Source organism: Onychostoma macrolepis, chromosome 14, assembly GCF_012432095.1.
Source record: "Onychostoma macrolepis isolate SWU-2019 chromosome 14, ASM1243209v1, whole genome shotgun sequence".
Classification (NCBI taxonomy): Eukaryota; Metazoa; Chordata; class Actinopteri; order Cypriniformes; family Cyprinidae; genus Onychostoma; species Onychostoma macrolepis.
In genome coordinates this window covers 4,582,302-4,726,480 of record NC_081168.1, presented here as the reverse complement: position 1 = coordinate 4,726,480, position 144,179 = coordinate 4,582,302, and the positions used below count along the sequence as shown (strand labels likewise).

At 35.5% G+C, this 144,179-nt stretch overlaps 5 protein-coding genes across 10 annotated transcripts; 3 read left to right on the top strand and 2 right to left on the bottom strand.

The window, feature by feature from the left end:
• The first annotated feature begins 34,130 nt into the window (after positions 1 to 34,130).
• slc25a48 (solute carrier family 25 member 48) lies at positions 34,131 to 46,930 on the top strand. The gene is made up of 7 exons (XM_058798374.1): positions 34,131 to 34,310; positions 35,120 to 35,163; positions 35,391 to 35,462; positions 41,121 to 41,373; positions 41,538 to 41,813; positions 45,138 to 45,271; positions 46,408 to 46,930. The coding sequence occupies exons 1-7, from the start codon at positions 34,265 to 34,267 to the stop codon at positions 46,510 to 46,512; spliced, it is 930 nt and encodes a 309-aa protein (XP_058654357.1). The 5' UTR covers positions 34,131 to 34,264; the 3' UTR covers positions 46,513 to 46,930.
• Positions 46,931 to 54,001: 7,071 nt separating this feature from the next.
• cplx2b (complexin 2b) lies at positions 54,002 to 81,096 on the top strand. Of its 4 annotated transcripts, none has more exons than XM_058798375.1 (4): positions 54,002 to 54,124; positions 68,180 to 68,332; positions 75,658 to 75,833; positions 78,012 to 81,096. In XM_058798375.1, the coding sequence occupies exons 2-4, from the start codon at positions 68,302 to 68,304 to the stop codon at positions 78,207 to 78,209; spliced, it is 405 nt and encodes a 134-aa protein (XP_058654358.1). In that variant the 5' UTR covers positions 54,002 to 54,124; positions 68,180 to 68,301; the 3' UTR covers positions 78,210 to 81,096. The 4 variants fall into 4 exon arrangements, with proteins under 4 accessions (XP_058654358.1, XP_058654359.1, XP_058654361.1 ...); XM_058798376.1 differs by having other exon boundaries at positions 54,045 to 54,124; positions 68,177 to 68,332; XM_058798378.1 differs by lacking the exon at positions 54,002 to 54,124 and adding an exon at positions 67,322 to 67,499.
• A 9,019-nt stretch (positions 81,097 to 90,115) lies between these two features.
• On the bottom strand, positions 90,116 to 93,795 carry thoc3 (THO complex 3). The gene is made up of 7 exons (XM_058798044.1): positions 93,585 to 93,795; positions 92,599 to 92,755; positions 92,313 to 92,517; positions 92,075 to 92,236; positions 90,993 to 91,093; positions 90,700 to 90,908; positions 90,116 to 90,287 (listed from the first exon to the last, which is right to left on the bottom strand). The coding sequence occupies exons 1-6, from the start codon at positions 93,762 to 93,764 to the stop codon at positions 90,745 to 90,747; spliced, it is 969 nt and encodes a 322-aa protein (XP_058654027.1). The 5' UTR covers positions 93,765 to 93,795; the 3' UTR covers positions 90,116 to 90,287; positions 90,700 to 90,744.
• Positions 93,796 to 95,707: 1,912 nt separating this feature from the next.
• shtn3 (shootin 3) lies at positions 95,708 to 117,304 on the bottom strand. 3 transcript variants are annotated; one of them, XM_058798062.1, is made up of 18 exons: positions 117,224 to 117,304; positions 117,028 to 117,086; positions 115,669 to 115,729; positions 109,882 to 109,976; positions 109,131 to 109,293; positions 108,904 to 109,001; positions 108,590 to 108,671; positions 106,947 to 107,041; positions 106,565 to 106,711; positions 104,223 to 104,376; positions 103,037 to 103,208; positions 102,868 to 102,938; positions 102,685 to 102,788; positions 101,779 to 101,793; positions 100,184 to 100,276; positions 99,821 to 99,941; positions 99,267 to 99,543; positions 95,708 to 98,494 (listed from the first exon to the last, which is right to left on the bottom strand). In XM_058798062.1, exons 1-18 carry the CDS (start codon positions 117,252 to 117,254, stop codon positions 98,350 to 98,352), a joined length of 1,983 nt encoding a protein of 660 aa, XP_058654045.1. In that variant the 5' UTR covers positions 117,255 to 117,304; the 3' UTR covers positions 95,708 to 98,349. The 3 variants fall into 3 exon arrangements, with proteins under 3 accessions (XP_058654045.1, XP_058654046.1, XP_058654047.1); XM_058798063.1 differs by having other exon boundaries at positions 100,184 to 100,273; XM_058798064.1 differs by lacking the exons at positions 117,028 to 117,086; positions 117,224 to 117,304 and adding an exon at positions 109,554 to 109,590 and having other exon boundaries at positions 115,669 to 115,731.
• An 8,442-nt stretch (positions 117,305 to 125,746) lies between these two features.
• On the top strand, positions 125,747 to 136,048 carry slc26a2 (solute carrier family 26 member 2). Its single transcript, XM_058798824.1, has 4 exons — positions 125,747 to 126,049; positions 130,553 to 131,158; positions 131,234 to 131,973; positions 132,975 to 136,048. Exons 2-4 carry the CDS (start codon positions 130,571 to 130,573, stop codon positions 133,747 to 133,749), a joined length of 2,103 nt encoding a protein of 700 aa, XP_058654807.1. The 5' UTR covers positions 125,747 to 126,049; positions 130,553 to 130,570; the 3' UTR covers positions 133,750 to 136,048.
• Positions 136,049 to 144,179: the final 8,131 nt, after the last annotated feature.

Genomic DNA, 144,179 nt, shown 5'->3' with positions numbered 1-144,179 from the left:
GTCACTAGAAAAAACACGCCCCTATCTTGATAGCTCCACCCCCAAATTCACAAACATGCTATGCAACAGGTGTGTTTTGGTGCTCGGTCTGATTGACTTTCAACAGTTATCGTTAATTAATGCATTAACTAACATTAACTTACATAAGTGATACATTTGTTGCAGTATTTTTAAAATTAGTAAAAGTACAAGTGTTCATTGTTAATGTTAGCTCAAGTTCATTAAGATTAACAGGTACAGAACAGGTAATGCATTAGTAATGCATATACTAAGATTAATAAATACTTAAGAAGCCCTTTGTGTAAGACTTTAGTTTAGGGACCCGTACTCACTATTAACTAAGTTGTTGATCAGCATGAGTATTACTAGCAAATTGGCTGTTTATTAGTACTTACGTATAAAGCACATATTAATGCCTTATTCTGCATGTCCATATTTTAGATTCTTTAATCCTAAACTACTTAATAAGCAGCAAATTAGGAGTTTATTGAGGCAAAAGTCATGGTTAATAGTAAGAATCGGTCCCCAAACTAAAGTGTGACAGTACTTTTCATCGTAGTTCATGTTAACTAATGAAGTTAACTAATGGTGTCAAATGGAACCTTATTGTAAAGTGTTACCGGCTTTATTTACATATAAACATTGTTTAACGCACATACATGGTGCATGGTAAATGGAAGCTGAAACGTGTGAATACTTAAATTGTCATTTCTCTGCATAATCATGCCTTTTCTATGCTTATTTTAGAATGCACTGTTTTCACAAAACCCTGTGATATTTGCCTTGTACAATATTTGCCTTGAGATTTATTCAATACAATTTCAATTTAATTGTAATCTTATTTAAAAGAGATGTTTATGTGTATTTTTCTAATGATCATGGCAGCAGTGATTTATCAAATCATGATCATGGAGAAGATCGGGCATATATCCAGATGTGCAGTGCAGTCGAACACTTTCGGCATTTCAAACAGCTGATTAAGGAGTCTGTGTTGCTGTGGTGAAGCAATGCACATCAGAACCAGCCTGCAGGACGGTGAACTGCATTGAGCACATTTTTGGGAATTTTTGCTGAATTTTTCTACTCCTAAAACAACACATTATGTGTAAATAAATGATGCACTCAGCTGGCAGAATTTACCCCCACAGTCAATAAACTGCCCCATAACCCTTTCCAGCTTTTCCATCAGAATTGGCCCCTAAGTTTTGTCGCTGATAAGAATGAATCCAAAGAAAGGAACAAATCAATCAAAAACACAATTCACAGATTTTACAGAAATCAGTTATTTATAAGTTGAACGATCTTCCTCTAACTCGTTTTTAAACAATAAAATCTCTAAAAAGGTATTATTAAAAGAATAGCTCACCCAAAAATATTTAACATTCTTTGTTAATAATTAACATCTTGAAAAGCTGCCTGTCAGTAAGATACAAATCCATCCAAGACATTTTAACTTTAAGCTATCGTTTATGGCTAAAATATGAGCCCATAATCCATAAAAATGCTTCCTCCAGTGAAATTGTTGTTCGCTCACATCAAACCACCAACTTATTTATATAGTTTTGGACTGTTTTCACTTGTAAACAGTGCTTTATCTGTGCATATTTTTCTACTGATTCAGATGAGTATATTTCTCTCCTCATTCAGATGCAATATGATGGATATATTTATTGCAAACACAAAGCTTTTCGCATGACAATACATTAATTGATGGACTGGAGTGGTGTGAATTATTGTGATGTTTATCAGCTGTTTGGACTCTCATTCTGACGGCACCCATTCACTGCAGAGCATCCATTGGTGAGCAAGTGATGCAATGCTACATTTCTCCAAATCTGTTCTGATGAAGGAACAAACTCATCTACATCTTAAGGATGAGTAAATGTTCAGCAAATTTTCATTTTTGGGTGAACTATTCCTTTAATATTGCATTTAAGTCTATGCAGTTATAATACATACACTTATAAGAGCGTATAGTCTTTATTGACTGTCAGTAAATCAAACAATCTCATTTGAGACATGACTGGCACGCTCGAGATGAAATCAGTGAAGTCATAAAGTATCCTTGCACTCAATTCTTTGTGAGAACCTTCTCAGTGACCTCTGAACATGAACCTATCAAACTGTTATTTATGAACAGCCCTGCCTTCACTGGAGAAACAGCAGAGCCACAACGACCGCGGGTATTTTACGGTTAGGGTGATCATCCTAAACTGGCATTTGGGATTATTGTCCTTGTCATTTAGCATCCCTCTGGAATTTCCTTTAATCCTTTTAATGTCATTGTGTATCTGTATAAGAGTCTGGCACACAGAGCTCTGAACGTCATCCAGATGGGGCGGGTGATCTTGTCGTCTACAGCTCTTCACTGATTGGGTGTTTCTTTGCCTGTACAGTCAGTCCAGACTTGCACACTGATGAACGAGTATTTGGCCACAGGAAGAGCATGCTATATTTTTCTAAAATTCTATGCTGATAATATTATTGTGAATTGCATATACCTATAATATGGGATTAGTGCATCATTACAAATAACAGACTTGCTGCATAGTGGTGATGGAGTTAAAGATGCTGCTTGTTTTATTTCTCATCTCATATGATTAGAGACCGACTGTTCGGTGGACTGATGCTGATCTGTGTGGGTGTTGTAATTTATCTGTGATGGGGCTCCCAGGACTGAGTCTGCAGTTTATGCTATAATATGCCTCTTTAGGGCTTCATCTATGGGCAGAAAGGAGGAATATGCTTAACGATGGTCCACTGGGAACTTTTAGAAGGAGAAACTGTTTTGATTAAGTTTTGTATGTAATGCAATTTCATTTCATAAGCTTCTATGGCAAAAGACAACGCTTGTTGAGAAGTGGCCAGTTAGAAAGTAGTTTAGACAGATTAAAAAAGTAAAACTTTCGCAACCCGTTTTGCTTCTGTAATGGAATTAAACATCTTCTGAAAATTTGCTTGCACTCAGGCCACTCAAGATGTTGATGAGTTTGTTTCTTCATCATAACAGATTTGTAGGATTTCGCATTACATCATTTGCTCACCAATGTATCTTCTACAGTGAATGGGTGCCATCAGAATGTGAGTCCAAACAGCTGATAAAAACATCACAATAATCCAAAAGTAATCCACACCACTCCAGTCCATCAGTTAACATCTCGTGAAGTAAAAAGCTGTGTTTGGAATAAACATAAAAAAAAATCCATCATGAAGGCTTTTTATTAAATTTAAACTGTCACTTCTGGCCAAAATATAAGTCCATAATAACATTTCCTCCAGTGAAAAAGTCCATTACATGTTGTCCTCTCATATCAAAATACAGTGACATATTTGTTCGGAAATGTTTTTAATCTGTTTTCGCTTGTAAACGGTGTTTGATCTGTGCATGTTTCTTTCCTGATTCAGACAAGGCAACTTTTTCACTGGAGTTAACAGTATTATAATTAGAGGACTTTTAGCTGAAAGCGATGTTTTAAATTGAAAAAAAAAAAAAATTCTTAATGATGGATTTGTTTCTTACAAACACACACAGTCTACAATTGATAGACTGGAGTTGTGTGGATTACTTGTGGATTAATGTAATATTTTTAGCAGCTTTTTGGACTCTCATTCTGACGGCACCCATTCACATTTACCATTGGTAAGCAAGTGATGTAATGCTAAATTTCTCCAAATCTATTCCTAAAACAAACCTCAATTAATTTTCTCATTTTCATTTTTGGATAAACTATTATTTTAAATAGTAAATTCAATAAGATAAGCAAAAAAAAAAAAAAATGCACACAGTCATTTACAATATAATGAGAAACATGCAGTTGTAAAGTATATAGGGGTCAGTTAAGCAATCTGAACTGCAGTTAATAATGAGTGCAACGACTCGATGTTGTTGTTGATATTACTGTCAGTCTGTTAACACAGAAAAGAAAAGAACTACACGGAGTGCGCATGTAAACGTCTTCTTGACATTATCATCTCTTGTAATAACGTCATATCTTCAGCTATTAAATCCCATGTCAGATTGTTCCTGTTTTTTTCTTTGTGTCTTGTTTAGGCTATTGCAATTACTTGGTGTATTTTGGTAGTCTTTGTTAGTGCAATTTGCCCTGTAGGAGCAGTCAACCCAGTGAGCTCTATCAAAATGACAACATGACTTTTCTGCTCCTAAATATTTTTTTTTTGCCATATTCACCCCCTAGCTAATTACTAGCTCATGTTCCTAGGTAAGTTGCTACCATTGCAGATAGCAACTGCTGACTTTTCTCACATAAGGAGTTGAGTATTTGCATGCATTGCAGTTAGAACTCCCAATACAGCTGAGACAGCATTCAAAATATAGCAATGCAATTACAATATATCTATTCGATTTTTTAGCTGAATAACATATGCATTATTAATCCAATAATCCAAAGGGAATGAGTCAGGACTGACATCTACAAGGTGCAACGTTTTTAGCCTTTTTCTTTTTAATTTTCTTTTTTTTTTTTATTAGAGGGGTTGCATCTTCCTGCAACGCTTTTAAATCAAGCCCTGTCTGAAACCATGCACTATAGCAAACAGTGCCAAATGAAGTTTTCTTATTTACCAAACGAAAAAGAAAGAAAGACAGAAATGCAATGCCTGCACGCTACCCTGCTTGACTAATAAGATGAGAGACATGATTTTGGATCTCATTTTGTAAAAACTGACAAAGCTTTGAATATCAATTTCAATTTATTTATGCATATTAATCATGTTTACCTGACACTTTCTCATTTCCTTAGTGTACACAGCAATTTATCTGCAAAATAGCTCAACGATGGACCTGACTGTTTGCCTGTGGTGCAAGTCAAATAAGCAAAAAAATGTTATTCCTAATCCTGATCTAGATAGAATGTGATAGAACTGTGTTGTTGTTCTCTTCAGGAAACACCAAGACGATTATCTCTCTGCATGAAGGAATCACCCCTCGCTGGTGTGAGAGATGATGTTCCACTCAGGATGAATAATGCAGCAACACTCACTTTATGAATTCGTAGTACAGCACGTATGAGATTAATATCTTAATTGGATTCATTATTCATTCTAATAATGGCAAGTTGTTGACTTTGTTGTTACTCAGGGAGGTCGATTCATCCTTTGCGACCTTTTGCCACTGTGATTCGATAAGAATATTTAGAGAAACCCTGCTTACTTGTTGTATTTCTGTAAATATCAGCCACCTCCACATGCATTAGGGAATATGCATGACCAGCTGGAGATTTTAACTTAAAATCCAATGCATAATTGACACAAATGTTTCACCCTACCTATTGGTTAATTACCCTTGACTGTTGACTGCAGTGTAATTAAGAGCGTCTTGTTTTCAGTCGCAGCCTTAGAATCTTAATGTGGAATGCCACTGTGTAGAACATTTGACTTTCAAAGGGAGGGCAAGTTGTTTCATGCAACACCTGGTGCAAATAAGGGTCCTGATAGTCATACCCCAATGAGTTAAGCATTTTGTGCTTTTGAGTTTTTAGTGCAGATACCGAAAAATGCATATTTGTGTAATTGGATATTTGACTCTTACATTTATTGAGATATCAAACTTTTGACACCCCCAGGTGACAACTAGCCATAATCTCCCTTATGCGCACTTTAAAAGCATTGGGATGCTGAGATCATCAGTAATTAACAGTGATTATGAATGCATTGTGAAATGCTTGCATTTCAAAGCAGTTTAACCTCATATTACTCTTTTTTCCTCCCCTTTTCCAAGAATTCAGAAAAAGACAGAGTGGAGATGACAACACAGGTCTGATACTCTAATGTGAGATGTCATAGACACAAATGGATGAACCGCTGTAATGTGTTTGGGCACTGCACAAAGGATATGATTTCAGACAAACCTCGGCTGATATCAGAATATCACACATTTCTTTCACACTGGTTCACCATGTAGTGCTCATTAATAAAGATTAAATTGACTTATCTTCTAATTAACACTCAACACAGTGAGCTATGGATTTTTGTGATTGTGAGCTAAGTGGTTGAGCATATTTTTTTGGTTCTCTGGCTGTCAATGGAGGGAATTTTTTCAGTGAATCTTTCTACAGGTTACATAGTTACACCAGTAGGTGGTGACAAGTGACTGAGAGGATATGAGTGAGTCATTTGAAGCATTCACTCAGCTGATTCATTCAAACACATTAATTCGGGAATAAAAAATGCGAGTGAGTCACTGAATCTTTCACTCAACTGTTTCCCTCAAAAGTACTACTTTATTCAGGAAAAAAAAAAAAAAAACAGGTGACTGTCATTATTAGTGAGTGATTGAATCTGTCACTCAACTGAATCATTAAAAAGTGCTAATTCATTTAGGAACAAAACAAGCGACTGTCTTTATGAGTGAGTCACTAAATCTTTTGTTCAGCTGATTCATTCAAAAGTTTTATGTATTGCTCTAAATTTTGTGGAAGTAAAAAGTACAAATTGTGTAAGTTAAATTAAGTTAATAGAATTGTGCCATTGGTATAACTTAGTCAACAAAAATATCTATTTTCTAAATGCATGTTATTATGTGAATTATGTATTATTGTGAATACGGGAAAAAAAGATGCATTGCTACTTAGTACTTCCATTACATCACAATATGGGATTTTGCTTTAAACATTGAATGGAAATAAATTCAGTATTCTTGAGAAAAATCTTATTAATTAGATTGAAAATATAATATGAATTCAGATAATATCTTTTAACATTTAGGTCTAATCACTAACCTAATATTAATTGCTGAAGGTTTACACAGTCTGCACCGATTACTCACAAGCCATTGAGAAAACTTGACGTTATATATATTATTTTTAGCTAAGCCCAAGCCGTCGATGAGTGACTCACCACCATTTTCTCACAGTCTAAAATTCTTGGCGGAAGGAGTGGGCTCAAATTGTTGGTCTCAGACTTATGAGAAGTCATCCAAATGTACTGCCCTCTCCAGATTTCAACATACGCATATCTCTTCACCGAGCTTCCCCAAAGAGACTTAAACTCATGTAATGCCTCCCTTACGGCGCAAGCTTCAGCGTGGGCAATAACAGATAAGCTGATGATTTTTCTGGAGTTACCCCCGCCGCTGTAAACAGAAGGAGAGGCAACTGTTTTCTAAAGAGGCAGAAAGAAACAAGCACTTCTCTTAACGTGGCGTGCTGTGCTCTACAGACAGAGCTGTCTAAACTGAGCCCGGCACATGATTAATAGCACAGGAATGACTCATTCGATGTAACTGCTGGATTCATACATTTTGGAAAAAGTGGAATGAAACCAGATGCCAAACTTTATGGTGTTTTCTCAAACTACTGTCAAAAGTTTATTTTTGTCAAGATAAAAATTTCTTTACTAAACTTAAAATTGTAAATGTTTGTCATCAAATCTGCCATCATTTTATTTCCTAGTTGAGGTCGTACGAGTTTGGAACAACATGAGGGTGACTAATTAATGACATAATTTTCATTTTTGGGTGAACTATCCCTTTAAACAACAGCATTGAAATCACATGAACACCCATAAAATACCTAAAGAGAATAGTTCACCCCAAAAAAGAAAATATGCTCAAAATGTACTCATTCTCAGGCCATCCAAGATGTAGATGAGTTTGTTTCTTCATCAAAACAGATTTGGAGAAATGTAACATTACATCACTTGCTCACCAGTGAATCATCAGTGAATGGGTGCCGTCAGAATGAGAGTCCAAACAGCTGATAAAATCATCACAATAATCCACAAGTAATCCACACCACTCCAGTCCATCAATTAACATCTTGTGAAGTGAAACTGTGTTTGTAATACATTTTAAACCATTGCTTCTAGCTAAAATATCAGGGCCCGTATTCTTAGAGATTCTAAGAATCCTCTCAGAGAGCTCCTAATTTAGCTTAAAAATTTATAACTAGGAGTCTTAGCTTAAAAGTGATTCAGGACCAATCTGAGAGCAACTCTGAGCAAGGAAAAGACAAAAACATTTAATCTTAGTGAGGAGGCGGGGCTGACCCCGTTGCTAGCTGTGACACAGTTTTTGAAGACTGTGATTGGTTGGTTGTTCAAGAAGGAAATAAAAGAGCGCTTTTAAGAGTAGAGTCTATTATAAGCCTTCACTTTGAAATTACAGGCATAATTTTTCCTGTTTTACCATACTCACGCACACACACACATTATATATGTATATATATTCTTTATTTTTTATTTACCATGCTGTCATACTTAACATATTTTATAGGAAATGAACAGCAACACAATAAGGTTCTGAAAGTGCTGTAATTGTTTGTGTGATCACTTTGCTTATAGAAGGTTGTGACAGACCCAAATCATCACTGCTGCATGGTTGCATTTTCCCAGTTGCCAAATATGTTAATGTAGTGATTTACATCCATTTCTGGCGTTATGGCATTTCTGCACAGTGTTGGAGATGTTAGCGTGTCTCTAATAAGATCGGTCACAAACATGATCCTGTCACGCCCCTGGACTGTTTTGTTGCGTTTTTGCTCCCCATGTGTTCCCTGTGACCCAGTTTCTTCCCAGTCTGATTGTGTTAATTTGATTCCAGGTGTGTCTCCTTAGTTCCTTGATTGTCCTGTCTTTAAAATCCCCAGTCCTTTCAGTTAGTGTTTGTCGGTCTTTAAGTGTCTACCCTACCTGTGATCTGTGTTCCTGTCTGCATATTAAACTCCTGTGTTGTTAATTCCTCATCTCCTCGTTCCTGGTTCCTGTGCTCCCCGTGAGCTGTGACAGATCCCTGCACCGTCTAATGTGCAGCATCTTATTAATACACTGTCATGCATTGTGTGCAACACATTTTTTCTCCCTCTTCATGTTTCGTCCATTTTCTCCACTGCTAAAGAAACTCTTAGGCCTCTTAAAAGTCCTCGTCTGTACCTTAAGAACTCTTTTAAGGGTTAAGATGCTTTCTGAATTACTTTTTTCTTTACTAGGATCTTTTCTTTAAATTTAAGAGGAAACACCTACATTTTTAAGAATTTTCTTAGAATTTTGTTACTAGGAGCAACTCTTAGTGCTAAGATTTTTCATGAATACGGGCCCAGTCTTCTATCCATAATATTGCTTCCTCCAGGGAAAAAAACCCTAAATATGCTAGGGCTGGGTAAAACAAAAAAACGATTTCTCGATTTTAATAGATTCTCATTTTTATGAACCAATATCGATTCTTAAATCCCAATCGATTCTGTTTTCAGTTGATGAATGAACAATACATATAGTGCGCCTCCTATCCAATAAATCGCAATAGGCTAAACTTTGTGCGTTGTTACTTTTGATATGAAACAAAGTCTCAGATTTCAAATTCTGTCCATTTTATTAGGAAATTCAAGCAATAAATACCATTTAGGCATTCTTTGATGTGGCGTGATAGATTGCTGTAGACACCTCAGATCAAGCGAAGCGGCAGCGCACTGAACTGATCATCTCTTTCGCTTTACTAGTGGGTACTTGCCTGTGTGTAATAAAACGCATAGCAAAATACTCGTGACAGTTCTATATTTGTTCTGGAGCTGATGATCCCACGCTCTGCTGCCACACTGGAGCACACCAACTGGACAGGGTGGGAATTACAATTGTAAATTACAATATCACCCTCAGTGTAAACTGCCAAAGTGGGCCTTCAGATTTTTCCAACACTGCTTAAAATTTTTTCGTAAATGACGGAAGACCTCTGGTCCCGGTGCATGTTGGAAGGATGTTTTTTAAGCATTGTTTACTTGATTTTACAGGGTCTTCTAAAATACAGTTTTAACTAGAGGTGCACAGTGTACTCAGCAGTGTTCCTTGAGAGAAAATCTAGCTGTGAAAAACTATTCTGGCAAAGGTGAAAAATGAGGCCATTGTAAAATACTCAAGCAAAATTCACATTCAAAAACTGCAGTGGATTAAAATGTAGTATTTTGTAGGTTGCTTTTAACCTTATTTGAGATTGAATACAAAAACATAAATACTGCTCTGCGAAAATTGGTTCTAAGAGATCCAGCAGCAGACTATAACGAAGAACTTGAAAACACAGATTACAGCCTGTCATGTCAGACGGATACCGCCATCATTTAGAATTAATCAGAAGTCACAGTATAAACAGACAACAACCAAGTGCCATTTCACCAGCAGTCTAAAGCAGGTTGTTTTGCACAGTTAAAGCTGTTTTACAATGAACTTTAGTGACATTCTGTCAGCCTGCACTGGAATAAACGTGTTACCATGTAAATATTGTTTATCACTTAAAGTCATGTTTGTTTGTGTCAAAAGAACCATATAAGGTTGTTTTTATTTTATTTGAGGTAAGCATAAGTTAAAAATAATGTGGTGTCATAAGAATTTATATCATGGGTGGTGATGGTTAAAATATTGGTTATTACCAGTTTAACTTTTCATATGCATTTATTGCAAACTACATTAAAAAATGTTTCGGTTCATCATTCAGTACATCGATAAACCATATCTGTATAGCAATAAGCATAGCCGAATTATTACATATCTGTTATAGTAACAATATCATTGTGATTTATTGAGACTGTGTTACCGTTGCATAATTATTTTTGATTAACCGATGATATAAAACAAAAACTAAAATAAAAATTCATGTAGGATCATAACCAAGCTATAATGATGATATTAATAATATGAATGATTAATCAAACCCTGCCCTGTTTCTTCTGTAATCAATGCATTTTATGGTTGTCACTTGACATCAAACACAAACGTAACCTCAACGTTAAAATGGCCATTTTGTTTGAAATATTTATTTTCCATATTAAGGGTAATTAATGCAACATCATTTCAAATAATGACAGCGTGCTCATTTTTGCATTTTAAGAGCAGTAAAGCATCAAGTAACAGAAACATGCAGATTGTCGGCTCGCCTACCTCCCTGCTTTAGCTCAAAAGTCTGATTTGAGTGCTGACGTGAGTGGTCTTTGCAACGTATCACTGTTGTCTCAATAGCTACAAATCAATCTGTGTTCAGACAGCCTCTGCAATGCAGGCACAAAGCTTGCACTACAAAAGCACTTCCCTGTAGTCTGATGCAAGAGCAGGTCCTCACCAACTGGTCAACAACACAAGGAAAGGAGAATCTATTACAATAACCGTGACAGCTCTGAAACAAATGCAAAAAATATGCTTTTACAAATACCCGGAGATGTAATTTATGTGATTTACTTTTGTGCATGTGTCACCCCTTATTATCAAACTCCTTTGTTTCAGCTTTATGGCAATCATAAGCTTGCACTTTCTGTCTCTTGCTAATCGTGAGATGACAGCATCTTTAGTGTTGGCAATAAATCCTTTTATTTGGTATTTTATAGCGCATTGACCTTCTCTGATGTTTGCAGCACTTTTAGATCATTGTGTTCTCACTCTCAGAAGGACAAACTCAAGAGTGAGTCTGCATATATATTTAAACATATAATTTATTACACATTACTGTTCAAAAGATATTTTAGGTTGCAAGGATTTAATTGATCAAAAATACAGTAAACATAGTAATATTGTGAAATATTATTGCAATTTAAAATGTTTAAAAATAATGACGTTAATAAATAATAATAACAATCTCTCTTTAATAAATATTTAAATTATTATTAAAAATAATCATATTAATTTCTTATTATCAATGTTGCAAACAGTTGTGCTGTTTAATATTTTTATGGAAACCATGATACATTTTTTTCCAGCATACTTTGATTATTTTACTGTCACTTTTAATTAACTGAATGTGCTGAATTAAAGTATTTTAATTCATGCATGCACACACACACACACACACACACACACGTCTGGTTTGCTATCCTTGTGGGGACTCTCCATAGGCGTAATGCTTTTTCTACTGTACAGACCGTATTCTATCGCCCTACACCAACCCTACACCTAAACCTACCCCTTACAGGAAACTTTCTGCATTTATAGATTTTCAAAAAACTTCATTCTGTGTGATTTATTAGCTTGTTTACCCGTGACACGAGTCGCCATGAGTCTGTGTGTATTCAGGTTTAAGTCCCCACCTGAATAGAAAAACAGGTACACACACACACACACACACACACACACACACACACACAGACACAGTGTATATATTGAAAAATAAGCCTGTCACTACTTCCACTAATGATAATTTTTCATCATACAGGTTTGGATAGAGTTTTCACTCTTGGGTAAACTATACCTTAAATTAAGCCATTAATTAATTTAACTTTTAATTTTAATTTACCTTTAATGAAGAATTAAGATACTGTTTTGACCACCTTTTACATAAAAAGTTTTGATCTAGGCTCTAAATCACAGCTTAATAAATGTTGACTACACTTGGATCAGCACCATATGGAGAGTTATTAAGATGCAGATGGCATGCTTACCTATAATCACCCACCAAACATCATTCTTACCTTCAGGAGAATAAGATATAATAGAGACAGAGGAGGTTAAAAGTTCATTCAGAAAATCCCTCATCCTGATACCTCTCGAAGAATCTTGTTTCTCTAAGGCAGTGATTTTTATCTGTGAGGTTTTAATGCATCCATCTTGATTCCAAGTGTGGACCAAAGCGGGTCTGCGGTTCAATAAATGTATCATGTGAAAAATCTTTAACATTTATGTTGCCAAACACAGCAGACTTGACCAATATAAAGCCTCTTTTGTTAAATCAACTGTCTCTAAATGACAAGTTATTATAGAATATATCATATCCAATGTCACAACTAAACTCAGCACACCGATTTTTTTCTGTTTTTATTATTATTTTTATGAAGACCATGAGACAGATTTATAAAACCTTTACAGTTTTCCAAGGGAAATAATAATCCCATCAAACAGTATTTCTTGTTTGTTCTCATTCAATTAGACAATTATGTTTCCTATAAATGCTTCATTAAATCAAACATTTTATTGTTTGCAATGAAGATCAAAGAAGAAAAAAATGCTTTATTGCTTCTCACAGAAATTCACAGAATCCTAATTATGCAGATAATATTAAAAGTACTAACAATTACATCAGTTTTGCTCCTTTTAATAGCATTTTTGAATGAAGATCTAATGAGAATCCCTAAATCCTCCTGAAATCTTGGGGTTTTAAAGCATCTTGAATGTATTTGTTGTAGCAGTGTTTTGTGTAGGTCAAGCCTGTGTGTGTGTGTTCTGGTTAATAAGACTCTAAATAGAGCGAAGCTCTAGTGTCCTACTCACTCTTAGTAATCAATATAAGTCCTTTCTAACGCACAGCCTTGCAATTTATAGCAGATGCTGGACTGAATGTTGATAGGTCAGACTGAATGCTGCCCTTGGAAAAAAGCTTAGTCCAGCATTTCATGCCAAGGGGTAGTAAAATATATTTTTCTCATTAGGTATGCCATATAGCATCAAAGTTAAGATCCCATTGATTCAGATGACCCTTCTCCATCCAACATTTTATCTTTATGACTCGGAGTGAGATTTGATGGCGAAGAGGAAATCGTTTTTTCGCCCATTGAAAGGCAATATAACAGAGTCATTCTATGAAACTGGTGCCTTTTCCAAAAAGAAGTACATTTTATGCAATATTTTTAACATTCTATCAGACAAATAAGGTATTTCAGTGTTAATAGATGGAATAGTGCCGTCTCAAGCTAAATGAGTTGTGTTGGAATATAATTCAGGAAGACAACAGTGTTGATGGAGCAACAGGATGAAGAATTATTTTGTACTCATAGTTGAAACTATAAGATGTGTCTTAGAAAGACAAATAGTGATTAGTAGTGATTAAGTACTGATATTTCTAGAAATGTCCACTTTTTAACTTATCGATTCACTAAACAAAATCATTTCAACAGGGTTGACATAATAAGATTGCCCTCTACTGACAAACATAAGATACAATAATAACCAAAGCTGAGACTGTTATTATATTTTATTTCATATTTGAGTGCATGTCATTAAATTCGACTAGAGCTGTTTTTGCTTAAGTTTGCTGGTTTAATATTTGTTTGAAGAATACTTGACTTTTTTGCATTCTAAAAACACACAGCACACTGCACTGTTATTGAAAATCAAGATTAATCTGAACTTTAATGCCATACTTGAAAAGATATAATCATCAGCTTCTGATCACATCGCACCAGGCAATAAGAAGGAGAAAAGATAAATGATTCAGATAACAGCCGGAATCATAAAGTATTGTTTTGCTGCAACATAAGCCTGGAGCTGCCGATAAGTATCAAGACACAAATCCCTGCAGCTAAGAAAAACTGTTTGAAAAAACAGCATCAATATGTTTTGGAAAAGTGCCTTTAGTATTACCTCAAGTGAATTAAAAAAAAAAAAAAGCATCTTAAATTAATTGTATTTTATTTGATTATCTCCCTGAGATCATCCTACAATGTTAGTTTTATTTTTATGTAGAAACCATTACTTTGTATTTATTTACTTATTTATTTGCTGCTGCCTCTTTAGAAAGAAGCGCTTTACATGCAAAATGAGCAACAGCGAACAGAACACTGTGTCACTGACTTGGGGTTGTTCTTGTGTCAAAAAACAGCACTGTATAGCCTAACTACAGTGGGGCAAAAAAGTATTTAGTCAGCCACCAATTGTGCAAGTTCTCCCACTTAAAAAGATGAGAGAGGCCTGTAATTTTCATCATAGGTATACCTCAACTATGAGAGACAAAATGAGAAAAAAAAAATCCAGAAAATCACATTGTAGGATTTTTAAAGAATTTATTTGCAAATTATGGTGGAAAATAAGTATTTGGTCAATAACAAAATTTCATCTCAATACTTTGTTATATACCCTTTGTTGGCAATGACAGAGGTCAAACGTTTTCTGTAAGTCTTCACAAGGTTTTCACACACTGTTGCTGGTATTTTGGCCCATTCCTCCACGCAGATCTCCTCTAGAGCAGTAATGTTTTGGGGCTGTCGCTGGGCAACACAGACTCCAAAGATTTTCGATGGGGTTGAGATCTGAGACTGGCTAGGCCACTCCAGGACCTTGAAATGCTTCTTACGAAGCCACTCCTTCGTTGCCAGGCGGTGTGTTTGGGATCATTGTCATGCTGAAAGACCCAGCCACGTTTCATCTTCAATGCCCTTGCTGATGGAAGGAGGTTTTCACTCAAAATCTCACGGTACATGGCCCCATTCATTCTTTCGTTTACACGGATCAGTCGTCCTGGTCCCTTTGCAGAAAAACAGCTCCAAAGCATGATGTTTCCACCCCCATGCTTCACAGTAGGTATGGTGTTCTTTGGATGCAACTCAGCATTCTTTCTCCTCCAAACACGACAAGTTGAGTTTTTACCTAAAAGTTCTATTTTGGTTTCATCTGATTCTCCCAATCCTCTTCTGGATCATCCAAATGCTCTCTAGCAAACTTCAGACGGGCCGGACATGTACTGGCTTAAGCAGGGGGACACGTCTGGCACTGCAGGATTTGAGTCCCTGGCGGCGCAGTGTGTTACTGATGGTAGCCTTTGTTACTTTGGTCCCAGCTCTCTGCAGGTCATTCACTAGGTCCCCCCGTGTGGTTCTGGGATTTTTGCTCACAGTTCTTGTGATCATTTTGACCCCACGGGGTGAGATCTTGCGTGGAGCCCCAGATTGAGGGAGATTATCAGTGGTCTTGTATGTCTTCCATTTTCTAATAATTGCTCCCACAGTTGATTTCTTCACACCAAGCTGCTTACCTATTGCAGATTCAGTCTTCCCAGCCTGGTGCAGGTCTACAATTTTGTTTCTGGTGTCCTTTGACAGCTCTTTGGTCTTGGCCATGGTGGAGTTTGGAGTTGGACTGTTTGAGGTTGTGGACAGGTGTCTTTTATACTGATAACGAGTTCAAACAGATGCCATTAATACAGGTAACGAGTGGAGGACAGAGGAGCCTCTTAAAGAAGAAGTTACAGGTCTGTGAGAGCCAGAAATCTTGCTTGTTTGTAGGTGACCAAATACTTATTTTACCGAGGAATTTACCAATTAATTCTTTAAAAATCCTACAATGTGATTTTCTGGATTTTTTTCCCTCATTTTGTCTCTCATAGTTGAGGTATACCTATGATGAAAATTACAGGCCTCTCTCATCTTTTTAACTGGGAGAACTTGCACAATTGGTGGCTGACTAAATACTTTTTTTGCCCCACTGTATAAATTAATGAAATTATACCTTAGTTGTATGATATTCCTTAAAATTATTATTATTATTACTTGAGGTGTACATTTTAGTATACCATAATAATGTAAAGTCATAATTTGTTCAAGTTAAACTGGACTTTTATTTTGAAAGTCTTTAAGTTTTGCTTTCAGTTTCAGAATGAAATGCTGAAAAGATGGTTAAGTGACTCTCAGAGCAGTTCTGGAGATGAAGTTCGTATGTTTGTGTCCTCATGTATTGAGAAGAAGAGACTGAAAACACCGCCAGCATCACATGAAAAAATCACATGAATCATTAACACAGATACACGCAGAACATGCAGAGTTAGCTTATTAGCGTCAAGCACTGACTGGCTGTTGTCGCATTTATTTCTGCTGTTAGATTAATCCTTGTCAAGTAAAAATGTCCAGAGCTTAATGTCGTTATCGTCATAATTTATATCACGACTCAATGTGATATCATTTTATCGTCCAGCCCTACATAAAATGATCCCATTAAATGAAAATTAATATGAGGTGAATATGAATTTCCCAAATGATGTTCAAAGACTGAATCAAAGCCAACTGTAAAGTGAAATGCTTTAAGAGCGTTAGAGGATAAGAAATATTTCTTGTCATTTACCCGAAGCTACCAGTCTGTATAAAAACTTTTTTAGAGTCGGTGTAATCCGCTGTATAGTCAGCGCGAGTGATAAATCATTTTCTTTAAAGCTTCATTTAAAACACGCCCGAGCTCCCCAGCATGTGGTATGATGTAAGTACACTAGTGAGATTACTGCTGTGTGAAGGTGAGAGACACCTCAGGCTCTTTCCAGCGCTATGCACCAAACTTGTATATAAATATTGTAATCTTGGCACCTACTTCTATGTTTTGCATGTGTCACAAAAAGCACTGGACATTTATGCATTGAAGTGTCATGTTAAAGCCAAGTGATTTCAGAGTTAGAGCTTGTGAAGTGAAAACAAACTCGCTGCTATTCTCTGTAAGTTTTAATGGCTATCATTCTGTCAGTATTCGGTTGACGATAGAGACGGCAACTGGTTATCTACTTCAGAACCGGGCAGAAAATTTAGATGCTGATGTTTGGTACAGTTTGCCTCATTCCTGTTTCTTCTTTCTCTTCCTTCCCTCCATTTCTCCAGCTCCGTTCCCCCCATTTCATGCCACTTTTGGCAGCTCCCGCGAACAATCCACTAGTACCGTAATGAAGCTGCTCCCTCATTTTCCAACCCCATTCTGTCACACCCCAGCACGGTGAAATATGCATCAAACCCCACTATAAAGAGTGTGTGCAGCCAGCATGGCCACGCTATTGGCAGAACTATAATGGAGACAGAGATTTATGGCTGAGACCAGGTGTGTGTTTGAGGAATTGTACCTGATATAATAGGTTTTTTTGCTCAAGCAAAGACAGAGGAGTTCTGAAGGTGAGGGGTGTAATGGCATTGACCTGCTAAGACGAGACTCTTTCACTACATCATCGGGAATCATAAACGTTATAGTCATTTTTGACAAAAACAAACGTGCTCTTGCTCCGACTGTAGTCATGGAAGAGCAGAGAGACTATTTCTTTCAATTGTCTTAGATTAGCATTGACAGTGCTGGCGGTCCAGTGCTGGTTTATTCAACCTTCCCGAGGGACTCAACCTTCATGCTTCTTTACACACCACTGAGAGGGTCCCATCGCTGGACCCTCAGTAAATAGTCTTGTATTTCTATAGACCTTTGACGGCAAAAGTCGACCCCCGGGGGTCATAAAGGTAATGGCGACCCCCTAAGGTTTTATGGGGTCAGAAAAAACGAAAACAACAAAAAAAGAAAACAGATTTTACAAAATGTATTTTAGGGCTGTCAAGGTTAATGTATGTACTTAGAGGAATAGTTCACACACACTCACACAAACACACACACAAAACAATGCTGGAAATGTACTCATCCTCAGGTCATCAAAGATGTAGTTTTTTTCTTTGTTTGAACATATTTGGAGAAATCTAACATTACATCACTTGCTCACCAATGGAATGAATGGGTGCCGTCAGAATAAGAGTCCAAACAGCTGATAAAAGCATCACAATAATCCACAAGTATTCCACACCACTCCAGTCCATCAATTAATGTGTTTCAGCAAATTCAATAGTATTATAATTTCAATCGGCTTTCTGAAGACTAATAAACTAGTAATTAATTGAGGTTTTGTGTGTGTGACCTTGAAGAAACAACATTAAGGGGAAAATGCATATAGTTTTGTTAATAATTAATAAAAGGCAAAATATTTTTTACAATATGCTTTAATATAATGACAACATAAAATATAAATTATTATAGTACAATGGCAATGAACAATTGTTTGTGTGAACTTAGTACTTCGAAATATTTATCTGCACAATAGGGAATTCCATAGATTTTTTTTTTTTTGTCATATATATTTTAATTCCTGTAGAACACTGTAGTTTATATGCTGCTAACAAATTTTGACTTTCGTTACAGACAAAAAGCTACACTGGGCCAATAGATGTCATGCCAAAAATAAAATCACTGAAAAAGTCATCTAAAGAAAGGCTCTTGTTGAAAAGTAAGAAACTAAACATACTGTTGATACCTCTTTTAAGATGTACTCTAAATCTTTGCCTAATATATCTACTGCCAGAAGTATCAAAGTTACTTTTTCCACATCTGTATCATATCCTTTGTTAGACAAGTTCAAACGTTTGATAAATTATAGAATAAAGGGGCTAACATATGGCTTTTAGAGATCTGATTACAGAAGTGTTTCACTTTCCTCTGTAGCGGCCTTGCACTGCATCGAGAACAACAAGCAACAAATTCCATAAAGACAGCACCCAATATGCTCTTATCATGTATTTGCCATCTGTTCCCAATAAAACGTGTGGATGTCTGCCTGCAACATAAACGTCTTTCACTCAGCAAATCTGTACACACCACCTGCCTTTTCTATACCTCCTAAATACAAAAAGGAGAGTGTGACTGGGGATCAAGAGATTAAGCTGTCTGAAAAGAGCTTTTTGGGGGTTTTAAGCCAACTACTCGAGAAATGAATTATTTTCTAATAGACCTTAATATGTCATGCTGAATCAAATGGCTTGAAAATGTAAAGCATGTTTGAACGTCTGTATTGAAATAAGAATGATGTGTGGGAGCTATTTTTAGATATTTGGGGAATACAAAATCACCTTTAAATGTTACCTTTAAGGGGAAAAAGTATGTAGCAATAATAATAAACAATAATTTACCACTAATTTACCATTCTAAAAGACATTAGTGTAATGTTATAATAATGCTATCAGATATGAGTAATTGTAGACCCTAACGTCAGATACAGAGCCCTAAGGGGACATGGTGGTGGAAAAAAAATATAAGATTGGAGGAAATAAATATATTTTGATGCTTTTGCATTCGCTCACCAAAAATGATGTGCTCTTTTACAAAAGTATTACGTTCCCCTGAGATACTTTGCATTCTCTTGCAAAAGGTTTGTGTTCGCTTTCAAAACATTTGCGTTCTCTCTCAAATGTATTGTGCCCCCCATAAAGTTTGTTCTCTCGCTGAAGTATTGCATTTCCCCCAGGAACGTTTGTTTTAGTATTGCATTCCTTCTAGAAGTTTTGCTTGCTTTCCAAATATTTGGATTCTCTCACAAAATTATTGCATTCAACAGAGAAATTTTGTTTGCTTACAAAATATTTGTTTCCTTTCTAACGTATTTCATACCCCCAGAGCAAATTTGAGTTTTCTCGCAAAAGTGTTGCGTTCCCCTGAGAAATGTAGCATTTGCTTTTAAAACATTTGGATTCACTCGCAAAAGAAATGCTTCTCTGCATTTTGCATCGCTACAAAAATTGTGTTTGCTTTCCAAACATTTGAATCCCGTTTCAAAAGTCTTGCGTTCCCCAGAGAAATTTTCTGTTCACTTTCAAAACATTTGCATTCTCTCGTAAAACCCTTGCATTCTCCCAAGAATCTTTACGTTTGCTTACAGAATCGCTGATATACAATATTTCATTCCACCTCATATTATTTCCATCACAAATGTTTAGTGGCTCCATAGACAGATTTGCAGAACCACAAAACTATAAAAGTTATTTTTAAAACCTCTCCTAATTAGGTTTTCAGATCAGAAAAATCAGATGTGAAATGTTCAGTGTCAAATAAACATGAATCACATCAAACAAACAATGCTTTCAAGGGAAATCTGGAAATGGGACACAAAAGAGGCAAGAATTTTTCCTCTGAAATGAACTGTTTCCTACATTCAAGCTGACTAACTTAATTAAACCAAGGCCATAAAACAGTCCCAAGTACTAAAAGGTACTGCAGACCCTAAATGACTCCAATATGCCATAATGAGGATGTGCCGCAGCCCACTGCAGGCAAGAAAGGTCTTAATGTAGGAGTTTTGTGCTATTTAGAGAGAGAGCCACGGTGAAGACCCTGTCAACTACTGAGGCCAAGAGGGGAGGATGCAGGAACTATGGCCGAAAGCCAATATGAGCATTCAGTCCTACTTAAGGCAATGACAGAACACAATAAAGCCTCAAGGCCAGAGAGGAGAGTATGAGATGGAACAACAAGCCCTTTCATGGTTGATTTAGCAAACAATAGCCTTGGCACAGGATGAGGAACTCTAAAAGGATGAGCTGTTTATGAACAATCTTTTGTTCTCCTTTGTTTCATCACTTAATCTCAGACTATCCAAATGTATATCAGAAATCTGAACCAAACTGTGAAAGGAGCCTACAAAGAACTAGATTTATCACAATTCAGTCTTCACAAAGCACAGAGATCCCTCGAGAAGTCCAGCTGCCACAGAATGCAAAAGTATGTTCAGTCCAGCACAGCATAATACAACTTTCCAAGTTTCCACGGACAGGAATGAAGGTTGTGATGCATGAGGCTTCCAACATCCCATGAGAATGTGTCATGTTCCAAACTGGTGCACATGCAATCCTTTCCACAAGAGGGGACGCACATGTGACAATGCACCAAAGAAACTGACAATTCAGGCAAATGCGCTCTATGGCTTGCTATATTCAGAATGAGAAAACTGCCACTCAGTCACTCAGACCAGCTTCAATTAATTTCCTCATTTTAAAGGAGTTAATCATTTTTTTTCCTTTTTTTTTTAAGTCCACTTATAATGTAAAAGGAAGTTTGGATATACCTACATTTCAAAATATCAAGGAAAATTTGATTTCTAGTGCTATGATGCTTAAAATTCTATTTTCAACACTGTTTAGTCCCAATGCAGCATATTCTGTCAGATAAATAATTATTTTTTTAATAAAAATCTTTAATCTTTAATCTTTAAAAAGAAAAAAATATATAAAAATAATAAACTAGATATCTGCATTTTCGAAAATGTGATGCTTGCCATGATGTTCAAGTGTTATTTGTAATTGCATTGGGCACTGCATTGTGGTTAGTGTTTTTGTGAAGTGCAGTGTGGTTACTAAGGTGTTATTGGATGGTTGCTAGGTGGCCCAAGTCAGAAAAGTCCACCCCCGGCACAAAACTACTATTAAAAATGAATTTTAATGCAGTACAATTAATAAGCGTTCATGTTCTCCCAGCGGTTTGCATAATGGGCAGGTTAGTATTATGTGATTAATCTACAATAAAAGAAAAGAAAACTTAATGCCTTCATTGCCAAAAACATTTTTTGTCTTGCATTTGATAATGAAATTGGATGAGCTCAGTGCAGATTTCCTGCCAAATCTTTTTATTTATTTATTTTTTGTGTGATTTTTGTATGCTAAGGAGCAGTGATTGGAGGACATCAAGGATACACTTGATGCTTCTTTCAAAATAAATGCTGAATATAAAACTGACTTATTTATAGAATCATTTAGTTGCTTCCTGATTTGGATTTTTTTATTTTAAAAAAAATCTATTTTTTATTAAATGCTCTCTTGTGTGATATTGGTTATTATAGAATATAAATTTAAAAAAAATTGGTACATTTTTGTATTTTTCTAAATAAATAAACTGGTAGCTTTGCAATTAGTGTGGGCAAAATTGAATGAATTAGGTTATACTACTTAATAGAAACATAAAAATGACAAACTTTAAGATTACCAACACACAACTATTGATCCACAATGTTGCCACAATTCTGCAATTAGCAACTCTGATCTGGTCAGTTAGTAATAATAATGTTGTGGCAACAAATCAAGGAATTTGACTCTTCTGTTTTTACAATATAACTAATTGCACTGCCACATTGAAAACTTGGTCATCAGATTACATTGCAGCTATGTAACTGTAACTTATTACAGTTAGCTGGGCACAGACTTATGCCAAGATGAACTCCCTTTTTATGTTCTCTATACAGTACTAGAAGAGTACAACTGGAGTCTGTTTTTCTCTTTTTAATCTTTGCTGCAAGTGTGGATTATCAGATGAGATCGGGGACCGCGGTACCCTGTAGACATATTAAGATGATTGAAAAGCTTGACAGCTCCCAGCTGCACATGACCAATGGCAGCCAGTGTCTAGACTGAGCAGCGGCCAGGCCTGGCAGCACAGAGAGGAGAATCCAGAGATGACTAAGCACAACAGCCTGCCAGCTTTGAACTGCTGCTGGAGGACTATACATCCAGCTCTGCCATGCTGGACCTCTGTCGCCTCAGATTTGGTCACGTAACACGTTGTATGTAAATAACATGCACAGTTTCCACTGATCCGTAACTGTTTGTTGCTCTCCTACCTCAGTCATCTCAGATCCGTCCTCGCCGCTGAACATTTCATTGTTTATACAGAGGTCACACACATGTAGAGACAGCCAGTACAACAACACCCTCTTAAAGGGGTAGTTCACCCTAAAATGAAAACTGGCTGTTCATTTACTCACCCTCAGGCCATTCGAGATGTAGCTGGCTTTTTTTCTTACATAAAACAGTAAAGACGATTGGATGTTTTTGAGAGTAGAAAAACAGCATATCAAGGAAAACGAAATTAATAACCGTGGCTCCTGATGATATATTGAGGTCTTGTGAAGCGAAACAATCAGTCTGTGCAAGAAACCGAATGTTACTGTATTTACAATGTTATTACCTGTAATCCAGAGCCTCAGGTCTGAAATGGTCCAAAACTAAATACTTTTTGGTGAACTTTTTGAACCAAATTGGACTGAGGTGTCTGAAGCAGTTTGTGGCTCGAGCAGCACATCTACAAGTTACTCAAATGAAATAAGGCTAAATAGTGGCTATATCTGATATCTGATCCTGAGTTGCTGGTTTTGCCATCTCATTCAGCGCTCCAGTTCCTCCAACAGTCACTGAACTGAGGAAACAGTTTGACTCGGACTGAAGACTGACGAGCCGCTGATATGCGCATGATATGATTTTATGGTTTCTCATTGTTTATGTAAAAAGCTTAGCTGATAAAGAGAAGTTTAGTCACTTTATATGCTTTGGACATGTAACACATCCACATTTCACATCATTCTTGGGTGCTTGAATAATATAATTGCTTATTTGTTACGTCAAGGCATGATTACATAAAAGAACTAGTGAATTGAACAAGTTCATTGAAATGAACTGTCCGGAAGAACCAGTTTGCAGAAAATAATCGTATTTCCCAGTTGTCTGAGGCTCTGGATTACAGGTAATAATGTTGTACTGTAAATAATGTTCAGTTTCTTGCACAGACCAATCGTTTCGCTTCATAAGACCTCAATATATCGCCAGGAGCCACAGGTATTCATTTTGTGTCTCTTGATATGCTTTTTTTTAATTCTCAAAAATATGCAGCCACTGACTTGATTTTATGAATCACCAAGGACCACGGTTTCAGCTAAAAATCTTTATCTGATCTACTCAAGAAAAAAAGTCATCTACATCTCGGATGACCTGAGGGTGAGTGAATTAACAGCAAATTTGTATTTTTGGGTGAACTAGCTCTTTAAGGTGCATCTTTTTTTTTTTGTTTATCTCTGCACAGATGGTGGAGGGAAGAGGCAGGACTGAAGGCAGGTCTCCAGAGTGCACCGTCAACACTCGGTGTCAGGAATCTTTGTGTGCAGCAGGTGATGAGACAGGAAGAGGCAAGATGGCTCTATTCACAGTGCAGGTCTGGAAATATTCGTGAGAACCTTTCCTGGCTTGTTCAGCTCCTCCTTGAGTGTCGCTGTAGATCTTGCAGAAATCCTTGTAAATCTGTGGCCAGGACAGTCAGCGTCGCGTGGCCATACCACGCCACTCTCAGCCAGTTCCGTTAGGACTGTCACTCCACATTAAGTCGCTTCTCCTTTAATCTGCTGCTGTAGGGTGAAATGCACTCATGCTTTTACATAAGAAATTTGTTCTTGTAGAACTTTGACCGCTTCATCCACCCTTGTGTGATTCACACAGTCTGTTCATGTGACTCAAGGACAGTGCTAACCTTTCCCTTCAAAAACTGTGTCCTTCCACACTCTCGAAATTTACCAGAGCGGTCGATCTTGTTATGTTTCGGCATGCAATCGTGTTGCTCCAAGAGTTGGGCTCTTGATTTATGAATAATGCATTGGTTTAATATTTGTATTTGCAACTACTACTGTCCCAGCATGTCACGAACAGTAGACGCCTGCGCATTTTTGTCTCTGCTGTTTTACGTTGTCCTTCATTGTGAGACTCACTGAATGCAAATGACCTTTAGACTCCCTAGCCAATACAGTGGTCATTTCTGTGTATAATTAGACTTTTACTGGATTGCAAATCAGGTTAGAGAGCAAGGGTAAATAATTTACAGCTTATAACTAGTGTAAACAAAATCTATTTAAGCTACAATGCTATGAGCACACACTGTCCTTATCCTTATGTTTTACTTTTAACGGTTAAATTGTAAGATTGTTTACCCTTCAACTGTCAGTATACGGCTTCAATCTTAAATTTAGTTTATCTGCACACAACTGTTTTAATAAAAGGACATTTTTATAGTTTTGTGAATATCTTATCAGTTATATCATCCCATTTACATATGCTATTGTTAAAAAATATGGGGGTCAGTAAGATTTATTTATTGTTTTTCTTTAAAAGAAATATTTTTATCAGCAAGGATGCATTAAATTGACAAAGACACAAATACTTTTTCACTGTTACAAAAGATTTCTATTTCAAATAAATGCTGTTTTTATAAACTTTATCAAAGAATTCTGAAAAAAAAAAAATAATAATAATAATTATAATTAAAAAAAAATATATATATATATATATATATATATATATATATATATATCACTGTTTCCACAAAAATATTGCTAATAATAATAATTATTATAATGAAATGTTTCTTAAGCATTAAATCAGCATATTAGAAGGATTTCTGAAGGATTATGTGACACTAAAGACTGGAGTAATGATTATGAAAATTCAGCTTTGATCACAGGAATAAATTGCATTTTCAAATATATAGAAATCAGTTATTTTAAACTGTAATAATATTTTAGGGTTTTACTGTATTTTTGATCAAATAAGTACAGCCTTGGTGAGCATAAGAGACTACTTCTTTCAAAAACATTTACAAAATCTTATTGACTCTGAACTTTTGAATATAATTACATAGAAATGTAATTACATACATATTGGTGCTTTTAAAAATCACTTTTTAATCCAGTATTTTGCAGGTATAATCAGTTCCAGTGGCAATAACCATAAAATGCTAAAATATTCAGAAAGTTTCAATTGTTAATGTAGGCCTGCATATATTTATAATATATAGAAAGATGAATGAAAAAGAAAGAGAAAGACAAGTGAATGGCAGAAAAAGGATATAATTATTGAGGAGCCTATGAGTATTCAGTTCCATCCGTGTGCACTTAAGGGCAGAAGAGAGCAGCGCTGGAAAGATTTATAGGAAATTTCACCTCTCCACATTTCATCTGAACTGGAGGGATCGGTCCGGAGCCTTGTGCTTCGTGATTAGAATCTATAGTAAGAGAGAAAAGGTCAATGGTAATTAAAGTACAAAACCATGGAGAAACCACAAATTTCATAAGGTTGGCATTTGGCGAAAAAATAGATTATACTGTTCTGCCCCCTTGTGTTCACAAGATAAGAAACAAGCTTGAATTATCAAATAATGGCATAAAATAAAACATGAGATTCAGTTCCTAACAATATGAATGCAATATTATATTATTAACATGAACATTAACATGTTATCTACAGGCTAAATAATAAAGGGGTCAGTTTTATATTGCATTAAAGAAAAGGGCAGAAATGTACATGACCAGCTTTACACAAACATTAAGCATAATAATGTATTAGCATTAGCTATTTTACTGGGATGAATCTGTATTTTATGCATGAGGGTTTGAAAGATTAATTAGCAGCAAAATACAGTAGAGTTAGATTGAACACACAACCTTTGACAACAAAACTTCTTGTCCTATTTATTGTTTATCCAGCTAAACAATTATATGGTTACTTAGTTGTATTTAAATGTTTGCATTTAGCATAGTTCCCCCTGCTCTCCAGATAAAAACAGACGACTGTTGTAGATTTGTGGATGAAAATATTGAACTAAATAAGCTCCTGATATCTGATTCTGTGCAGGTCTAGCGAATTCGGTGAATCGGTATTGATGTTTAATTTATTTACTGATGTGTATGTATTAGATCTATTTCTGTGAATCCTGAAAATAATGTCTATTGCACAACACAATACACCTCACTTTTTATTTGTTTGTTCATTTATTTATTTGCACTACAATAGTCATCTACAGTACTCTTAAAAGTATTGTAAGTATTGTGCATGCACTTTGACCTTAGAGCTGGAATGGTATGTATTTTAATGTCCAAATGGTGACATCTTGTGATAAAAATATGTACTTACAGCATGATTTTAGCTGTGGTCAGTTTTATATCGCATGTATATTACAGAAAATATTTCAGTTCAGCTGTATAAGGGATTGATTTTAATACATTTTGAAAAATAAACTACAAAAAAAAAAAAAAAAAAAACAATACATGGAATATTGAATTTTCATATTTTATACATAATCACAATTATGTTTTATCAGTTCTTTTTATTTAAATAAAAATACTTGAAGTTTAGATTAATTGTATAGATATATACACATTTATATGGTTGTAAACATTAATCATCTTAATGTTTGTTTGTTCTTGAATGAACACACACACCTACGCACCTCTAAAATGTAATAACTGCACCAAACTCAGTGACCAGTTTACAATAAGCTTCAGGTATGACTTATTTCATCACACTGAATGTTTAAATCAAGACACAAACACAAGAATCATACAGTCTCAGATATTTCCATTTATTATGTCAACGAATATGAATGTGCTTTGTAAACTTTTGAACTGTTTAGTTCTTCTGAGTTCTTTGTATGTATTGTATCATATTGTATTGTATTGTATTGTATTTTGTATGTATGGACCTACTCATATATTGTAAATAAGGTTTATGGCAAGTGTTAACAGAGATTAACAACAATTAATCTTAAGGGTGGGGTCAAACCATCAGTGCTCATTTGATTGGAAAGAAAATACAACCCCACACCTCTTTTGTTAATCACTGTGTCACACCCCCACCACACAACACACTACACCACTGCACCATCTACGGCTCTATAGTGCCCCTAATTTATTCATTAATTTCAGCCTCACATTCAACTTTTAGCATATGAGGCAAATACTGTGAAACGCATCTGGCTTTACTTACCACTCATGAAGAACACACAGCCAGATTCAAATGAGCAGTATGATGTCACAATGATAGTCATTAACATAAATAGAATGTTCAGAATCTTTGATCTGCAGATTTAAGCATCTCAAGAGTTTCTCAGGACACTCGCACTCTAGTGAAAATCTAGGGGTACATTCTTGAGCCCCCCAGCAGGGCTGTGGTGGGCGGGTGCAGGGGACGTTATAGAGCCGTAGATGGTGCTGTGGTGTAGTGTGCTGTGTGTGGTGGGGGTGTGAAACAGTGGTTGATAAAACAGGGGAGGGGTTGTATTTTCTCTCCAATCAAAAGCATTAATGGTTCATAGCAACCCCGCCCTACAGATTAAGCGTTGTTAATCACTGTTAACACCTGCTATAAACCTTATATACAACAAATAGTATAGACGATCGGTAACACTTTAGAATAGCGAACACTTATTCACTATTAACTATGACTTTTCCCTCAATAAATTCCTAATTTGCTGCTTATTAATAGTTAGTAAGGTAGTTGTTAAGTTTAGGTATTGGGTAGGATTAGGGATGCAGAATAAGGTCATGTAGAATAAAGCATTCATATGTGCTTAATTACTACTAATAAATGGCTAATATTCTAGTAATATGCATGCTGATAAGCAACTAGTTAAGAGACCCTAAAATAAAGTGTTACCAGACGATCTGTTTGTTAAAAAGCAAACATATACAAAATAATGAAGAGCATGCATTTCTGTAATTACTGTATGTCAGTGTAAAACGGCACACTAGTATTCAAAGAAACAATAAACTAAAAGAACTGAAGCTAAATGATCCTTGTGTTGTTGCCATGATTTAAATAATACCTAAACTGAATCTTTGGTCCCACTTTATATTAGGTGGCCTTAACTACTATGTACTTACATTTAAATTAATCATTTGATACAATGCACTTATTGTGTACATACATGTTTTTATATTGTACTTATATTTTTAAAAATACCTATATGTAATTACATCTGTAATTAATTTCTGTAATTACATTTACAATTACACTGTTGACCCATCCCTTACACCTTAACCCACCCTTAAACCTACCCATACCACCAAACCTGTCCCTAACCTACCCGTATCCCACCTCAATAGCAGCAAAAGTGTTTTGCAATACAATATGACCACAATAAGTACATTGTACTTATTTTTTGATGTAAGTACATAGTAGTAAAGGCCACGTAATATAAAGTGTGACCGAATATTTTTATAAACTTAAAATTATGCCATAGTAAAAGCATTTTTAAAGAAATAATAAATGCTGAATGATTTTTGTTTTTGCCTTGATTTAAATCAAACCTAAACTGAATCTTTTTATAAACTGATCGTGACATTAGTGCTGTTACTGAAAGTTTAAGGTGTGTGTGTGTGTGTGTGTGTACTGGTATGGTTTATGAGGACACAAATGTGTATAATAACATGGGTACTACAGCGTAACCATGGTTTATGAGGACACTTCCTGTGTCTTCGTAAATCAAAAGGCTTAAAAAAACATACAAAACAGTGTTTTATGAAATTAAAAAATTGCCTGTAGTTTCCTGTAAGGGGTAGGGTTGGTGTAGGGCAATAGCACATACAGTTTGTACAGTATAAAAACCATTACGCCTATGGAAAGTCCCCGTAAACCACAAATGCCAGACTGAGTGTGTGTGTGTGTTTTCTGCTGTAACTTGATTTCAAACTTTTTGCTAACAGAAACCAGATGTGTTGATATATTAAATTACATATTCATTAATAACAATTCATTTGTGATTCCAGGAGTTTAAAGAACTAAGAATATGAACAATAATTAAGGTGAAATAATAATAATAATAATAATAGTAATAAATATTTCACATTACATGTTTATTTATTTGTTTGTTTTTGCATTTTAATTTGAATGTATTTTAATAGAACCTCATTTCATTTATTATTAAGTTGTCCTGCTGTCTCTTGAAGGTTTGCTGAGGCCCCCTTGTGGGCCGCAGCTGTAAGGAGGTGCTGTGGGGCCACAAAACATTTGCATGAAAAAAGTCACTTGGTGGCACTATTATACAACAAAGCCTGAAATTGGCTCTATCAACAGAATTGTTGGTCTGATTGACTGTCTGAGTTGCATTCATAGTCAATGCTGATGCTGTGGTACATTGAGATGAAGCTTTACGTACCATTGTAGTCATCCCTGACATGTCATACATTAATTTTCAGAATATGTTCAGTCAACGTTTTTACTGATACTTGCTCAGCCCTGGATGCTTTCATTGGAATTCTTATTTATTATCTCTCTTATTATCTCTTTCTGACAAGAAGACATAAACGAATGAAGCGTGTAATGTGAATATATAGAACATAGCAAGAGAGGAAAAATTATCTTTTGTTTTTCTGTTCAGTGTCTTTTGCACCTCTGATCACGCACTATATGACCTGTTTTTGCTGGTTATTATTTATAGTCAGTGATGTGTCCATTTAAAGTTCATGGTCATAAAGGAGCTGTTGGGATGTTCGTATGTACAGCAGGTGATCAAGGCACAATAAAAAAGTGTCACTCTTCTGCTTCTACAAAAATGACTGCTTATCATTTGTCACTTGACAGGACAAAACCTGAAAGTTTGTGACATCACTGGCTTTTATCTCTGTGACTCAGACTCTCGTTCCCATCTCCTCACACATTACAGCTGTTCAGCATTTGCCTCGTGCATCCAGAGCCAATGGGAATTCACAAGCGGCACACACCCTCTTAATTCAAGGTTTTACAATGACGTATAAAGTCATCTAAATTACTCAACTCATTTCATTTGATCGGCACTCTGTGAATTGAACATTTATGCAACTTCAGGGGTCAAAGGGTTCTTATAAGAACTGGAGGGGAATTCTAGAAAGGAATAATTATAGAATCATAAAAATAATATAATATATTGTATAATAAAATAGCGTAATATAGTAATATATATTCTATTTAAATATTAGGAATATTGGAAATGGAATTCATTTTTTCAGTCTGGATTTGTACTGTCAATTTCAAAAGTAACAAACAACAAGTTTACTGACGTCTGGTGGTGTTTGACTGTGATCTGTGTCAACACAGACCTCAAAACAGGTTGAAAACATGTTTAGTCAGGTCACTGCCCCAACTGAACCGTATTTTATGTCTTTGTGACAGAACAGAATGGACGGCGCCAGTAAAAAAGAAAAAAAAGTACAATTTCGTCATGTTCTTTCTCTAGCTCTGGCATGAATTATGTCAGTGGGTCAAGACGGTGTACAAGTTGGTAAAAATTCTTCGTCTTTCATCTGCACTGAAACCAAAGACCTTGACCTGACCAACTCGTAATTCTAGCAGACTCAAAGAAACCCGACTAACAAGAATGTGTTTCAGCTTTCTGAAATTAATTACAACCAGAAGTATCATGCACATATTTTTCTTTGGTCATGTCTTACTATATATTGTTTAGAAGAAGTGATCCTGGCCTGCAAATTTGCAAATGATTTCCTTTTCTATTTATTTTTTATTTCAAAGGATATGCATGTGCTAGTCTATTTTATTTGTTTGTTCCTCATCTCTCTTCTCAGAACAACAACTTTTTACAGCTTTTTTTTTATTTTTCTAGCCATAATAGAAGGCTTAAGAAAACCCATCTGAAGGCTGCAATCTCTCCGGCTCTCCCAGGCATGCATTACTCATTCTGTGTCAGTAACAAAGACTTTGTTTTGTCCATGCAGTGTTGGCTTTTAATTTATTCTGCTGACGTTTGACAGAATTTGCGGCCAAGCCTCTTTCTAACACCCAAACAAATGCTCATTAGTAGTCAGGTCTACAGCAGACGCACAGGAGATCTCTTGTAGTGCATGAAAATAAGTACAAGTACATTTGAGCTGCCTAGTCAGTTATTTGCACAGACAGATGGAGCGTTCTGTACCTCGCATTCTAGCCAGTATGCGGTGATAAGACGGCTGTGTTGTGTGGTTAAATATTGATCACTTATCACAACAATAGTTGTGCTTGTGAGACACTAATCAGAGACCTGAATCACTATTGCTAAAATCCTTAAAAAACCTTTTATTCAGCAAACTTGCATTTCAAAGAACTCAGAACATGGATTGCTGCAATACATGAGTGGATTGCCTCACCCATCTCAGGTCAGATGATAAAGGAGAAATGGCCTATACAATATGACTTTATTACTAAGAGTGAGTTAATGATAAGTCACAATGGGCCAAATAGTCAAACAAAACATTAAACCAGATTTTCTGCCATTTTGACTGCACCAATAGTGAGCAAAATTAATGAGGCAAAAATTATATTTATAGACGTGTAAAGTGAACGTTCTTCTTTAAATTCCACAGTATAACATATTGCAGTTAAATTTCACAAGTAATTATTCTACCCAAACCCTAAGGCAAACTCTTTATTATGTACACGTGATGTGCTATTTTTCATATTTACGTAGTAAAAAGTGTAACTGCCATTGTTAGCATTAAGCTTTTTTATTTATTTATTTATTTTGCATGTGTTTGCTTCCTGTGAAACTAATTTCTTCTTTGAATTCCACAGTATACTGCAGTTACATTAGCTGAGTCTTGCGCAAGTAATTATTTTCCACCCAAACCCTCAGGCAACCTCTTCATTATGTTTGTTGTATACACTTATTAAAGGGGAAGATTCAAACATTTGTGATTTTTTGTATTCATGTTGTAAAAAGTGGTAACCTGCCATTGTTACATTAAAGCTCTATTTATTTATTTCATGTGTTAATTTCCTCTTTAAATTCCACAGTACTTATTTATCCTGCAGTTACACAGCTACCAATATATTTTCAGAAAGCAGATGAGCTATCATTCTCTCTTTTATTTTTGAATGCTCTCTATTGTTCTGCAACAAGTAACATTTAAAAAAAAAAAGAAGTTAAACAAATGTGCAACTAAAACATTTTAGAAATACATTCCAAGAATGATGTATAAATAATTTTTTTTGTGCTAACGTTTTGAGAACTTTATTAAAGACCAAATAACATTATAAGAATGAGAATGTTCCCTAACAAGTCTTGCAAAAATAAAATAACCCCAAAAAAAACGTTTTGTTCACTCTCAGAAAAAGGTGTCACTGGGGCGGTACCTTTTCAGAAGGTACAAATATGTACTATTTAGGTACAAATATTTACATTTTAGGTACTAATATGCACCTTTAAGGTACTTATTTGCACCCTTTAAGGGTAAATAAAGTACAAAATTCTACTTTCTGAAAAGGTACTGCCCCAGTTGAGAGCGCTGGTACAAATGTATGTATAGGTTGATTCAGTGGTATAAAATAAAATTTGTCACTTGCATAAAATGAGTTCATTTAGATGTTACCATTTTTTTCGGTGTCTATAGAATTCGCAGCAGGCCTATATGTCATAGGGTTCATTGGCTGCCCGAGTCTCATAACCATGCCAAAATGTTTTTGAGGGCATGTGAACCAACAGTATATTTCTCAATGAAGGGAACATGTTTTCAGTATGATTGCTTCAGGTTAGTCAATACCATCTATATGTGCAGGTTAAAATATTATCTATATGATATCAGTCCACAATAATCACAGTCACAATAATTTCTGTCATTTATTGACTACTTGATTCTATCAGCTTAAGAGTTTCAATCAAATTCAGATATTAAATTGAAAGTGGGTTGAAAAAGTGCAAAGTCACTGCAGGTTGTACCTTTGGCGCCATTTTGATTTAAGGCAGCAATTACGTTTTAAATTTTATAGTGGGTTGTTTTTATTTATTTTTTTTAGTGTTCGTTGGCAGTCCTCATAACTCTTATGCTTATAGTTCATGTACAAAAGTTTGCAAAACATCACTTACTTTACATTACTCCAGTGCAACAGCTAGTAACTTTCCACATGGACTTGAAGCATATTATTAACAGAGGGTTTGTTTACTTCCCAACCTACACCTTACATGTCAAGGACTTGGGTGATGGGGGCATAAATAATGGGCAGTCAACATTATCATTTAGCAATAATTTAAATATTATTTACAAGAGAATGATTGTAAAAAAACATATTGGTTTTATGGTTTTATTGGTTTTCTGTCATGGACACCACCACATTCCAGGCATTCCTCAATATATAGAGAAACTCAGCAGCAACGTTAAGAGTCACATGATAAAGAATCCTACATTTTACCAGTCATATTACACAATAGTGTGAAATATGCATGCAGCATATTGTTTTAATCAGCTAATTCTGAATGTTTGTTGGAGGACAAATCTATTTTCGTATCTCGGCAACGCCCCCGTTTACTCCCCCTTCAGCGATGTAAATATGTGGATGAGGCTGAGGTTACTACCTCTGTTTTATTGATCTGGCCAACTGTTAAATGAAGCTTACGGATGTTTAGCGTGAACAACTGAAACCGCATCAATGCCGAAGCTTTTCGAATCTCCGGTATAAAATCACTCTGTTGTACAATGACAGTCTTTCATTTGGACGATTTTTTAGCTGGATGGATTGGAGGTGAGTTTTATTTGTTTTGCATACTTTGTAAAAAGGTTCATATGTGTTTAAAATTGCAAACAAACCCCAAAACGCACATTTTGCAGAGCAATATCGCGTAATTTATCGGAAGCCTATATTTACGCGACTTAAAGGAAGTTTATCTTGTTTTGCGAACTACTTATCGTCGCGTCTATATGTAAAAACCCTCTGATTGGTTAGTTTCAATGAATCTGCTACTTTAAACTGTTTAAACTGCTATTTTTTCTTGAAACTACAGAGAAAAAGGGAACATTGTCAGGATAGAGAGTCGAAAACACGCTTGATTGAGAGATGGAAAGTCTTTACGTCTTTGTTTATGTTTATCAGCTAAGTAGTAATGTTCTCCTGAAAGAGTAAAAAAAAAGTTTGTTTTTTTTCTCCAAGTTTCAAGAGAATATACATCCGTTTCTATTTTAACGAAATTTCTGTCACGTGTTCGTCAAAACCAAGTCAGTAAAAACGTTAAAATGCTTTGTGTCCAAAGTATTTTATGTGCAAACAACGCTGAGTTTACACGTTTTGGCACTGAAGGACTGACTGGTCCACATTTCTTGGCCATAAACGGGGTGGAAACCTAGTGTTCTCCATTGAAAGGAAACATTTATTTTGTATAGCCCTAATGTGCCTGTGCACCCACCATGAAATGTTCATAACAATGTAACTTATTCATAAAATGGACACTCAGTTCTGCAAGAAGAGCCTCCTACAAAGCTATGCAACAGGCAGAATCTATCATTATTGTGCTTGTCTTGCAACATATTGAACATATGCAACTGCTTTTGTTACAGGAGCATCCAGTGTGATTGTGGGACATCCGCTTGACACAGTCAAGGTAAGACAGATCCTTGTTTTGGGATTAATTTTGTACAAATCCTATATTACGTATTTATTATTTATTCATATACAGTCAAATGCTGTAGTTCTTATGTATTTATATTTCCATTCTAAAGGTAGTCAGTTTTACTTTCTAAGTTCCCACTGGTATAAAATGTATTGGTTAGGAATGAAGTGTCAGTTGAGGGAATAATGAAAAAAAAATCCTTTGTGCTCTTTTTACAGACTCGTTTACAAGCTGGCAAAGCATACAAGAATACTGTCCACTGTGTTGTAACAATCTACAAAAAGGAAAATGTAAGGCTTTATTACACTGACTATCTTTATAAATGAATTAAAAATGTACTGGCAAGTATTTTTTCTCAATTATTGTGTCACAACCACAGATCCTTGTATTCGTTGAGGCATTCTTATTTTCCCTGGTACTTAAAATTTATGAAAAGTATATGAAATATTATTTACGCAATGTAAATGCAGCTATTAGAGGGTTGATCCCAATGAAAAATATAGCTGCAAGCAGCAATTACGGGGGCCAAGTACTACAGAGGCAAAATGAGGAGTAATTGAAAAATCATATCAAATTGGCTGAAAAATCATAAATACAACCTCTAGTAATTATTTGGCTTATCACTTTTGACCAACAGGTGGCGCTGTAATCAAATCATTTTGGTGTGTTCTTTGCAGTGTTGGGCAAGTTACTCTGAAAATGTAATTAAATTACTGATTACTCCTTTTAAAAGTAATCACGTTACTGTTCTAATTACTTTATTTCAAAAGTAATTAGTTACATTACTAGGTACGTTTTTTTCTGTGGCTACATCCATGAAATTTACATGAAATCCCAGCATAAACGGTCCCGATAAATATTTGTTATTAAAGCATCAATATTCACAGAACACTGTTATTTTTAACTAAAGCAAGCATAGGCTGCTGCGTACATGGTTTGGCATGTCAGAATGCCAGCAAATAGCGCTGCTTTTATAATCTCTAAGAAGTTCATCGCAATATCACAAAGCTCTTTTATAACACAATGAATATATGCATAATGAATCTTTCATAATGTCTACAATTCATGTGTTATAATGAGAGGATTCGTGAGCATGCACATTTCAGCACTGCACTCCTAACTGGCCATTGCGTTCCAGAAATCAACATTGCTCAATGCTGCAAGCACGTGTTATAGTCTAAAAACTCTGCCTACGCTTGCGCCTAATAATAGTTTTTTGTTATTATTTTATATTCTTGTTGCTTTTGTGCAATAGATGAATAACAGTTTATTTGTTTTAGATATTTCTATTTTGCGGGAGTCCTGTGAATCATTTTATTATCCCGCATCCCGCACACACACAAGCGTCTACCCGCCCGCACCAGCACTCGCCCATCTTGTCCCGAGCTCGCGGGAGTGCAGGTCTGTAATCCACTCCACAGTGCGTGTGCTACACCCTTTTCACAATCTAGATTATAAAACACTGCATTCTGTCAGCAATGTAACGCGGCAGTAACTTATAGAGGCCTCGGCTTGTAACTATACTCTAATTACTATTTTGAAAATTATAACGCGTTAAATTACTCCGATCAGTGTTAATTTTGTTGACGAATAATTTTCGTCAACGATAATTTTTTCACTAACCACAACGAGATGATAACGAACGAAAACTCTTTTTGAATGACAAAAATTATGACGTAAATCAATTAACATTTACGTCAACGAATAAAAACAAGATGAAAATTTTAGGGAGGGACGATTTGGGAAGAGATTCATTCAGAAAGAATCTGCTGCATAGGAGGCTAAAATACACTAGCTGCAAGGCGCATAAAACGTAAATAGAATACGAGTAAGAGAAGAGCAGGCATATGGATAAATCTGACGACGCAAGCGAGAACTCAATTCGGTCCGGTTTTCTGAGCGCAGACACTGAAGCATACACACACAGAAAGCATGTAAATATGTCAAAGCTTTGCAGAGATACAGCCTCAGATGCAGTTTGGCATCTTTCCAGCAAATTCGTCGATGCGTTGATCCATAACTTTTTACCAGCTTGGTCTGAAGATGATCCGAGTCAAACTTGGTGAAAATCGGACTATCGGTCTAGGAGGAGTTAGAAAAAGTAGATTTTCAACATGAATCAAAATGGCGGACAGGAAGTTCAGCCAATTATGGCAAAATTGGTATCGATGTTCTCGGCATGATCCAAGGAATCTATCAACATCAGTCTCATTACAATAGGCTTATGTAAGCAAAAGTTGTTAGCATTCCTAGAAATTTCATTATAACTTTTTGTCACAAGGTGGCGCTGCCCCAAAACTTTTTGAGTACCATCAGGGCATGTGTAACCGGTTCTATTTTGCCTCACTCCGAGCGGGATTTGAACCGTGGTCTCCGGCGTGGGAGGCGGGTGCTCTAACAAGGAGGCTAAAGACCACTAGCATTAAATGCTAGAGTGCGTCTTGAGATCAGGGGAGTGTGGTTCACACGCAACAGCTCTTACCGGCCTATGACAGTTACACATGGTGTCAAAGATGCATACAGAGTTTTGTAACGATACGTCAATGCGTTCATAAAATATTGCAATTTATGACAAAATTCAAAATGTCCGAACGCCCAAAATGGCTGACATGGGACAATTGGGAAAATTGGATATAATTTCACTCGGCATGCTCCACCGAATCTAAAGAGACCAGTTGTGATTTTTGGCCAAACCATTTAGAAGTTATAAGCAAAAATAGCCATTTTTCATATCTCCTGACCACTAGGTGGCACAGTGCCGAAACACTGCAGGTAGCCTCAGGTCATGCTTGTTATAACACACATCAAGTTTGATCTCAATACGCCAAACTGTTGCAGAGGTATAGCCTCGCATCCATTTTAGCGTGCTTTTCGTCGAATTTGTTTGCGTGTTATTCGAGAATGGTTTGACGAATCAACTTGAATTCCATTACTTTTTGCCAGCATGGTCTGAAGATGATCTGAGACAATTTTGGCAAAAATCAGACAAACCGTCTAGGACGAGTTCGAAAAAGTAGTTTTTTTAGAACTATTAAAAATAGCAAAAATTTATTCATTTGACTCGGCATGAGCCAAGGATTCAGAGGAAAAAAAATGTTTTTCTTCTGTGCCTTATGGTTCAAAAGTTATTAGCATAAACATGAGTGAAACTTTGGACAAGTTGTGGCGCTAGAGAGTTTGACTTAGAGACTTGCTGTGGTTAATGTTGAGACTGTCCTCTATATGTGTGCCAAATTTCATAACTTTCCCGCAAGTGGTTCTATGGGATGCCATAGACTCAAGAGCAGAAGAAGAAGAAGAAGAAGAAAAAGAACACCAACGGATACAATAGATGCCATCGCACCTTCAGTGCTTGGCCCCTAATAAAGATTGAAGTTACTTCCTTTACTCAGAGATTGACACTTAGTTTTTGGTTAGTCATTTGGAGTATTTTTCATCATTTGAAATGTTGTTAAAATCATAAAAATTTTTACCAAAGATGATGTCACTTACTGAAGGATGCTATAATTAAGGACCTGTCTTTTGATAGATAAAAAGAACGTAGTGTCTATTTACACTAAGTGCAAATAGCCCTCATTGTTGGCTGAGGCTATTTACACTAACTCTGCCCACCAACGTGTGACTGGGACAGTCAACACTAAAAAAAGGAGCCTGGTCTCATGAAAATGCGTATAAATAATACATATGATACGCATCTACCCCACAACCCTAATCCTACCCATCGTGTAGCATATACACACCATACAAGTCCATTTTTGCGTATCAATACCACGAGTTTTCATTTTTATTTGGCATACTATTTATACGCACTTTCATGAGATCGGGTTGAAAAAAAGACTCTTGTTGGTTTCAGTGGCGTAGATTGTAAGGCGCGTGCTTCTTGACGCGATTGACTCGAGTTCAAACCCACCTTTTGCCGAACTTTTTTTTCTCCCTTTTCAAATATCATATTGCATCGGAAAGGCATTTATTTTCAATAAAAATGAAGGAGATATTCAAAAAGTTGAAAATAAAGTATTGGGTAGGGTTAGGGTAGGTGTAGGGAGGGATTTAATGACCCAATTAGGTGGCATCCATTTAATAATTTGAATTAAAATGATAATTTACACTCAATATGTAATTATTGCATACTGTTTTATAATGTATTACAATACTGAGGTGCAGATAATTGCCACTATTTGCAATAAGTAGTATAAATAGCAGAAAATCTTGCTATTTTAACATAGAATCTATCTCTCACTAAGAAAATAGGCAGCGGCTATTTGCTCTAAGTGCATATATCAATATATGCTATTTACACTAAGTGCAAATAGCAATGGATTCTATTTACACTAAGTGAAAACAGCAGTATTTTTAGCAATATGCTATTTACACTAAGTGCAAATAGCTATAGATTCTATTTACACTTTTATTTAGGATAAATATAAGTGTATTTTTATAAATATATACATTTTTATATAAATTATTCAACACTTTATAAAAAAAGTGTATTTTTATAAATAAAAATACACTTTTATTTAGGATATCTGCTATTTATACTTCTTGTTGCAAATAGTGGCAATTATCTGCACTTCAGTATTGTATTACATTATAAAACAGTATGCAATAATAACATATTGAGTGTAAATTATAATTTTAATTCAAATGATTAAATGGATGCCACCTTATTGGTACATTAAAGCCCTCCCTACACCTACCCTAACCCTACCCGATACTTTATTTTCAACTTTTTGTTTATTTCCGTAATTTCCCAGGTCGATAGCGTCAAAAAGACCACTGGATGTGCTTTAACATCTGCGCCACTGGAGCTGACGATTCATGACGTCTTTTATAATGTTGACTATCCCAATCACACGTTGGAGTTAGTGTAAATAGCTTCTGCCAACAAGGCGGGCTATTTGCACTAAATGTAAATAGATACTCTGAATAAAATACGCTATTTGCATATTTAGCTCACTTAGTGCAAATAGCCGCTGCCTAAAAAGAATATTTCACAAGACCAACAAGATGGAAACAATATTAAAGACAGAAAAGCAATGGTAACACTTTAGTTTAGGGACCAGTTCTCACTATTAACTAGTGGCTTATTAGCATACATATTACTAGCATATTGGCTGTTTATTAGTACTTATAAACCACATATTAATGCCTTTTTCTGCATGATCATATTTTAGATCCCTTTTTTCATACTTAACATCTACCATACTAATTATTAATCAGCAGCAAATTAGGAGTTTACTGAGGCAAAATAGTAGTTAATAGTGAGAATTGGTCCCAAACTAAAGTGTGACCAAAGCAATTATTACAACCATAAAACAACAAATATTCCAAAAGAAAACATTTTAGCTGGACAAAATTAAAAATACTGCAAGTAAACATATGGAATATTTCCTCATAAATTGCCAGTTTTTCATGTAAAAAATTAATTCAGAACTCTGGGAAATAACAAAAATGGCAACATCCACTCAAAAAGAGGGAGGAAAATTATCAGAAAGCATATAATGTGGTTTCATTTTTAGGAATTGTATATCATATGATTATATAATAGTCAAGTCAAGTCACCATTATTTATATAGTGCTTTTTACAATATAGGTTGTGTCAAAGCAGCGTTACAGTATTAAAAAAGGGAAGTAGTGTGCCGTTCTGCTCTGGCCAGACGAGACCAGCAGTTTAATTCTAGGTTGCAACAGATATCAAGATTAGGTTATATCAAGATATAAAAAATTGACGAAAGCCACTAATAAAAAGGGCATGGGACTAAATTTGTATAAGGGAGCCAGCCCCCTTATTCTCAGACATAATGAGCAGGCTATATCCTCATCACAGGGTTTGGGACGATACTCCCAAGACTGCATATCAGGAATGACCAAATTTTTTGGTGTAAACAGGTATTTCCTTTCCTTGGAAGCAAAAGCACACAATCGATCTCTCTTTTGTGTTGTCTCAGGTTACAGGCTTTTTCAAAGGACTGTCCTTTCCATTGGCCAGCATCACCCTCTATAACTCTATGGTGTTCGGCTTCTTCAGCAACACGCAGCGTCTCATTAGCAGATATCGTTATGGTGACGGCAGACACCCATGCAGCATGCTTGACTTGACTGTAGCGAGCATGCTGACTGGTCTGGTTTCAGTGGGGATGGGCGCCCCCGTTGACCTTGTCAAAATTAGACTGCAGATGCAAACCCAACCTGTTCTTGCAGGTAAGTCGCGGCTATAAATACATTTTAGCGCCCAGTAGCTATGCATGGAGTCAGACAGCACATATTCATGTTAGAAGAATGGTTACTGAAAGCTTCTCAAAGACAAACATTTCCAGGGAAATAATAAATGAGTGTTTCTCATTTACTGTTTTGTGCGTTTCCAGAGAACTTTAACCTTGCTGGGAATGGGAGTGTCCCTCTGCGGTCGATGGGAATTCAGTCCCAGTCATTGTACAGAGGGCCACTGCACTGCATTAGTACCGTCCTGCAGAACGAGGGAATTCAAGGGCTCTACAGAGGCGCGGGAGCCATGATATTACGAGATGTACCTGGTTACACCCTGTACTTCATACCATACACGTTATTCTGTAACTGGCTGAATCCTGATGGCAATGCCACGCCCCATCCCTGCTGCATATGGCTATCAGGAGGTTTAGCAGGTAAATGAGACATGGGCCCTATTCCAAAACTTGAACCTAATAAGTGACTGATTTAATACACTTTCAAATGCACAGGCTCAACTTGTAATTGTTTTCATTAGTTTTATGTTAGCCTGTTGCTAAGCTAACAATATGAGTCCAACAGTAGTCCATTTGAAATAGATTGCATTTGGTATTTAATGGATTATATGTATAATCAACATTTTCTCACTTGGTCTGCCACCTTAAAGGAACATTTCAGCCAAAAATTCAAATTTGGTGAAAATGTACTCACTCTCCGGCAATCCGAGATGTAGATAAGTTTGTTTCTTCTTCATTTTGGAAAAATGTAGCATTCCATCACTTGTTTACCAATGGACAGTGATGGAAAGAGTACTAAGAAATTGTACTCAAGTAAAAGTATTGCTACTTAAGGAATAATTTACTTGAGTACAAGTAAAAGTACTGAAAAAATCATACGACTCAAGTAAGAGTAAAAAAGTACTATTCTGAAAAACAACTCAAATTACTGCGTTACAAAGTATTTTAGTATTATTTTTCTAATTTTACCCAAATTGAGACAAAGTGAGCATTATGGAGCAGGGTTAACCCTAATCCTAACACCCATGTACTGTAATGTCTGTTTCACAAGTGAGACCCAGGAAATCCCTTATATGGACAAATGCATCAGATAACACTACAGCTGAATAACATGCAGATAGAGACGCTTTGACTGGAAGACAATAAACACTCAATTGCAATGCAATGCTAATTGACATAGCTTGTATCACAGTATAGAATTTTATTAAAAAAATATATATTTTCTGTCTCACTGTTATAAGAAGCAACATGGAACCACAGAAGCTAACTGTTTCAAACACGACTGATGTTATATAGTGATTTTGGAGCAAAACATGATATTAGTCTCATAAATATATCTGAGATATCATCTTATTGCAAAATATTTCATAGTTAGCCAAATACTATGAATGAAAATCAACAGGCTAAAGAACACTAATACAAGGATGTGTGTGCAGCACAGAAAACAGCCGTGAGTCTTCTTGACTTGAATGGTTTAAAATCACATTGAAAGTGTAGTTGTTATAATAACAAAGGTGGACTCCAGGCACATTTTTGGTAGGACAAAAAAAGAGCATTTTATTTAACATGTTAACCCATACCTAGGCTTGGGAATCCAAAATCTATTCCAATTCTGGAATAGGATGCTTAAGGTCAGGAATCGTGTACTTGTTATAAAATTAAAATTTTGATTCCTCTTATCGATTCCTTTGTGCACATTTTATTATGACTTTAAACCATTCAAGCACAAGCAGACTTGTGCTCTGTTTTCTATACTGCACACATAGGGGTGTAGCCATCATTTCAGAAATGAGGGGGACAGAAATGTAAAAACAAAAAACTTTTATCTAATTGACAAGCTTTATTTTTTCTTATGTCTTTTAATTGGCTAAGAACTCAAATACACTGCTGGACATAACCAATCATTTGTATTCTATAATATATATATATATATTTTAATTTTTTTTTTTTTTTTTTTTTGTATTTTCCTAATGACAATTTTAGGATTGTTTATACAAACACAGGCAGAATAGTTTCTATACTGTAATAAATGGTATGTCAATTAGCACTGCGTTGTTCATGTACTATATTTATTACTTGGAAATGACCTGAAATTACCTTTTTTTTTTTAGCTACAGCCATAGTGGGATGCCTTTGTCCATATTAGGGATTTCCTACACGTCATAAGTTATTATTTATTATTAGGCCGTTTTGGACTTTCGGCGTGAGAGCGCCCTCCGGCTTCGAGGATGAATGAAACATGCACTGCATGTTCACATCGTCTCGTTTTGGATATGAATAAATGGTCCGGTAAAAATGCATCTAATTGACAGATAAATCATGGTTGATCTCTAAGCCAGATGCACGTAAAAATGCATGCGCTCTTATTTCAATGTTGTTGTTAATGTTGAGGTTATTTTAGCTTCCGTAAATTACGATTTAAAATCAGAGGCGTTGGCATAGCTCACATTCACTAAAATATTGAAACGCTATGCTGATTCACAACGACAAAGCCGGTGATTTACAGTCGAAGCAAAGCGCGGTTTGAACGCCCAGCCCCCAAGCTGATCTGGAAGTTTTGATCATTTTTTACCCGAGTCAGACCTTGCCTGAAGCGCAGGGCTCCACGCCAGAAGTTTCATAAGTGCTGGTCAAACGCCGGCTGGCTGTTTCTCCATCGGCGCTCCTTTGTCTTTGTGTTTTGTTTGTTTGTTTGTTTGTTTGTTTTTTTGTACTTTGTACTTTTGGTGAAAAATAAATGTAGCGAAGTTGAATACTTTAGTTTTATTTTACTCAAGTAAAAGTAAAAGTACCACAATTTAATTATACTCAAGAAAGTAGAAAAAAATGTACTTAGTAATTAGTTATTTTCCACCTCTGACCTCCCTCAATGGATCGTCTGTAGTGAATTGGTGCCGTCAGAATGAGAGTCCAAGCAGCTGATAAAAACATCACAATAATCCACACCACTCCAGTCTATCAATTAACATCTTGAAATGATCAGCTGTGTGTCTCTAAGAAACAAATCCATCGTTAAGACATTGTTACTTTAAACTGTTGCCTCCGATTGCCTCTAATTGATGGACCGGAGTGGTGTGGATTACTTGTGGATTATTGTGATGTTTTTATCAGCTGTTTGGACTCTCATTCTGACGGCACCCATTCACTGCAGAGGATCCATTGGTGAGTAAGTGATGGAATGCTAAACTGCTCATGCATGGTCTGACGTAGAGTATTTTCAGCCCATTTTCATTTTTGGGTGAACTACTCCTTAATTTTTTCTATGCTTGTCATAATGCATTATAGGATTGGCTTCACAAAAGATACATTTAATACTGTTGTAAAATGTGGTCATATCTTATCTCAGAATGCAGTATAAACCTTGCATAAAATTCAGTTTACTAGGTTTAACAGAGCTATTCCTTTTGCCTGAATGTGATGCTTACAAAAAGAAACACCAGATGCACTTGTAGTGTTTTTCAGTCTGTTTGCACACGTGTTGAATGTCAGACCCTCTGTATGACACCAAACCACTTCTCAGCAGTCATGCACTGATGAATAAGTGTACGTTTGGTTAAGGATAGTGGAAGGCTGCATTGTTTTGAAATTTCTCACTGTACTTCCTATTAAAAATTTCCCTCCTGTTGTTGTGTGACGGGAAAGGCCTGGTTTAACCAAAATATGGCCCTACTGGGAGTCAGGTATTTTAAGGACACAGAATACTTCACATGAGATTTCACTTGTGGCTATGCTGTTGTTTCACAGGATCCATCTCGTGGGTCACCGCCACACCGGCAGATGTGGTGAAAAGCCGGTTGCAGGCGGATGCCATGCAGCACAGGAAATACAAGGGCATTCTGCACTGCATCATGCAAAGTTATAAGACAGAGGGAATACATGTAAGTTGCTGATGGATGCAGTTTCAAAACTGGAAGGTTTCAAACAAATGACACTTTGCTACAATGTAAAGTAGTGCGTGTACAGCTTGTATAACAGTGTAAATTTGCTGTCCCCTCAAAATAACTCAACACACAGCCATTAATGTCTAAACCGCTGGCCACAAAAGTGAGTACACCCCTAAGTGAAAATGTCCAAATTGGGCTGAAGACAAGCAGACTAAGGACATGCATTACTGGAACCATGTCCTGTGGTCTGATGAGACCAAGATAAACTTATTTGGTTCAGATGGTGTCAAGCATGTGTGGCGGCAACCAGGTGAGGAGTTAAAGTGTGTCTTGCCTACAGTCAAGCATGGTGGTGGGAGTGTCATGGTCTGGGGCTGCATGAGTGCTGCCGGCACTGGGGAGCTACAGTTCATTGAGGGAACCATGAATGCCAACATGTACTGTGACATACTGAAGCAGAGCATGATACCCTCCCTTCTATTCCAACATGATAACGACCCCAAACACACCTCCAAGACGACCACTGCCTTGCTAAAGAAGCTGAGGGTAAAGGTGATGGACTGGCCAAGCATGTCTCCAGACCTAAACCCTATTGAGCATCTGTGGGGCATCCTCAAACGGAAGGTGGAGGAGCGCAAGGTCTCTAACATCCACCAGCTCCGTGATGTCGTCATGGAGGAGTGGAAGAGGACTCCAGTGGCAACCTGTGAAGCTCTGGTGAACTCCATGCTCAAGAGGGTTAAGGCAGTGCTGGAAAATAATGGTGGTCACACAAAATATTGACACTTTGGGCCCAATTTGGACATTTTCACTTAGGGGTGTACTCACTTTTGTGGCCAGTGGTTTAGACATTAATGTTAAAGCAAAATTACACTGTTATACAAGCTGTACACTCACTACTTTACATTGTAGCAAAGTGTAATTTCTTCAGTGTTGTCACATGAAAAGATATAATAAAATATTTACAAAAATGTGAGGGGTGTACTCACTTCAGTGAGATACTGTATATATATATATATATCACATACTCAAACAACTCTAATATGCTGATTCAGAATTTTGTGAAATATGAATGTAATACTGATGCTTTTGTTCTTTTTTCCCTACTTTACTATCCATGTCTAATACAGGTTTTCTTTCGTGGAGCGACTGTCAATGCTATCAGAGGATTTCCAATGTGTGCAACCATGTTTCTTGGTTACGAGCTTTCCCTCCAGTTTCTCCGCAGTTTCTAACACAGACTCATTCTGCTCCCGGAAACAATGTTAGAGGGTTCATGATTTTTATGGCATGTAGAGACTTACATGTGAGTTCATTGTTGATACAATGAAGGGTATCAGTGAAGCTTTTAGGTTTTTCTTATATTAAGAAAATAGGTACTTATTTTGAAAATATTTTACTCAGATACAGTATTTTAATATATGATTGTGCATCACCTGCATGAGAATGATACACTAAATTCTATTGTGCACATACACATGTATATGTATTCAGCATTTGCGATTGGTCACATTTATGCATTATTGCCTAACAAACCATTAGCCTGTGCTTGAATGAGTTTTTATTTACTTTTTAAATAAGTTCAGTAGGCTGTCAGTGCAATGTGCCTTTAAAATGATTATCTGTTTATGCAATATTTTTCAAATATGTGAATAAATCAAATGATATACTGAAGTGTCTGCTTGTTTGTATGAATCAATTTCAAACTAATACTGATGTGTTTTACTTGATGAATTTTAATGAGCTTTTATTTTTGTGAAATAGGCAGTATTTCATTATAAAGGTGTTTTGCCACCATTTGCTGTTAATACAGCCTCCAACCTTCTCAGAATAGATTCATACAACTTTTAAATAGTCTCCATTTGAATGTTCATCTTGGTGCTCAAAACTGTCCAGGTTTTATGATCATGACACCATATTTTTAGTATTTTATCATTGCGATCTGTGATTAGTTTTAGCAATTCTTTCAGAGATGTTGGTTTTGTGGAGACAGGGTCATTAAGGTGAATACTGAGGTTTGCTGCTGTAGTTCTGTTGTTTGTTGTTCTTTAGTGTTCAACGGTCGCTATCATTCACTTTTGGTTTTCGCCCACTTTGTTGATTCATTTTTCTATGCTTGGTGTATACAGTATTAATCATAAAGAGTGCTGTTCTTAAAACACCAAACAACTGGACTGTTAAAGTTACAGACGCCCCTACTAAATGGCCTCCTATGATTTGTCCTTTTTGGAAGTCTAACATTTCACTCATGGCTTTTACTAAACACTGCTGAACATAACTCATACTACACTGATATACAATCTGAACCAAGAGAATATATACTTATGTAGAATATATGTATAATACACACATATGAAATGTATATATATATATATATATACATTTCATATGTATATATATATATATATATATATATATATATATATAAAATTGCAACATTTGTTTGTTTGTTTGTTTTTTTCTGTTTTTACTTCCACAAATGATATTAACCCTTATAATAGGTATTATTTTTCTGTCGCTTGTATATAAAAGTGAAAGATACAAAGATGCTTCTGATACACTAGATGGCGCTGTATCATTAAGTCAGGAAAATCAGTAGTGACATTATGAAAATGACAAGAAATAGTTTTTCCACTAGATGGTGACACTGTATCTAAAACAAACCTTTGAGATCAGCCTTTTCTACATAGCATTGTTGAGGGGTCTTCAGTATATGGCTGAAAAAATGACGGCCCTTGTTCAGAAACAATATTTTTTACCTTAAAGAATTTGGCACTGCAGGGAAATAAATAAAAAATACTTATATAGCTACATGAAATATCAATTAAAATGTAAACTGATCAAGATGATTTTAAAGGATATTGACCTAACATCAGTGCTGGGTAGATTACTTACAATTTGTTGTCTGTCACTGATTACGTGATGAAAACTTTAGAGGTGCAATCTAGGTTACTCGTTTTAGGTAATATATTTTAGGTAATTTTTCGATTACTTTTACATTACTTTTTATCAAACGTGTTTTAAACTTACCATTAAACATACCATACACTGTAAAAAAAAAAAAAATGTTGAGCCAACTTAAAATTTTAAGCCAACCAACTTCAGCAGATTTTTGAGTTTTCTCAACTTGTTGTTTTAATTTCATACAACAAAAATTTAAGAATCTCCCACAAAAATAAGTTGAGCAAACTCAGAAATCTGCTGAAGCTGGTTGCCTTAAAGTTTTAAGTTGGCTCAACTTTTTATTTTTTTTTTTTTTACAGTGTATTGATATAAAAAAGCAAAGAGAAAGATAACACATTCCATTTTTGATGTCAACATATAAAATTCATTAAACATACAATTACACCAGGGTTTCCCAAACTGGGCTTAATGTGAGAACTGCAGTGGGGTTTTGAATTGATATAAAGCCAAAAAAAACATTGCATGTTGTTTACCTGCATGTCAAAGTGACCATTTACTGACATCAGAGAACTGTGAAAGTGAATGTGTTGTTAAATTATTTGAAATATTAACTTCCTCAGAGATATTTCAAGTAAATATTTTATTTTAAGGGGCTTTTTTCTCTCCGAAGTATGGTTTGCAAATTTATTTACATAACATTACATAACAATATAGTCATATCTACTATAACACAGAGTATAGAAAGGAGAAAAAAGAATAATTAGGGAGAAGATAAATAATTTGCTGTCATTGTGTTACTACCCAGCACAGCCTAAAATCACGTTTCAGTCACATTTAAACAGCTTGCTTTAAACATGACCTGCCCTTTCGAACACAGTGCCAGATTTCTCACAGATGCAGCAAAAGGTCTCCTGCTTTTATATACAGCCAGTGGAGTGATAGATGAGGTTTAAGTGAAAACAGCTGAGGACACGGGCAGCATCTAAAGCACCAGTGTGATTGTGTCTCGCTCGCTGCAGCTGAGCAGCCTCCACTGAAAACTAGCGCTGCTTTCCTCTACAAGCCACAAGCAAAACAGCACAAGTCAATCAAGCCAGAAGGATGATGCCAAAAACCCTTTTAGTGGTGCCTCAGTAATTATATGCTATTATATACTGTTTTGTATATTGTGTCCCTATATTAAAAAGGGATCCATCAGTCTATCCATGTTAATCTGTTCATTGTTTGGATTTAGCTGTGTGCACACTAAAAGAGAAAGTAAAGTTTAATGTATCAAAAGTGAAACCCACAGATAGAATAATGACAAAAATGGCAATTAAAAACAGCTCTAGACAGACTGTGGCCCTTGCTTTGAAATATTCATATATTTGGATTAAACGATGAGTCAGATGTGGGGGCTCCATGTGCAGTGGAGATTTGATCTATTTTGTTGTTTATCTTGTTCATTTATTTGTGTGAATGAATGTTGACTACTTCACATGTCACTAAATCTGATGAGAAACAGGCTAATGAAGATGGATGTCCTGCTCATCACTATCAGCTGAATAATGGCTGTTTTTTTTTTTTTTTGTTTGGTTTTTTTCCAGGCTTTTGTACGAAAGTGGTGTTGTGTGCTCTGAGATATCAGACCATCGTGTAAATATCATTTTCTGTCGTGACTGATTTCTAGATGGTGAGCACACAAAGTCCAGCTCTAAAGCAATACGCTGCATGTTTTTGACTGGTGGTGAGATACCTGTGGGCTGTTTATGAATTATGTTTTATTGCACGTTTGTTGTTGGGTGAAAAGAAATGTGCATACCATATGCTGTTCTTTGATAACAATTTAAAAAGCCTGTAGCACAACATATTTAACTGCTATCCTCATTTGTATTTGTCTTTATTGGTGTACTAGTAGTGACAATAACAATACATAGGCTATGACATTTTTTTATTTCTAGTTATGTCAAATTCGAATAGGATGTTATATCAAATTGCCATTTGTGAGACAAATAATAACAAACTCCTGTAATCACAAATTACTAGAAAATTCATGTAAATTCATTGGTAATAAAAAGTGTAAACCTTCATAAACATACAGTGAAAACTTAAAACAGTAATTACAAAAGATAATTACTTTATTTTATTTATATATATTTTAAAATTATTTTAATTACATTATACAATTTTACTTAGATATAATTTATAATTGTTATTATTATTTAAATATTTAATTGAACTAATTATTGCATATAACTACTTTTAACTATTTTAGATATATTTTGTATATTGTTTTATAAATATTTAATTAAACTAATTATTGCAACACCCCAGCAACTGGCAACAAACACATCATTAGCAACTGCCAACCAATAGAAATGCATCTATTTAAGCATTATTATCATCATGTTGTACAGTTCATAACACATTTAAGTATCTGAAGTATGCAAATAAAATGCAGAATGAAAAAGATTTTCATACATACTAAACTTACATCCTTTCACCCTCCTATATATTTATTTGTTTGCTTGTTTGCTGGATGGAAACAGCTTTTAGACAGGTCTCTGAACGTTTGTCCACTGAGCCACAAGCTGTTAACCTGGAGCTCTGGACAAATTGGTGTTGGTGTTGTTGGTGGCCGAATGCACAGATAACATTAATCTGTCCAAATAAGACATGGAACTTTCTCTTAATCTAATTTCTCTACAGACATTCAAAAGCGTCATACGGTAGCTTGCTTAATTCAATTCCATTCAGTTGTTTATTGAACAGTGAATACACATCTGTACACAGTCTCAAACAACAAGTGGAGCCCTTATACAGTGCTCATTATTAGTGTTGTCCTTGATAATTATGTTAAATTGGCAATAATAAATTTGTTTTAGAGAATGCAGTCATATTATGTTTTTATCAACTCAGTACTGCCTCCTACACATAAGTCCCTTGGTTTATATTTTGGAACTCCATTAAAAAAATCATACATTGCTAATTTGTACATTGCAAATGAACACATTATTTATATAACTATATTGATTAATTAATGATTATTTTTGATTATTTTTATATATTTTATAATTCTATAAGCTGAAATGAGCTCTACATCCTTTTCCAGCTATTTATATATTAATATACACAGTAAGCTGTATAAAATTGTAACAATACTAAGAAATAAAAAAATAATAATAAATTTGATTAATAAATGAAATTGTAATTATTCTTCCATACCCTTAATATTGACTATTAGATATTTCCATACATAAAGTAATATCTGTTTTTACCCATTATTGATTCTTTTTTTTTTTTTTTCTATAACAGCAGTTTATTTTTCTTCTTCTCCCGTCTCCCTCATGCACTCTGACACATTTCCAGAAAGGTTGTGTCCTGCAGTTTGAGCATGATATGAATCTGTTTTGGTCACATAATAGCAGAGCATCCTTCAGTATGGATTTTATCTCTAAAGGCTCCCTCATGGCTCACTCTGTGACATATTAAGATGATGATTTAATTGCGGCTCCCTAAACTTCATTGTTCTCTTGTTGCAGACGTGATGTCATAAAAGGTGCAGATCTCTAATCGGACCCCATATGGCTGCTTGATGTTCTGCTTTGTTTGGACTGATTGTGCTGTTCAGTGTAGCCTGAGCACCTGTCAGTAATATTTGTTCAGCTCTATGTACAGGAGGTAATGAGCGATCAGTAATCACTGTACACAGCACTTACAGCAAGATCCTGCTGACCTTCAGAATGGAAAAACACTGCCATGTAAAGTTTAAAATAGCTGAATGCACATAATGCCACGTTGCTGATAGATAGTGTCACTCAACATTATAATTTGTGATTGCGTATTGTTTGTGTGTTGCTGTACAGTGAGAGTGGGCATGTGCCTAAAGACAAGTTAATAAAACAACAGCAAAGTGTTACCCAGAGGAAGTATCACCACGTCAACACTGTAAGGTTTCAGGAGTGACAACAGCATTTAAATATGAGAGTGAATCCTCAATGATCGTTTCGTGTGTGTACGAAACGGAACTCGCTCTCGAAATTGCAGTGATTGACACCATTGACACCTTCTTTCTTTTGTTTTTACAACATCCTTAATGGTTTGATGTTTTGTACTGTTTAATAAAAAAAGAAAGAAATCAAAAAAATGTTTATGCTATATGCGCTCGAAGTCCATAAATGATTCACGAACCCATCCCTGAAGTCCCGATCTAAATCAAATGATTCAGGTTCCGCGCTCCGAAGTCCCAATCTGAATCAAATGATTTGCGATATGCGCTCCGAAGTCCTGAACGGTATAATGATTCACAAATCAGCTAAAAGTTCTGATTTAGCCTAAATCAAATGATTCGTGCTCCGAAGTTTCGGTCTGAATCAAAAGATTTGCTAATCCGCACCAAAGTTCTAAATCAAATTATTCGCAAACCATTATTTCAGATCGAGACTTCGGAGAGCATATCATGAATCTTTCGATTTGTGAAATAATTCGCAAACCCGCTTGATCCAAAGTTCCGACATACAAATCAAAAGATTCACAAACATGCTCCGAAGTTCCAATCTGAATCAAATGATTCCCGATATACGCGATCCGAGTGGAGCGCTTCGAAGCAGTGAATCATTTTGCGACACAATGGTTTAACTGATTCAGAGTTTCGGCTACATGCTTTTTATAATCTTTATAAGCGTTGTCGAAATTCGAAAATGAATGGCTCTTTGATCTGTTTTTGCTAGTGAATTGATTTTGAGTTTAAATCAATCGGAGCGGTTCCAATGTAAATGACTCGCTCAATCGAGTCTTTTGTCTGTTCCTCCGCGTTTTGCACCTTCAGTCATGTATACGCGACAATGCCGGTGTTGTGCCGAATTCTGCACCCCTGCCAGATTATGCACCTTCTAGTTGAAGTCACTACCTGATTGCCTAATCCTAACCCCACCCCCACACCTACTCCTAAACCTACCAATACTAGGGGGTGCATAATCTGGCAGGGTGCAGAATTCGGCACAACACCTGTTCGGTACTGCTACTGGTTTAACTCCCTAGTTTTATGACATTAACCCACGGTTTCACAGACAAGGTTTAAACCTAGTCCTAGACTAATATGTAAAACTGAGCTGTTTCAACTAAAATAAACTTGCACTGACTGATCTTAAAACATGTCAGTGCCTTTGTTTTGTCTTAAGATGCACACCAGTAATGCTTTTTTCTAAGGCATGTTTATAAAAATTGCTTAAATGTCCTAGTTGAACTATGGCCTATTCCTGGTTTAGGCTAAACCCAAACCCGGCCTTACTGAAATAAGCGAAAAAAGTATGATGTTTGCAAATAAAATATTTACAATGAACAAATAAAATGGCATATTTTATTAGCCTACATGTTAGATGGAAACATTGTTGCATTATGATCGAGTTTCGCTATATTTTAAAATGTTACCCCTGCAGTTCAGTTGGTGACAGTTCAAAAGGAAATCAGTTGAAAGCATCCAGTAGTCTCATACCATTTAAGTGAATGTTAGATTTACCAGTATATACTTGGGATGTCAGCGTGTATAATTAAAATGACAGTACTTGTGTTCCGGCGACTTACCGCATCCAGAAGTGCGGAAGCGGCGTTCTGTTGCTATGACTACCTCCTCCGGTTCGCTGGCGTCTGCTCGGCGACGCGCTCTGTCTAACTTCTAAATGGAACTTTGGTGTTTACGGAAACATTTGAAAAGCGTACGCATGCTTGTATTTAAAAACAACAGTCCGCACATTTTTGGACTTCCTTTGGGGGCTTTCAAACCTCCTCATAACGCAGTAACAGCGGTTCTTGATAGCAGAGGGTGGAAGAGGGGCGGGCGCGGGAGAATCTGACAAGAGAGCAGGGAGGGAGGGGGCGATTCGATACGGAGCAGCACACATCAGACGCTGAATTCAAAGCAGTCAGGACCACAGAGCCACCACCTCGCTCTCTCATATCGCGGAGGTTTGTAAATGTTCGCTCCTCGCATGCTCTCTTTTCTCCATCCGTTTGTTCAGAGTCGGCGCGCTGTTGCCGTTGAATGCTGCATGTTGCTGAACGCTGCCATGGTGCAAACTCGGCGATGGAGAGGGTTGGGCACGCAGGGTAAGGCGTGATCTGCCAGTTTCAGCTCCATGTTTGTGAGAAAAGGGCGAGTGAAATGTGAGCTGCCTGCAGCTGCCAGGTGCTTTGAGATGCCTTGTGCGTTTTCAGGTTAGCCGTAGAGACAGAAGTGCGCGCGACGTGCATGATGAGGGAGCGAGAGAGAGAGAGAGAGAGAGAGACGACAGTATGCGCAGGTGCAGCAATTGATGAATCTGTCAGCTGATGGACTGCATGATTGCATTGTGTACCGGTGGAGGGCAAGGCCGAAAACAGCTGAATGGGGTGCATGATCCTACTGTTGAGCTTTTCTGATAGTGGGGTTTTAGTTTCAGAGGTCTTCTCTGATGCATTGTGTGAGAAACCAGTATCTGATCCTACAGTTGCCTTGAGCGCCAGTACAGTATGTAGCGTTGCCTGGTATATACAGCTTATTCCCTATATATGCTCTTACTGTACATTGTATTGGCTTATGTAATTCTTCAAATGTTAATTCTTAAAACGTCTAAATGTACAGTTCTAAATGAAACAGAATAACAGTGTAGGAAATATCTAATATTTTGATTAAGCAGCATGAGCCAACAGACAGTATAGTAGGCTATATGTATGTATTAGTACCAAATAATTCTGTAATCATATTCTGTTTAAATGGACTCCATGCAAATGTCAAAATAACACTAGAAATGAACCTCTTAATTTTATCTTCCAATTCTTTAATGTGCTACTTAAAAAGCAGACAGATATTAACATAAATTAGGCATGCATTTTTCATTACTGTGAATGTTAACTGATATAGTAGTCATTTTGGAGGTTAATTTGGGTAGTAAAATACACTAATATCTTCTCAAATTTATAAACGAAACTTTTTTCTTGAAAAATTTTTTTCAAGATTTCTTGAGTATATTTTGTAAGAAAATACTATTTCAGTCTTTCTACTGCTAAATGTCATGTTTAATTCAATGTTATTTACCTTTGTAATTATTTGGGAAATTTACTAGCAATTTTTGAGTGAAACACTAAAATACACCAAAATAAAAATCTTCTTAATGCGGGCGGAAGTTTATTTGATCATGTACACATTTGTACATTTATTCATGTTCTTATCTGGGATTGCTAACACCCTAAACTTAAGTAATGTAATATTTTAATGTAGGATGGTTTAAGAATGTCATCAATATGAAATTTAGTTTATAATCAGTTCTCATGAGGTTAAAGTCTGAAAACCTGATACTTCAATGTAACAGTAATTATGCTTTGAGCTGTTGAAATGGCTTTTGCATGCGGCGCTGTTATTCTTATACGCATGAGACAGTAACTCGCGCTTTCAAAATAATTCCCCCTGATTGGACGCAGAAAATGCACATTACTGCTTCTTACTTTCCGCCCCAGGCAAGAATGGGAATTAGGCCTAACCCTTGACCATTATTCATGTGCTGTTTCTGAGAGACTGAGAGTGAAAGAAGAGTTAAAAGGAGCGAGAGAGAGAATGGATGTATAGTACTGAGCAGATAAGATCACATTTTTTCTGCTTCAAAAATGTGTAAAAACTTGATTTAGATTGTGTATGCTGCTTTATGTTTATTGTCATGCAACTTTGCAAAAGAAAAGTACAGTATATGCACCATTTTTCTTGATTGATTTTACTACAAGTGTCATATTCATGAATCATGTGTATGTGTGATTATTGTGGAGAATATTTAAAGGAATAGTTCACCCAGAAATTAAAATTTGCCAAGGGTTGTCTCACCCTCAGGCCATTCAAGATGTAGGTGAGTTTGTTTCTTCATCAGAACAGATTTGGAAAAATGTAGCATTTCATCACTTGCTCACCAATGGATCCTCTGCAGTGAATGGGTGCCGTCAGAATGAGAGTCCAAACAGCTGATAAAAACATCACAATAATCCACACCACTCCAGTCCATCAGTTAACATCTTGTGAAGCCAAAAGCTGAGTGTTTGTAAGAAACATCCATCATTAAAAAGGTTTTAATGTTAAACATTTTCTTCTGGCTGCGTTCTCCGGTGAAAACTCGCCTCTTCTGAATCAGGAGAGAAATATGCACAGATCAAGCACTGTTTACAAGTCAAAACAGTTCTGAAAAATTATGTGAGAGGACAACAGGAGATGGACTGTTTGACTGGAGGAAGCGTAATTATGAATTATGGACCCATATTTTGGCCAGAAGCGCTGGTTTAAAGTTAAAATGCCTTATTGATGAATTTATTACAAGCAAGCAGCTTTTCACTTCACAAGATGTTAACTGATGGACTGGAGTGGTGTGGATTATTGTGATGTTTTTATCAGCTGTTTGGACTCTCATTCTGATGGCACCCATTCACTGCAGAGGATTCGTTGGTGAGCAAGTGATGTAATGCTACATTTCTCCAAATCAGTTCCGATGAAGAAACAAACACACTTGCATCTTGGATGGCCTGAGGTTGAGGTTTCATTTTGGGGTGAACTATTCCTTTCACTATTTTTTCCCATAACATTTAGCTTTCACTTGTTAGATTTTTTAACTTGGTGTATTTTTTGTGTCACTATAGCATCATCGAATAGAGCTGGAGAATTGGTCTGCCTACCATTAGCCATTTAAAATAACCAGGATAAATTTATACAGGCATGAAGTTATGATTCATGACTCTTTATTAAGTCAGTCATATGGACACATCTGTCCTCCAGCGCGAGTGGAAGGAGCGTCGCAGTGAGGTGATGTTGGTGACAGGTGTGGAGTGGTGGTTTTGAAGCCTCCGCTGTGTGTTTGGTGCTGAGAGTCGTCAGGAGAGGTCTAGCTGCAGGGGAGAAATCAAGCGCTGAATTATTTATAGCTGTGTCCAAACCTCCATCAAATTGCATTGTGAGGCTTTATGATCATATTCCTTTTTGTAGGCTATGCTTCTGTTGTCGCCATTGAAATGCTGTGAAATAAAACAGCTGCTGAGTAAATCGGCCAATAGGTGCAGAGTGACAGGTTACCGCAGGTGATTATTGCGATTTTAGTTTTTTTCATCCACGATAATAACTGTTTTATGAAATTTGAAAGATTCTTACTTCATATGATTCACCACTTCATATTGTCGCACCTCGACACAAATAGGCTTATTTTATATCGAATGCCTAAAAGAATAAAGCTTTAACTGCACATGGTCAGACTGGATGATTTTGTGAACCAGATGTATGTGCTACCGAGTCAAGCTGTGGAAAGATGTTAGAGGGGTTGATTATAATTGAAAAGACCTTTAATCTGGCTAAATGGTCTGAAGATAATGCTTTTTGGATGAAATGCTTGCAGCAAGTATTTCAGCTGAAAGCTTATCTCTCTTCTCCAGATTTTTACTGCCTCTGTGCGGTTAGCCGTTTGGCAGACACATACAAACACCGAAAACACTTCAGACTCAAGAAAGAGGTCTGAGTTAGCTGAAATGGACAACCTACGGGGTCAGCAGATATGCATTTTTTAGTGCAAAACCAATATGTGTGATCCGAAAGTATGAGAGATTGTGGCTGTAGAATAATATAATCATTAATTAAATGAGTTTGAAAAACACGGAAGATTTTTACAAACTTTTCTCAGTCCCCAATGACACTTATTCAGGCCAAGAACATCCCACTTAGACAGGAAAATACCATCTGTCTGACATGTAAAGCGATACTAGGCATATTGTATTACGCATAAATCCTCATCTCTTTGCACAGGTGGTCCAGTGTTTCACAATATGCATACAGATTTATTCTGCCGTTTTCTCAAGATTGCACACAAAAATATTGTGTGCGTTCAGCGCAACTGTTAATTTTTCACAGTCAGGCCCATCTGTTTGTTATGCACAGCCCCTGTTTGAACACAATACAATGTGTGAATCAGGTGTTAGCAGCGCAGTCAGCAGCAATATAGTAATGTGTAGATGACATGCCAACTTTAATGTGACAAGAGTTAATTGGCCCCCTTTGGAGAGGGGGGTTCCCGTGACCTCTTGTGTGAGCCCGACCCAGCACGCAATGATAGGCTCTGACAATTACATAGCAGGAGGGCAGTGGAAGTAGCTGCAGACCCCCTTCCTGAAATCAAGTGTCCTCAACTGCTCTCACGCAGCAGAGGGTGTAATATACATATTCATATGCTGGCTTAAGTGGGTCAGTACTGAATCGGGATACATTGCTGTAAAGTATCAGATTTTTCTTCTGTGCCAGCAATTCCCAACCAGGGGCTGTACTTTGGTTGTACTTTTTTTTTTTTTTAAAGTGCTTTGCTTTGTTAAACTAATAAGAAGACATTTTAAAACATGCAGGCTGTTAAAAGACTAAAATAAAACAAGTTGTGATTAACTGCTTTTTAAAGGAAAACAAAAATTAAATAATATTTGTACATGAAATACATGAAAATTCCCACCATGGTGTCATTTGCGCCGCATCTGAAATGATGTGCTGTTTTTAGCATTCTGCGATAGAAATGACATTTTTAACACGTTCCTAAAGCGAATTTTACAGCTAACACTATGAAATTAAATAATATTATCACGCTTTTTTATAATTAATTATAGATAAAATTACAGTTACACAATACAATTATTTACCTTAATTTTCTGCTTTTATTATATACTTCTATAACTATTGTTACTAACTAATTATTATAATTAAAAACTAAACCCATGAAAAAAAATGTCACTTGAAATAAAATAAACTTATACAATCAAATAAAATATATAACTTAAAAAAACTTGGCAAAGTTGGCAACATTTCTCATTTACATTTAGTTTAACTTGATGTACTAAAACTAAAACTGAAATAAAAATAATAAAACTATGGACATAAAAAAACCTAATCAAATTGAAAATGCACAACAAAAAATGACTAAAACTATATAAGTAAAATTAAAAACTAATTGAAAATATTACTAAAAATAATATTAAAGTAACACTGGTCAAAAACAAATAAACGCTCATTTTACAGTGTATATTTGGCAGTTTATGTGCATGACACTGTGCATATTTAAAGACTTGCAGACAAATTGCCTAAGCAGGACTAAGAAAAAGAGTTGTCAAAGATGCCTGTCAAAACCCCAGTGCTTTTGCTTCGCTTGGAGGCAATCTCTCTAAAGTCAAAAGCAAAGGTTTTTTTTGGCCGAGCCGGAAGAGTCAGAGTAATGAAGAGCTCATGTGCTGGATTCCTTACAGCCAGATCTGTACTTGGTTTTTCTGCACTGCTTTCGGTTGATGTTTCATATGCCCTGGTAACAACTCCACACATCTGTTTCTGTACTGCTATAAGTCTATGAGACGCACAGGAAGATTCTGCTCAGGTGCATTTAGTTGGGTTTAATTAAGCGATATTATGTTAATATCTACTTGACAGTATCATTATAGTTATCTAAAACTTAAACAAAAACCATAAAAAATGAATAAAAACTATAACATATTAAAAACAGTAGCTAATAATAATTGACAAAAACGCATAACAAAATTACTACTTTAAGTAAAATTAAAATGCAAACAATAAAATGACGTAATGAAAAGTTAATTTTTTTCACTGTATATGGTAGTGCAATTTAATTTTTTTATTATTTTTGCATGTTTCTTTTAACATTTCTGCTGTTTCATGAATTGCTGAATTACAAATTCCACTATGAAAACGTTGAAAACAAATTCCACTATGCTGGCAAGATGGGGTACATTTACATTTTACATTTATATTTACATTTAGTCATTTTGCAGATGCTATTATCCAAAGCGACTTACAATTGGGGAATACATAAAGCGATTCATCTTGAAGAAGCAATCCGACAAACGAAGTGCTTGTAACACCAAGTCTCAGGCATTGTTTAAGTAAGTACAAGCTAGCAAGGGAAGGAATAAATAAGGAGAAAGAGTTTTTTTTTATTTTTTATTTTTTTTTATGTGTAGGGTGAAGTCAAGTAGTGTCGAAAGAGATGAGTTTTCAGCTGTTGCTTGAAGATTGACAGGGTTCCAGCACTCCGAATATGGGTGGAAAGATCATTCCACCAGCCAGGAATGGTGAACGAGAATGTTCTGGAGAGTGATTTTGAGCCTCTTTGTGATGGTACCACGAGGCGTCGCTCACTGATCTCAGACTTCTGGAGGGGATGTAGATTCTTAATAGTGAGTGCATGTAGGCGGGTGCTGAGCCTGTGGTTGTTCTATAAGCAAGCATCAGTGTCTTGAACTTGATGTGAGCTGTGACTGGTAGCCAGTGCAAGGAGATAAAGAGAGGTGTAACATGGGCTCTTTTGGGCTCGTTGAAGACCAGTCGTGCCGCTGCATTCTGAATCATTTGTAGAGGTTTGACTGTGTTTGATGGAAGTCCAGCCAGAAGAGCATTGCAGTAGTCCAGCCTAGAAATGACAAGGGCCTGCCCTGGACAAGAAGTTGTGCAGCATGCTCCGTCAGAAAGGGCCTGATCTTTCTGATGTTGTGTAGTGCAAACCTGCAAGATCGAGCAGTCTTTGCAATGTGGTCTTTGAAGGTCAGCTGGTCATCAAAGATTACACCAAGATTTCTGACCGAAGTTGATGGGGTAATTGTTGATGAACCTAACTGGATCGTGATGTCATGCTGTAGAGTTGGAGCGGCGGGAAAGACAAGAAGCTCAGTCTTTGCCAGGTTGAGCTGAAGGTGATGTTCTTTCATCCATTCCGAGATGTCCGCCAGGCAACCTGAGATCCTTGCAGCTACCGTTGGATCATCTGGTTGAAAGGAGAGATAGAGCTGTGTGTCATCAGCATAGCAGTGGTAGGAGAATCCATGTGCCTGTATGATAGGACCCAGTGATGTAGTGTATGTGGAGAAGAGGAGGGGTCCAAGAACCGATCCCTGAGGTACCCCAGTGACCAGTGTATGTGCTTTGGATACCTCCCCTCCCCAGGCCACCCTGAAAGACCTACCAGTGAGATAGGATTCAAACCAGCGAAGTGGAATTCCAGCGATGCCCAGTGATGAGAGAGTGGAGAGGAGTATCTGATGATTGACAGTGTCAAACGCGGCAGATAGATCCAGCAGAATGAGGACTGATGATTTGGAATGGGCTTTTGCAATTCGCTGGGCTTCAGTGACCGAGAGAAGCGCAGTCTCAGTTGAATGGCCACTCCTGAAACCTGACTGGGAGAGATTGCTTGCAGAAGGTGTGAGGGGATTGGGTCAAGAGGACCTGTTGTAGGATGGTTGGAGAGGAGAAGTTTGGATACTTCAGCCTCCGTCAGGGGACAGAAGGAGAAGATGGGAGTTTTAGCAGTGGATGTGGTTGGTTGGGGGTCCTGTGTGCGTGGAGGTGAGAACTGATCACTGATCGATCTAGTTTTGTCTGTAAAAAAAGTTGCAAAGTCATCAGCTGTAATAGAAGTGGTGGGAGGTGGTGGAGGGGGACAGAGGAGAGAATTAAATGTTCTGAAGAGATTACGCATGTCTGGAGCGCTGTTGATCTTGTTGTGGAAATGTGAGGATTTGGCAGTGTGGACATCAGCAGAGAAAGATGAGAGCAGAGACTGATACCTACTCAGGTCCGACGGGTTGTTTGATTTGCGCCATTTTCTCTCTGCCGCTCTGAGTTTAGTCCAATGTTCACGAAGAACATCAGATAACCAGGGGTTAGAAGGGGCAGCCCGTGCTGACCTAGAGGAAAGAGGACAAATGTCGTCTAGACAAGAAGTTAAGGTAGAGCATAAAGTTTCAGTAGCTGCGTTTACATCCAGAGATGAGAAATGGGTAGGTGAGGGAAGAGAGGAGGATACTACAGAGGAAAGATGGGAAGGAGAAAGGGAGCGTAGGTTTCGTCTAAAAGTAACCGGAAGGGGGGTTGGTGGCACACGGGTAGCAAAATGTAGTTTAAATGTAATGAAGAAATGGTCCGAGATATGTAGCGGTTGTACCAGAATGTTATCTGCAGTACAATTGCATGTGTAAATTAAATCAAACTGGGGGTTTTAATAAAAACTGACTGTCTGTACAGTATAGAAACATAGACAGTTTTCACATGAAAACTGTTTTCTGAGTCTGTGAAAGAAATAATGCTTCCTTGATAGATCATGATGAAGCTTTGAGTATGCCTTTTCATCCAGCTCTGTGGCATTGTATGTATTTGACAGTGTTTGTGTAATATAGCACCGCACCTGCAGCTCAGTACACATGCAGGGTACAGTGCTCTGCACTAGATCTGTGTTTCGTTGTGCTAATAAATGCCTATCCCAGGCACGATGCATTAATATACATGCTGAGAATGAACAGATTGCTTCCCTGCTCCTGTGTGTTGGGATGGATCTGTATAGTATTGTAGCCAGACCCCATGCCACAAATTGAATCTCATCGTGAATGGTGCTTTTCTGTCAGAATGGCTTTGTAAACTAAGCAGAGCTGCTCTGAGTTTAACCTAATTACCCTTCATGCCCTGCCTTCCTGTTTCCCTCCCACAACCTCCCACGTCTTCTCTTGTGTGGGAAGTGTATCAGTTCCTTATTTACTGTCCAGACGTATCTACAGTGTGGGTTGAAACCAATCGGTTTGCTGTAACAGTTGCATAATCAGTGCTTTTATCTTTTATGTTATGACTATTAAGCAAAATTATGTCAATCGGCGTATGGTTTAAAGATTTTGCGCTGGCAGACTTCCAGGCTCCAGATTGCGCGCATGGTTTCATACTTCTGTGTGATAATTTGGCATATTCATTGCAATTTTTGCTCTTTTAATCAAGTAATAATTGAAGCACAAAGTGGTTTGGCAAACTCAGCAGAAATGTCACAGAATAATTGTAACTGCTCTTAGTGTACGACTAGCCACAGGCATCATGGACATGCAACTCAACCGAAAAATATTGCTCATCTTCATTTCAGGTTTGTCTTTTAGGCTGCAAATGTCAGAAACGATTCATATATTTTTCATTTTTAACAGTTTTACTCAACCAGACATGTTTTTTCCCCTCGTGTTTTATCCTCATATTAAAAATGTATTTTCTAATTTTTTTTTTCACTTTGAAACAGTGGTTATTGGTTATTTGTAATGGTGTAAACATTTCATGAATGCCTAAAAACATTTAGTAAATGTCAGGCATGTTTATTACCCTCAGGTAAATGTTGTTCTTGCAGCTTTTTTAATTAAAAACAGGAAAACATCCTCATTCTAGAGCACACAAACGATCTACTCACCCTTTATTTTCTCTGTAATGTGGTCTAGTGGAAACCCTGTCCTAAACAATATTTTGCAAAATGGCTAGCTGGTTAGAATAAAAGCAATTTCCCTTAATTTGTGTTATTTTATTTTATATATGCATAAATAATACTGGTCTATAAAGTGCACTCAGGCTATATGTAATGCAATATATAGGCTACAGCTATGCTGATATTTGACAAAACTGCAATATTGTGAGTGTGAAATTGCATTTATATTGTTGAATAAACAAACAGTTAATATTCAGTAACTCACAATATTGTATGTAATAACAGAGTTCCGGTGGTGTTTCCTTCCTGAATCAGTCAGTGTTTGATTCAGTGTTTGAGAAATGATTTAATGACTCACTCATTAAGACACCCACTTGTCGCCACCTACTGACATAACAATGTAACCTGCTGAAAGAGTCAGCGAAAACCCCACCACAAGGTATAGAGAGGTTACTTGATTTACTTGAAAAAATGATCATCACTAGTAGCCTGTGTGCAATCGATGTTTTACAGATTGCAAATAAACCTGCAAATGGTGTGTGGAGTTAGGAAAATGATGGCATGCACACAAAAAGTAGCTATACTTTGGGCTTTCTGGAACGAACAAACACAGAAAAGCGGAGTGACACACTGTCAAGGAACAAGAAAGGATGCTGAAAATGACTGAACATGCTGTTATTTCCTCAAGGTTTTGATGCTATTTTCTCTCCCTTTCGCTTTCAAGGCTTCTTTGTGTATAAGAAACTGTTGGTCAGAAAGGTTGTCGAGTTTTAATGTGTTTTAAAGTCGTGTATTTGCCTTGAAGCTGAAAGCTCTAGGGTTGTGGGGAAAGTCAGGAATCTTTCCTTGTCCATATCTATTGATTTGAACTGGCCCCAGGCATCTTTTACCTGACTCATTAAGCTGTGGCTGAAGGTAGCTTCCAATAGACTTAATGGATGCAACCAGGGACCATGTGTATCACTCCTAAATGGTTGTCCTTGAAAGGATCTGCAAGAAGATAAGAGAGGATGTGGAGAGAATCATGGAGAACTAATCTTCACTGAAGTCATTAGTCCACTGCTATGAGATTCATGCCTGAAGTGAACAATCTACCACCAGATACATTCACAGTTATTTACTTTATGCAACAAGCTGTCCATGCAAATCAATTGATTTTATGGTGCTCAGATAAGAAATGTGGGAAAAAATATCTCACGTAACCGCTTTGCTGTGATCTGGCTGAAGTGTTTTCTCACGAGGCATGTAAGATCGGTCTCTTATAATTGCTTTTTTGATTTATAGGCATATTATTGCTGGTTTGTGCACGAAAGTACACACAAAAACCCATAAAAAGTATCTGTTGTTTTTTACCAAAGACTTCAGAGTGCTTTCCTGTGCCTGTGGAAAAACCATGTTTCTATTCATGCCTTATCATGTTGCATAATTGTGTAAATGTTAAAGCCTTTAATAGGAAGAGTAATAATTTCATGCATGGTTGGGCAAAGTCTCAGTCAGCTCCATCCATGCTTTAAGCAGCTATGTTGTTTTCCTGAGACCTCTGATTTCAAAAATCTATCGCAGTATTTAGTGCGGTAAGCATCTCAAATTAATTGTCATATTATCACAACATCACTTTGTGCCATACATCAGTGATTTTCTGTTTAGGAAATCAAACGCCTTGCGGTGATCTTGTAGTTTGCTACTAAAGTAGCGCTTGCGTAAGAATCCAGTAATAGCTCAGAAAGTATATGGTGTCTGCTCTTCTTCTTTATCTTTAGAGTTAAGCTATACAACTATCCTGTGCAATCTTGTGTGCTTTAAGATCTAAAGGAGTTTCATAATAAAAGACAGTGTTGCCAAGTCCATGTTTTTTTCCGCAGAATTAGGCTACTTCTATACTGCTGCCGTGGTGTTTTTGGGGGTTTTTAGTTCTCTGTCACCCTGGAATGCGATTTTGAAGTAATTTTGATAGCCATTTCCCCCTGGAGCATGATTGGTCTAGTTTCCTCCATGAATGGGCTGGTTTTGTTACGGCAGCCTTGGCAACCCTGACTTTTGAGTTTCAGTTTATGCTTTCATTTGGCAAAAACTGTAACATTGAGGCTGTCATTCTAATCCCATTATATCATTGCAGAAGCTCAAAGATGGATTAGACGCACCAATCAATCAGAACGTTGCTCCTCCTTGACATCTTCCCACCATTGTAGTGCATTGTGAGATTTCAGATGACATATATCCTTTTGCTGTCTTATTTTTACAAATCTCCACATCCGGATGTCAGATTATCATATAATTTACATTTACATTTCACCAGGATGGATGCTTGAGCTGGCTGGAATGTGGTTTTATCGGAGATGACAGAAAAAGATTTATAATTAGATGCAAAGCAATGTTTGATAATGCAAATCATTCAAAGCAAATGGTTATTGCACCACATCTTTTTCAGTCTCTCAAGTCATTACTCAAGTGAAAACACTCTGAAGACAGTTTAATGGAAGCATTTATGTACGAAACACTGGCAAGACTCAGCTAGAGTACATCAGTGCTGTGTGTGTTGACGTGGTAGAGGTTTTTGTACTGGAGGCAGGTTGAATTGAACTGGTAAATGGCTCACAAACTCAACCTTTGTGTTATGCTAATCAGACCTGGCGGGTGTTAGCACAGCCCCATTTTGACTTGAGAAAAGATGGTCAGCCACTGCATGTAGGGATGGGTCAGGATGACTAGTTTGATTTAAAATATGAACTCTAATTCTAAAAATTCTTGATTTAGAATTTTAGTTTTAGCTTTAATACTTTTCTTAACATTTTTCTTACAATCTACAATTTTTTTTGTGCCTAAAAAGTTATTTTAATCTTGGCACTATATAGGTTTAGTATTGCGGAGCTTTAAAGAGGATAAATATATGGAATCTTTTTCTGTTTTGCTCTTAATCATCTGCTTTAGAGCAGCATAAATTCAGTGCCTACAACAATACATTTCATAACTGTTGGTCTGCAAGGAGCACAAATATTCCTGTTTTTAATACTTAGGTTTTGTTTTTTTCTAAGGACTATGATCAGTTTTTATTTGGTTAGTTTATTTGACTTTCTTTTGACGTGACAAATTGATGATGAAGAGAAATTTTATATAAAATACTGTAGTAGATCAAATAAAGTAGTAGAATTAGTAGAATACATTTCAAAATTTCAAACAATACATTTTATAATTATTGCATTTCAAATCATCTGCTGTGCGCACAGGATGTGCCTGTTAGTATATATAATATTTAGGTCTGTTTTTGTCAGTTTTATATATTAAATAAATACATTATTATTTATTTTTAAATTATGTATATATTAAAATATATAAAACATGCATAACAACCAGGAATAGATGACAATTTGAAGAGATTATTTTTCTCTGTAAAAAAAATATATATATATATATATATATATGTATATTTTTTTTTGTTAATTTGTGCATTTTCGCAAAAAAGTTATTTTAAATTCAGTATTTTCTGTTATTACAAACTACATTGGTAAAGCAACATTTAAGTAATAATAAATGTTTTTCATGGTGGTGCTTTAAAGGGGATGAATTTACTGAGATTTTTATTGTGACATGCTGTTTTCTCTTTATCTGTTCTAGGCTATAGACCATGATTAAGAGCAAACATATGGCAACTCAATATATATATATATATATATATATATAAATATATTGAAACAGAAGTGTAGGTGTATATACAGTAATATTACTATAGAGAGAATACACGAAAAAGATGTCATAAAATTAAAGAATTGTTTGAAAAGCTATTGTATACTTCATGCAAACCGAAACATGCAGTAATTGGGGTAATCCATCCTTTAAATTTAGCAGAAGAAACTTAATTTTACTGAAGGGAGATGGAAAGATGAGGGGGAGGAGTGTGGGCGAGTATGAATGAAGCTACTGGAGCGACAGACAGAGAGAGAGAGAGAGAGAGAGAGAGAGAGAGAGGTGGATTATCAGGGCGCAGTGTGTGTTTGTCATGTTCCAGCTATTCGAGCATGTAGTTTTCTTTAATGTTCAGTTAGGAATTCTTCAAGAAGAACAAATTGCAAGTCACTTAGCTGGTAAGTGGAAGGAGACTTAAGTAAATACATAATAGGAACTAGTAAAAAAATAATAATAATAAAAAAACTTAATTGCAGTTTTTGATTTTATTAATGTATCTGCTGTTCTTTAGTCTTGTGTCTCGTCTCTTTAGAGGTGTTTGGCTGCCATGTAGGGTTCTGGTTTGTTTTGGGGGTTTTTTTGCAGATAGGGAGTTTTCAGTATCAAAAGTCTTAATGAAGCTCTTGGCAGCTTTGTAAAGCTGACAGATTTTGTGCATGTATTATGTCTCAAACATGTCATGGCCGAACCAGACAAACCATCTCTTGTGTGTCTACAGAAAGTATTTTAAAAGAAATCAAGTTATGAAATAGAGGTTCAGAGGACTTCTTGAGATGAAATCCACAATAAATGTTCCACTTAATGTCACGGTGTAGCTGGAAATGTTCAACGTGTTCCTGTAAGCAGTAATTACTTGGGCTTTCTTGAGTTTTCAGAACTGACTGTGAATTTGTTTTGAGCATCCGCTGTGTGGGATTCGTCTAGAAGCTCAGAATAACACTATTGTGCATTTGTGTGTTTAAATTTCAGCTCAGATGCTCACAGATGTGATGGATGAGGCTGTATTGACCCTGTAGAGATCAGTATTATCTAACTGAACTGTCGATAATTCTGATTTACATCCCTCTTTTCCCAGTAGGTGTGAAGGATTCACCAGGACACAGGAGACTGACACACTGTGGTGGACCGGCAGAATCAGGATCACAGCTGGACTAAATGCAACATTCTCTTTAGCTGGAAGAGGACCACATATCGTGCATCATGGATTTTGTGATGAAGCAAGCGCTGGGCGGTAAGTGTCATGTTATCAACCATTGAAAAGCATTTTGCATAACACATATTTCTACAAAGATATACCGTGTATGAATTAGTCTCTAATGTCAGTTTGGTCAAGACCAATTTAGATTGTATTGATTCTGTATGTAGTATTTATTTTAGTATCATTAAGAAAATTAATTTTTTTGAATGTTTTCCATTTTCACTTTTAGTTAAAGTTTTTGTGATTTAGTTGTGTGTTTTTGCCATTTTTATCATTATTATTATTTAAATATGTCTATGTAGTTTTAAACGTTTATTTCAATTTGAGTCATTTTAGTACATCAAGTTACACTAAACGAAATTAAGAAATGTTGATGAGTTTTTTATATATTTTATTTTAGTTCAGTTAACATTTATTTTAATTTCAAGTAACAACATGTTTTTTATGGTTTTAGTTTTATTTGTTAACTGTTGGACATGTGGCAGAAATTGATGATGAGTTTTTTCTTCAATGTAAAATTTTCATAATTCTTCAAATAAAGCAGTAGTAGAATAATATTAGTTAATATTAATATTAATTATTAAAAGTTAATTTTGATGTTACCAGATACATAAAAAAGTAGAAATAATATCTAGGTCTATTTTTGTATTTTATATTAATATATCATCTAGTTTTATATTATATTTACTATATATATATATATATATATATATATATATGTATGTGTGTGTTTTAATAAGAATTTTCACTTGCATAATAGCATGTAACCAGGAATTGATTTTAATAGAGATTTTACTGTACTAAAATGTGATATTGTGTGGTTAAAATAGTTGATTAAATAAATAATTAAGACATTACAATTATTTTAAAAGCATTTAGTAGTAATTATACCAGTTAATTTAAATGGTACCACATTGTAATTTGGTGCAAGACAGTAAGTGAGCAATATGTTTTTGAAATTCATATATTTTTAACAATAACAAGGAAAAGTGCTTATTGATCTGTGTGTAGTTTTACTTTATTTGACATGCCGTTTGTATATGTTATAGATTTGCCTCATCCTATAAACATAAGTTTGTCTAAAGGTCACTGAGCCCCTAAATCAATTTCATGATTTGGTTTTATCAGCTGAGTGACTATGGGCAATAAACTGAAATGTATTTCTCCTCTGTCAATTCCCTTGAGTGGGCCAGATGTAGCAGATTGCAATTGTGACCAGACAATGACCTTCTGCGCACGGTGTCTTAAAGAAACACAGATTGTCTTTTCACCACACGTCGTATTTTACACACTTCCTTTGCTGTTCCGCATGGATGAGGCCGAGACGTCGGAACGAGACTATGAATTGTGAAACATAATATGAAATATGAAAGAAATGTGTCATGTGGCACTTTTAATATATCCCCCCCCAAAAAAAGCTTTGATATGTAAATGTGACCTGAATTTGATCCCAACGTCTAAAAATCTTTATCAAATGTGATTGTATATATTTTTTTTTCCTTTGTTTGGAGCATAGATCTTATAAACTAACGTGGCTTAAATTCTGCTTCGTAGCTCTGAGGTAATGAAGCATGATTTACTCACGAAAACCATCCATTATTAAACAGACTTTCCCTAGCCTGATTTCCTCAACCCTTGCAAATTATTCAGAAGCATATAGAATTTCTTCAAGATCCCACAGAGAAGAGTCCACGTTCAGCAGACTGTAAAAAAAACAACCTTTATGTTTGCTGTCTGTTAGTGAGAAAGACTTTTATTAAAGAAAGATGGAAAACAAAAAACAGGAATGAAATGTAATAACAAATTTTGTGCTTCAGAACAGCCCTGCTTATTAACTGTCAAAAGCCGCAAGCATTTTTGATCATCTTCACAAAATTATTATTCATAATTTGTATTTTGTTGTATGGATATCTGAACATGCAATATGTCAAAAGAAACAACCTCTGCTTTTAAACAAAACAAAAAAAGTTTTATTCTGGCTTCATGCATTCTTTTTTATTAACACTTAAATGTGGCTACTTTTCATAAAAAACAACACTTTGAACAAAAAGCTGAGAAAATCAAGTCTACTTGATGGTTAAAACACAGATAGAGTCGATTGAGTTCATCATCACCTCCAAAGCTTCACAGTCCCAAACCACTTCCCAAACGTTAGGCAGTTTTGATTAATTTGCTGTTTAATGTTTGACGGTCACATTCATTTACATATGCATCTGCTTATATACGAGATTGCTTTTTTTCTGTTTCTTCTTCGGTGTGTTTTGATTCAGAGATTCAGTACTCTTTCAGAAGATGTGTAATAGCGCCCCCTACCGTATAGCGGTGAAAACACAGAAAGCCAGAAAATTCCGTCAATGGCAAGGAAAGAGTTAATAGCTATTTATCCATGCTTGGATGGTGTAAGTTTATGTGACGTTATAAAAAGACATTATTACCCAAAATATCTCCAGATACACTCACCAACTTATTAATCATTGTCAGATTCCCTTCTGATATTTTATTCAAGATGTTTGTTTTAGAGACTGTATGAAACGCTAGCAGTGCTTGTGTTATAAAATACAAGTGACCTATTTTACCACTACTACTTTACTGTTATAAAAGAACTTAATTAATATGCTAATTTCCTAAGGTCTGATAATTCACGTATCATTAAGTATTAGGCTGTTTCCAGAGATACTGGAATACAGTTCGGCCGCTGTGCCATCGTTATGCAGAGCCCAGATTTGCTCTTCCATCCATAACCATCGCTGCTGTTCCTGCCAAGTGCTTTGATGTAAAGCTATGAAGTATCTGATAGAGGGATGCAGCTCTTTTGTTATGTTAACCAGCCTCTGTGTGGCTTTAAACAGACAACAGGACTACATTCAGTGGCCCACATCTTCTTGTAAGCTCTCAGGAACGGCAGTTGCATTGTGTTTTTAGAACAATTAATGTGATGTGAAAATCTGAAGAATGTTGACAGTTTAAAGTCAAAGTGTATTTTTTTTATTAGTTATTATTGGTATTTTTATTTAGTGTTTAAACATCCTGACTGGACCGACAACAGCAACAGTAGCTTAACCGATGGTGTGAGTTTAGGGTGGGGCTGTCAATGGCAGAAGAGAGGAGTGTTCTGGAAACCTGTTTGACAAAAATCATACTGTTTGCCATTTCTTTACACATACTGTACATATTAGCCATCAATGTGCAGTTGATGTTGATGTGACAATAATAATAAAAAATTAAATAAATAAAAAATATTTTATTTTATAAGAAATAAAAATTATATATTCGATTATATTAGTATATTATATTAAATTACATAAATTAGGTATTTTGTACTGGCAAATTGCTTCTTTAACGTAATTAACGTAATACTATTAAATATGGCAAAAATCTTAATTAAAATCCTATAACAAAAGATAAATATACTTATATAAAAGCAAAAGATCATATTAAATTACTCAAATGAGTGTTTTTCTTTCTTATTGGCAAATAGTTTCTTTAAAAAATAAATAAAAAATTCAGAAACCTCCATTAGTTCAGTTTATATATATATATATAAAAAATAATACTGCAAAAATCTTAATCTGTATTTTACAATAAAAACATCAACATCCTGTACAAATATTATATAAATATACTTGAGAAGTGAAAGATAATATTACATTTCTTTTTCATTAATATAGGTATATAAGATATATATTTTATATATCTTTCATATATACAGACTTTATATATTTAAGGCTGTAATATCCTTAATATCTTATCATTTTAGACAATTTTTTGATTGTCCTGGAAAACAGGATATGTAAGATCCCTCATTTGCTCCCTTTTGACCTGACTTTATTAAAGTTCAAATGTAAAGTCTTAGATTAACAGTTAGAGTGACAGTAACTGAGCCAAAACTGGGCAGGTTTATTAATTATCGACCTGGAAGCTTTGGTTTGGTGTGGGCTTTGAATGACCTGATGAGGCAACAGAAACTGAATTACTGCATACAGTCCTTCATACAGCCCAGCTTGACATGATATGAGCTCTGTTATGTCAGCTCAAGCTGTCCTCGACATGCACACGCAGACGGTTAAAGGCCACTTAAAGTGTACTCTGCCACTCCTTTCCTCTTCAGTGTCCCGAGTGTCATACAGAAGCAATTAAACACATGTGAAGGTAAAGCATAGACCTTGACGCTGGATTTCAAATGCACACTCATGCATTATAAATGACTGCCATTAATAACGAATGAGTGTACAGTTGCTTGTAGAGAAACATTGTGCACAGCCATTATGCAAATGATTAATGACTATTAATGACTTTAAGCAATAGTACAGCATTTGCAACCAAATCTTGCTGCGACCGTTCACATCGGTCTTTATGATTCTCAAAAACAACTGTTCTTTGCGTTTTAAAACATATGGTTAAAGTGAACATTGAGGTATATGCAAACAGCCTTAAGAGCACTTATTGATGCACTACCCATAATGACCTGAGGCTGTTGTTTGCTGAAACCAAAACATGATGTAGAATACACAGCATGATAGGTAGAGCTGCACCAATGAAACAGATGGCAGAGAGAGGAGTGGCACATGCATCATTCTGGTGTCTCTGTTTGCCTTCATCATTTTGGCTCCAGTATATCATCATAAAAGGAGATCACACAATGCAAAACCTGATCAGTCTCTCTTTGGAATTTGGGATTAAAATCTAGCGTTCAAACGTTTGGGGCTTGTATTTGTATCATCAAAAATCCAGTAAAAAGAGTCAAATTGCAAAAAATGACTGTTTTCTATATATTTTAAAATGTAATTCATTCCTGTGATGGCAAGGTTTTCAATGTTGAAAACAATTGAACTGCTTAATATTTTTGTGTAAACCTTGATCATTTTTTTCTGGATTCTTTGATGAATACAAACTGAAAAACTTGCCTAAGAATGCTGCAAAACATATTCTTAATTGGTATTTTTGTCTTGCTTTCCACTCAAAACATCCTATAAACAACACAAATATACTTGAGAATCTAAATATTGTAATAAATAGCATAACATATCTAAATATATTATTGTATATTATCTATAATTATATTTTTCTTTCCCAATTGGCAATTTATAAAGCCACCAATAATAAAAAAAATTACTATTTAAATCACACACACACACACGTTTGTTTCTGTGAATTGTGGGGACTTTCCATAGACTTCTATTACTTTTATACTTACAGAAAACCTGTTTGCATTGTTACGCTTTCAGATAAACATCATTTACTATTTTTAATCATTTTTATTCCGCACGCCGGTCCCCACAATGTCAACAATTTTAGGTTTTACTATCCTTGTGGGGACATTTGGTAGCATAAACAATTACACACACACACACTTTTTTTTTTTAAAGAAATTAATACATTTGTTTTGCAAGGCTGCTTTAAATAGATTAAAAATTTAAAATGACAGTAAAAGACATTTATAATGTTACAGAAGATTTCTATTCCTTCCTTCCTTCCTTCCAAATCTTAAAAGAATATCTTATGGAATTTTTTGGGATTTAGACATTCATTTTTATATATGCTTTACTGTGAAACAGAACAAAAAAAAAATATATATATATTTTAAAAATGTATAGAGTTGTTTTACGATTTAAGATGACTGCTCCATCATCATCCCCATCCCAAAGAAATCCATAATTACAGGTCTAAATGACTACAGACCTGTGGCTCTAACGTCTGTGGCCATGAAGTCATTTGAAAAACTGGTGCTGACCCACCTGAAGGACATTACTGGACCCTTACTGGATCCTCTTCTGTTTGTCTACAGAGCAAACAGGTCTGTGGACGATGCAGGCAACATGGGACTGCATTATGTTCTGCAACATCTAGACAGACCAGGGACTTATGTGAGGATCCTGTTTGTGGACTTCAGCTCGGCCTTTAACACTAACCTCCTCCTGCCCAAACTAACTCAGCCCTCCGTGCCCACCTCCGTCTGTCAGTGGATCAACAGCTTCCTGACAGACAGGTAGCAGCTAGTGAGGTTGGGAAAATACACATCCAGCACCCGTACGATCAGCACTGGTGCCCCTCAGGGCTGCGTTCTCTCCCCACTGCTATTCTCCCTGTACACCAACGACTGCACATCTAAAGACCCCTCTGTCAAGCTCCTGAAGTTTGCAGATGACACCACACCCATCGGCCTCATCCAGGACGGTGACGAGTCTGCTTACAGACAGGAGGTTGAGCAGCTGGCTGTCTGGTGCAGTCTTAACAACCTGGAGCTCAACACGCTCAAAACAGTGGAGATGATCGTGGACTTCAGGAGAAACCCCCCTGCTCCCCCACTCACCATCATGAACAGCACTGTGACTGCAGTGGAGTCGTTCAGGTTCCTGGGCACCACCATCTCCCAGGACCTGAAGTGGGACATTCACATATAGACTCCATTATTAAAAAGGCCCAGCAGAGGCTGTACTTCCTTCGCCAGCTGAGGAAGTTCAACCTGCCACAGGAGCTGCTGAAACAGTTCTACTCCGCCATCATTGAATCTGTCCTCTGCACTTCGATAACTGTCTGGTTCAGCTCAGCTACCAAATCTAAACTCAGAAGACTACGGAGGGTTGTCCGGACTGCTGAGCGAATCATTGGTACAACCCTCCCCACTCTCCAAGAACTGTACTCATCCAGAGTGAGCAAAAGGGCTGGCAAAATCACTCTGGACCCCTCACATCCAGCACACGCCCTCTTTGAACTGCTGCCGTCTGGTCGACGCTACAGAGCTCTGAGCACCAGAACGGCCAGCACAGGAACAGTTTCTTCCCTCAGACAATCCATCTCATGAACACCTGTGTGGACCACACACTATTTATACACTTATACACTTATTTATCTAACACACATCTACATTTCAATTTGCATATAATATACCTGTACATACAAAACTGTCTATTGTTATATACCTGTACATACAATTGTCAATTTGTATATTGTTATTCCCTATTTACTTGTTCTATTTTTTAATTATTCTTTTATTATATGTGTTTTTTGTTCTGTCGCTGTCATTCTGTTGCACTGTGGAAGCTTCTGTCACAAAAACAAATTCCTCGTATGTGTAAACATACCTGGCAATAAAGCTCATTCTGATTATGATTCTGACTGTTTTCCACATTTCAGGATTCTTTCATGAGCAGAAAATTAAAAAAGAAAATCTTCGGTAACATCATAAATGTATTTTTCTGTCACTTTTAATCTATTTAAAGCAGCCTTGCTGAATAAATGTATTCATTTCTTTCAGAAAAAAAAGAAAATCTAACTGAGCCCAAACTTTTGAATGATAGTGTGACTAATATTTCAGTATCAACCAACTGCTTATGATGTCTTTGCTCTTTATTGCACAGGAGCCACCAAAGACATGGGGAAGATGTTAGGTGGAGAGGAGGAGAAGGACCCTGATGCCCAGAAGAAGGAGGAAGAGAGGCAGGAGGCGCTCAGACAACAAGAAGAGGAGCGAAAGGCCAAACATGCTCGTATGGAGGCCGAGAGGGAAAAGGTCAGACAGGCCATTCGAGATAAGGTATGCTTTCCACATTTCCCGTCCACTTCAGCTCCTTGGGACCGCTGATTAGAACAGGACTTTTGAATGAATTGGTAAACACGGCAGCGTTTGCTAATTGCTAATCAATTTCAAACTAAAGCAGGATGAAGCCATTATACTTTGATGGCAGGACTTAATGATTTATGTGTGTGTGGGAATAACATCAAATCAGAATCTCCATTACCCTTTAATGAAATGTCACATTTGCAGGAGGTCTCGATGTCAGCTAATTACTGCTAATTGAACAGCTCCTTCTTAAGAGTGGAGAGTGGAGTTAGTGTTAGCCAGAAGTATAAAGTCATTATAGCATCATGCACGATCCCAAATGATCATGAGAAGCACCATGACAACATCTGGACACCAAAAACTGAGAGCCATATGGGACTTTAAAGGGATAGTTCACCCAAAAATGAAATTCTGTCATTATTTATTCACCCTCATGTCATTCCAAACACAACAGAAGATATTTTGAGAAATTATGGTAACCAAAATTTCATTGTGTGGACAAAACATACAATGGAAGTCAATGGGAACTGAAACGGTTTGGTTGCCAACATTCTTCAAAATATCTTCTTTCGTGTTCCACATAAGAAGTACAATTAATGACTCAATAAATATGAAGCATACGGCCATATCAAACTCTCTAAATATGAGTTACTGATACTGAAAACTGCCCCAGCACAAGTCTCATCCATACAATCCCTGAATCATGGAAGTATGAAATGAACAAAGGTCAATAGCTGAATTTAGGAAAAGAATGAATTAAACACCATTAGATGACATGCAATCTGGATTACGTAATCACATTCCAAAAATGTAATGCTTATAATCATATTATGTTACAGTAATAATAAGTGCTAATAATCAGATTACAGTTACTTTTTTACAGATTACATGATTACATATTATATACACAATGGCAGTAAATTATTCATAATTTATTGATTCGTCATACTTTTTCTATTTTCTATTTTTAGAAAATGGAATGGCCACACAATTAGTTTAATTTGACATTGCATGATTATGATTAATTATTAGCTTTTCATCACCCCACGAACCCCAGTTTGGGAAAACTTGAAACTTGGAATCAGAAAGGCTCCCAAATCTCAATCGATTTTTTGACCTGAGTTAAAAAAGTTAATAGAGAATATCTCATGTTTTTGGGTGCCCCGGGGGCTCAAGCGCACATAATATCAGCGCCTATAAACATGAGGGTGAATAAATGATGACAGAATTTTCATTTTTGGGACAACTATCCCTTTAAGGCCAATATGATATATTAGGGCAACAGTTAAATCCTACCAAAAGATTAATGTTTTAATGTTTGGCCTTTATGGCCTGAATAAATCATGAATGTACAATACAAAATAGCTTTTGTATATAGAGTTGCAGTCTTGAAACACAGCAATGGTCTTAAAGTTCATAAATTAACTAAGATGATATAACTATTTGATCAAAATAAAGCAGGGAATGATCATCTGTTTTTCTGTTAGTTGCATTATATATAGAATATTATATATCAATGCAATTCTATTGTGGTATATAGTATAGTATTACTCAAGTATAGTATAGTACTCAGTCAAAAGTTTGGCTTGGTAATTTTGGTAACAGGTAACAGAAAAGATGTTTGCAAAAGATTTCTATTTTAAATAAATGCTGTTCTTTTGAAATTTCCATTAATTCAAAAATCCTAAAAAAAATGTTACAAAAAATATGAAGCAGCACAACGGTATTCAACACTGATGATAATAATGAGTGTTTCTTGAGCAGCAAATCAGCATATTAGAATGATTTCTGTAGGATCATGTGACGCTGTAATAATGCTGAAGATTTAGATTTGATCACAGGAATAAATTACATTTTAAAATATAAAATCCGATAGAAAACAGTTAATTTAAACAGCAATAATATTTCACAATATTACTTATTTAACTGCATTTTTGATCAAATAGTATAGTTAATTATATAATATATCATATAGCATTGCACTGACATTTTTTTTTAAATTTTATTTTATTTTATTTTATTTTATTTTAGCCATAAATAAAATACAGTAGAGCTATGAGAAATGGCATCATTACAACATTTTCAATAGTCCACTACTCCTTTTCTTCTCATGTTTAATAACAACTTCATATGTTATGTATGTTTATACAGTATGGACTAAAGAAGAAAGAAGAGAAGGAAGCAGAGGAGAAAGCGGCTATGGAACAAGCGTGCGAAGGCTCCCTGACTCGACCCAAAAAGGCCATCCCGGCAGGCTGCGGGGCGGATGACGACGAGGACGAGGAGAGCATTCTAGACACCGTTCTCAAATTCCTGCCCGGACCTCTGCAGGACATGTTTAAAAAGTAACAGACACGAAGCTGTTTCTCGAGAAAGATGGGTGAGGGGGGATTTTTGCCAAACAGGTGAAAGGCTTTTCACTGCCTTGACGGAATTTTATTTGTTCCTTTCGTATGGATAGATACACAAATCATAACCCGACAACGTTTGGTCTTTTCACTGCCATTCAGGTTCAAATTGTTTACACTTTCTATAGATCTCTGTGTTTGTTTACTGATCACCAGGGTCTCTGATGCTGCCTTAGGTACTCAACGATCAGCCCCACAATAACAGCACATTGATGCTGAGCTCTGGCACTGGGAATATGATGCTTACTTAGATTTGCTTATTTAAAACACAGTGGGGTCAGAGCATTTTAAAACAGTGGCTAGATATAACTGCCCCTTCTTTCACAGAAGATTTGTCAGTGAAGTGCCGAATGCAGCCGTAATGCTTTCAGTAGTTGCATGAGGTCAAAATATTACTATCTGATGAATCACATTCGCCATCAGTGAATTTGATGATACGTTGCCATATGTAAATATGGGAGACGCTGAGATACTGTCTTAGATGTGCCACGTTAGACCACCTGAATGCTCAAATGGTTTGCAGCCTGGCAGTTCTCATTTATCTGTGATGTATTGTTATTTATTTTGATTCTTTCTCTATTTTTGTTAGTGTGAAATAGAACTTGAATTGACCACAAGTGATATTCACATTAGCCTTGCCAGCTAAAATCAGGAAAAGCTCAGTAAGTGTCTCTAATTATCATTTTACAAACTGGACCAACTCCTCTTTACAATTAAGAGTTATTCAAGATCTCAAAAGCACACAGTCAGTCAGTGTTTCACAGCGCATTCATTTTCAAAGCATGCAGATCTCATGTTAGATCACTCACACATGACAATCAGAAATGAAGTGGTCCCATACTAAAAATAAAAAAGAATCATTTTATGTTTGTTATTTGTAGGTTTCACATCAAAATTTTATTTAAAACGAAACATGGCTCACAAAAATATTTGATGTTCCGTAATATTAGAACACCTGCCTTAGCTAAATATTATGTAAAGGTCTGACCTGACTTGTAATATGCATTTAGACTTAAAAAAGTAGGTAATTGTAACATTAAAAAGCCAAAAATATGCCTACGTGTATTATGAATTTGGTATTATTGCATAAAGTGCAGGCATTGCTTTATATGAAAGCCAGTTTGGAATTTAAAAAATATATAAAAAAGGTAATTGCATCTTTTTATCTCACAATGCTGACTTTTTCTTGCAATTGTATGTTTATATCTCACAGTTCGGACTTTGTTTCTCACAACATGTAATCGACAGAAACAGTTTATTTCTCACAATTCTTTTATTTATTTATTTTTCAGAATTCTGATGAGTTCTTTTTTTTGGCACAAAATAAAACATTATAAAGTAATTGTTGCTTTTCATCTCAAAATAATTTTTTCCTTGCAATTGTGAGTTTATATCTTATAATTCTGACTTTTCATCTCAGAATTGCGAGGAAAATGATGAATTATGAGATGTAAAATTGCAATTGCAAGAAAAACAGAACATGGTCCTGCAATATCAGGATACCTGCCTTAGCTGCATAGTTATGTAAAGATAAAACATTGCAGTTACATAGGGCTTACATAGTTTTTGAAAATAATTATTAATCAATAAACAAAAATATATGCTAAATTAATACTGAGAATGCATGAGCTTCAATCACAACAGTAAAAAATACCAAAGAGAGAATGAACTGCAGTTATACATCTTAGTACAGGACTGACAGTTCAAGAAACAGCATGTTAAAAATGATCGATTATGACAATATTTTGAGAAACCATTATATTCATACATCTGATCATCAACGATCATTCCAGCTGTGAAACACAATATATCAATATGGTCATTTATAAAAAATACTGCCCAAAATATTCATCTTACTGCTGGCAAAATCTGATGTGGTGTTGCAAATATGATAATTTAAGGCTTTTTTTATTTACTTCAATTATTAATGTTCTTATGTTGTTAAGCATTTAGTAAACACTGCCATTTGATAAACATGTTTTGGGGAGGGAGAAATGTTTACATAAACCTGGGCTAAAGAGGCAAACATATTTTGTATAGTAATGCTCAAATGGGTATTGTATTGCATGATGGGAAATATAAACCTATAGATAAGTTTTCATTGCAAAAAGTCAGTAGTTGTATGTTTTCCAATCAGTCAGATTAAAAATGTGTCCCTTTTTAAACTCTGTTAGCAAATGATATGCCTACAGGAATGTATCTGTACCCATTAGGCTGGTTGTTCTGTGATCAAAATGCTTTGAAGATTGTAAAGTTTGTTTAAAAAAAAAAAAATCTTAGTAAGAACAGAATGACATACTTTAGAATAACACATGCTACTCTCAAGTAGACTTTAATTTTAGCAGTACGCAAGTACGTTTTTTTTAATTAAACTATAAAGAAAGAATGAGATTGACTTTTTCATTTTTGTAGTGCTAAAAGGTTTTTCACTAGTCAAAGCCATATTGTTAGACTGCAATAATTAATGAAAAAAATAATCATCTTGTAGTCATGCATCTGTAAAAATATGTCGATATCTATTTAACTCTTCATAGTACATGTCAGAAAGTGTATATACTTTCCGTAGAGAGAGAGAGAGAGAGAAAGAGTCTTTGAAAAAGATTGCTACTGTAGTACAGTCTACTGTATGTGCTGTATGTTCTCAATGTAAGTGTGTATTTATGTGTGTCTGTACCTGTTTGTGCTGTACAATGTTATTCATGTTCATGTGTGTACAGTCTAAAGCAGGCTGTGTCCGCTGTCATGAAGACGGTGGAATCGGGGTATATGGAAGTCCTAATGTTCATGTATGCATGCAGATAAACTTTGCATTAAATACCAAATCCGAACGTCAGGTTGTACCTGTTTATGTATCACTGTCCCTGCAACAGAATCTGCACCCTTTATCCAGGGATGTGATGAATTATCAGGCCTATCATTCAGGTTGTTTGGTTGACAGAACGGAGAGATGATTTCAAAATTGCCATTGCTACTACTCAGCTAGGGACATTTCTAGTCGTTTATCATTCGCAACTTGATCTCAGTCAAAAAATGTGATATTATATTAGGTGTACTACCAATATACCTCTTGGCATAAAAGACATTCTTGCATTGTGCCGTCACAATGCAGTGGTTAATCACTTCATGACATTTAAACACACAAAATCACCCTAAAAAGTATTTGGACACTTTTGGTTGTACTTAAATGTCATTAGATATTACATATCAAACCAAGTGTCCTCTGCAAACAATTGATTCTAGACCCTGAACTTCAGTTCATCACATCTATGTTTCATGTTATACAGTGCACAAAGAAACTCATACAGTATATGTTTAAGTGCAGCTCACCTGTTCAAATACTTTTTGAGGTCACAAAGTAGTTATTTGATTTCCCACACAATCAAAACATTTTAGGTGTCAATTTCCACTTTAATGATACTTCCATCATTTCATATGTATCATAGACATATTTGGAATTTTCATTTTATGTAATTTTTCTATTACATGAAGATTACATAATAAACTGGGTAAAAGGGCTGACTGTGTTGGTGATTCTGTGATCTTTAAGATGCTATCGGACTGGAGATGTCCAGCAGTAGAAAACAAACCATTTATGGATACGGATTATTGGAATAGTTTAACCAAAAATTGAAATTTACTCACCGTGAGCCCATCTGAACAGATTTGGAGAAAACTTGCTCACCAATGGATCCTATGCAGTGAATGGGTGCCGTCAGAATGAGAGTCCAAACAGCTGATAAAAACATCACAATAATCCACGAGTAACATATTTGTAAAGGTGATTGATCTGTACATATTTCTCTCCTGATTCAGACTTTTTCATTGGAGAAATCAATATTTTGGGCAGAGGACACATATTTCAGCCAGAAGCAATGGTAAAATTCTTTGATGGTTTTTTGTTTACTTCAAAAACACAGCTTTTCACTTCACAAGATGTTAATTGTAGGACTCTCATTCTGACGGCACCCATTCACTGCAGAGGATCCATTGGTGAGCAAGAGATGCAATGCTACATTTCTCCAAATCTGTTCAGATGAAGAAACAAACTCATCTAGAACATGGATGGCCTGAGGGTGAAAACATTTTTAGCAAATTTGCATTTTTGGGTGAATTATGGCCAACATAATTAACGAATAAAAAATGAACTGACAATTTTGTGATGAATATGATAAATGCACAGCTCAAAGAGATTTCATTGATGAACACCAATGAGATTTCAGTTAACTAGCAACAGCTAAATTATATTGGGATGTTTTAATATATTCAATCAATATATAAAAGAGTAATGATGCTCCAAGCGAAAAAGTGTTTATATGATAAGGGCTATGTTTCACATTTCCACCACACCCTTCAGTTAACACTTGCATGCTTTAATTTATTTCAGGATTTATTTTATAGGGGGAAATGAGCAATTTGTTTTCATTCTTTGGGTGTGGATGCATGATACCATTAAAAATGGCTATTATTTACTTTAGCACTGTCCTTTCAATGAATGTGCATAAATGAGAAAGATTTTGGATGAATCTCTGCAAACATTCAATTAATTAAATACATTTGTTTATTGTGATTTGAACATCACGCTTCAACACTGTCAGCTGGGGAACTGTCAATCCGCAGGCTGTGACTGGTCTTTTTGTTTCAACATAAAAAAATCTGAATAATTTTGTATATATTAGGTGTATTGGATTTTAAAAATACCTACCAGTACATAAACATAACATATGCCATTCATACGGGCTTTTGACATGCATGTTTTCACATCATATCATTTATTAATCTGAGAATATTTGTTTATGTCATAATTTTGTGGCTGTACAGGATGGAATAATTAAAGCAGGGGTCTAAACTATTCAACTGAGCTAGTTTCTGTTGTCAGGGACCTTAATGAAGTTAATTTCAGTTTAAAGTAGTTTCTTAAACATATGTAAATCATTGGTACATATGATGTAGTATAACACTGATTTTTATCCTCTTGCATTGTGTTTGGGGCTTTGGTTTATAAAACAACTTTAGAATGTTATTTCTTTAAAAAGCAATTACAAACCATATGGAAATGTAACTTTAGTAGAATGATTTACTGTTTACTGCATCTCTGATCATTTCTCATGAACTCTGGATCAGAATAAACAACTACTCTGTCAAAATTAACCTTGTCGACCTTTCAGCTTTATCTGATCAGAAACTAGGTGAACATGTTCATAAAAAGTGCAGTGGCCAAAAACAAGAGTGTTGCACCGAGGCACAGATATTTTTGTGTTTCATCAAAAAGAAGTCCTCTATATTTTATGTTATGAGTATGCTGGTGCTGTAATTAGGCACGTTTTTGTAAGTTTGAGTGTGAAAAAAAAAAGTGTCGTTTGGCCACAGTTCATCCTGAAGCACAATACTGGATGCTCAGTGTTATTTATAGCTACAAAATTACACTTCTAAGCTGAATAGGCTTTCATGTTTCAAACTCATATAGTCGATGATTGCTGCCAGCATCAAGCAATACCATTTCTTTTCATTCCAAAATGTTTAGCAAGTTTGCATCTTTACTTGAAATATATTTGAAAAAAGACAAAAATTTACTCACTCTCAGCCCATCCAAGATGTAGATGAGTTTGTTTCTTCATGGGAACAGTTTTGGAGAAATGTAGCATTACATCACTTGCTCAGCAATTTATCCTCCGCAGTGAATGGGTGCCGTCAGAATGAGAGTCCAAACAGCTGATAAAAACATCACAATAAGCCACAAGTAATCCACACCACTCCAGTCCATCAGTTAACATCTCGTGAAGCGAAAACTGCGTGTTTGTAAGAAACAAATCCATCATTACTTCAAATTGTCTCTTCTGGCAAAAATATGAGTCCTTCATCTCTTATATTGGTTTCTCAAGTGGAAAATTCATCTTGTCTAAATCAAAGAAATACGCACAGATCAAACACCATTTACAAGGGATAACAGATTAAAACAGTGCTAAATAAATATGTCAGTGGATTTTGATGTGAGAGGACAAATAGGGGATAACTTTTTTCACTTGAGGAAGCGTTATTATGGATTATGAACTGTTGCCAGAAGCAATGGTTTAAAGTTAAAATGCTTTGTTTATGGTTTTGTTTCTTACAAACATGCAAGTTTGCTTCACAAGACGTAGATTGATGGACTGTGGATTATTGTGATGTTTTTATCAGTTGTTTGGACTCTCATTCTGATGGCACCCATTCACTGCAGAGGATCCATTGATGAGCAAGTGATGCTAAAGTTCTCCAGATCTGTTCTGATGAAGAAACAAACATGCATCTTCAATGGCCTGAGGGTGAGTACATTTTCAGCAAATTTTCATTTTTGGACAGCTTATTTCAGTTGCCTCTCCATATGTACATTAATTCATTTTCATTGCATAAATGTGTGTCTATCATATGTGAATACGATAAAGTTGAAAGGTTAAAAGGAAAAAAGTTTACTGAGAAGCATTCAGCCGTTTGAGGTTTTGATCCAGGGTTAAGAGTGTGGAGAATGTAGAAAATGATTTTCTTATTGCATGAAATGTAATACAACATCTGTCAAACCAAATCACTGTAAATCTGTTACATTAATGAACCTAAATGACCTAAAGTACCATTTTTTGAAATGGCAAATAAAAATGCTTTATAAAAAGGTTTAAATGTTTTTGTGAATTTAAATAAAGCGCTAACAAGACAGTCTGTCTAGCAATAAAAAAGGCGAGCGTTTTATATATAACGTCTCATATCTTTGCCTTAAAAACTCCCAGTTTGACAGTAAAGCTCCCACTGATTTCCTGAAATGTACATGTATTAGGCAAGGTTATGACTGAATTTCATGGGCAAAATGCTGACGTGGGACTTGCTCACCGAAACCCACTCACGTTTATATATATCATGCTCCTATGAGACTGTAAGGATCTAATGATGACAGGTTTTGTGTTTGTTATTTCATATGCTTGTCCTACTTCTCAAACTTTCTGAGTTGTTTCTCTCTTATACTCAAACATTTCAAAAATATACTGTACAGTGATCAGCTGTGGAAATGTAACTGTTCCATTTAAATATATATATATTTTAGACTGTTATGTCAGGTTTAAGAGCGGATATCCTTCCTAAGTAACTGCAGCAAACAGTTCCAAATCCATGCCTCTTGAAGAGGCAACTAACTAGTTAAAGTCGGCACATAAGAAACAGCCTGATTACAGTAAAAACAATAGTCCAATCTGAATATTTGAGCACAAATAGTGCAGGAAAGTGGCCAAGCATAAAATATTGCTCCTGCATGTGAATTGCAAATTTTATTCATTCAAAAGCTGTTGAAAAAAACAACGTTCTGAGAGGCTGGATTGTTGAACAGCAAAGGTTACTGTGGGCTGCTAATAAATTGCATGTCAGAAATATTTTGTTTCACATCAAGCCCCATAAATTACTGGAGCAAGAACTGAAAGACAAATTGGAAGAGTAACGAAAGCCAATAATATGGCTGGTGGAGAAACTAATCCATTAAGACCTGAGGGACCGAGAGAGTCTCATAAGGGACCTGGAAGCTCTATCTATTGAAATGGAAATTAGGAGAGATACGAAAATGTGTCACGTCATTTTAACAGAGAAAAGCAGAAAGCATTTCACTTCTGCCTCTTCATTTGTGTTTTTGTATGTTCTGCTGTGGTTTAACCTGCGGTGTTTTATTATGACATATGTAGGACAATTTGAACACAATTTAATTATTACATGAATTGAGAAAAATAGACAAATAATAGTAAAAAAAACTATTTTTAATATTGGTCGATAAAAGTGTACTTTCTATAGATGAGAAACATATTAAAACTATATCTTCAACACTGCACACACTCACATTAGCAGCAGCCCTGCTAAAACGCTGTGAATTTAAGCTCTTTTAAGACAGATTCATTCTCCCTCAGTCATTTATTTTTATCACTGGTGGCTGTTCATATACCAGTTCAGATTAGACTTCTATTCTTAATATATGTCTGTTCATTTAAATGCAAAAACCCTCATCATCTGATTTTATAACCATAATAAAATTATGACTCATTCTTATACAATACATTATGCAAATGTTAAACAATTTTAGAACTAGTACAACATCCAAAATTGAAACATTCTAACAAAATTATGCAGAATACTGGATGCAAAGCAGATAAAATACAGCACATGGATGAAAACATAAGAGTCAAACATCTTTAGTCACATAAAAGTGTCATTTAAAAAGTCACAGTCGTATAAAAATGATTTGGAGAATGAGCGTTCAAACTGTTGATGAAAACATCACAATAATCCATAAGTAATCCACACCACTCCAGTTCTTGCACATGAGGCCATTGTAACCCGTTCTGGTCAGCAGAGCCGTATCTTGCAGATCCGCAGTATAACGCAGTGCAAACTCAGAGCTTCCTCCTGAGAAACGCTTCTGATCCCACAAAAATCCAAAGGTATTACCCGCCTGGCGAAGATTTACTGACTTTACCTTAAGAGGAGGGAAAACAGTAAGAATGTGAGTGTCCTGTATGAAGGAGGATGCCATGGCTTAATGTAGGATTTATTGTGTCATACAGAACCATTTAGAATGTGCTTGGAAGAAAGCATTAGATATTGATTATGGCTCCGGCATCTCAATGAAGCGGACTGCGAATGAGTCCTTTGAGTGACTTTGTCTTGGACTTTGTCTTCTGTGTCTAAACAAAGGTTTAATGACTTTCTAAAATCATTAAACAAAATCATGTTGTAGGCTATTTGGAATGCTTAAGCATAAAAGATGATCAGTTGTTGTTTTGGTCAAAATTAAACTGAAGCCTTAAAAACTCACATTAAATATGACTTCAGTTGCAAAAGTCATCTGAGATTTTTCTTGAATTTAATTATTTTAAATGAGACTTTATCAGACTCCTGTGTGTTTAGATTTAGTAATTTCACTTTAATGGCAAAGAAAAGGTTATTAGTCAGTTACCGGATGTCTAATTTTTAAGAATGTCCAATTATATTTTCATTTGAAAGAAAAATCTTTGACGGTTTTTACACCTGTAATCTCCAGAATATGGTTTCCTTTAGAACTACTGCCATAACGATCAGGGCCAGATTAGGCATAAATCCGTGGGGGTGGATTTATTCAAATAAAACTGCAAGAGAACCAAAACCCCAAAATATGCTGACCAATAAATATAAGCATAACAATGACAAAGCATTTCCACGTTTTCCCCACGAAATTACGTTTTGTTATCGACGGAAATCACGCCCTTTCTCCCTCTTTCTCTCCCATACAAACGCTCAGATAGTACAGACCCACACGCGCACAGAAACTGTTGTCAGCTCTGCAGCGTGAATTTATCAATGAAATAATATTTTCGCAGCAGAAAAGCTGCACGTGGAGGCGATTAAGCTGTTTCTGAAGCAGCTAAACTTTCGTTATTAGTAGAGACTCGGCTGCCGAACACATTCAGGAGAGACCCACACACGACTTTTCCCCCTCAAAACAATAAATTCAGATGTCTGAACAGATTTGAATTTCTTATTGATTTAAGCAAATTGCGTGTTTTGGCACGTGTGTCAATGAGTAAGTGCAATTGTCTAAAATTTGCACAATAACTAAATGCACAACTGAAGAAGAGCTAGCCTACTTCTCAAACTCTTCACAATTTATAAAGCTCTTTCATCGTGTGAGCCATCACTTGCAAAATGATCCGTTCAATTAGCTATCAAAATCTATCAGACAAGCGTGTAAAGTCCATAAATATCAGACCCAGTACAGTACATGTATCTGTAGAAATGTAGCCTATGCAATAAGAAGATGTGTAGGAATGTGTTGATTACAGTGTTGATTTTCCCCAATACAGGCCTGCTGTTGAAATATGTATCTAAAATGCTCAGTGAGATACACAGAAAAAAACTGACATTCTAGTATAGAAAGCAGTCTATCAAAAGAAAAAGTAAAAAACAAAAATGCATATAACAATTATTAAGTGTAATTGCATATAATCAAATGAAATTTGCATGTTGCACAAAAAGAAATTAAATGAAATTTGCATATAACAAATATTTCCAAAACATTTTGAACAGTGTGGCTCACACAATGACAAAAATGCTTTTATTTTGGTGGCATTGGCCAAAGTCACTTGGCCAGAATAGGTTCTGAAGCATGAATTAAATGGTCTGGGAGAGTTACTACCTTTTGCAGACATGCAATGGCTTCTGATGTTTCAGCAAACAGTTTTGACCGTTGCACTTACAGTTTAAAGACTGTTGAGACTGCTTCAAAAAATGTGCCAAAGCAATTGAGAAAAACTGTAATCTCTACTCTGCATATCCGTTATTAGCTCTAAAATGACGTTTTGTAATTAGCAGCGGGAGGCTTGACATAAATTAGTCCTCCACACAAAAGCATTTTAAGGATCAAAACCTGACAGTCTTGAAATAAAACCTGCACAATGTCTTGAGGTGTGGTAAGCGGAATAATTATGGTCTCTTGAATAAAAAAAAAAGATTAATTTATTTTATTACTTAATTTTAATTAATTTATTCTGCCGGTGTCACAATAAAACCCTAGCGTTTTATATTATGTATTAGTTTATGAAGCTGTTAATGGAAAAGGTTGCATTTAATTTGGACTGTAAAACAGAAACAAATCCTAGCGGGTTCAGACAGACTTTTATACATAGAAATAAGGAACAGCTGCAAGATTAACAGTAATAAATGGATTTAAATCCCCAACCATAAACAAGAGGATGACAATAATGGTGATGAGCCAAAGCCTGGAAGCTGGACATCACAAGGGAAATGGGCTCTGCTTAAGGAAATGTAATTAAGCAGCAATCGAAGGACGCCTGCAGCAGCGTGTCATATGTAGGAAGTGGCAAAGTGAGACATCCTGGAGCCTGCTGGGGTGAATCAGCAGAGAAGGGTGAGGACAGCTGCCACCAGCCAGACTACAGGCTCCTGAAGTGGGCACGGAGGACGTGCGTGCTGAGCGAGTCTGTCACAACGGAGAAAGATTAATGATGGGCTGAACCTAATCTCACTTATCAGCTATTCCCTGCTGACTGGAGACTGCTCCAAATCTACAGACTACCGCTGTTTGCTCCACCTCTGGTGACCCTCCACCACACCACCGTCCCACAGAAATCACCGCACCGGCATTTAGGAAGAGCCAAAGAACAGACAAGTTCTTAATAGAGACACACATCTATTCACACTTTTTCCTAACAACTCCTTGTCTGGTATATGAAATGAAATCATATTTAAATTGCCATCATGATGTGGCACAGATAATAATGTATTCTGATAAATCTGTATGTATAAGCCTCTGTCAAGTGTAGGATGTTCTTCTAATAAATCCCAAACGATAGGCAATAGTTTATATACCGTATTTTTCTTTTACTACATGCTATTTTTCATGACCTGTTACATAAATAAATAGACTTGCAAAGGTCCAGGCCAACATAAAAAATAAAAATAAATTTAACCCTTTGCAACTATATGAACCAACTAAACAAAGTTTTGTCCCTATTCTATTTCAGTTTTTTCTTCTCACATGCAGTGATGTTAACTATAAAAAAAAATATTTATATTGAAATATAAATCAATTTTTAATAATAAATAGACAAAAATCTTAAAATAAGAAATGTTGCCTTGGCAACTAAATAAAATAAGTACTAAAGTAAAAATATAAAAAACACAAATGTTTAATGCACGCAACAAAAGTACTAAAACATAATTCAAAATATGTATAAATACTATAATAGTTGATAAATAATACCAAAATAACACTGCTCACATAAAAATATGGTGCTTTGTATTTCCTTGTAAAAAAAGAAAATTAAAAAAAGCACAACTTGTCATATGGCTTTTAGGTCAATCATACTTTATGAAACACTTTATTTAAAAAATACAGCACATAAAGTTTATTTCTATTAAAAAAAAAAAAAAGCAAACATACAAAACTGCCCATATTATACATTGCAATGCCTTGCCTCGTTTCCTCTGAGCTTGTGATGCCCTCTGCTGGTCACGTCTGAAACTGGAGATACAAGACTTGCATTTGCACAAAGGATTGTTAAAATGAAACAAATCCAATACATTTTTCTTTTTTACAAATTGGCAGTGGTCAATTATGGGAAACAACAACAACATGCTCTGCAAGTCAAATGATTTTCAAGTCATCTACACAGATATGATAACACCGCTCAGATTAGACATCCGTCCACGTCACCAGGCCAATTTTTGGAAAAAGATGAACATAATTCTTATGTTCTGTAGAGGAGCTGCTGGCAGTAGTTATTTACGCTTGTAATCGATACCTTGATCACTCAGGATCTCAAGTAATATGAGAGCCGAACATCAAAATATCTTTGAACTATTTACAGCATTTACTTCACAATAAGTAGAAATCTAATACAAAGCAATAATATCAAGTGAAGCAACCATTAAACCTCAAATAATGCAGAATACGCCTGAACACATGAAGACTCTGGTCCTCAGGAGTCATTGGGAAGTCCGAAGAGCTTGACGGTGCCTGCCTCTCGGTTGCTGTCGTATTTGCCCTCTTTATCGTCGCAGGCGTACGCCAGCAGTGGTCTCTTCGGATGCCACGCTACAGTGAAGGTTGGAGACTCGCACTGAATCTCCCAGAGCTTCTCACCTAATAACACACAACGACAAACGTCAGTCAGACAGAAAACACAACTCAAGCTTTCGTGATCATTTCAAAAATCAGTCTGCTCACCTGTTTCTACTTCAGCAATGTCAATGAAATGATCCTCAGAAGCTGACGCCAGCATTTTCCCATCGTGACTGAAACTAAGTGTCCGCACAGGCCAGTCTAGTCTGTGGGATTCAGAAACATTATGATAATATCATTATATGTAATGTAACATGAAAATAAGGCAAATGTGCAACGAATTACAATCAATGAACTTTCATCTTTCAGGAATTGAAAGTGACCAAAAAAATTTAAATCACTTATTACACAATTTACATACAGGTTACATACATTTTTTTCCGTTTCCGTTACAATGAATGTAACAATTAAAAGAACAATGTGTAATATTGTTAAATATTATTAATTTTTTGAATTAGCTTGTATGTTTATATTTCAGATTATGTTATACACTTGCACCATTTTTATTATTATTTTATATTTATGTTTAGTTTTAATTTATTTCTCAGTTTTAGTAATTCTACTACCAGTAACCTAAACTTAATTTTAGTTAGCTGCCAAGGCAACATTTCTAATTTGTTGTTCCCATCTAAACTGTATTTTTTATTTCAGACTGATTTCGGTTTTAATTGTTTAGCTAATAACAACACTGCATCAACTGACCTAGAAAATAAATTATGAAAATACATCAAAATTATGACATATGGCAAAATTATTAGAACATCTACAAATAGTAAAAAAAAAAGGTTAAAGTAGTAAAAATGGGGGGGGGGGACTTTTTTTTTTTTTTCAAAAGGTCCATTTTAAAAGGGTTTATGACATAAAAAGTAAAAACTATGGGATAAATTCAAGTTAATTTGGATTATTTCAGAAGTCAAAACCATAGTTTCGACTATATATCTCATAATTATGACAAAAATCCATCTTTATTTCAAAAACTTATTTCATAAAGTCTTCATGACATAAATATGTAAACTTACGAGAAGTCAAAATTATGTCAAAAAGCCATGATTATAAAACAAAATTCTTTATTTTAAAATGTCTATGACATAAAACGTAAAAGCTATGAGATGGAAAGTCAAAGTGACACACCAAATCATAATTGAGAGATAGAGAATCAAATTCTGACAAAGTCCTGATGAACTGACCTGGAGAAGCAGCGCACACAGACCAGCTCCTCCACATCCCACAGACTGACCAGCGCATCTGCACTTCCTGTGGCAAAATACTTGCCTGTGGGATCGAATTTAATGCAGATGCAGTTGGACGGATGAGCATTAATTGACTGTATGAGCTTTAGCTCAGGATAACTGAAACAAAGACATAAACATGACAATCGATTTCATGAAATCACCAACAGCCTCTTACAACTACAACCGAACATACCTTAATATATTAATACAGCCGTTTCCATTTGTCAGGAAGAACATGTCATTGTCATTATTCCAGGAGATCTCATTGACCTCAAACTTGAACTGCTCCTCGGCACGGGGACGGTGCGTCTTGGCATCGATGAAAGTCACAACATCATCCTTGTTGCCGACAGCAATAGTCTGACCATCAGGACTCCAACATATGTTGATATTCTCTCCTAAAAGTTGTCAGAGAAAATCCCACATATGAATAAACCTCGTTAGATCAACAGATATGACGGATAGGTTCAGTGCTTCACCTTTGGTGCTGACCGTGGCCATGCATTTGGTGGTCCGTACGTCCCAGATGCGGATGGTCTTGTCTCCTGATGCAGTGACGAACAGATCAGGGTTGGTGGGATGCCAGCACAGCTGATCCACACTGTCTCCATGCCCTCGGTAGTTGTTTTCCTTCACCTGATACGTGAAATACAGGTTCAAAAATGAGCAAGATCACATGTAATAAAGGCTAATGAGCACATATAACCTAAACCCTATCTTAAGTTTTGTAGTTCAGTTACTATGGTTTTACTTACAGTGGAGGCCAAAATTATTAGAAAACTAGTATTTTCACCAAAAAAAAAGGTTTTAAGTCAGTTATTTCTATCTTTTGCTGTAGTGTGTCAGTAGGAAATATCAGTTTACATTTCCAAACATTCATTTTGCCATTAATTGTAATAATCCAGTGAGGTTTTTGTGCTCCACACAGAGATCTGATCATCATCAGTCTGTCTGGAGTGACATGAAGAAACAGAACAAACTGAGACAGACTCAATCCAGAAGAACTGTGTCTCGGAGACGTTGTTCAGACAAAAACCTCACTGGATTATTACATTTAATGGCAAAATGAATGTTTGGAAATGTAAACTGATATTTCCTACTGACACACTACAGCAAAAGATAGAAATAACTGACTTAACACCATCTTTTAGCTGCTGAAAATACTAGTGTTCTGATAATTTTGACCACTACACTCTCTCTGTGTGTGTGTGTGTGTGTGTGTGTGTGTGTGTGTGTGTGTGTGTGTGTGTGTGTGTGTGTGTGTGTACGAAACAACTCCAAGACTTTTAAAGCTCCTTGGAGACCTAAAATTATTAGTTTTGTTGTTACCGTGGACTTTGTTTATATTAAATAAAGCAAGAATGAACTGTCGAAATGCCATTTTAATATATAAATAACAATAATCACCATATATGAATAATTCAGTGTATATTGCAGATGATGGAGATGATAAACCAAACCTCACCAGTCGGTCTTTTTCCAGGACGAACACGCTGGCGGTTTTATCAAACGATCCGGACGCCAATCGTTTTCCATCGCAGCTCCAGGCCACCGAATGCACTTTAGCACTGTGTGCCGGGAACTCTCTGCTTTTATTGTTATTCCTGAAGACCTCCTGCATCTCCTGATAGTACGAAGACGCCATGCTTGCTGCTCCTTCGCCGTGTTTTTAAACTGCATCCTCACCTGTAAATTACTGTCCGCCACCTAGTGTACGGGAGTGACATGACATGCGGAATAAAATGTACAAAACCTGAATGATAGATTATGGGAGCACATTTTCTGCCACATATGGAAAATAAAACATGTTTTGATAAAACGTAATTATGAGATAAAATTCATATTTGACATAAATTGTCGAAATTATGAGATAGAAAAAGTCACATTTATGACAAAAATGTAAAAATTCTAAGATATAAATTCAAAATTATGACAAGATACCATAGCATAATTATGAGAGAAAAAGTCCAAATTAAGTCAAGGCACCTTTATTTATATAGCCTAGCGCTTTTAACAATACAGATTGTGTCAAATTCAAGTTTATTTTTATGCCGCTTTTCACAATGCAAATCGTTGCAAAGCAGCTTTACAGAAAATTCAAGTTTCTACATTATATTTAGTTGTAGCATCTCAAGTTGATGTCCATATGGCAGACATTTACGGTAAAAATCAAGCAGTTAGTTAATGTCATGTAATTAACACTATTAACAGCAATGATTATATGTTGCGATCAAACTTATAGCAAAAAAAAGCAGCTTTACAGTATCAAAAAGGAAAATAGCGTGTCGGTAATGCAAAAAGAGTAATAGTAATAGTAAATTAAGCTAATTTAGGACATAAAAAGTAAAAATTCTAAGATATGAAGTCAAAATTACGACACATTTTCGAAATTATGATACCATATCATAATTATTAGATAAAAACTCAAAATTGCAACATAAAAAGTAAAAATTCTGAGACATAAAACCAAAATTGACATAAAAAGTCATAATTATGACATTGTCGAAATTATGAGATACATAGCAAAATTATGAAATAAAAAGTATAATTTATTTACTTTACTTTTCTTTATAGTTCGAATTTTTTGTTAAATTATGGCATAGTAAGTCACAATTATGGCGTAAATTGCTGATATTATGAGATACTATATACATATATAACATAATTATTATGACATGACAAATATTCTGAGATATGAAGTCAAACTAATAACGAAAAAGTCAAAATTATGAGATAGCTACTATATGAAAAATTACGACAAACTAGCCTACACGAAATTCCGACATAAAAATGAATATTCTGTTAGTCAAAATGATAACAAAAAGGGTCAACATTATGAAATAAAAAGTCAAAATTATGACGTACTAATTTATAAGTATGATAAAATGCCATAAAAAGTCAATTATGACAAAATAAAAAAGTCCTAATTTTGTTTTATTCTGTTTGCTATTGGCAATGGTTTCTACTTGCTGTTTTTTATAGTTTGATTTGACCCACAAACGTACTAATTATAACAATCGTAATACACACACACACAAAACATTCAAAAATGTATTGTCCTCATTTTGTAATTCATTAAGTGAGATTTCAATGATATTTTGACCACTGAACTAGGAAATGTCTCCCTTTCCATTTCAGAAATACGATCACCCTTACTATACCAAGCTTCATTAAAAGTTAAAGCCAGCGTTATATGTGTATGATTATGCTGTACTCTCTCCAACCTGAAAGTTTGCATACTGCTGAGTGTCCTTTTCTTCTCTGTCAACTCCTGCCATTCCTCTCTGCACACATCCAGGTTCTGTTTCTCACTGGCAGATCCAGTTGCATTGCCTGCTAATGCTCTCATGTATATTTCAATGCACTCTTTGTAATGTTTTGCACTTTCTTTTGTTTAATTGCACAACGTTAAACTGAACTCAAAGTCCCTTCTTAGACAACAGAGACCAATCACTGAAAAACTTGTGCATGTCGTTTAAGGTACAAATTTTGTGTCCTTGCATATGCAAGTTTTTATTAAAAAGAGCTTTTAAAGTTTAATGATGAGTTGTAACGCTGACATGCATTTGTTTGAAAAATAGAAAAGAGGGTACAGTAAACAGTCTGTATTTCTTCATAAGTTTATTCAGTTGTTTAAAAGGTATGTTGAAGAGGGAGATTCAGATCAATTTAAATAAAAACAGGTACACTCAGTTTAAGCTTCAAAACACACTCATTTCAAGATCACAAGTCAGATCAATCACCTCTCAGTTCTTATAGAAAATCAAGCCTACACTCCAATAAGGCTGAAAAGGAAGAAGTGGTGCATACAGTAAGGCCAAAACACATTCCAGAAGTGGTGAAAAATCAAGGAGCAATTTAAACAAGTCTCCTACATTAAAAAAGAGTGTAAATGAGTCACGTCAACGTGGGTTATTAGAATCACTTGTGACGACAGCGTGAAAACAAGAATATATAATAAAACAATTCAGATTTTCTGACAAGTGACACATAATTGCAACCATAATTATCGGACATGTCAAATATTATTGCAGATAGACTGATACCGAAGACGTCAGACCACCCAGCTAACAAATATATATTTTTAAGAACGTTTTGCTAACATTCCTATTAAGTTATGAAAACGTTATTTTTGAATGTTCTTTTAACCCTCTGTACCTCTTCATTTTTGGGTCACACTTGGTACCTTTGTGGTCAAACGTGACTGAAGCCTTGAAATATAACCTGTTTTTCAGAAAAATCAATGTAAAATATTTTTGTTCAAAATTATTTTTGAATTTCTATTTAGGATTTTAAGGGGATTTTATGATACTACAATATTTCAAAAACTTTTATGAGCTATTTTTTTTCCACTGCCATTTTTAACAAGTGAAACTTTTTTATTTTTGAACTCTTTAACATATCCGTCTCACGTCCATTGTTTTGTGTGTGTGTGTGTGTGTGTTTACATAGCTAATGCGACAAAAGTCACCAAGTCCGACCAAAGAGGCCCAGAGGGTTAACATTCAAAATGTTCAGTTTGTTTAGTGTTTTGGTTATGCATTCCATTTTATAATTTTGCAAACATTATGGGAATGTTCCCTTAAATGTTCTCTGAATGTTCTGAAACAAGTAGTAAGTAGCAAAACGTCCAACTGAAACTAAAACAAAAAAAGTTCTATGAATAACGTATAAATAACGTCTTTTGTGCTAATTTTTTTAGAACATTAAAGACCAGATAACATTGAACGAACGTTCTATTAATGTTACTGATAAAACGTTTGTTAATAACCTTGATAGAACCTTGCCGGAACATTAGCCAAAGTTCTAAGAACGTTCCCTGTGTTTGCTGGGCAATAAGACCAGGACAACTGAGATGGCCAGAACCCTACAGTCTCATTAATATTCTCCATGTCGTACCATTAACATGATCCACTTCGAGTCAAAGAGGAGTTACAAGGCAAATATTCGCAGTTATTAAAGGCAGCCTGATCCTGCACAATATTACAATTTGCAGATGATATTGCATTGGAACAGCTCAGAATCAGTGAGCAGATTTAATCAAGACGCAACTGTTAATCAAAGCCAAACTCTTCTACAGTGCATTCATGCAGTGCAAAGTTTTGGAAATGGCTGGAAGACATGGGTACGTAGCCCTCCATGATTCGATGGTATTCATTTTCCTAACATCTAGGATGTGCGATTTAGATCCCCAAGAGGTGAGTGTGTCTTAAGAGGTAGACAGAACAGACCACAACAGTTCCTCTTAACGGAAAGAATCGCTTGAATGGCTTATAATTGCATCTCTTGATTAATTTGGATAAGTCTAGTTCACACTTAGGACCTTTTTGTAACAGCAAAGGTGCCATGATGTGCAGTGCAGTGATTCTGTCAGGATTGTTTTACTGCTTTGCATTGAATCTGAAGTATATTCTGTGCCACTAGCGGCATCTGCCATTGTTAAAACAAGTAGTCCTGACCTAAACTCACGTTTTTGGTTGAGCCAGTGTTGTCAATTGGGTGAAAGGCATCAAGGTTTGACTTATTAGCATGCAAAATGCATATTTCTTAAAGGGATATTTTGAGAGAAGAAACTCTTTTCTTACAGTGAAAGTCAGTGGGGTCTAGTGATGTTTTGGACCCCATTGACTTCCACTGTGACATTTCTCAAAATATCTTTTGTGTTCGTCAGGAGAAAGAAAGTTGTACAGCTCTGGAATGACATGAGGGGGATTGCAAAGGTCGCGAAGATGGCCGCTCATTAATCACGTACATCCGTGAGGTTCTGCTCCGTCTCAGATGAATTGAGATGAATGGGACTGTTAGCCGATCATTTCTCCAGGATTTCCTTGATCAGGTCGCTCAAATTCTGCTGCTAGTGGCACAGAAATTACACCCTTCATCATTAAAGTTTCCTTGCTTGCATTCTTATGGAAATGTGACTCAGATGTTGAATCCATGAATCCAAGATGAATAATAGCAACTACTGTGCTTAATGAATCTGAAGCGTATGATTGAAGTCTCTAACGTCTAAACACCCTGTTTACTGGTACAGTACATTTACACTGAAAGGAAAAAATGTGTCTGGTAAGATGTGTTTTTTTGTTTTGTTTTTTCAAGCTGCAAATGATGAAATGATCTTTCTATATTCATTTAAAATATGAACGGTCGGTTTTGAATTTGGAATAAACAAATTTAGAAAGCATGGTTTTGTGCAAATAATGCAGCTGTCCTTGCAGCGCCACTTGCCGTTAACACTCGGCGTCTGTGCTACTGTTTGCTGCATTGGGGCTTTGTGCAGAGGAGCTGATGGTGGTTTGCATGTTGTCACTTGCATCCGTAAGGCCGATCCCGTTGGGCCCCGCCCACTTCTCTGGATCCCCATCCTTCATTTCACTGATTATAAAAGTATAGGCAAAAATGGATAACAATTTAACACAGATCATAATAGTTATATATAAATATGAGGGTTAACATTTGGCAAAATAGGTTCACACAAAAATGACCTCACTCTCAGACTATCCAGAGTTTGTTTCTTCACTGGAACAGATTTGGAGAAATGTAGCATTGCATCACTTGCTCACCAATGGATGCTCTGCAGTGAATGGGTGCCGTCAGAATGAGAGTCCAAACAGCTGATAAAAACATCACAATAATCCACAAGTGATCCACACCACTCCACTCCATCAGTTAATGTCTTGAGAAGTGAAAAGCTGTGTTTGTATGTGTGTTTTGAGTCCATAATCCATAAAATTGCTTTCTCCAGTGAAAAAGTTGTCTTGTCTTAATCAGGAGAGAAATATGCACAGATCAATCAAAAACAGATTCATAAATTCTAAACGAATATGTGAGTGGATTCTGATGTGAGAAGACTATAGGGATTGACTTTTTCACTGGAGGAAGTGTTGATATTTTGGCCAGAAGTGATGATTTAAAGTTAAAATGATAGATTTGTTTCTTACAAACATTCTGACGGCACCCATTCACTGCAGAGAATTCATTGGTGAGCAAGTGATGTAATGCTACATAACTCCAAATCTGTTCCCATGATGAGACAAACTCATCTACATCTTGGATGGCCTGACATTTTTAAGCAAGTATTTATTTTTGGATGAACTATTCCTTTGAAGGATTTATTGTTGTTCACTGTAGCGTAGCGTAACCTTACCTTGAATAGCACCCGTTGGGGACTGGTTCAGCGGACTCTTTCTCAGAGAGAGATCTGCGGACATTGTCTGTCTGAGCGGCTCCTTTGGACTCCATGCCAGAATCGGAGCTCTGTCGAGCCACGGCTGGCTCTCGGCCCGAGTCTGAGCTGGTTCTTGATCCGCGCTCGCTGCCCGACAGAGAGCTGCTGCCCGGCCCTTCTGTGTCTTTGCCAGAGTCAGAACTGTGTCGGCCATTCAGGCTGTTTGATGAGGAGACTTTACTCAGCTGCCCATCATCTACAGAGCAACAGATGAAAGATTCTCATTATTCGCTCCAGTTGCTTGGGTATTTTCAATTATGTTGAATCCAGTTTAGTTCTGCACTCATTTTGCCCAAACATAATTCTCTGACTAGCAATAGAAAGTAGCAAATTCATGGTTCATGGTTGTGAACTAAAACCTGCAATCTATTTCAAAAGCCCCTTGATTAAATGTCACACTTTCTTTAAATAGTAAATGCACAGTAAATGTATGTGTTTCATATGTTCTTGAACGGTAGAGTTTATCCTCTTGCCTTCCGTGTCCGGATCACAGGCCTGTTTGCGTCTCCTCCTCAGAATTACTTCCAGTTCACTGTCCTTTTTAGCATGAACTACTTCCTGGAAACCACGACTGGGACTCTTCTTCACCGTCTCCTATAGATTCAGAAAGAAAAGAGAATTTCATGAACAAAGTTTCAGTGCTAAGTTTGCAATCTGGCATTTTTGAGCAAATGTATGTTTTATTTATTTATTCGTGCAACCACTACTGAACAGGTTATCATTTAACGTTTTTTTACTGTAAACAAACAGAAAATGGATACTTTTCTGTAATCTGTGGATCAATAGCTGGCTTCATAATCAAAATCAGGTGATTGAATGGCATGCAGAAAGCCTACCAGAATGCCTTTCAGCTCTTCCATTGCACTTTCCTGTTGCTTTTCCTCCACTGCTGCCGCTGCTGCTGCTGCTGCTGCCACTGGGCTCGGCTGCTGAGGGTCAGGAACAAAGTCAATTTAACTGCAAAAAATGTGCTAGTGATTGAAATAAAGCTAAAACATTATATAAATATTAGATTAAAAACTTGAAAAACTTGACAAAATAAATATAGAAATGTTGCAATGTCAAGTAACTGAAATAAATAGAACTGAATGTAAAAGTAGAATTTAATTGAAAATTAGAATGACTGGAAGTCTAATTAATTAAACAGTAGTGCTTTAATTTTGCTTTTTAATAATGTTTATTTTTTACAGCGTGAAAATTATGTTATCATACACAGATTATGAGGTACTCAATAATAAAAATAATAATAATTAAACAAAGGTGACAGTAAACACATTTAAAATGTTAAAAATTATTTCTATTTTAAATACATGTTGCTCTTTTGAGCTTTCTGTTCATCAAATATATTATGGTTTGAGCAAAAATATTATATTTTTGATCACGATTGTTTTGTTATTATTAATAATAAATGTTTCTTTAGAAGCAAATCATCACATTACACTGTAAAAAAAAAAAAAGGTGAGCCAACTTAAAATTTTAAAACTTAAAATTTCAACTTAAGATTTTTGAGTTTGCTCAACTTATTTTTGTGGGAGATTCTCAAATTTGTGTTGTATAAACTTAAAACGACAAGTTGAGAAAACTCAAAAATCTGCTGAACGAAAATGTTCTGGAAATTGAAATAAAGCTGAAATAATATATAAATATTAGATTAAAAACTTAAACTTGCAAACTAAAATGAGAAATGTTGCCTTGTCAAGTAACTGAAATAAATGTTGTATTCGAGTTGTAGTGAAATGACTAAAATTATAAATAAATTAAAAGCTAAATAGAAATATTATAAGAAAAATAATACAAATTACATACTACACATAACAAAATCATAATAACATAAACTAAAATTCTAATTCAAAATATTATTAAATACTATAAAATTCTATATATAATACTAAAATAACACTGGTGATATTGATCACCAGAATATTACTAACATTATACATGACAAAAACTTAAATTAATAACAAGCAGCTACAGCATGTGGTGTTTTTAAATTTATGTCTGAAAGCCAAAAACAAAAGACAGTCTGCGTATGCAGATTCTTCTAATGGGAAGAAGGCAATCTCTAAAGTCAGGACTATAGCTATTGATCAGGAGTTATACAGCACCTCTGAGCCTCAGGATCATCTCGTTGGCTTTGCCCATCAATAACTTAAACAAGATGGATCCCCTCTCAGCCCATCAACTGTCTATACACAAAATGCTTTAATGACCAGTCCTTCCTCAGGGAGGACGACCAACTGCTATGAACCATTTCTGCAGGGTCTTATATTGTATATTATATTGACCAAATGGTGCTGAGTTGTAAAACACAGGATTTGTTTTGATTGCAACAGAGCGGTCTGAGCAGTTTAACACTGGTGCGTGTGGAACAGTGATCTGGTGTAATAACTGTTGTCAAACACTGTAAACGAGATGTGTGATTTGAACATACCTTTGTGCCAAATCTCTGCAATGAGGAGGTCAGCAGATGATGTTACAGAGTAGAGAAAACAGAACAGAACATCAATCAGTGCACATACACACATTGAGGTGCAAACACACAGAAGTGTAGTTTGAATTTAAGAAAGGATAATTAAATTGGAAATTAGAATGACTGAAATTCAAATTGAACAGTAGTGCTTTAATTTACTTTTTAATAATAAGTTTATTTTACAGCATGAACCACCTATGTTATCAAACACACAACATTATGAGGTAATAATAATAATTCATCAAAGACATTCATAATGTTACAAAATATTTATATTTCAAATAAATGCTGTTCTTTTGAGAAAATTTAAAATTCAGAATTGATCACAGCAATAAATTACATTTTAAAATATATTAAATTAGAATACAGTTACTTGAAATTGTAATAATATTTCACAATATTTCTGTTGTTACTGCTTATTTTATCAGATAAATTCAGCCTTGGTGAGCATAAGAGTCTCCTTTAAAAAAACAATTAAATGAATAAATAAAAAAAAAAAAAAAAAAGGCATTTAAATATATTTGTATTTAGTCTATACAAATTTCATTATATTTAAAAAATGAAGATTTATTTTATAGACCATGAAGGAAAAACACTTAATTTCATAGAATGCTAAAATTTACCTCAAAGTCTTCAAAAGAGAGCCAAACAACACAAAGCAGGTTCGCCAAATGGAAACCTTAAACCTCACCAATTTAGTTGGTTTGGCTAAATTAAAACATGCTGTGTTTGTATTTTTTTGAATTGCGACACAGTAAATTCCTCTTCCTGTCATTTCAATTCAACATCTTGTGGGGTGTGGTCAATCTGTGGCTCATAAAGGGAGTCAATTAAACTATGAATCTTGGTCCAGGTTCAGAAACTCACCTTAGTGTCCTGACTCTTCACAGGCCTGAGAACCACGCCGTGTTTGATTCTCTCCATCATTTCATTGACAGCTTTGACTTTGACGTCGTCCACTGCTTCATTCACTGCATCGAAAGAGAATGTGTTTGTCCAGATACCAATAAGAGAATAAAAATATACTGTTCTGACTGTAGGGACAATCACCTGGGGCTTGCTCTGGTTTGGGGGCTCCTTTACCTCCCTTGGAAGATTTCCTCATGATGGCAATGAGAGAGCTGCCGTAAACAGAGAGATGTAATTAGATGTTCAACAGCACCGCTCTTAATGATTGTGTATGACGGATGGGCTTCAGCGCAGTAAAGTGGAGCGTTACCTGAGGGGGTTACAGCGGGAGGGAGGAGGAGGTGGAGGTGGAGGAGGTGGGGGTGGAGGAGGGGGAGGTGGTTGAGGAGGAGGGGCTGGGGGAGGAGCAGTCCCAGGGGCGGGGCCTGATGCTGATGCTGATGCTGATGCACAGCTCCTCCTCTCCTCCTGCAGCTCTTTAACTATGACAAACGACAAAAGGATGCCGGATGTTACTATATGTGGGTCACTGCGGTTTATGCCTAAATTCTCTGTTACAGAACTTTCAGTATCTGGCCTTCAAATTTAAAGTAGGGCTGCGAAACGATTAATCGTGATTAATCCCATTCAAAATAAAAGTTTATGTTTACATACTATAAGTGTGTATTTATTATGTACCATATTGACCTGAATATAAGATGACCCTGATTTTAAGACGACCCCCCCCTTTCAAACTGCATATTTTCCCTAATTTAATTTTTTTTTGAAAGTATGGTAAATACTGGTAAAATGTACCAACAATCACATTTAAAAATATACACTTTTTGATATAGGCTACCATAAAAATAACAGGTAGCCCATCTGAATTGTATAACATCCATCTCATAGTAGGCTAGCCTACAAAAATTGTATTAACAGTAGAAGTGAAATCTTATTGTAGTCTTCAAATCTGGGTACTGTCTTGTGTTTCAAAATCACTTACAGAGGAAGTTTGGTCCCATCGGGCTAACATGACAGTCACGACTCGTGCCGCTGTAAGCTTTTCTTTTTCTTTTGTTTTCACTCGCGATCTTTACAACACACATTACATTACTTCATGGCACACTCGTTTTACACGTATTTGGCGCCACCTATTGTTGTGGGTGTATTATTGACATGTTAAAGTCTAAACCCTGAATATAAGACGACCGTGTTTTTTCAGTCAATTTTCAGTCTTATATTCGGGTCAATACGGTATATATAAATACACACACATATATGTATATATTCTAAAAAAATATTTGTCTGTACATATATTTATACTTGTATTTAACTTGCATTATATATAAATATAAATATTTAATACATAAATCTAACATATTTTTCCTTAACAAACATGTGTGTGTGTATTTATATATACACATAATACATATACAGTACACACACATATAGTATGTAAACATAAACTTTTATTTTGAATGCGATTAATCGTGATTTAAAGTCATCCTAATTTTTACCTTTCTGTTCCAAAAGAGTGTTTCTCTTCTCTTCCTCCTGCAGTCGTCCCTCAGTCTCTTTCTTTTCTTCGTCTAATATCTCCAGTTGTCTTTGCAGTTGAACTAGCTGCTTACGCAAAGCACATTCTTCCAGTTCAGCCTCTAGAGCTTTTACCTGCAAACAAATGGGACAAATGGTGAGTTCAAGTCGGGAAAAGTGTATTTATGAGTTGAATGCACATGTAAAACGAGTAGGAAAATCAGGATTTTCTTTAAGCCCAGAGTCAGTGGGCATGTGTCCATTTTGTCCACTTTTTTTCACATGAATTGCATGATATAAAATCGCACTTGCGAGTTATAAAGTTAAAATTGCACGTTTTTAACAGTTTACATCTCCCAATTGTGACTTTTTTTCTCACAATACTGGCTTTTTCTCAGAATTGCGATATATACTTGCAATTGGGAGTTATAAAGTCCAATTCTGAAGAAAAAAGAGACTATTTTCTTACAATTGAGTTTACTTCAGAATTGAATAAGTCAGAATTGTGAAATATAAACTCGCAACTGTAAGAAAAAAAGATTCAGAATCGCGAGATAAAAAGTCATTTATTCAGTGGCGAAAACAAGCTTCTATGCCATCTTGCTCTGACCAAAGTAATTTGAACACACCTGACTTCCCAACTCGCAAATATGAAGTTCTCAGGAAATCTTGAATGCACCAATATCCAAATATAGATTAAATGGGCATAAATGTTTCATTCAAATGATTTGCTCCTGTGCAAATCTGTCATTCGTTTGGACTGGATTGGTGCAGTGAACTCAAATGGAACCCAAACTGGTGCCAAATGTTAAACGCCCTTGACTTTGGTACAGAATTAGTTCATATTTACAGGCTGACTTGTAAACATGGCTTTGCTAACACAGCCTATTGATTACGTGACGTCTGAAGTTAGGATCCATGCTCTTTGGATTTCAATTGTGGGTCAGACTGTATATTGACTGATGACACTAAATCCCATTTGCCACCAAAAGCAGTACTAGTACTAGTGATGCTCCAATTTTGCCACTCCATGAACCGAATATTGCTGCATCTCATTCCTTGCTCATCCAGTTCCGTAAGACTGAGGTAACTCCCTGCTAAAAAAACAATAGAAGCCCAATAGAAACCATCACAGAAATTCCAATGGTTTCCATTAAAATACCATTATAAACCATTAGCTTTTTCCAGTAAATCCATTACAAAATTCATTTTTGTAGTGTGTTTTGGGCATTTTTCCAATAGGATTTAACATCCCACCAATAGAATCCATCACATACCCGTAGACACCATTATAGTTTCCATTAAAACCAATACAATTCCCATTATAACCATTAAAACCATTACATTTTCTATTGTGTTTTGGGCAGGGTTCTATTGTTTTTTTCAGCAGGGCTATCATGTGTAATAAGTATCAGATTATCTGCAAATTCTTTATTTGCTGCCACAGCTTATATATATATGACAGACAGATGCTGAATAAATCTCCCAATTATGACAGCTGTCAAGCCTCCGGATGTCTCTTCTGGTGCTTCGAGATTTGTGTTGGTTTAATATAGTAGTGGTTGTGTTGACAGTCTAACACCCACATGCGTTTATCATTTAATGTGGTTTCAAAAATATTACATGTTACTGCTGAGGCTGCAAGTGTAGAACAGAAGACGCAGGAGACCCTAAGAAAGGTACTGTATTACCAACAAGACATTGTGGGGGAACTGAAATGTGATAAACAAGTAATCTAAAAGTAGTCTGATTATATTACCTAAAATGTGTAATATAATGGATTACGTTAATAATTAAATTTTTTTGTCATATAATTTGCTCTGCATGCATTAAATAATGGTGCAAATACAGAAAATTGTATAGCGTATAATTATATAATTTATGGTTTTAATTTACAGTATTTGAGATTTTTGTTGAAGGTTAGTACATTATTAGAGCACTTTTAATGATTAACATTAGGTAAGTCAGATGAATGCACAGCACTATTGAGTGCCTGATTAAACTGGATTGTTTGTGGCTATTGAATAAGACAAAACTGTTTACTGTATTATAAAAAAAAAAAAAAAACGAATATTAGAGGATTAATTTTCACGAAAGGATTTAAGTCTATGAAAAGCTCGAGCTGACAGTGTTAAAACACTGAAAAGGGGTTTAGTCAATTTAATTCCGTTGTCTAATCCTATCATGCAATTAATGATTAGGCTTATTGTGTTCATGCAAATATGGTTAAACTTTCACTTATGTTTTTTGGCTTTAAAACAGAAAATCTATACTATAGTTTTGCACATATAAAATTCAAATTCAATTTTGAAGTTTCACCTACCTTCTCTTGGTGCTGTATTCTCTCTTCTTCTAATGTTTTGGTCACACTGGCCACATCTTCTAAAGCTTTGAGCAGTTGAATGCTGGGATCCGCTTGCTGCACCAGAATCATGCTCTGTCTGTTTGCTTCTTTCTGCTTCACCATCATCTACAGGAGAAAATGAACATTAGGAAACAACTTAATTTTTTTTTTCTTTAGCTATTAAGAGAAATTAAACATACTACTGTGATGCAGGCAGTGGTCAAGGACAATTCATACTCATCAGTCAATAAATACATTTATCTTGTCTTTAGGTTGGATTTTGAGGTCATCGGGTCAGTTTGTCAGAGCAGGGACTTAAGTTTTATTGATGCAGTGAATTCAGATGTGTTTTGTCCCGTACCTCATGTGCATAGGTCTCTGCTTTCTGCCTGAGGCTCTGCTCCAAATCCAGCTGATCCTTCATGTTTTCATACTCATGAGTGGCCATCATAGACACTAAAGAGATAAACAATGACACCTGATTAATTCTAATAAAGCAATAAACCTGATAAAATCCTTTTAGGGTATAATACAAACAAATATTATGAAAGACAGTATTTCAGGCATAGATTACTCTATGGACAACACAAATGGTAATTGTAAGGAATTTACTGATTCCACATTAATAATTCTTTTAGTAGGTGAAGAATAATTGGATCTATCTATATACTTAACAAATATACTAAATAAAAAGTCATGCTTTTCACATACACTACTGCTCAAAAGTTTGATGTTAGTAATTTTGAAAAATAAATAAATGAATACTTTTATTTAGCAAGGACACATTAAATTGGTCATAAGTGACAGTAAAGGCATTTATAATGTCACACGTTTTCTATTTCAAATAAATGCTGTTTTTGAACTTCCTATTCATCAAAGAATCCTGAAAAAATGAATTATATTTTCACAAAAATATTAGGCCTCACAGCTGTTTTTAGCATAGTAATAAGAAATATTTCTTGGGCAGCAAATCAGCATATTAGAATAATTTCTGAAGGATCATGTGACACTGAAGACTGGAGTAATGATGCTGAAAATTCAGCTTTAATCACAGGATTAAAATAAAATAAAAGTAAAATATTACTATTTTAATATTAATATTAAAATAGTAATATTTTAAAAGTAAAATAATAATAATAAATATATATATATATATATATATATAAAAGAAACAGCTATTTGAAATTTAAATTACCACATTAAATAATTTTATTAAACAAATATAGCCTTGGGGACCATAAGAGACATCTTTAAATAAATGAAAAAAAAAAACATTACTTAGCCTGAAACTTTTGAAAGGTCTAAACTTTTTAAGCCTTTTAGACGTTTTCGTTAAAAAGAACCAGCTCATAATTGAAATTGGTTGTTTTATCTCTTCACTGTCATGGCATGCTTCCATATAAAACAAAAACTGGTTAAAAATAAGAACTAATTATTGGTTCCAAGGTCTAAATAACAATCTATCTATATATCCATCTAAATATATATATATATATATATATATATATATATATGACTTAACTAATATACAATCACATGTGTGCATATATCACCTAATTTACATCATGGCTACTTCCATCAAATTTCATAGGCAAAACTGTCATTAAAAAAACAAAAACAAAAAATGAAATCCACTAAATGGTGAGCATGTACAGGACAAGTTCAGCATAAAGCAGCGCAGCATTTAACTTGAGCTATGCAGTTTCCAATATTCCAGTCAGAGTAATAACACAAATGAGCAAAGAGGGAGCTGGGAGCACGTCAAAACAAAGTGCATCACCCCCAGCTGGAAGAGAGGGACTTCCTGTGGTGAATCTTTTACAGATAATTTGATCGGGGACTGTGACGTGCGGCCGGTAGTGAGTGGGCTGGTGGGGAACATTAATCTTCTTGGAAAGCACATGCACAGATGCACTGCAGGCTGTCTGAAATGATGTCATGCTCATGCATTTGAATACAAGTGAGGAAATGAAGCGGCTCTGCGTTCACAACGTCCGTACTCACCCCTATTGAACCTCTTAATGGTCTTGCTCTGCTGTTCAATGGTTTTATAAAGCTCCTTCATCTCGGCCTGCTCCTTTTCAGTCTGTAAATTAACATGAGGCACATGTTTGAGAAACTATCAGCTAAGAAACTCAATTAGACATTGTTAGTCCGGTATCCCTTTAGGACCAGCAATACCGCAGGTCACTAAGGCTTCATTTCAAGCTCATCTATTATTTAGGTACAGGTTAAAATACTACACTTTGCAGTCCAAGCCCCCATTCACTGCTGAGCTCGATTTGAGTAAAAAGTTCAAATGTTGCTTTGTGACTCACGAGCGCTGTCAGCTCCTCTATCTGCCTCTGCTGATCTTGAAGCTGACAGGTCAACTGCTTCTTCTCCTCCAGCAAAGAACTCACGGTTTCTTGGAGATCTGTGGAAAAATCAAAAGTTGCAATGCACGTACCCTTGATATATATGATGACAGAATGCTTGGCAAAATATATTTATTTCTATTTTGTAAAGTTGCAAATAATTTTGTGAGATACACTATGATATTTACCGTTGACCTGCTGCTTATACTGTGAAAAAGGATCAGAGCCAGGATCTTGTGTGTCAGTCTCTTCTTCTAGGGAAATGCAGTCAGAAATACTGGGCAGCAGCTCGTCCAGACACGGCCGCGAGGACAGGCTCAAATACTTCAGCTTCCTGTTCTCACAGTTCAACTAAAAGAGGTCAAAACAAAATGATTAATGCTCTAAATTAGTGACATTTGAAGTTTGGCATTTGCCATAGCTATGCTTGCACTATAAACAAAGAATGTAATTTTAGTAGTAAAAGACTGTAAAATAATACGGTAAAAACCTGTTAACTGGTTACATACAGAGAAAAACTGTAACAAGATCTAATGGGCACTTCATGTAATTTTACAATAAAATATTGTTTAAAAAATAAATTATAATTTACAGTAAAAATGTAAACTAACATTGATTCTCTGACAGCTCACATTTGATGGGTTGTCACTGAAATTTTTAAAATAGTAAAAAACAGATTTTAGTAATTTGATATATTTACATTTCACTTAATTAAATATGTGTTTTTTTATTGTAAATTTAATATAATTCTGTAAAATTTCAAATGTTGCTCCCATTTTTTCACGGTAAAGTTCTGGTACACCATAACTGCTTTTTTAATCTAATAAATACTTTATAAGCGTTTTTCATAGTTCAGTTTATGTTAACTATTGTAGTTAACTAATGTTAACAAACCAGGTTTTCTAATGAAACAGGAGTACAGTATTGTTGGGTAAACACCTTGGTAGCCAGAGCTTCTGCATTTTCCCGGCATGATTTCTCAATCTCAAGCTGGGTCTGTAGTACGTTCACTTCCTCGATCACCATTTGGGAAACTGTGCAGAGAAATCAGATGCATTTATGAGTAACTTAAAGCACATCAGGTCATATTTACAATCAAATCCATCATGCAGGAACTAAATCGAAATCAATTAGATATAAATCTAGATTCTATACACGTTTTAGATATATAAGTATCAGCAAAGCCTTTTCTCATGGCAAAAAAGGTGTGAGTAAGTCATGTTTTCCGCTATATCCTTTACAGTATTTCTTGGAGTGAACTTCAAGCTACCACCTACACAGTTCACGAGGGGGCTGTCAAATCCAGAAGCACAGAAATGATTCACAACAAGTGTTGCGGTTTAATGTATAATATACATTTAAAAGGAAAAAACAGTGTTGCATGAGCCATTAAAACAGAAATGAGGCACATATGAAAATATATGACATGACTTGAGCGTCTAAAACAAGGATTATAAAAACAGCAACTATAAAAGTACATTTTCATTTAGATGTGGTTTTGTTATCAGTGAAACATTACCTAACGAGTCTAACGAGATGGACAGTTATCAGTTACATGCTCACAATAGGGACAATTTCCCAACACTTTGGGTACCACTGATGGACTGTCGCTACAAAGCACCGGCGCGGTAACTCTATACACTACACTGGCCTCTCAAATACAGGATTGGATGTCATAGCAATGCCAGAGCAGCTCACATCAAACAGTCTCCTGAACAAGTCATTGGTGCATTGCACTATTTCTAAAATGCATACAAATAGCATCTAAAAAACACAAACTTTCAGCAACTCTTTAAAGTGGTAAAATAAAAAAAACGATTTTTTTAATATTACACAAATATATGTGTATGAGACAAAATATTGGTAATGCATCATTTATGTCTGTGCTTTTCACAGGAAATGAGCAAGAGAGGGAGTTTATTATACATTATTCCATGAAAGGCTGTTGAATTATGCAGGAACGATGCGTCTCTCCACATGCAGTCACAGCAAAGTACATCAACGGCCTGCCCTCGAGCCCTTCCACAGAATAAATATCCCTCCTCATTTTCTTTTCACGTGGCAACATACTGTACATTGTGAGAATGGAAAGCAGGTTGTAGTGAATGCATAACCTCACTTTGACCCCTTATTCAGGGGGTGATCATGATTCTGATATCACATCATATTAGACATTTGACACAACAGAATAAAACAAACATGCAAAACTTGATCATAATTAATAAACACAGATCACACTGTTAAAACAGCTCTTAGGGTAGCATGCACAACTATAACTATAATACTATTTAAATTCAGCCGGTTTAAGGCACATTTTTCTTCATTTCCTGTTAAATATGCAGGATGGGCAGCAGTGCTGCATTGCGCAGATCTGCAGAGTCAATGAGAGAATAACCTGACAGTTCAAAGTAAAGTTCACAGCTCTCAATAGCTATCAGAGCTCATGCTTAAAACCGAAATCCAAAAGAGAATTCAGTAATGCAAATATCTATAAGAGAAATGCATATCAGAAATCATCCAAATATGGGCTCCATCGATTTTTTTTAGCTTACTGATCCATCACAGCCACTAACCCAACATATAATGCCTGCTACTGTCTACTGTGCATTGTGTAATCAAATGTAGATAAAGAGCAGTTGATATTTTTCAATTAACATGAGGTAACAAAGAAATAGGTGTGTATCAATATATTGTGTCGCGATATGTATTGCAAAACAAAAAAGCAATATATATATTAGATAGTGATAATATGAACTATGTATAGTTTACCCAAAATAAAAGTTTAGAACGATTTAATTTGGCATCACATTTATTTATTTATATTAATGGCTATATTCATGGCAAAAACAATTCAGTTGCATCACTCAATCAATATCCTTTCAATATAATGTTTACAATAATTTAACAATTTTGTCTTAAAAATATAAACTGAAATAATTGTAATTGTAGTCAGGAAGTGCAATCATATGAGTGTAACATAATTTTGTTTCATAATTTTAGGCTGAACAGTATTTTTCTGAGATGGGCCAAGTCCATTTCTGATGTAATACCAAATATATGATTTTAATGAACGGTGCTTTTTGTTAACTGTTTTATCATGTGAAATCATTTTTAAAAAGTGCAATTTTAACTCTATATTTGCTTTTTTTAAAGTATTGTAAGTATTGTATCGTGAGATCGGTATCTTGTATTGAACTGATACATGACATCAGTGTATTGTTACACCCCTAAAAACAATTGTATAACCAAAATCGCAAATGCTAAACACTGCTGAAACTGCTTGAAATTTCATGTCAGCTACCTAAATGCTTTAGAAATCACCAGACCTGGCATTTATTAGTTACAATAAAAGCAAAACAGCCTCAGTCTATGCACATCTGGGTCATTCACTGATTCTGAGTCAGGGTGTGCGAGTTTGCACGTGCCACCCATAAAAATAAAGCAGCACAATAACAGGGGTGTGGCTCCCTCTTTCCCTTGCAGATCAGTCCAAACTCATCTGCTCAACTCATTTGGCTTCTAATGATTGACCGAGAGAGCCCTGCTTCTGGGCTTTCTTCTGAGAGCAGATTCTAGGTCAGCAAGTCCAACACGCCTAATGCTGCATGAGCAAAATATGGCTCTGCGGAGTCAGTCGAACAGAGGCGAAAGCTTAAAGAACTGCTGCAGCATCCTTTCCAGACTGCTTCAAACAAGCATTTGTCTGCCACTTTAACACAACCTTAGGCTGGCATTAGTCTAAAGAGCTTCCATCCCAATTTTGATCACAGCGATTAAGCTCTTTTAATAAATCTCAACAGTTAAGGTTTAATCACCCAGCAATTTTGGTTTCAACTCCAGCACTAATTGTGCCTGCGCTTGAAACCCATAATCTACTCCAAACCTAGGACGGATGTGTAGACTACATTCTAACGCAAACAGCATTCATTTTTATGTAAATATTAAGGTTTCTCTCTTTCCACCCATAAATGGTAAGATGTGTAAAATGTAAAGGTAAATAAGCTGAGTAATGGGGCTGATAGCTTAACACACGGCCTGTGCTTTAATTTGCATAAGTGCAGAGGGTATTCTTAATGAAGCTCGCTCAGGCGTCCCAAAGAGGAGGTGGAAGACAGCTGCTTTGCCAGACGCAGATCCAGTACCTCCCAGATACTCGACAGCAGTTCCCCTGCAGCAGCCAATCATTAAACAGAAAACAGACCAATCACGCGCACCCAGCACAAGACTATTGTCCTGTATGATAGCAACTAGGCCAAACTGCTGTGACATTTGCTGTGTCATGTTAGCCAAGCAAGAATTTGGGCCATTTAGTGAGGTTGAGGTTATAAAATAAATACACTGCCATACAAAAATTGACTGTAACACACAAGATAATTGTGAAAATGTCATGCATTTAGCTTTTTGAGGCATTCGTATTGAATATATTTTCACTAAATCATATTCAGGGTGACTTGCATTTCATAAATGATTTGAGAGTGCATGAGGGGTTTGGCTTGAACTACAATGGAAGGTTGAAAAGCGGGTGCCTATTCATTTTATACTGATAAATAATTCATAATTGGTGATTTTTAATAATTTAGTGATATAACAAGACAGTGATGAGAGCTGAATTCAGCCGGGTCTACGTTGCCTCCCTAGGGAATGTCGGACAATTCCAGGACTCCAATAAAAAGAAGCCTAAAACAGTCTAAAATAAAACTGCATTCGTCACAATATTCACTTACAACAACAATATTGTGAACTAATAGTCACAATATCCAACTTATTTATTAAAATGGGCTTCCAGGTAAAATGATATCCTGAAATCCTTTATCATATCTACAATTTTACATATATAACATGTTAATGTTTCCATATATAACATGTTAACATGTTAATTTCTAAGAGAAATATCACATGCAAATTGACATACAAAAGTATATTCATACTGAATCATAAATAAGACTCCAACAGAGAGAATCTGTCATGCAAAGAAGTAAAATATGCTTTCTCTTCACACGTAACTAGGTACTTAGAGTTGAATCTCCATTCAAAAACATTAACAATACTCCACAATGCTGCGTGTGTATATATGTATATGTATATGTATATGTATATATATATATATATATATATATATATGTATACACACACACACCCATATATATATATATATATATATATATATATATATATATATATATATATATAGTACAACAAAATTGCAATGGCATCTTTTTATGAGCAAGTAAAACCCTGTTAAATGAAACCCTATTTTTAATCTTGCAGAGAAATTTTGTATTTTCTCACCTGTGAACAATTTCCAGATTCTGTTCCTAAAGCTGGCAGCCGCTAGAGTATTGACAGAGTGCTAACAAATTAGTTAGTAACTGAGGCTGGGTTTCCTTACATGTCACAAAATGGAATGGAAGCAGGTAGGGTCACCTTAACACTAATGCATCTCCACGGTCGGCTCACAGTAGCCATGGAGACCGGAATAAGCACTAACACCTACAATAATGGAGCATTCAGAAGAGCCCCCAAGTAATGTCACGATGATATGGGCGAGGGCAAGGGGATCGGAAATGAGATAAGACAACACCGAGCATCAAGTTAGTGGGAAGAGCCAAGTGAGATCATCTTCACCGCCTACTCTGAGTGAAAAGGTGATGTATGGAGTTCACTGAGGTCAGGTTTGATGGATACCAGAACCATCACAAATACGAAATAATACACTTATTGTGCAAACTTTTTCAAATTCTGTTGTTAAAGTGTAAACCAAAGAGAATTTAAGACTTTTGGGCTGGCTTAGTAGTGAAATGGTGTATTCAAGTCCTCTTGGGAAATTCGTATTGACGAGTTAGGAAGTTGTAACTACGATGTCAGGCATATTAAAATCACCTGGTCAGAGCAATTCAGCAAGATTTTGTTCTATAAAATGATAAAATCTATGAATGAATGTGTTTTTGTTTTGTTATGTTTTTATTAGTGTTGTCAAACGATTAATCGTGATTAATCGCATCCACTAATATACTCTGTATATTTATTATGCATATATAAATAGACACACATAAAATATACATTTTGAAAATATTTACATGTATATACATTTATATATTTATATTCTTATATTTTATATTATATATAAATACATGAAAATTATGTAGTTTTCATTCAGTGTCCATTTTAAAAACTATCGGTTGATTAAACCGTATCGCCCAGTTTGGTCCAATCTAGCTATCAGTATCGGTAAAATCCACAATCGGTCAACCTCTAGTCAATACAGATTGGGCATCCATTGCATCTGCCATGCTTTCTTACAGATATGAACCTAACTCAGAAACTCTGAGCTTTACGAAGTTTCCCACTTGTAATTACGGCTTTGCAGTGATGTTATTGCGATCTTTCTGACTTGACTTGAAAGCACACACACACACAAAAAAAGCCTGCAAGGGTTAAGTGAGGTGCTATGAAGAAATGTTGTATTCATTTGTGAGTAAGGATTTGTGGTCCAGATTGAGCCGGGATCTGGACCGCAGGATGCTAATTGTTGACCTCTGGTCTATACAGAAGATCAGAAAATGAATTTGGTGCAGTACCACTAATGATGACATTTACTACAGACCACACCTATAAACAGAATCTACTCTATGTTGCACTTTGCAATATTTTTCTTCCCATTTTGAATGACAAACATGCCTGAAAAATGGACATAAAAACAGCAAAAGATGACTTTATTGATCTTACCCCGTTTAATGTGCTTGAGTTGCCTTTCAGCCTCATCTCTCTCTGCAGTGAGTCTCTGGCACTGAAGAAGAGAACAGGTGATGCCATACTGAGACATTTATATAGAAGTAATGACAAATTACACAGTTTGAGAGCATAGCAGTTGCTAAAACATAACTGTTCAAAAGGTTTTTTTTTTTTTACAAAAATAAATTAATACTTTTATTTAGCAACAATGCATTAAATTGATCAAAAGTGACATTAAAGACAGTTATAATGTTATGCAAGATTACAATTTTAAATAAATGCTGTTCTTTTGAACTTTCTGTTTATTAAAGAATCTTAAAAAAAAAATTGTATCATGGCTTCCACAAAAAATAAGCAGCACAAATCTTTTCAGCATAAAAGACATTCAAAAGCATGAAAAAAAAAAAATTTCTGACCCCAAACTTTTGAATAGAATACATATTAACATAAATAATACATAGGATTACATTTAACACAACAATTCATTATTCACATTATTCAACCTGCAAATAAACATAGTGGTTTTCTTCAAAGTAATGAGGTTCCTCTGCCTGAAACAGATGCAGATGTGACGGTATGCATTTACTCTATGTTTTTGCAAGTTTATTCTGAAAATCGATCTGTAATTATGGATCTTCTTCTGGCCTAAAATTAATACACTTGTCTTATTCCCTACACTGTAAAAATGAATAGATACTTTCATGTTTTCTCAGATGGTGACATTGATGCAATCCTCTGGAGACCCTCTAGGCACCTTTAAGAAAAGGCCAGATCTCTGAGGATCTAACAAAACCAATTATTCTTTCTCCTTTATGTAAATTGCAAACACATGCAAAGGTGTTCCTTTGTCATTACACACACACAAAAAAAGTGATCCACTAAAACCCGTGTCACTGTTAATCTTCCATTAGTCTGAGCATCTAAATAAATGCAGTGTATTTAGTTTAATTCAATAATTGGAACTGTTAATATGAATGAAACCACAAAAGAAATATGAATATGCATGAAACCACAATAGGTGGATTTAAGAGGTGTGACATTAACAACCACAAATTATGTGTGCCAAAGTAAACTGATGGGGAAAAAATACTAATAATGTAAGGTCATCATCTGCATGATCTGCTTAAGCTCTTACGAGACATACAAAAAGATGCTCAGACACTGTCACATGAAAAGGGTGTCAACCCTCGAATGAATAAAAAGCCGGTTAACTCAGACAGCCACAGCCTGATCTCCGATTTCCCCTTTTCTCACAACTCTGAGATTAATTTATGCTCATGAATAAAGAATGTTATAATAATTAGATATGAAGGCAGTGAAGATTTATTCTTTCATGCATGCATCATCTCTCACCTCCGTGCTCTCCTCCCGAGCCTCTCCCTCTTCATCTCCACCGGCCTCCATCTCATTCACTGCACAAATCAGCAGAATTACTCACACATAAATGCATGAATCATTTAAACAATCATCTCACAAGCTGCTTTCCTCAGTAAAATCGTTGCCATTCAAAACGAGCCAACTCTATTGTTATATTTAAAATGTTCAGTACCACAGCCGGTAGACAGCGGCGTCGCATCCATCTCCCTCCGCACAGCAGACTCAGCCAGTCAGTGTACCGCCCATAGACCGCCGTCTACTATGGTGAAGGCGGACTCATGAATATTAAGATCCTTGAGTGACGTTTGCCCAATCGACCTACTTGATTTGTTGAAAGGCGGCCGGAATGGCTGCTGAATATTAATTTAGGTCACGTGACAGGACGCTTTCTGCTAAGCTCCTCCTCCTCAAGAGGGAGCCAAACTCCGGTTTATTTTCGGGTTTTTTTGATAGTAAAACCATGGTTAATTTCTTAATGGATGTGTTCCCAGGTTCATTGGGAAAAATAAATGAAATGTACACCTTAAGTGGACACATAGGATAAATAGGCTATAGAGATAGGCCTATAGCCTACAGTTTTGACTGCTTTGGGAATAACAGAGATAGTTTCCACTTGTCTAGATCAACTTTTAATAAAGGGAAAACAGATATTTGTTTACACGTGAAATTTAGCTGTTGTTGGTTTTCATAGCCTAATCAAAATTGTGTAGGCTACTTAATGTCTGATGAATGTGCTAACATAAAAAAGCTCTCTTTATGAATTCTAAGTATGTTAGTTACCATAGCTATAAATAAAGACTTTAGCTGACATGAAACTGTGGTCAAAAGTCTATTATAGCCTAAACACAAAAATGTTGGAGTAGTTGGGTGAGGAGAAGGGGGTGTTTTCTGCTGTTGTGTCCAATGTCAAAATCAAACCTTCGCCCTAGCATTAAACATTATAGAACATAAGCTGTTTAAAGAAAAAATGGGAATTATTAATAAGATGAGACTGAATAAACATCACATTTTACTCCTTTCTATATGGAAATAGGAATTACAAAAACAAAAGTTTCTAAAGTAAAACCAACACCCAAAAACATTATCATCAAAGTTTTCACTATACCCTTTAAATCTACACTGTAAAAAAAAACAAAAAACTAAGTTGAGCCAACTTAACATTTTAAGGCAACTAGGCAACTTCTGGATCTCTTTTCTTGAAAACCGTCTCAATAGTGCCCTCTACTGTCACCTCTATGAGCTCTTTTGTCACCCTTCTTGTCCCAATAGAAATCATAATGTAAGTTTATAATATATATATAGAATATGTATTATTATTATTCAAAGGATAAGTCTTCTTGGTTTTCTATTTAGTTATCCATCCAAAGAACAACATGAAAAAGTTACATCCACGTCAGCTAATCGTAAATCTTATTGTTACATTTCTCCCTATCCAGTGCAATGTACATTAAAGTTCAAGATTACTCAAAACTAATTTTAGACAAGGGTTTTAACAATGAATTATTACATAGATTTTCTCCTCTTCCAATATCTGAACTACAACATATTGCATCAGCAACCCCAGCTCTTTTACACAGGAATCTATCAGCAATACTTTACTATAATCTTAAACGTGTCTGTTTCTTATTCACAACCGAAGTGTCTTCTGTTATCCTCCATTTCTCCCCCTATCATCTTACCTCTCCATTTTAACCTGAATTCACTGCTTGACAATATGTGTTATGTATAATAAAATGAAAAATATAAATATTAAGTTAACTTGCTTTATATTTTACATTTACAAAGCTTCATCCAAAATTAATATTTCTTAAAAACATATGATTTTATTAAAATTGAGGTAGGCCAAGCACTCAGTTTCATATGTAACAGCAGCTCAGTCTTTGTCCACCGAGGGGTCCTTGGCCCATAGAGGGCCCCTGCTATGTAAACACAAACACTTCTGGTGAAATAAGCTCAATTTTATGCATAACAGCTTCTTGCTACAACATGTCATGGGAGATATTTGAAGGTAACTTTATCTCTTGACTTGTGATTTGTTACTAACACAGCAACACAAGAATGCAAGTTAACAGTACCACCCACTAGCAGTGCATTGGTCAAGCATTCACGTTTGTATTTAGTATGTTTTTATTTTTAGTCTCCTTTCTCTTTCATTTGGTCCTCATTTCAACAGCTTTCACCACTTCCGTATAAGATACATTACCTGAATACCTGTTACAGGTTGAAACTTCAATGATCACTCTGTTACTCTGGCAACTCACTACTACCATTTTACATACTGTTTTAAATCTCATAATTATGGAAGCCAATTTTCACCTCAAGAAAAAAAAAAAAATCTTGCTTTGGTAAATGGTAATTATGACATTAAAGTCAAAATTAAAATATATTAATTCATAATTATGAGATAAAATGTCGCAATTATGAGAAACAGCCATCATTATGACATAGAAAAGTAAATTATGATATCAGGTCAAAATTATGAGAAACTAAGTCATAATTATATGAATAAAAGCTTACATAAAAGGTGAAATTATGACATAAAAAGTGAAATGTTTGGGATTCTAAGTCATAATTATGAGATAAGAGTTGGAAATAGTCAAATTGAGTTTTTATCTCATAGTTTTGACTTTTTATGTCATGTTTTTATTTTAGAATTTTGACTTTTTATCTTCGAATTTTGACTTGGTGTCTCATAATTTCAATTTATCTCTTAATTATGACATTTCATTTTATAATTATGATTTATCAAGCATTTTTTTATGTGGTGGAAATGGGTCTCCATACATATTGTATCTCTACTCAAAAGTGTTGCATGAGTACTTCCATGCTTACCCAGTAGTGCCATCTACAGCAGATATCAGTCATTAGGAGTTCTTTTATATAATATAATATAATATAATATAATATAATATAATATAATATAATATAATATAATATAATATAATATAATATAATATAATATAATATAATATAATATAATATAATATAATATAATATAATATAATATAATATAATATAATATAATATAATATAATATAATATAATATAATATAATATAATATAATATAATATAATATAATATAATATAATATAATATAATATAATATAATATAATATAATATAATATAATATAATATGTGACCCTGAACCACAAAACCAGTCATAAGGGTCAATTTTCTGAAATTGAGATTTATACATCATCTGAATATAATATAATATAATATAATATAATATAATATATATAATATAATATAATATAATATAATATAATATAATATAATATAATATAATATATAATATAATATAATAAATAAGCTTTCCATTGATGTATGGTTTGTTAGGATAGGACAATATTTGGCCGAGATACAACTATTTGAAAATCTGGAATCTGAGGGTGCAAAAAATCTAAATATTGAGAAAATCACCTTTAAAGTTGTCCAAATGAAGTTCTTAGCAATGCATATTACATGCACATTACAGTAGGAAATTTACAAAATATCTTCATGGAACATGATCTTTACTTAATGTCCTAATGATTTTTGGCATAAAAGGAAAATCTATCATTTTGACCCATACAATGTATTTTTGGATATTGCTACAAAATATATCCCAGCGACTTAAGACTAGTTTTGTGGTCCAGGGTCACATATCATATCATATCATATCAAATCATATCATATCATATCATATCATATCATATCATATCATATCATATCATATCATATCATATCATATCATATCATATCATATCATATCATATCATATCATATCATATCATATCATATCATATCATATCATATCATATCATATCATATCATATCATATCATATCATATCATACCATATCATATCATATCATATCATATCATATCATATCATATCATATCATATCATATCATATCATATCATATCATATCATATCATATCATATCATATCATATCATATCATATCATATATCATATCATATAAAGACAATACAACAATACAATATAATATTTTTCTTCACCAGTGGCTTCAGATTTGAATTGCAAATGTCTAAAAAGGTTTACATTTGCATTGCACAGCGGGTCTATAATGGGTTCAGGTATGAACTCACCACTGGAAAGTTTGTTTGGAAGAACATTTTGTTTTAGGGCTAATTAAAGAGAATTCAGGGAATGAAAACAGACTAGATTGTGTGATACAAAAACTTCATTTCAAAGAGTTCAGTGAGGGCTTTGCTTTCAAGAAGATTGGGTGTTTTAACTGATTTTAGAATCCATCTTGTCTGTGATTTGACTGTTTGAACATGACGTCATGGGCTATTTTCACCTGTTGTTATCTATATGACATGCTTTCCGTTTATCTTGAATTTTGTAACAATGGTCACTGAAGAGCTGTTCTTTGAATGATGTGTTCCTGAAGATTTAGCATGTTTGTCATTGGCGAGTCTGCTGTGCTTTTGTCAATAGCAGCTCTTTGGTAACGTCATTGCATGTATGGTTTTTTGACAGGAGTATGTTCTTATAGTTCCTGTAGCTCAGCTCTAGTTCCTGCAGCAGGCAAGACATTTTCAAGTTCATGGGTTCAATGGCAAGGATCAATTTCAGTATTATTGTAGGATAGTGTGAATGCATCATAAGTTCAATAAAAGTGTCTGCCAGATGTGCTACATACATATAAATGCAGTATTTCAGTAATGACTAATATTATTTAGAGTTGTGTTTTTAAGACTATGAATATGCAGTTTTAAATGAGGCTTTATCCTTCAGCGGATATGATGCATTTTTGCAGTCGTGTTTTCAATAGTGCCATTCATAAAGTCAGAGCAAACTTCTGTCCATCAGCAACACCAGTGGATAAAGTTCCAGAAGATGCTGCATCTCAATCAACATTGCATTGAAATGAAAAAAGTTGGCTCCTAGCAGCTTCATTAAATTAGATGTACACAGTTATGAGACTTTGATGTGACTTGGTTTTAATAAGTACTATTTTTATAAGCATAATTATTACATGCAATGTATTGTTGACAGTGTTTAGTAAATGCTGTTTCATAAGACACAGCCCAGTAACCGTGTGAACATCATATGATGCATGAGATGAGACTTTTCACCATCTGACACTGAATCACATTGCAGGACCTTGCTTGTTTCCTTTATATGCCTGTATATTAGCTGATTATTTGAACTTAGGTTGTTTATTATGAACATTTGGTATCACCTGTTGAAAAGCCTAACACTTATCTAACAGTGAGCAATGAGAGCAGTTAACAGCCCCTTTTTATTTGCTTGACATTTGGATTTCAAGAAATCTATTCAGATGAGATCATAGGTCATGATATTAATTTTCCGAAATATCAACATCACGGAAAATTTGATATTGATTTTATAGAATTCAATAAACACTAAGTTAATATTAAGTGTAATGTAATAATATAGTAACTTACTAAATTAAATATAATTTTTCACACAGTCTTGTCTGTTTTGAGGTACTTCGCCAGTAAAAAGGTTATAAACATCCGCAACAGCAGCATTGGCAGCTCTGAGCTTGCTTTGTTCCTGAATTAATCTTTCCTTTGGAACAAATCAAATGATCAATGACTCATTAAGACAGCACACTTTTATTGAGGATAGAAAGAAAAATCAACCAAAAATGTATGGAGAACATAATATTCTGTGGATCTCTAGAATAAGCAGTTAGCAATTTTGTTTTTTTTTTAGAACTTTAAAAATTCAAAACTGGCGAGGGATAGTGTTCACCACAAAATTAATATTGTGTCTTTATTTACTCACCCTCAATTTGTTCTAAACCTGTTTGAGTTTCTGGTTTAAACAATTGCTAGTCCCCACTGAATTGCATAATTTTTTTTTTTTTAACATCCTTATGTTCAGCAGAAGAAACTCTTATACAAAATAAATGAATGAATGAATGAATGAATGAATAAATAAATAAATATATATATACATATATATATATATATATATATATATATATATATATATATATATATATTATTCATTTACAATTAATGTAACAGGAACACTCAGAAATAAAAGCAAAATGGACAAATTCATATTTAAAATGTCAAATATGTTTGAGAATGATATGCCAATGAAAAAGTGTTTGAATTACCGTCAGATTAAACAAACATGCCCTGTATCAAATCCCTCCCTGTGTTCTTTCATACACACAGTGTGCTCTTTGTTTCTTCGCAGGGGAGTGTGGCTGACTTTCCTCAAGCCTGTGTAGAATTTGAAGGCTATATATGGATTAAGACCTGTGTCCTCACAGCAGTAGAGAACATTTTTTGACCCAGGGTTAAAGTTTAGCTGTTTAACCTACACAATGCTACATGGTCAAAAAAAAAAAAAATCTGTCTAGGAAAATGTAAAAAATGTCAAAATTCACACACAGACACACACACACACAGTCAAACAAAAATAATCATCAAAATATCATCCTGTCAATGATGAGTTTACATTACCACAAATTTGACTATAATATTAAAAATACAAAATAGCTAAACAATAGAGACATTTTTATAATTTGTGCATTGTCGGCCTCATTTCAGTGTTGATTGTTGGCATTTAATCAGACCTTTCTGTTTAATCAAATCAGCTCTAAAAGTAAGATAAGTCACAGCCAAAAGCTTTGATTAACTGCACTGAAAGTTTACTAATGCCATCTAATCTTAGTGTTTGCTTAACACATTGCTCATTATTACTGGCACACTGTTCATCTAGGCCTACGTAGTAGTTTGCAATAAAACCAAAGTACATTTGTTCTATATAATCATTAATACTTTATTATCCCCATCTGTTGAGTGAACTTTTATGTAACAGAAATTCAGTCACATCCAGCTAAAATTTTAATATGTTCCCTCACTGATCAATAAATTGCAACAGATCTCAATTTGAACCTGACTGTGCCAGTTGCTTCTTGTATTTTTGTTCCTTAAGACATAATGAGTGAGAAATTTAGTCTAATTCAGACTGGGATTACAATAAATTAAGTATGCATGGATCATACTATTGCAAAGGTTTAATTTATGACTATTAAATAGGCAACCCTGACGTCACGTAGAATCCCGCCAATAACGTCAATTGGTCTTATTAATATTCATGAGCCAAGCCTTCAGCACAGTAAAATTCGCAATACTTGCCTATGTCTGCTTTTGGCCAATCAGATCGTCGTATTGAGCGCGCAAGATTAATATTCATAAAGAAAGCCTTCGCGGTAGTATTTTTGTGATCCGGGGACACAGGGACTGTTTCGAAACTTGGAAGAGTTGTGCGGTCGACTTCCGAAAACTTTTTGACAACTGAGAAAGCAGTGTTTTAGGTTTCGGACCCAAACAGGAATTAGGAGTCACGTGACCAGTCGTAATGTTTTTTCACTGTTCACGTGATATTACAAACTTGGAGAGGCTTCATGTGTCACGGAATAGATCCTAAACTTTAAGTACAGGTCTGTACATGCACTGAGGTGAAACTCTTGAGTGATTAAATGTCCTCCCGATGAATAAATGAAACGATCTCATTGCGCAGCCGGTCTGAGGTGAGTTTTAAACACTGAATATTTGCGGTTTTTTCTTCAGTTGATACATTGAGTCAGATGTACACGTTGCAGTTTTGTTGTCAATAGTGCCATTCATGAAGTCAGAGTACTGCGTGAAACAAACCACTGTTATATTAGGCTACATCGCTTCTGTTCTTTCATAAATTAAACTCATTTAACAGTCTAAAATATAAGTTTGAAGAAGGTAGTTAATATTCGCTGAATCTTGTTGGTTGTAGTAGGCTATATTCTGTTGAAATGACAAAAAAAAAAAAAATCTGTCTAGGAAAATGTAAAAATGTCAAAATTCACACACAGACACACACACACACAGTCAAACAAAAATAATCATCAAAATATCATCCTGTCAATGATGAGTTTACATTACCACAAATTTGACTATAATATTAAAAATACAAAATAGCTAAACAATAGAGACATTTTTATAATTTGTGCATTGTCGGCCTCATTTCAGTGTTGATTGTTGGCATTTAATCAGACCTTTCTGTTTAATCAAATCAGCTCTAAAAGTAAGATAAGTCACAGCCAAAAGCTTTGATTAACTGCACTGAAAGTTTACTAATGCCATCTAATCTTAGTGTTTGCTTAACACATTGCTCATTATTACTGGCACACTGTTCATCTAGGCCTACGTAGTAGTTTGCAATAAAACCAAAGTACATTTGTTCTATATAATCATTAATACTTTATTATCCCCATCTGTTGAGTGAACTTTTATGTAACAGAAATCCAGTCACATCCAGCTAAAATTTTAATATGTTCCCTCACTGATCAATAAATTGCAACAGATCTCAATTTGAACCTGACTGTGCCAGTTGCTTCTTGTATTTTTGTTCCTTAAGACATAATGAGTGAGAAATTTAGTCTAATTCAGACTGGGATTACAATAAATTAAGTATGCATGAATCATACTATTGCAAAGGTTTAATTTATGACTATTAAATAGGCAACCCTGACGTCACGTAGAATCCCGCCAATAACGTCAATTGGTCTTATTAATATTCATGAGCCAAGCCTTCAGCACAGTAAAATTCGCAATACTTGCCTATGTCTGCTTTTGGCCAATCAGCTCGACGTATTGAGCGCGCAAGATTAATATTCATAAAGAAAGCCTTCGCGGTAGTATTTTTGTGATCCGGGGACACAGGGACTGTTTCGAAACTTGGAAGAGTTGTGCGGTCGACTTCCGAAAACTTTTTGACAACTGAGAAAGCAGTGTTTTAGGTTTCGGACCCAAACAGGAATTAGGAGTCACGTGACCAGTCGTAATGTTTTTTTCACTGTTCACGTGATATTACAAACTTGGAGAGGCTTCATGTGTCACGGAATAGATCCTAAACTTTAAGTACAGGTCTGTACATGCACTGAGGTGAAACTCTTGAGTGATTAAATGTCCTCCCGATGAATAAATGAAACGATCTCATTGCGCAGCCGGTCTGAGGTGAGTTTTAAACACTGAATATTTGCGGTTTTTTCTTCAGTTGATACATTGAGTCAGATGTACACGTTGCAGTTTTGTTGTCAATAGTGCCATTCATGAAGTCAGAGTACTGCGTGAAACAAACCACTGTTATATTAGGCTACATCGCTTCTGTTCTTTCATAAATTAAACTCATTTAACAGTCTAAAATATAAGTTTGAAGAAGGTAGTTAATATTCGCTGAATCTTGTTGGTTGTAGTAGGCTATATTCTGTTGAAATGACAAAAAAAAAAAAAAAGGCACCAGTAAGCAGTAGCTATATGAAGTTTATATAAATATAAAGTTTGCACATCATCCTGTCAACAATATTCAGGGCTATTTGGTATTTGAATGTTTTTTTTTTTTCACAACACAGGATTATTTAACTAAAAGAAAGTTTTAAAATGCGACTTCTGCAACGTGTTTTTTTTTTCTGTTTAGTGTAAACAAAGCTTGGCTTTGATCGTTCAATTAAGCTGAGTCAGCGGAATTTCAAGGCATAGCCTATTTGCAAAGAGTAGCCTACACGTCAGCATCACTAATCCACACCGTTTGGTTTGTAAATGTTGTTATTGATTTATTGACTTATTTACGGGTTTGTAATGTAAAGGCGATGCGGACAACCATCTTCTCCTGACTCAAAGTCTCTTGTTAAGTCGACCAATTTGACTGCACTCATAATGGACTGATCTGTGACTCTACACTTTATTCCTTTTTTTGTTTTTTTTGTTTTGTTTTTTAAATGCAAGACCATGTCCTGTGAATGTTACCCCATGACTGAACGTTATCATGTACATTGACGCAAGTTACCTTCCCCAGCTGCCAATTGGACCACAAACCAAAGTTTAACCGAAAGGGCACTTCAACAAATCACAAAATTAAGCATGAGGTCCCATTTTGTCATATTTGCATGTTGTTAATGATCAATAAGTGTCACGACTTTAAAGCTGTAAATATCAGTTCACAAGATGCTTTTCCCTAATTTCATTAAAGAAAGTGTTGTCTTAAAGCCTGTCCACACCATAGAGAAATATTCTGTGTGAAATTTCAGTGCAAGAAACATTTTATTTTGAATGATGGCTGTTAATGCATCTGTTCAGACTGACACAAATATCTGGTGAATATCCAATGCAAAGAATATTTTAACTTTTTATTTTATTTAATTTTTTTATAAAGTGTAAGGAAGTAATTTTCTCCATAGCAAAATTGATTTTTAATGATAACTTATAAACTGTTAAAAACAGACAGACCTGTGAGTTCCAAGGTTGGTAATTAATGGTGTATGCTTTTTACTGAAGCCATCAGTTCGCATTATTTAAAGCTATTTTGAAATAAACACATTAACAGCTGAATTTATGGGGAAAAACTACATTACCCATGATGTGTGGAAAATTCCACCAAAGTCACAGTGAGCAAATTGCACCAAAAGACCTGGGAAGGGATGATTTGTGTATATATGAATATTTTTCAGAAAAATTATTTGAATTAAACTTTATTTGTTTTAAAAAATGTAGTTCGTTGTTGCTGTTTCCATCACTTAAGCCGTTAAATAAACTGTAAAATAGTTGGGGATGCCTATCTTCACTGTTGGAAAACTGATTCTGGTTTTGGTGCAGAAAAACCATAGCAGGGTTGCTACAAATTATTCACGCACCATTGAATCTGAATTGCGTGTTGGCTGCTGCAGACGGCCCATCAGGTGCACACTGAAGGTATTAAGTAAAGGTGGCCAGGCATGGTAATGAGGACTTGGGCTAGGAGAGGCAGTCTTTTGAGGCCTGTTACTCTGTGTGTGGGGGGGTTGGATCAGGTACGTCTGTTCTGTCAGTCTTATCTTATCTGCAGTGGGTGCTTTTTGAGTCTTGAAGACACTTTGAGGCTGACAGGCTGGAGAAACTGAGAATTGAAGAAAATTTGTTCATTCTGAGACTTCAATCGTATAGTCTTTAGGCTTGCTCTCCATTATTCGGAATCTCTTTAGTGACCTTTAACAGTACCTGTTTTCATCCTGCGTTTTAAGCCAAGTACAAAACCTTCTTATCTGTGCTGACAAGACAAGTTTCCACTTACTGGATTCTCACTGAACTTGTGAAGTGCCTCGAGGTGCCTGTCATTGCAGCTCCCACAGGTTCTAGGTGTGTGTGACCAATGCCAGAATCTCTTGTTGTTTTTCACCCAGTTGGTCAAGCCACGTTATCAGGAAAGAAACAAAAACTGACTCAAAGATGTTTGCCTGGCAAGACTCTTGGTCACCCCGGCTAGCCTCTCGATGTAGAGATCATCTCTGTGGGATGAGACGTAATTTGAACAGCTGGGGAAGGTTGATTATAGTGCTGGAGGGAGGCAACATCATTTCCACACTGTAAAAAGTGAAAGTTGACTTAACTTAAAAAAATTGAGGAAACCCGTTGCCTTAAAATGATTAAGTACATAATTAAAAACAAAAAAAAAGTTAAGTGAACTTGACAATTCAATTAACTTAAAATTTTTAAGTAAATGATAATTAAAAAAAAAAACAAGTTAATTGAATTGTCAAGTTCACTTAACTTTTTTTTTTTTTAATTATGTACTTTTTACATTTTAAGGCAACGGGTTAACTCAATTTTTTTAAGTTAAGTCAACTTATCACTTTTTACAGTGCATGCAGGCTAGTAGTTGCACTCACTGTTTAGGACATCATCAGGCCTTCTCTGAGAATATCTTCAGCAGCTCCACAGCAATTACTGCTTCTGACCTGAATGAGGAAGTACTTAATGATCACACTGAGTATTAATTGGAATCACTTTGGCACATTTTGATCATACTTATAATATTGTGAAATTATTATTACAATTTAAAGAAATGTTTTCTATTATTAAAGGTGTATTTTATTCCTGTGATCAAAGCTGAAATTCCAGCATCATTGCTCCAGTCTTCAGTGTCTAAAATTTAATCATGAAATTATGCTAATATGCTGATTTGGTGCGGCATATTAAAATGAATTATTTATTATTACACTCTCAGAAACTGGGGCAGTACCTTTTCAGTTTTGTACACTTAAGGTACTAATATGTACCTTAAGTTATCAGTATGCACCCTGTACAAAGGTGTATCTTTTAGAAAAGGTACCAGTTCCCAGTGATGGCTTTTATATCTTTTTTTTTTTTCTGAGGGCGTATCAGTGTTATGTATGACATTTTAACACATTTATGCATGGATTGCAAAATATGAAGAATGCAAGCTGTACTTCATAGGAAGTGTGTTTGGTGTCAACCAGCTATGAGAAATATGTGACCCTGGACCACAAAACCAGTCATAAGTAGCACGGGTCAAAATTATCAATTTTTTTTTATGCCAAAAATCATTAGGATATTAAGTAAAGATCATGTTCCATAAAAACTAAATTTTTGGTTAGTAATATGCATTGCTAAGAACTTAATTTTGACAATTTTAAAGGCAGTTTTCTCAATTTTTTCATTTTTTTGCACCCTCAGATTCCAGATTTTGAATAGTTGTATCTCAGCCAAATATTATCCTAACAAACCATACATCAATGGAAAGCTTATTTATTCAGCTTTCAGATGATGTATAAATCTCAATTTAAAAAAAAAGACCCTTATGACTGGTTTTGTGGTTCAGGGTCACATATTATAATGTAATTAAGAGCATGCAAAGACAATGTGTTCAATTTAGACGTTTTGCAGTAACTGCAAACAGTCCAGATCAGTAGTTAATGCACTCAGTTTATGTACTGTGTTGTGTCATTTATGTACTGCTAGTAGTTGATAATTAATCTAAAGTACAATTTGTAGTGCTTTATTTAATCATTAATACTTTATGGTCCTCGTGTTACTTCTAAGTGAATTTTTCTGTAACATGAACAAATCAAGCAGCAGATCTCAAAAGACTTTGAATTCCATAGTTGGCAAAGTAGCAAGACTGTGCCAGATGCTTCTTACATATTTGTTCCAACAGTCATAATGAGTGATTAATATTTGCCATCTGTTTTCTCTGATGAAGAAGTTGGATTTTATAAATTAATTTAGTGAGTCAAGGTAAATTGTGTATGGTGGTTGTTTAATAAAGTCTGCTGGTATTGACATTGATAGATTTGATTTCTTGATATTTTCTTTACATAAATATCGCTATGCCTAATATACTGTACAACAACAACTTTTAAGAGTATTAGAAAAGTCTATATGACTACCTCATGTCAATGTGGCACATGAGTTTAATGAACTACTTTTATGACATTTTTATGGTTTACATCACACATTGTGTGTGAAACAGAAGCTTGACATTTCTGCCTGATAAGTAATTTTGCATTTCAAGAAAGATAAGAAGGGTTGGAATGACATGAGATTGAGTAAATGATGACAAAAAAATCTTTTAAAGTCAGTAATAATCATACTTAAGATTACACCGTTTTCTCTTACATTATCTGTGTAAACCAAACTTCTTTTTAAAAACCAATTAATCAATGTGCTTTTTTGGTCTTGTTTCAGTGAGAGTTTCTGGACATTATGCCAATTGAAGAAGTCTGTGACAGTGTTTCAGCAGAGGATGATGCTAAGAAGGGGCCTGATGTTCCTTGCCTTTTAGAAGAGCGTGTAAAAGAGAAAGTGTCCTGGAAGGAAGTGTTGAGAAAGAAGGTGGGAAAAAAGTGTTCCTGCAGTTCTGCTCGAGTCAAAGCCCTTCTCATAGACTCCATCCCAATAGTGAAATGGCTGCCAAGATATCAATTCAAAGACTGGATCATTGGGGATGCCATGTCTGGCCTTATCGTGGGCGTCCTCTTGGTTCCCCAGTCCATCGCCTATTCTTTACTGGCAGAACAAGACCCTATTTATGGTCTCTATACATCTTTCTTTGCCAGCATTATCTACGCCCTACTGGGAACTTCCAGGCACATCTCTGTGGGGATGTTTGGGGTATTGTGTCTTCTGGTGGGACAGGTTGTGGACAGGGAACTTACTCTGGCAGGATATCCATCGGACACCAATCAGACCACCTTTGGAAATGTGGACAACAGCACTGGTCCAATCTGTGACCGAAGCTGCTATGCCGTCACGGTGGCAGCAACACTAACTTTCACAGCAGGGATCTACCAGGTTAGTCAAGGTTAGTCGTATTCTATGAGAATTTTTTAAATATCTAAATTATTAATTGCTCTGCTTGGGTTGCAGGTGTTGATGGGTCTCCTACAGGTTGGCTTTGTCTCTGTCTACCTCTCGGACTCTCTGTTGAGCGGTTTCGCAACTGGTGCCTCTCTCACAATCCTCACATCCCAGATAAAGTACTTTCTGGGCCTTCACCTTCCTCGTGTCCAAGGCTGGGGTTCACTCATAAAAACCTGGGTCAGTCTTTTCAAGAATCTGGGTCATACCAACCTCTGTGACCTCGTAACCAGCATTATCTGCTTGCTTGTGCTTGTACCCACCAAAGAGCTCAACGACCGCTTCAAGGCCAAGCTCAAGGCCCCTATTCCCTTTGAACTCTTTGTGGTCATCGCTGCTACTCTAGCTTCCCACTTTGGACGGTTTGAGGAAACTTATGGCTCGGATGTAGCCGGAAACATTCCCACAGGCTTCATGCCTCCGCAGCTTCCCAACTGGTCTCTCATACCCAATATCGCTGTTGACGCGTTCTCAATCGCCATTGTTGGTTTCGCCATTACCGTGTCTCTGTCTGAGATGTTTGCCAAGAAGCATGGTTACATGGTGGACCCTAACCAGGAGATGTATGCTATTGGTTTCTGTAATATTATTCCTTCCTTCTTCCGCTGTTTCACGACCAGCGCTGCTTTGACCAAGACTCTTGTGAAGGAGTCGACTGGTTGCCAGACTCAGCTCTCGGGGTTGGTGACCGCTCTTGTGCTGCTGCTCGTCCTGCTTGTTATAGCACCTGCCTTCTACTCATTGCAGAAGTACGTACAAATTATGCCATTTTCTACAATGCCATTCAAAAACTTTGGGATCAGTAAGATTTGTAATGTTTTTTTAATGGAGTCTCTTATGCTCATCAAGGCTGCATTTATTTGATCAAAAATAAAGAATTTTTTTTTTAATATTGTGAAATATTATTGGAATTTCGAATATTGGCTTGCTATTTTAATATACTTTAAAATATAATTTATTTCTGTGACGCAATGCTGAATTTTCATCAGCCATTTCTCCAGTCTTCAGTGTCACATGATCCTTCAGAAATCATTCTAATATGCTGATTTATTATCAGTGTTGAAACTGTTGTGCTGCTGCTTAATATTTTTTTGGAACCTGTGATACTTTTTTCTTTGATTCTTTGATGAAAAAAATGTTAAAAAGAACAGCATTTATTCAAAATAGAATTATTTTCTAACAATATAAGTCTTTACTATCACTTATTTTTAATCAATTTAACACATACTTGCTGAATATTAATTTCTTTAAAAAAATAAAATAAAATTTGACCCCAAACTTTAGAATAGTAGTGTATATTGTAACATAAAATTTCTATTTTGAATAAACCCTGTTCTTTTTAAACTTTTATTTATCAATAAACCTTGAAAAAAATTTATAAATTTCCACAAAAAAATATTAAGCAGCACAACTGTTTCCAACACCGTTTATAAATCAGTATATTAGAATGATTTCTGAAGGATCATGTGACACTGAAGACTGGAGTAATGATGCTGAAAATCCAGCTTTGCTTCACAGGAATAAATAATATTTTAAAGTATATTAAAACAGAAATCTGTTATTTTAAATGGGAATCATATTTCACAAAATTACAGTTTTTTTTTTTTTTTTTTTTTTTCTTTTTTTCTGTATTTTGGATCAAATAGATACAGCTTTGATGAGCATAAGAAACTTCTTTAAAAAACAAAAAAATCGTACTGATCCCTAACTTTTGAACGGCAGTGTAATTATGTCCTCCTCTTCTCCGCAGATGTGTTCTGGCCGTCATCATAGTCGTCAACCTCCGCGGGGCACTGCGAAAGTTTGGGGACATTCCCCAAATGTGGCGTGTCAACCGTGTGGACACTATCATCTGGCTGATTACTATGGCTACATCAGCGCTAGTGAACACTGAGCTAGGTCTGCTAGTTGGAGTCCTGGTCTCTGCGTTCTGTGTGTTAGGTCGAACCCAGTCCGCCCAGGTCCGTCAGCTGGGCCAAGCAGGGGACCGCGAGCTCTTTGAGGACCTTGCGTCCTACAAGGGTCTCCAGAGCCAGCCAGGGGTGGCTGTTTTCCGATACGAGGCTCCCATCTACTATGCCAACCAAGCCCTCTTTAAGAAGTCACTGTACCGTAATGTGGGTCTGGATCCACTTAAAGAGAAGGCCAGGCGCAGGAAACTAGACAAACAGAGGAATCAGAAACAAGGAGGAGAAGACCAAAAGCAAGAGCTAGACGTGTCCACCAATGTGGATCTGCTACAGCACAACAGCTTGCACACATTGGTCATAGACTGCAGTCCAGTGCTGTTTCTGGACACTGCTGGGGTCAATGCTTTGAAAGAGGTATGCAAGGACTACGAGGGGCTGGGAGTCAATGTGCTTTTGGCACAATGCAACACCTCCGTTATTGATTCTTTGCGTAGGGGAGGCTATTATGACCCAAAGAAGGGGACCAAAGAAATACAGTTTCACACTCTTAGTGATGCCGTCTCTTATGCCCAAAGCTTGAAGTCACAAAATGGCGATTGTGACACTGTTGTGTAACACTTTGTAATGTATTGATCTGAAGTTGTCTTTGCTTTTAATATTTGTCTGTTTCGGCAATTCAGAGTTATATAATGTTTGTCTATGCACCAAAAGCTGTTTTCGGGGTCCAAAACATTGACTTGCATTGCATAAAAACACTAAATCATTACTAAAAATATAACGTCATACAGGTTTGGAATCACATGAGGGTGAGTAAATGCTGAACGTTTTCATTTTTGAGAGAACTATCCCTATACCTTCTTAAAATGGATAAGTAATCATCTGTTTATATTTGTTACAACATACTTGCTTTTGAGAAAAACAATGCGTTGTGTTCTGCAGGACCTTTAAATAGAAGTTCAAACTTTGTTATCTGCAAGTCCTTGAGTATCTCATAACCTTTGTCTAGTCAGGATGATGATCCGATTTTTTTTCTTGTCTTAAAATGATGTATTTTGATATCATTTATACATCTGATAACATGTTTAGCTTATTTTAAATCTAGCTAAAACTCAGTATTCAAGGGCTCAGTCTTTCTACATGAACAGAAATGATTTATGCTAGATAAGCCTGTGTATTTACTCTTTATCTCCTTCCACTCTAGTTTGTTGCTCATTCAGTCAGAATTATATCTTATATAATCCCATTTGTGACATTTACCCAGCTTTATGGGTACTTGTGCATGTTTAAATGACCATAAAGCTTGGATAAACTGAGCGCTTGTTGTCTGGGTGAATACGAGTTGAACTCTTTCACCCAGTCATCAGATGTTTACCTCAATCGCAGAAGCACCAGAGTGTGTGCCGATGTGCCTCGTCACTGTGCAGCCACAGAGCAGCTTTTGAAAATGTGCATCTTTTTTCTTGAAAGGCTTTGCTGAAGGAGCCGAATAAAAATGTTTGGTCAGGAATTTTTTTGACTCCGCTTTCATTTCGTGTAGAGAATATGGGCTCAGGTAGAGCATTTTAATGGTATTGTGTCTGAACCTGTTGAACAGGTCTGAAGGAACAGGAGACATAGCCAGATGATCCGACTGCATGCCTAACCCAGGCTCAGGGAAATGACAAAATCTGTCCTCCTATTGGCTGAACTGGCACAGGGTATGAATACAGATGATATTTCTAAAATGCTGGAGCTTTTTTATATATCACTGATAGAATGCTAGCACAAATGGAAACATGCCTTTTAGGGCAAACTAGGAACTATGTATGTAGTTTTTATCTTATGTGGTGGTTATCACTCTTAAAAATAAAGGTTCCCAAAGCGATGCCATAGGAGAAACATTTTTTGGTTCCTTAGAGAACTTTCAGTCCAGAATTCTTAAAAGAACCTTATTTTCTTGGTGTGAAGAAAATTTTAAAGAATGTTGTGTGCAATGGAAAGGTTCTATGAATGTTAAAGGTTCTTTGTGGAACCATTAATGCTAATAAAGAACCTTTATTTATTTAAGAATATGTGGTGATACTTTATTTACTGAAACATTTCTAATAGTTTTTAGTTCATGCTTTTGGATTGTTTCTGTGTGTTTAATTTGCATTAGAATTACTGCAATCACCTTGGAGGCTTTACTTAATTGTTAAAGATGTATCTTAGATTCTTAAAATACCTCTATATATACATATTCAGGTATTCCCATTTATACAGTATATAATGATTATTTGTAATCACTGATGTTGGCAGGAAACCTATATCTTTCATGTAACGTGATATTTTGTCTTCTACAAATGTAATTTGTATTGTAACTAATACAAAATAAACTAAATGTTTACATAAAGCAAATTTGTCCTTGTCTTGATTAAAAATCAACAAAATTGAATTTTCCTTTGCATCAGGTGCTTCCTTTGACAGCCTGCTGAATGAATGTTTCATTCTGTGTTTTTTTTATAATCGAAATAATTTTAATCTAGAATTTAAATGAGTGAGGGGAAACCCAAACATATTCCATTTAGTGCATGCTTTGAGAATAGGTGCTTTAACTCAAAGCTACCACCAGTGTGCAGCATTGTTCTGCAGCAGATCATGTGTCTAGTCTTTAAAGGGATAGTTCACCTGAAAATGAAACATCTGTTACCATTTACTCACCCTCATGTTGTTCCAAATCTGTATGCCTGATTTCTTCTGCAAAACACAAAAGAATATATTTAGAGGAATGTCTAACCTATATTATGTATGTAAGAAATAAAGCCATACATTGCAGGTTTGGAATGACGTGAGAGTGAGTGAGTAAATGATAACAAAATGTTCTTTTTTTTGCTTTAACTATTGCTTTAACATGAAAAATGCTGACATAACAGTGTTGAGAAAAAAATAAAAATAAATTATGATATTTTGCAGATGAAAATGTCCTAAAATTCGAGTGTTTTATGCAGCTGCTGACAGGTAATTTTTTATAGGAACCTGTGCGCTTTAAAGCTTGGCGTGAGAACTATGCATGCCAGCACATCTGCAGTTTATGATGCCTTCAGATTCTATGGCCAGTTTGTCACCTGTCAAAAGTATTTTATTTTTGTACATCTATGAGTATGGCAGCCTGAGAGAAAGGATGTCTGAAAGACGTGGAGTATCTCAATGACATTAGCAGGTGTTGGGATGGCAGAGGAGACAGCAGCTGTCTGTTCTTTCATCAGGATTCTGACAAGGACAAGACCTCTGAATACACACAACCTGTGAAAAATCTTTGCATTGCAAAAAAGCATGTTTTCAATGTAAATTTAGCAATTACATAAATATATTTGTTAACACTTTCTATGAAGCATTCATATACAGAATAATGGTCAAACAACACATTGATGCTATACTGTAACAATACTGTTACACAGCTATTTAAGGAATTCACGTGAGCAAAAATGTGGTTGTTCCAAAAAACAGGCTGAGTTGCACGGGTTATCACAATCATGTTGATGTTAAAAGTAATAATAGTTTAACCAAAAAAAAAAAAAATTTACTTTCAGACCATCAAAGATGTAGATATTTTTTCTTCATGGCAACAGATTTGGAGAAATGTCATTCCATCACTTGCTCAGCAATGGATCCTCTGCAGTGAATGGGTGCCGTCAGAATGAGAATCCAAGCAGCTGATAAAAACATCACAATAATCCACAAGTATCCACTCCAGTCCATCAGTTAACATCTTGTTAAGTGAAAATCTGTGTGTTTCGAAGAAACAAATCCATCATTAAGACATTTTTGCTAATGTTTTCTGAGATGTGAGCTCCAGGACGCCAGCGGGCGTTCAGCACTCATGAACCCACAGAGAGAAACCTCACCTCAGCCAGACCTTCTGTATGGAATTTGCCGCTGGCTCTGATCTCATAGTGGTTAAACATAAGATATAATTTGTTTAGGTCTCATTAATCTATTAATTGTTCCAGAGCAAATAGTTTTGGCTGAGCGTGAAGTTTCATAACTTTATATTTTTATATAACTAATGCTGTATCAGAGCGCTGCCTTTGTGACTGAATTGCTTAGCAACTTATATAATGGCTATTGTGGTAGGCCTATATTAAATATTATTGTTCAATAAATAATATTTTATATAAGTAGGCGAATAGTATTTATTAAAAGCATTTGGTATGGAGAAACTGTATGGTGATTTTCGCTACATTGTTTCGCCATTAGATGGGACAAAAGACTGTTTTTATGAGTGAGTGAGCAGTAAAGACTTTCTGAAATACACTCAAACAATCAGCCAACAAATGCACTGAGCAGCGTTATCATGGAAAATCTGTTTAAATAGTATGACAAAGATATTGCTTTCTCTAAGCGGACATTCAAGCAAATGTTTTATTGTGATTATGAGATGAGCTGAAGAATAATGCTGTATCAGACGCAGGTAATCACACTCGCTCAGTCCATCACTCTCTCATTATACTCTACTCTTCTGAATACAGTGAGCTTTTAAATACAGTAATGCAAAAAGCTTTCAAAGAAGCAACTCAACGTTCTTTTCTTACTAGTTCTAAAGTGACATTTTCAAATTAGTAATGGAGACTTGGGCTCAGCTGTTAAACTGTCAATTTGAGATTTGATTCAGTGGTGGAAGGAAGTAGTTCTGCACAAGGAATGTTTTTTAAGACACTTTGTGGTTGCTTCTTGTTTATGTCGTTGAACTGTTGTTTAAACGCAACACCACACTCGTAGTCGTGTGCGATATTGCTAATTTATTGACTTGCATTTCAACCTTACAGTCTAAAGTTAAAATGCTTTAATGATTATTGTGAATTATTGTGGATGGCCTGAGGGTGAATACATTTTAAGCAAATTTTCACTTTTGGGTGAAATATTCCTTTAAATGTTGTCCAGAATAATCGCACATGAATATGTACTTAGACTCATACAATAAAAGAAATCAACAAAATTAGTGCATACACTGTATTTTTCCCTTTCAATTGTTGAATGCTTGACTCAATGACTCAGAATTTATACAGACAGATGATGAACAATGTATGAGCATTTTGCTCATTCTTTTATAATTATTACACATGCCACATTTATGACCTCCTTATAATTGAGAGAGCTTAGAACAGGGGTGTCAAACTCATTTCCTGGAGGGCCGGAGCCCTTCAGAGTTTAGATGCAACCCTAATTAAACACACCTGATCCAGATAATCAAGTCATTTAGGCTTATTTGAAAACTGCATAGTTTGTGTGTCAGAGCAGGGTTGCGGCCCTCCAGGAACCGAGTTTGACACCCCTGGCTTAAAACATTTGTAATTTTTATTTTAATAGCCTATTTTTCTTTTCCCACACCGCAGGACAATTTCAAATGAGCGTGTGATAAAAATAAGCAGTGGTGGTCAGTAACGAAGTAGCTTTACTTCGTTACCCTCTGGCCCTCTTCGGTCATTTTTGACCGAAAAATTGTATATTTTGAAATTTAAAAAATTACAAAAATCTCCAGAATGAGATGACACTTGGTGACTTTTGTCACATTGGCAAATATGAACACACACAAAAAAAAATCATGGACATGAATCGGATACGTTAAAGGATGTTAAAAAATAGTCACACTTGACTTCTTCGCGGTCAAAAATGACCGACATAGGAAATGAATGGGAAATGTGAAAACTCAGTGAATCTTTTGGTGGTACAAACTACAAATCAGCCACTGGTTAGAAAAAAAGTGTGCAGCAATTGTTGTTTTGTTGTTAATTATCAAATACTGAGTAACAAAAATACTTTCTATGTGTTCCCTTTCTAACAAGATTTTAATGTTTGACTGTAATCATAATGTAAAACCTGATGCTTATCTAACCAAAAATATCTAAACCTTGACAAAAAGTAGTCTTTTAGAATGTCTAGATATATATCTAATAGTAAAACCTAAAAAAATAAGAAATTATGTCTAAAAAACAACGGAAATCCAAAAGCCTCTGTATATATCTATATAGGGTGCTAATACAAGAGGTTAGGCAACATTACACAAGTTTTTATTTTTTAATGCCTCCAGATGGCCCAATTCTCACTTCAAAAAAATTGATTTAAAATGCCTTCACTCTATTTTATTGTGAAATATTGCATTTATTAAAAAATAGTAAATAAATAAAGAAAGAAAAATAATAATAATAATTCTAGTGGAGAAAATAGCTCATTAAAATTGTATAAATATTGCATAGTATCATAAAATTCCCTCAAAATCATATATAATAATCAAAAAATATTATCGAACAAAAATATATTACATTGATTTTCCTAGCAGTCAACTAGCAGTCATTAAAGTATTAGTAGACTGTCTGCTTAATATCTTCTAACACTTTATTTTGATGGGTCTACAACATACAACATACTGACTATGAGGAACTTTGCAAGTACGTCAACTTATTCTACTAACCCTAAACCTACCCTACTGAGAGTTAGTAGACATGTAGTTGCAAATTAATGAGAATTAGTTGACATGTAGTTGCAAAGTTACTTATAGTTAGTAGAATGTCTAAAGTGGACTATCGAAATAAAGTGTAACCTAAGTTATTAATGTCGAATTTTATGATTATTGTAACTGAAAATCGTATTTAGGTCAAAACTGTCAGTTGTTTGTGAACTAAATCTGCTGTAAAGGGTGATCTATTTAAACCCACTGAAATGCTTGAATGCAGACAGATCAATGTCAGTGTTTTAGGTCAAAAAACGAAACATTAAAATAACACAGATTAAATAAAATAAATCATGCACGTTCATATTCCCCGCTGCTGTAACGTTAGCAGTTTTATTAAAATGCTACGCATTTAGCCCTATGTGACGTCTGTTTCTATATTGTTTATCAACAGTATACATTTTTATATTGTTTAGATCAACTAGCCGAGTAGACAGATATGAATATTTATTCATAACCATACTGAAAATAAGTGAATATTGTTAGCTGATGCTAACTGTCTAGCTAACAAGCTTGCTGGTGCTGTTGAGGAAATTTTTTAATATAAAGTCAACAAATATTTTTATTCAGCCACCTAGATAGATTACATCTGAGGGTAAAATAAAGGATGTGATGTTCAGAACATGGTAGCTACAGTAAGATAAAAGTGGGAAGTGATGCCCTCTGGGGGCATTTGGCCAGGGGTGTTTCAACAGTTTGTGAAGAAAAAAAAAAATCATTATGAAAATATAATTATATTTTTCTAATCCCAGGTATTTTGAGCAGTAGGATTATAAAAATATGTGCTAATATAAAATTAAATTAAGTAGTCTATATAAAATTGCAAAATAAATCTATCTATCAGTACTTTTTTACTTAAGTACATAAAAAATCGAGTACTTTTGTACTTTCACTCGAGTAGAATTGAAAAAGCAGAACTTTTACTTTTACTGGAGTAATATTTTGTAATACGTATCTGTACTTTTACTCAAGTACTTGATTTGTGTACTTCGTCCACCACTGCAAATAAGGTTATTGTGAATAAGGTTGTGAAAAACTTAAAATGGAGAACAGGATCTAAAACACACGCATTGTCTTTATCTGTAGATATAATTCTATGATCCTGACTGAAATGAAAATAAAAAAAAATTTAAAGGAAAAGTCAGGAGAGAGAGTGAGCAGAGTCCTCATTGCTGTAATAAACAGTGTGATCCTGAAGAACTGTCTCTGTATTGATTGGACTCTCATTTGCTGTGAATCTCATCGCTTTAATGAAGTGTAATTGTGCCATTAATTATCGGTCATCAGTTCAGCACCCAAGATCTCCCACCTCAGGGCATAAGTGAAAGCATCTGCGGTCTCCATTTGAGCTCATTTCACATTTATTCATATGAGAGCTCTTCTCTGTGCCTCATTTCCTCCAATCAATAAGAAGCAGTCTTAAAATGCTACAGAAACTATAAAAAAGGTAAAGAGAAAAAATCCACTTTGTTCCAGCACTTTTCAGCTCAGTTCTTGGACTGAACGTAAGGATGTTGTTTTGTGGTTCTGTACATTTGAATAAAGCACTGAAGCTGTAGAGATAAGTAAAGTTTATTGGCATCTCTATTCATCTCCTTCTGTGAAATGCTGAATCTACATAATCCACCTGAGAGGAACACCACCATCTGCTTTAGCCTTTGTGTTTTGGCTTTACAGCCCGACCATCATTTATTTTCTATAAGAGAGATTTTCCTCAAAAAACTAGCACCAGAATTTTAGTATTCTTTGAATAAAAAATGTTAATGGGGCTCTTTGTAACAAATGCTTCTCCGTATATCGCAGCGCTGCGGACTGTGCTGTTCACCTTTTGAACCGTAACTTCAAAATATGAATATGCTTGTGTTGCAATTTAGGGAAGTATTTCTATAAAAGGATCTATCAGAGGCACTCAAACTACACAATGGCGAGGAAATGAACAGGATTCCAAACTGAAAGGAAATAGAAAGCTAAAGTTAGCCATGCTGCAGTGAGTGAGAGTTACTTGAGGGTGTCAGTTTGAGTTTCATATACACAGTTGATTCAGAAAGTATTTCGACCTTCATTTTGGGGGCAAATACTTATGCAGTGTGATATTTGAGGTTTTTGCTAAATTTGCCAAGTTATGACAAATCTGTGTTTTGCTTTGACATTATGGGGTATGGAGTGTAGATTGATGTGAAATACTTTTTGAGTGCTTTCGAGTGTGACAAAATTGTTAAATACTAATGTTTGTGGTGTGGATTTTGCTCCAAAATGATGCCACTTCACTTCACATCACTTACATCATGTTTCTCTAAATTCTGATTTTATGTCACTCAATTCTGTCTTGTTTCTCTAAATTCTTAGTTTACATCGCTCAAATCTAATTTATTTTCTCAATTTTCTGTGTTTACATCACTCAATTTGGACTTTCTTTAAATTTGAGATTGTCGTTCGATTCTGACTTCATTCTCCGAATTCTAATTTTACATCACTTAAATCTGACTTTCTCAAAATTCTAAATTTACATCCCTCACTTCTGATTTTTTCCTCTAAATTCTGGTTTTCTATCTCACAATTCTAAGTTCTTGCTATTCTGACTATCTCTCAGTTATGACTTTATCACATTACAAAAAAAGTGAGAGAAAAAGTCGGCTTTTTTTAATTTTGTTTTTATCCTGTGGTGGAAACAAGCTTCCATAGAACTGCATGTTTTCAATCATATGTGATATGTTTTCTATATTGTGTGTAATAATTTATGAAATATATTAAGTTAATGGGAACCTGTACTGTGCTGCACAGTAGGACTGAACGCTTCGCAGTGGCACAGAGCAGAGACCCAGTGTGACCTCTGTTCGATTGGCATGAGGTCAATAATCCGGACTGTTCCCTCTGGAGCAATTTAAGATGAAGCCATTGACTGTGCAGGCGGTCTGGCCGGCGGTCTGGGTGAGCTCATGATGGCAGATGCCAGGTGACCACCCCTCTGCCAATTATTCTGTTTATCTCGTCATTGAGGGCCAGCTGATGAACTAGTTTTGTTTGGCCGGTGCAAGACCAGCTCTTCCATCTTCCCACTGGGATCTCCCGCCGTCTGTCTGTGTTAGGACCCCACAGTTCATTATGGCCAAATCCGAGTTCCCATTCTGTCCCCTCGTCTCTCTGAGTGTGAAGAAGGCCGTGGCCAGCAGCAGTAGGAGGACGAGCACCGGGGGTCTCATGTGACCGCTGAGATCTCCAGCTGGCTTGCTCTTGGCACTGGCTTTGGAGCAACAGCTGCTGAGAGAATTATATAAAGCAAACTGTTGAAAATTTATTTAAGAGTCAGTCTTTTTAAAATGTGAATATACAACAGAATAATATTCTGACTTAGCATAAATTAATTTATCCACAAATGTAAATGGGAAAAAAAGGTGTATCTCTTTTCAACTTGTTTATTTATTTTTGTAGTTTTAAATGTTTTAAGAAACACGATAGAAAGAAGAAAGAATTTTCAAAAGAAATGTCCTGCTTGTCTCTTTTGCTTTACTTAGATTTATTTTGTTTTATTATTATTTTTCTGTTCTTTTAGTTTAGTTTTAGTGATTTTGTTCTTGTTTTTGTTTACTTTTACTGTTTTTTGTTTAGTTGTATTATTTTGGGTTTAGTTTAGTTTTACTGTTTTTTGTTTTAGTTTACACTTACTGATTTGTGTTTGTCCTGTTTTAGTTTACTTTTACTGTTTTTTTTAATTGTACTGTTTTATTGTTTGCTTCTGTTTTATTGTATGTTATCTGTTTATGTTTATGTTTTAATTTACTTTTACTGTTTTTGTTTAGTTTTAAAGTTTTTTGTTTGTTTTAATTTACTGTTTTTGTTTAGTTTGATTTTTTTATTTTAGTTTACTGTTTTAGTTTACTTTTAATGTCTTTGTTTTTTTTGTTTACTTTTTACGTTTTTTGTTTAGTTTTACTGTTTTGTTTTAATTTACTTTTACTGTTTTTGTTTAGTTTACTTACATTACATTTTTTTTTAGCTTACTTTTACTGTTTTTTGTTTTGTTAGAATTTTTTTACCTGTTTGGTAGTCTATATTAAACAAGGAGAGAAGCAGCACTTTTTTTGTCCTTGCCTCAGGTGTGGTTTAAATTATGTAGAAAAACCCACAGTGAGTCCTCTCTGCAGTTCAGCTGGGTGAAGGGCAACAGTCAATCTCATATCAGGACGAGAGATTGATTTTATTAGAGTGGTCATGATCCAGCAGCTTTAAACGTCAACATTTCTTCCTGGAAAAGTCATCCATGCAAATCAGCGCAGGCTACGTCTTGGGCAAGAATGTGGTCACTGGCTGAAGAAGTCTTGATGTTTTAGCTATTATCAGTTGGGTGAAGATTTTGTTGAGCTCTAAGCTTTACAGCAGCTGTTGGACAGATCATTATCAAGTTTATAATATTTATAGCCATTTACTGGTACCCGTAGTCCATGTTCCAGTAATGAGAATTAGTTTGACCATTCCGGGATATAACATCCCAACATGTTTTGGCCTCCTGAAATTCTCGAAGGCATCTGGTCTTGTCTTTTTAAAGTTTTATGCCATTTTTATTTGGATAGGACAGTACTGG

Excerpts from the sequence above, each read along its gene's own strand:
- slc25a48 (XM_058798374.1), top strand. The coding sequence starts at position 34,265 with ATGACAGTCTTTCATTTGGACGATTTTTTAGCTGGATGGATTGGAG. Across the intron at positions 35,164-35,390 it reads ATCCGCTTGACACAGTCAAG|ACTCGTTTACAAGCTGGCAA; the intron begins GTAAGACAGATC and ends CTCTTTTTACAG. Across the intron at positions 45,272-46,407 it reads ATAAGACAGAGGGAATACAT|GTTTTCTTTCGTGGAGCGAC; the intron begins GTAAGTTGCTGA and ends TGTCTAATACAG.
- cplx2b (XM_058798375.1), top strand. The coding sequence starts at position 68,302 with ATGGATTTTGTGATGAAGCAAGCGCTGGGCG. Across the intron at positions 68,333-75,657 it reads GATGAAGCAAGCGCTGGGCG|GAGCCACCAAAGACATGGGG; the intron begins GTAAGTGTCATG and ends TTTATTGCACAG. Across the intron at positions 75,834-78,011 it reads GACAGGCCATTCGAGATAAG|TATGGACTAAAGAAGAAAGA; the intron begins GTATGCTTTCCA and ends ATGTTTATACAG.
- thoc3 (XM_058798044.1), bottom strand. The coding sequence starts at position 93,764 with ATGGCGTCTTCGTACTATCAGGAGATGCAGGAGGTCTTCAGGAATAAC. Across the intron at positions 92,756-93,584 it reads TCCTGGAAAAAGACCGACTG|GTGAAGGAAAACAACTACCG; the intron begins GTGAGGTTTGGT and ends TTCACGTATCAG. Across the intron at positions 91,094-92,074 it reads TGTGTGCGCTGCTTCTCCAG|ACTAGACTGGCCTGTGCGGA; the intron begins GTCAGTTCATCA and ends TGAATCCCACAG.
- shtn3 (XM_058798062.1), bottom strand. The coding sequence starts at position 117,254 with ATGGATGCGACGCCGCTGTCTACCGGCTGTG. Across the intron at positions 109,002-109,130 it reads GTATAAGCAGCAGGTCAACG|ATCTCCAAGAAACCGTGAGT; the intron begins GTAAATATCATA and ends ATTTTTCCACAG. Across the intron at positions 99,942-100,183 it reads AAGAGCTGAAAGGCATTCTG|GAGACGGTGAAGAAGAGTCC; the intron begins GTAGGCTTTCTG and ends CTGAATCTATAG.
- slc26a2 (XM_058798824.1), top strand. The coding sequence starts at position 130,571 with ATGCCAATTGAAGAAGTCTGTGACAGTGTTTCAGCAGAGGATGATGCT. Across the intron at positions 131,159-131,233 it reads TCACAGCAGGGATCTACCAG|GTGTTGATGGGTCTCCTACA; the intron begins GTTAGTCAAGGT and ends CTTGGGTTGCAG. Across the intron at positions 131,974-132,974 it reads GCCTTCTACTCATTGCAGAA|ATGTGTTCTGGCCGTCATCA; the intron begins GTACGTACAAAT and ends TCTTCTCCGCAG.